This window comes from Artibeus jamaicensis, unplaced genomic scaffold, assembly GCF_021234435.1.
Source record: "Artibeus jamaicensis isolate MK-2021 breed Jamaican fruit bat unplaced genomic scaffold, CSHL_Jam_final scaffold_916, whole genome shotgun sequence".
Classification (NCBI taxonomy): Eukaryota; Metazoa; Chordata; class Mammalia; order Chiroptera; family Phyllostomidae; genus Artibeus; species Artibeus jamaicensis.
This window is the reverse complement of record NW_026522059.1, coordinates 4,835,611-4,975,914: the sequence shown is the minus strand read 5'-3', so window position 1 is coordinate 4,975,914 and position 140,304 is coordinate 4,835,611. Positions and strand designations below refer to the sequence as shown.

The 140,304-nt window shown below is 55.9% G+C and overlaps 1 protein-coding gene and 1 long non-coding RNA gene across 8 annotated transcripts; one reads left to right on the top strand and one right to left on the bottom strand.

The window, feature by feature from the left end:
- Positions 1–27,489: 27,489 nt before the first annotated feature.
- Positions 27,490–90,679, bottom strand: ST3GAL1 (ST3 beta-galactoside alpha-2,3-sialyltransferase 1). Of its 6 annotated transcripts, XM_053661240.1 has the most exons (9): positions 90,415–90,679; positions 74,215–74,368; positions 53,736–53,788; positions 37,943–38,822; positions 36,829–37,025; positions 35,890–36,069; positions 34,560–34,605; positions 33,105–33,224; positions 27,490–31,921 (listed from the first exon to the last, which is right to left on the bottom strand). In XM_053661240.1, the coding sequence occupies exons 4-9, from the start codon at positions 38,252–38,254 to the stop codon at positions 31,748–31,750; spliced, it is 1,029 nt and encodes a 342-aa protein (XP_053517215.1). In that variant the 5' UTR covers positions 38,255–38,822; positions 53,736–53,788; positions 74,215–74,368; positions 90,415–90,679; the 3' UTR covers positions 27,490–31,747. The 6 variants fall into 6 exon arrangements, with proteins under 6 accessions (XP_053517215.1, XP_037022568.2, XP_037022569.2 ...); XM_037166673.2 differs by lacking the exon at positions 53,736–53,788; XM_037166674.2 differs by lacking the exons at positions 53,736–53,788; positions 90,415–90,679 and adding an exon at positions 89,463–89,758.
- Positions 90,680–90,792: 113 nt separating this feature from the next.
- On the top strand, positions 90,793–93,635 carry LOC119064794 (uncharacterized). Of its 2 annotated transcripts, none has more exons than XR_008390828.1 (3): positions 90,793–91,150; positions 91,310–91,442; positions 92,371–93,635. It is a non-coding gene; the product is annotated as an uncharacterized LOC119064794 (long non-coding RNA). The 2 variants fall into 2 exon arrangements; XR_005085473.2 differs by lacking the exon at positions 90,793–91,150 and adding an exon at positions 91,158–91,215 and having other exon boundaries at positions 92,371–93,620.
- The last annotated feature ends 46,669 nt before the right edge of the window (positions 93,636–140,304 follow it).

Below are 140,304 nucleotides of genomic sequence, written 5' to 3'. Positions count from 1 at the left end.
TCTGAGCCTAAGTTTGCACCACGAGCCCCATCAGGAGGCGAAGGTTGGATCCTGGCACCAGTCACTGGGCTCAAACAAGCTGTTTTCCAGTTCACCATTGGCTCATTGGAATTCCACCTGGTGCATCCCGCTGCAGGGCGGAGGGGGGAGTCGCAATGGGTCTTGGGACGCTGTGAGGGGCAGCGGAGTGGTCAGCGAAGCAGCCACCTTTTCCGGAAGTGGCAGTTGCCTGGAGTAAACGGGTGTGGAAGGACCCCCAGCTTGTCTGAGTGGCTTGGTAAGTAACTGACAGCTGTCTGTGTTTATCGAGTCCGTATTGTTGGCACGTTTCCAAGCCCCTTTCCTGAAGCAGTTCACAGATGAGCTAATCGCTATTACTAGTTTCACTTCTAGCTGTGGCACAGAGAGGCCAGAGAGATCATGTGCTGAAGGTCACACAGCAGGTAGGTGGTACAGCCGGGGTTTGAACTTGGGGCTTTTAGGTTTCGGAGTATTTTAGAGTAAGGTGTTCCTATCCTGCCACTGCTGAGCCAGCCTCCAGTCAAGGCTAAGGGCATAGTCTTGGGTGGTACTAATAGGAGAATGTTTCTGTTCATTATTGTTTCCTTTCTGATTATCACAGTGACTCTGCATTGGCCCAGGGAGGAGTAAGATACCCTCTGCCACCCTGGGAGGACTTGCAATGGTCCACAGGGGCAGGGAAAGTGGGGCCACAGCTCCACTCTCCATTTCTCAGCCACTGAAACGCAGCCAGGGGAGTGCAGCCCTTGGCCGAGGTCCCTCAGCTGCGGCGGAGTTCCGCCTCAGGTCGGGCTGACCCCTTTCCACGCCCTGAGTGAGGACAGAGACACCCGAGCCGGGCCAGCACCCTGCGGCCCCGGGCGGCAGGAAGCTCTCCCCGCCCCCTGGGCTTCCCGAGACAGCACTAGCGCCTCGAAAATGGGTGTAAGGACCGGCCAGAACCCGCTACGGGGAAGATGGCCCACTGAAGAAGGTTCACATTTCTCCGAGGAATGCCTGCCTTTCAGGCATGAAACTGGATCTTGGTAAGACAGGGAGACCGAGAACAAAGCTCTGAGTTGGCAGAGAACAGAGGAAGGCAATATCCTCTCCTTGGGTTTGCTCCCCTCCTGTCTAGAGTTGAAAGTGCTTCAAGGAAAACACCCACAGCTCTCATGCTTCCCCACAGAGCGGGCAACTGACAGCAGCTTGGCTGGAACGCTGTTGTCCCACAGGGTGCCTCCCCCGGGCCTCGCTCATCAATTCCTGTCGATGGAGCCCCGAAGATCCGAGGGGAGCCGGTGTTTATTCGGGGCTCGTCCTCCTCACTCTTATGAAATTAGACCTTAGTTAAGAAATGGGGGTGGGGTGGGAAGAAGAAAATGTGTTCTTTATTTTTTGCCTCCTTGTCTTTGTCTGAATGTTGGCATGAAAACTAACAAGAGGGAAAAAAAGAAAAGATTCAGGTTGCCGGGAAATGAATACATGCCAGAGGGAAAAACAGCGTGCGCCCCATTGGGTAATGTCCATCAGAGAGGAAGAAGTTAGCACAAAACCGGTATCTGCCCCCTGTCGGATCCCAATAATCTGGCCAAGGAATCCAGCCCCTTTCAAGATTAGGATGCTAGAATTGTCCAGGAGTTAGTTTCTGTGTGTGTATGTGTGTGTATTTCCACCATCCTGAAAATGGTCTCAGAGACTGCAGCATAGAATTTATAATCACACACACCGGGATCCCGGCCCGGGCTCTGACCCTCGGTGACAAGGACACTGTTGCACATTTTGTCCCTCCTCTGTCTCTCGGACTCCTCCTCTGGTGAAGGGGAAGGGATGGTCGTGTTCCCTGTGGGGTGATCGTGAGGGTGAAGTGAGGTAACACATGAAACGCCCGGCTGGCCCACGATATGTGCTCAGAAAAGGGAGCTCCTTTCTTCTATTGTCAACACCTTTCCCAGCTGGGTTTTTCAAAGGGTCAGCGATGTGTTCCTATTGTAGTTAGCCAGGTGCTGTGACAAACAGTTACTCCTGCGGCAGGGATGCCCCGTGGCCACCCAGTATCCACTCTCCATTTCCTCCTTAGTGACACGGCCCTTTATTATTGGGGCTGCCCAATAGATTAAAATATAATGTGATGGGATATAATACAATATGATTATTGTAGCCAGCTTTTAAAAAAACCAACATCTCCCAGCCCCCTTTGCAATTAAGTGTGGTTGGCGGGACTTCTCGTATAGCTCCCCAAAGCAGGCGTGCACAGCTCTCTCCACGTCCCTGCCTGGACACAACTGCTAGAACCCCAGCTGCCGTCTTTGACCTCAGGTGACCTTGAGGCTCGAGGCCGTTAGTCAAGGATGGTGAAGCAGAAAAGGAGACAGAGCCAGCTGATGACTCCGGAGCCTCCTTAGTGCCGGGCCTTTAGTGAGAGGCAACAAAATCCCCTGTTTACCTGAGCCGCTGCTTTTCTGAGTTTTCCATTATGTAGACCTGACTCTAAGGATCGCTGATAACCTCTCCATCTGTTCTACTCCCACTTCTTGCTGTGCTTGGTACTCACAGTCGCATCTTTCTACCTATCTCTTTACACTCGTAGCAAAGGTAGATTTACGTGGGCATGTGTACAAAGTGGTGGTGTGCGTATGTCACGCTTCGTGATTGCTTAAAAACATATCTAGATCGAATTTTCCCGTACACAGATCTCTAACCTAATCTTTTTAATATTAAGCTATCAAGCTGTAGTAAGGTTATGTCATAACTTATTTAACAGTCTTGCCATACTGAGGTTTCTAGACACCGTTTTCCAACTTAGATCAACCTTGCTTCAATGGACATCTGATGCAAGACCTTGTATCACCGCGGGTCAGTTTTTTGTGAAGACAGCCAGCGTGGGGTGGCTGGTCCCAGTCCTTCTGAAGCCTCTCCACACCCCTTCCTTTCATAGATGAGGCCAGAGAGGGCCTGAAAAGTGATGCGCCAGAGGTAACAGAGACAGACAACGGGAGCAACGCCTCAGAAACATCACAGTCGCCATCCGAGGCCCGCTCTCCTCTTTATCCAGGGCTGGGAGGCAGTGCTGACTCGTTGAAAGAACACTCACATCATCCGTACGGAACGAGTGCCCCACCAGGCTCTGCTGGACTACATCTCTTGTCGGGGAGGCCCCTGCCTTTCCTGTCATCTTTGGAGAGTTTTGAAAGTTCTTTCTGACATCGTGTTCTCAAAGCTTCTACTAGCTGGTCTCTGTTCTGACTCCCGGGGTCCTGGGGACCTGGTCTGCTTCCTCAAAAGACAGGTAGGATTCACCAAGGTGGGCGCAAGAAAGGAATTCAAAGTTACCTACTTGGGGCTCTCGACACTCAGATACTTCTCATGTGCAGAGAATATGCTATTGGCCCGGCAGCGAGCGCGGTTCCCAGGATACAAGGAGGAACAGACATGGTCCCTGCCGCAGAGATGGTCCCTGTCCAGGGTTGGGGGCATCTCACTGCAGTGTGTGGCTCACCCTCTGACAAAGGCAGCTTTGGAGCCACATGCAGATGCACGGCGATGGGGCCACAGCAGCAGAGTTGGGGATGTTTGGAGTTGGGAGAGAACAGCACAGGGCTGGGGTTGAGGATTCGTTTGGGAGAAGTAACTGGCCAAGTAAGGGAGCAGCCTGCCCTCCACCAAGAGAAGAAATCCATTTCTCTGTAAATGTTGATTTGTTTTTCCTGGAAAGGTTTCTTATTTTCCAGGAGTCACATTCCTACGAGAGATCCCCCCGACACAAACACATACACACAGACACGCACACACACTATTTAGAAAAACAGGCCGGAGGAACAATCTGTAGAAGCCTTTCCCCTCCCGACATTCCAGGGAAGGCGGCGTGCCTCAGTCACCACCAAAAAGATGACAGCAAGTGATTATCACTCATAAAATATTGGGCAATTCAGTGGGAAAATAAAAGTTAAAAGTAATTGTTTTAATCTGTAGAAATCAAAGTTTGGATGACGAAAGAGGCAGGCTGCCCTTCAGAGGAGGGAGAACATGGGGTCGGAACCCAGCGGGCCTGCTGTTGTTACCAGTCTGTCACTCCTGCCTGGGGACTGGCCACATCCCTTCCCGTTCCATTTCCTTGTGGTAGAAAAAGAAGAGAATGGAGCCTACATAAAAGAAGTCGGTGAAAAAGTGGTTAAAATAAAATCCACAAACGAATCTCGGTAAAGTGTTTGGACCCTGGGGGGTGGGTCAGGGCCCTCAGACTTGCCTCTGGTTGCACGATCACTTGGCAGGGCATGGTAGGTACCCGAGCACGCCCCCCTGTTCTTATGGGGGTGCCGAGGCTGTGCATTAACCTCTAGAAGAAAAGATGCGAAGAGGGTGGATCAGAAAAAGCCCAGGGCCACACACACAGCCCCAGGTGACATGTCTCCTTTGAGCCTTTAAGTCCAAGGGAGAATCAATGGTCCATGAAGTTACCGAGTCCATGGGATTGGGCCACGGGTTCTGTTCTCTTCCCCGACACCGGGCTGACAGTCCTGGCTCTAAGCCAAGAGGTGATGGGAAAAATGCAACTGATGAGGGGGAAGGGGCTGGGAACAGAGGCCCTGCCCGCCCCGAGCTGCAGGCGAGATGCAGAGCCAAGCTGGCAGGTCACGTCACGGCCAAGAAGCCGGACAACAGCATCCCTGAAACCTCCCTCCGGAAGGAGCCTCCTGCACTTTCCTGACCTTCGGGCGGGAGTGCTGGACGCCTCCTCCTGGCCTGCCCTGCAGGTGCCGCTAAAAACCCACGAGGTCCAGAAGGGCTCCTTGCATGTGGCCTCCCCACCAAACTGCCCACGGGACCACCCTGCCCCGTGTTCTTTCCTGCGGCCAGCCAAAATTGGTCCTCTTCTCCCTCCCCTGGCTGTATGGCTGGCCTGGCTCCTCCCGCTGCTACCCCTTCCTCTGAAAGTTCCTTCTGATGGCAGCTTGGACCCCCCCCCCACCCACTCCCTACTCCAAAGCCTCTGCGTTCTCAGGTCTCCAGTCTCTGTAAAGACCAGGCCAACCGGAGGCAGAAAGGGGTTCTAAGTTTACCTCCCAAATCCCAGGCTGCCCTGCACCCGGACTCAAACCACCCTGAACTCTCTACCATGTCATGTGCACCAGCTTGGACCTGGTCTCCACCCACCCCTCCCCCATTCCCCCCCTCCAGCTCCCGGCTCTGCCCAGTCCACCAGGATGGGCCCACCCACCCCCAGGAGCCTCCAAAGTCACCTTCCCTTCTCAGGTCTTCTGTCACTCTCTGGACCTCTCCAGTTATCGCCACTTTCCTGCTAGAGGGCAATTCGCAGACGCACCATTTGCTCTTCACTTGAGTGTAGGTCAAGGACTGTTTTATCTCATTACAGAACAGAGTGGGTATTGGGGCCGATACTCAAAATATTCAGCCCTCTACTGTAGTGCCCTGACCAAAGAGAAGGTCTGGCTGTCGAATTTACCATCTTCCCTGGCATAGTAGGCACATCATAAGTCCGTCATAAATATTAAGAAATATTTTATACAATTGAAATAAATTCCCAATTTTGCCCGGGGTCTTCTTACACTTACTCATATTTTGGTCTACTTTGTTTCCCCTTCCAGCAAGTTCTCTTCAGCCCCCTGACCTCCACGAAAAGCAGATTTTCCAAGCATGGTTCCTTTGCTTGTTCATGAAATATCTGTGGGCACGACGGTGTCGTGGCGCCCTGCTAGACAGCAGGGACTCCCAAGGGAACCCAAACCTGACGTCTCCACTTTCAAGGAATGTGGGTTCAGGCCTCAAAGAAGAGCGGCAAGATAAGAAAAGTAGTCACAAAATTCACAGTGACCAGGAGGACAAACGGGTGCTGAGGGGGAGCCTGGGGCAGAGGGGCAGAAGGACGCGGGGGTATGAGATGACATTGCTGCTGAAATGGAAAGCACACGGCTTGTCCCTGGGCAGTGAGGACAGGCGGCACTCCAGGCAGAGGGGAGACATACGGGAAGGTCTTCCGGTGGAAAAGGGCAGATCTAAGTGGAGTGGGTAAGGGAGGGCCTGTCGGCGGGGGGGGGGGGGCGGCTACACAGCGATGGGATGAAACGTCATGTGGGCAGGGAGGCGCAGTCCCCAGGTGCCCCAGAGCATTGCTGGCCTGGGAAGACCCTGGGTGACAGAGGGTGTCTGGGAAGCCACTGGAAGCCAAGCTGTCTCGAAATGGTTTTGAATAAGCCTGTGCCACCAGATGTACAACCTTCCTCGTTCCTTGGTTTCCACTGAAGCAACAGATGACCATCTTTTCTCCTGACCTGGGTCTGGACCTCATGGAGAAGCTGCCCCAGGCCCTTGAAAACCTACTCAGGAATCCCAAGGAGGCCACAGGGACTGGAGGGCCCCCTGATACAGGGACCCCAGCCCCCGAGGCTCCCCCGGCTCAGGGTGCAGCAGCCCTGGGCTTGGGATCACAGGTGTGACTGATCGCCCAGTCCCTCCTCTTTCTCTGCATAGGGAGGGGAGCCCAGTGCCTTTCATCCTGGAGACCTGCCTCTCGGGCTGCAGTGCCGGTCTGGGCTCTCCCGGAACTGAGTTTGGGATCTGAGCTGGGCCGGCCTGGGGCTCCTCTGTGCAGAGCCCGTCTCCAGGTCGCCCCTGCATCTCCTCCCAGGCTCTCTGGGTGTCAGCTCTTTGGTGGGTGACTGCCCCTCGGGCCCACAGTGGGTTCTTTTCCCTCCAGACGGCGCAGGGTTTCGCACGAGCAGGGATGAGAGGAGACACATGGATGACCTACGGCCCCCCAGGAACTGTGATCTTGCACATTTATCTCATTGAAATGTAAAGGTCTAATGAGCCCCAACTGTCAGAAGGGAAAACAGACTAAGGGAGAGCCAGGTGTGCAGGGCATGCACGGACCCCAGGCCTGGCCCCGCCCAGGACTTCCCTGTGTTGCCTGAGCAGTCACTTTACCCGCTCGGTTTGCATTTCTGGGGATCAGCAGTTCAGTGTGTCGCGTGTGTTGAGCACCAGCGGTGCCCCGGGCCCTGTTCCTGGCCGTCAGCACTCAGTGATGGCTGTGGCCTGGTCACGGCCGCGACAGAGAGGCCAAAGAGAAAATGGATCGGCCCAGCCTGGTGCCCAGCCTTGCCATGTGACATGGCGGCTGTGGGATTGAGCAAGTAAACGAGCCTTCTCCTTTCCTCAGTTTCATGGTCACAGCTGGGGCAGCAACTGTACCTACTTCCCCTCTTTATTTTTTAAGATTTTATTTATTTATTTTTAGAAAGAGGGGAAGGGAGGGAAAAAGAAAGGGAGAGAAACATTGATGATGTGTGAGAGATACATCAGTTGCCTCTCGCACACCCCCCAACTGGGGAACCAACCCACAACCCAGGCATGTGCCCTGACTGGGAAACGAACCAGCGACCCTTTGGTTCATAGGCCTATGCTCAGTCCACTGAGCCACACCAGCCAGGGCCACTTCCCTTCTTTTTTAAGGCCTTATGGGGACTAGCTGAGATAATCAACAGGTAACTCCCCAGGGTCTCTGCCTTAGAGGTCAGAGAGTGAACCTAAACTTCCACCTTCATCTGGCAGTACAAGGCATCCCCCACTGCTCAAGAGAGTGACGTCAAGGAAAAAAAGCAGGAGGTATAAATAAGGCCCAGAGTCTCCATAACGTACTACAAAAATGTGTAGGTTTCAACTGACAATCACATCACACCAAGAACCAGGCAATTCTTACAGAGATTGAGAATAGATCACCAGTAGGTGCCACTACCAGGGTGATGGAGGTGTTAGCCTTATTTGGCAAAGGTTCTGGATCAGCGACCACAAAACTGCTTCAGTGAGTAATTATAAACATGCTTGAAAAAATGATAATAAAAAGAAAGCCTCTTCAAAGAAACAGAGTATCAGCAAAGAAACAGAAGACAGAAGAACACAGCAGAACTTGAGAACTGAAAAATACCATAGTGAAATGAAAAGCCCAGCGGACGGGCTCAGCAGCAGAATTAAGGTGTAACCCTAAGTTCGGAAGGAGCCTTCACCTTCTGCAATGCACCAAGGGCTCCTGCCAACCCTGGGGTCTAGGGTGGCCGCCTCTGCACCCCAAGGGCTCTGTGGAGGGGTGTGCTTACGTGTTGGTGGGGTTTGGTTTGGGATGTGAGCCCCTGACAGGTAGATGAAGCCCTCAGGAAATTGGCGTCTCCCCCTGGCTTGAGTAGTCCCAAACCCAAGGGCAGCATGAACCCAGCTCCATGGGCCAGAACCATGGTTTCCAATCCCATCAGGCTGGCCCAGGACGCCACTGGGAAGCCACCAGATCTTGTCCTCCCTGCATTTCAGTGGCCTGTCTTCTGGGACACCCTGCAGGGAACAAGCTGGGCGGGGTTCGGGGGACACGGAAGAACATTAAAATGGGCCCCTTGATTTTCATCCAGGAAAACCGAGTCACAAAAGGGAAAAGACTTAGCCAAGAACCACTCAATGAGTGATGGAGTCAGAGCAAAACCTCGACCTTCCAGTAAAATCTTCTCTCTACCCACTGGTGGGGGTCTCGACATTTCCAATCAGGACTCCCAGTTCTGGAAGCCCAGCCTGGACTTGGTAGATAAGGCACAGCAGGGAGAAAAGCTGCTTTGCTTCTCTTCGCTCATTCCACAAATATTTACTGAGCTCCATAACAAACCACTCCGCATTTGGTGGCTGCAAACAGTCAGCATTTTTATTGCTGCTCACAGGCAGATGGGCAGTGGTAACCCTCTGGTCAGGCTGTGGCTGCTCCCGGCTGGGCTTTCTGGTAGACCGGCTGCAGACTGGCCAGCCGGTGAAAAGGGGCCTCACTCATCTATCTGGCAGTTGGCTTGCCATGGGCTCCGTGCTCCCAGTGAGTAGTCCTGTACCTCGCACCCTCCTGTAGGCTGCCCCGGGCTCGCTGCATGGGCCTGCTGTGAAATATTTTGCTTCTGTTTCCTTCTGGGTTTTCTGAGCTGTGGGAGCTGTTCTGCTTGATGAAAGGAAGTGAATTATGTCACTTCTGGATGAAACTTGAAATTCCAGTGTGATTCTCCACATTCCGCTGTAGAAAGCTAAAGGTCAAGACAGGGCCTTTACTTGGGACCCTGAGTCCGTGAGGGATTTAATGGTGCAGCCCCAGCCCCCAGTCCCAGTCCCCCACAGTGTCCACATAGCATGAGTGGGAGGGAAACCTTCACAGCTTTGAGTCACTGAGGTCTGGAGACCTTTGTCCCTGCAGCATAACCCATTTTATCCTGGCTGACCCTCGCCTTGGCTACGTACCAGAAACTAGCCCCTGCCTGTAAACTGGTTAACAAGGAACACATACTCCTTAGCCTTGGTGAGCGTGCAGTCTTGGGCGAGCAAAATGCAACACACAGGTGCACAAACCAACAAATGCACACACATTGTCATGCCATCGTCCCGTGTGCTGGGAAGGGGAAGTGAGTGCAGGGCCGAGGACGGAGTGAGTAACGGGGGCGGGAAACCGACTTGGACAATGTGGTTAAAGAAAAGTGTCTCTGGAAAGGAAACGTTGAAGTCCAGGCTTGGGGTGAGGGAGAGCCTGGGGGGCGGCAACTCAGCATGTGAGCGGGCCGGGAAGAAAAGGCCTGAGCTACTCAGAGGCAGCGAAGGGGGCCAGGAAGTGGGTGAGGATGAGAATGACCCATAGGGCCTCAGTGCTGGTGGGGAGGGGTTGGGGTTTTATCTGGGTGCCTGGGAGGGCCCCCCAGCCCTGCTGCATCTGGGGAGATGGGACTGAGCCATTTGGAAGCTGGGAGTGGGGAGCCTGGTTTTGAGCCCTGGTAGTGAGGGCGTATGTTCTGGAATCCCTGAGCTCAGCCCAGCCTGGGCGGAAGGGAAATGTCACTTCCCATGAAGTATTTTTAACACGACACAGCGAACAGTCCTCTCTTCCTGTCCAGCTGAGGCTCTGGGCCAGGTTGGGGCCAGGTTGGGCCAGAGACTGGGCTGGGGTGTGTCGCAGCCAGGGTGCACACAGGTGCTCCCGTCGTGCCTGCCCGGCTGCTGGGCAGGCCAGGCCAGAACTCTGGGGGCCACAGTGGTGTCCTCCCCGTGGGGCCGTGAGGGAGGCAGTGGGTGCCCACAGAGACAGGCCAGAGAGACTCGGGGCCCACAAGTGGGCTGCGGAGATGGAGTGTCCCCTCACCCACTGCAGGCTGTGCTTCTGCCCCGTGACAGCTGCCGATCTGAGCCAGTGCCGGGCCCTGGGGTTCAGGAGAGCGCTCAGTCCACTGGGCAGTGGGGGGGCAGGGCCTGCAGGAAGTCCAGAAGGACAGCAGTTGGGCTCTTCTCAGTTCCACACACTGATGCCTCACACCCCACACAGATGTCACACACCTCGCGCACACGAACACACAGACCCTACTCACACATCGCACACAAGCACAGGTGCACTCACACCACGCACACTCCCTTCCTCTTTGACCTCAGGGCCAGAGCTGGGGAGGGGACTCGCCAGGGGTCTGCAGGGAGGGGTGGGAGTTTTCTGACATTTGGTTTCTTTTATCACCCTAGGTATTTGAGAGTTTGTTTTCAAATGCTTTGCTCTGATAAGAGGCCTGCATTTGTTTCCTGTGTCTGTGAAACAGATCACCGCAAACCCCGGGGGCTTAAAGCAACAGCACAGACCTGGCACAGCTCTGGGGCCGGAAGTGAACTCCAGGTGTGAGCGGGGTGGCTCCCTCTAGAGGTGGGGGGGGGAGATGGGACTCAGCCCAGCTCCTGGTGGCTGCCCCAACGCTGCCGTCCCTGGGGGGGGCACGCCCATCGCTCCAGCCTCTGCGTCCTTCTTTCTGGGCTCTCCTCCATGCCTCTGGTCCCCCCTCCTTCTCTCACAAACACAGCTGACCTTGGACCTGAGGTTCTGCCTAACCCAGCATGATCTCATCGAGAGAGCCCTCATCACACCTGCAAAGAACTTTCCCAAACCCAGTAGCACTTCACAGGTCTCTGGCGGTTATATATTTTGGGCTGGGGGACATCACTCAACCCCCTGCAGGGTCACTGAGCTTCTCCAGACTCCCGAAGGGCGTCTCCCCTGTGACTTTGGCTCTGCTCCCTGCTCTGCCCACCCTCCCTCTGATATGGGGACGATGGTGGCTCTTTCTCAGGGCCCTGGGAGACCCAAGCAGAAGAGGCGTTGGCCCTTGGTGGACTGAGTGGGGTCACGGAGTCCTCTTTGGCCTCCTCCCCTTGGTGATGGGGGTCTTCCCACTTAAGAATGGAGGGGTCCTAGCCGCAGCAGCCCCAATCTCCCCGGGGACAGGTGAGGAAGCCAAGGATGGCAAGCGATGAGCCCCGTCACACACAGGGAGTCACTGACCCAGCGGGGAGCCCGAGTCTTTTGTCACCTGGGAGAGGCCCAGGGTGAGAAACCGGAGGAGGTCAGGGTGGCCCAGGCCATGTGGATGCTGAGTGAGGCCAACAGGCAGGCGGGGGAAGGGTCCCTGCCGGACGCACGACTGTGCCTGTCGGGAGGTGTTGGGGGGGGAGTGGTCAAAGGCGGCCCTGCTCCAGGATCTGAGGCTGCCTTCCCCGTGACCTGTCCTGAGAGGGGGAGCCCTGCCCGCCTTCCTGGGTCAGAGCCTGCTTTTGAGAGAGGCGCCCTACCACAGCCGCATCCCGGGGTCCTTGGGCAGATGCGCCGGCTGGGCCTCTCTGTGTGTGTTCGGAGCAACACGGCCTGGCTGGGCAGGCTCCTGCTCCATTCACAAGCTGCGACCGCCTGGCCCCTGGGGCTGAGGGCTCTGTGCAAGCGGTTCCCGGTCGGAACTCCAGGCCCCACCGGCCACAGGAGAGAAGGGCGACTCCCATTAGCCTCCGGAGAGCGGGACTTGGCTCAAGACCCCTGACTCCAAGGCTACTTCACTTTTAAGTAGCTTTCAGAGGATGGTCACAGGGGCCCTGTGACCTGGCAAAACCCACTTGTATCCTGGCACCAGCTCTTCCTGCTGTGCAGCCTGAGGCAGGCAGCTTAACCTCTCTCTGCTCTGTGCCTGCCGCCTGCCCGGCTCGGGAATGCCCAGGAGTGAGGTCTGTCCTGCCCCCCGTGAGCGCTGGTACCTCCCTGCACTCTGACCTCCCTTCGCCGTGGGACAAACAGGAACTGAGCCGGCTGGAAGGGCTGTTTAAAGAACTTTCCGGCCAAGAGGGTGTGTCTGCACATTTTGGTTCTCTGCCCCCAGGGCTCTGGGAAAAGTTCCAGGCCTGAGAAAGTGTATCGGATTCCTTTCTTCACCCACCCAGCCTTGGATTTCATGGAAAACAAAACAGAGAAGAGAAAAACAAAGCAGCCTAACACTCGATTTGGTCAGTTACTGGGTGGGTTTTAAAGCCCTTTAAAGCCAGGCTTCTGCACTTGACCACCTTAAACGGGTGCCCTTGGGCAAGGCATTTCCACCTCTCCGTGCCTCAGTTTCCTCTCTTCCTGCCGTTAAAATGGTGGCGTGTTCTAGGACGAGCCGGCAGTCCCGTCCAGTCCCGGGCGTGGCGTCCACGGTGGCAGCGTGACCTAGATGGCAGACGCGGTGTGGCGTGGCACAGGACAGCCGTTCTTCACACTCAGCCACTCTGGGCCTCCTTGCAACAGCCCTTGACCCTTGTTCTATTCCTTCGGTAACCCAGAAATTTCTCTTCCTTCTCTCTGCGATCGCCCTGCTACCTCCTTGCTGGTGGTTTTGGACAGAATGATGCTTTGGGCGTTGGCTTTTCCCCCTGAACTCGGAGGCACCTGGTGACCTCCGTCCACCTGGGCAGGCTCCGAGTTGATGTTCAGACAGTGACCGTGCCTTCCTTGCTGTGTTGTCTCTTCTTCTCCGGCTTGAATGTAGCAAACGTGTGTTTGGCTGCCCGGCCTCCGTGTCCCATTGAGTCTGATGAGGGCCTGTGAGTTTCGGTTAAAGTCTTACTCATCTTCACTGTGGGGCCACAGCAAGGTGGGTCGCACTGTCCTGGCTGAGCTGTGGGCTTGTGGCCAAAGCCAGGCCCACGGACTGCCTCTCTCGACCGTGGTCTCCAGCAGAGGGGCCCAAGACAGAAAACAGTTGGAGACCACGTGTTCTGAGAATTGGCCTAGCGGCCAGCCAAATACAGCCCCTCACCCAAAGATGTCCACATCCCTAGTCCTGGGAGCCATGAATATGTCATTCGACAGAAGGGACTTTGTAGACGTGGCTCGGTGAAGGACCTTGTAATAACCCCAAGGGCCCTCAGAGAGGGAGGTGGGAGGGCCAGAGTCAGAAAGAGAAGGAGACGCTAAGACCACGGGAGTGGGGGTGCAGGGGACAGGAAGGTGATGTGTGATGGGCCCACCAGCCGGGGAGTGTGGGCGGCCCCCAGACACTGGAAAAGGCAAAAGTCGGATTCTCCCCTGAAGGCCAGAAGCAACAGGGCACAGCTGATGCGACCGTCACAGACCCCCGGCCCGTGGAGCCTGCTGCTGATAGCCCGCTTCCTGAGTCACTCGTGGGCTGTTACAGTGGCCACAGGAAAGTAATGTGACAGCTGAGACCCCGGGGCTTCAGTTTCTGCCCCTCCGGCCTTCTCTTCGGCTCCGAGGACTCCTGATGGCCGCCCCGCCCTCGTTGCCACCAGGGGCCTGGCTCTCCCGGGCTCGTCCTCAGTGTGTTCTCTGCCTGTGGCCTGACCACTCCACCGGGGATGCTCTCTGGCTGCTCCTTTCCCACTGCGATTGGCAGTTCTGACTCATAACGGCAGATAAACTGTGCAGAGGGTGGTTTGTTTGGACTTGTCGCCAGTCCTCAAAGGAAGAATATTGTGTTCAGGGCGCGCGAGCCGCCTTTTGGAGAAACGTTCAAGGAGGACCCAAGAGAACCATGACCGGGTGACTCGGGTGTCCCTGCAGCCTGAGAGGGTGGCTCCCACTGGAAGACTTCTGGTAGCTGGCGTGTCCCAGGGGCCACCTCGATGGCAGTTTGGGGGCTTGAGGAGAGCAAAGCAGACCACTCCCTCTAACTCGACCGCGTTACTGCTCCGGTTTCCATGAAGGTATTCCCGGTGCTAAGGGGCAGAGCCTCTCAGAGCCCCTAGGAGCTTGTCTAACTCCGTGTCTCTCTCACTGGTCTGCCAGCCCCCAGCTCAGGGCAGACTGAACTTCCTCTACGGTCCCCAGACCCTGGCACAAGGCACAGACCAGGCACAAGGTGGGTTCCCTGGCTTCCTCTCCTGAACTAGACCATGGCAGTCCTCCACATCGACAGCACTTCGCTTTCACCAAAAACTATCAGGGGCTCCAAAGGAAAGAACACTCACTGCGTCTGGGTTCAAGTTCCTGTGCTCCCCGTGTTTTGACCTTGGGGAAGCCACTCCCACTTTGACTTGTCCCCCACTGTGGAGTGGGAGTGGTGACGCCTTCATGGGGAGGTCATTTCTGTCCTCTCCAGGGCCAGCTCTCTGTGGAAGGACCTCTCAGTATCCACTCTGCCCTCGGCACCCAACACGGCCCCTGGCCCAGCTGAGTCAGTCATGAGTGTGCGCTGCTTGAACGAGGGAGGACTCTCTAGACATCACGCTCCCTCTCTTTTCCCACCACCACCTCCATTTCTCACCTGCACCCAGTGTCCCCTCCCTGCTGAGGCAGGAGTGACCTATCTGAAGGTCGACACTGGGCACTGACATCCTGTCCCCCCTCACCCCCACCCCAGTGTGTGCCCTTGACCGCTCCCTGCTGACCTCAACCTAAAGGCCCAGTCCTCCAGCTCTGGCCCACACTCACCCTCCGTGGGCCCCTCGGCACCTCTTGCTCCTGCCACCTGGAGCGCCTTCAGCTCCCCACGCACCTCGGGATGTTCAGGCGCCTGTGCCTTTCCTCCCTGCTTCCTTCGACGGCACGCCGGACCCACGCTGGTGGTGGACGGCGGTGGGCGAGCTCTGACGGGCCGTGAGTCCGGTCCTCCCACCTCCCAGCGGCGTCCCTTGGGCACAGGACTTAACCTCCCTGGGCCTCCGTCCGAACAGCAGGCCTCCTTCCGAAACACCTGGAATGATTTGATACCGTTTTGCAGGCAAAGCTTAGCACTGTGTCTTTAAGACTGGAGAGCCATTAGCTGAGTATTTTAGTGTCGATTGTGAGGGAGAATCTAGAACGATCCCAGTTCTTTCCCAATCTAGACCCCGGAGGCAGGGACCTCTCTTTCCTCCCCCCCTTCGCTTTTGATCTTCTCTTTCTCCGCTTGCCCGGGGGCAGCCGAAGCTCGGCCTCGCTGGGAGCCACGTGAGCCGAGAGGCAGGTCCGGGAGGCAGGCAGGACTCACCCCCGCCTCTGCCCCCCCATCCTGCCTCCCTGCTGAGAAGGGGGCACGTTAGAGTGCCAAGTCGGCCTCGGGCACTGGCCAGGTGAGCTGTGGCTTTTCCCAGAAGACTTCAGGCTGTGCCAACCCTCCTGGAATCTGCACCGCCCCTGTGCCAGCAGAAGAGCTGGCTCTGCTTCTGTAACAGCCTCCATGACGGCAGGCAGCACCAGGCCGAGAGCGGCCGTGGGCCCGAGGATAGGGAAGGCCACCAGGGGCAGGGCCTCTGCAGGGTCAGCGCTGGAGGGCTGCCCCTGGGCTCCCGCCCTCACAGAGCAGGGCAGGGGGAAAGGTGGCTGGTGCTGCCTGACTCAGGCCGCCAAGAAGCACAGGTCAGTTATGTCGGGTCTGTGAAGGTGAAATGCAAACACACGTCGCTCCGGAAAGTCCTGGAACCCATTTTTAGGAATGTTAGCCTCATGCATGGCTTCGAACCCTCTTCCCTCCTGACCCATGGACCCCGCTTCCAGGGACCCCGATCAAAAGGGAAAATAGGAACAGAACAGACACCTGGACAAGGGTTCGTGTAGAAAAAGTCACCAGCCTAGTGACCTTTGTAAGAATAAAAACCATAAATGCCCAAAGTTGGCAATCGGTGAAATAAAATAAATTTTGGTAACTCCGTATGACAGCATGCTAAGCAGACTATGAAACAACAATTTTTATAGGACGCCACCAATATGTGAAATTGTTCTGATAAAAGATTTGGTAAAAATAACAAAATAGCAAAATATGAATGTACGCGAACTGTGATTTTGTAGGCATACACACAGACACACCTGTTTTTAAAAAATACACCAGGATGACAAACACGTGGCTGGGTTGCTCTGTGGTTGGGTTGTAGTTTTTATTTTCTTTCTTATAATTATCTGTGTTTTCCAAGATAACATCATACTGACTACATGTCACTTTCAAAGCAGAATAAACATAGGCTACTTGTCGACCCCGCCCCAGAGACACAAGGCCTCATTCGCTCACACCACCTGCCAGGAGCCTGCTCCGGGGCAGAACCAATGGCGTGGGGATTCAGGCAGCTGACCCAGGCCTGGTGGCAGCGCCTTCATCGAACTCTCAGCTCGATGGAGGAGCCGGCAGCTGGCCGGGTGTCACAGAAGCTTCATGAACCACCTTTTCTACAAACACCGACGGTCTCTCTGCCGCTCCGCCAACAGCTGCACACACCGAAGCCATCAGCCCCGAGGCGCGTCAGCTGACCGCACCTGAAATCAGCTTTAAACACGCCTGGCTGGGAAGGACGCCAGGTCCCTCAGGTGGACGTGGACGTTTATATCTTTGGAAACAAAACTGATCAACAACAGGCAAGAGCGTTTTCTGCCTCCGATTCTCAGGGGCCTGGTCCTGACTTTCAGAAACGCAGATCTGGTCTCACGAACCCCTGCTCGCCTCACCGGGCCCCTCCCCTCCTCTTCCCTGCAGCAGAGAGACCCCAGGGAGCTGGGGCCGAATTCCAGCTTCACCCCAACAAGCTCTCTGACCTTGAGCAAAGGACAAGGCTCTGGTAGCTCAGTTTCCTCAACTGAACAATGGGCCTGGTGGGTGCCTCTTTTGAGGGGGTAGATCTGTGTGCTCATCGGTTTGAGTAAGTGCTTGCCCAGTTGTCGTCGTGGGTGGCCCGGACACAGAGGGGAGGATGGGGTGTTGGTGATTCACACTCTGCTCCTGGAGAAATAAGCCCTGGCCCGTGGCCTCTGCTGATTTCTGTGGTATAAATACTCCCACCACCATCGCTTTCAAGCGACCAATCACTGACCTGGACAGCAAGACTCCTGAGTATTTAGGATGTGGTTCCAGCATCTAACAATCTGCCCGCCATTCGTCCCAAGAGACCAGACTGCGTCCTTGTTTTCACGGGCTCACGGCTTAATGAGAGGAAAGAGCTATGAAAACTTTTGCTTGACATGTTCTCCTCAGTCCTGACAGATAGGAGGGACCTGATAATATACGTCGAGTGAATAAATAATTGCCTTTAATAAAAAACAAAATGATGAAAAACTGAGCTCAGTGCTGAGCTGGAGAGTGATGGGGAATACCTCCCCTGACAGGTGGCCTCTCTGAGCAACAGGTGTTCGAGAACGAGACACGACAATGTATTTAAAGGCTGCCTCGCGATGTCCACGCTATGGAAATCCCTTTCCTCATATTTGTAGGGATCCCTTTGTTCTTCGAGGACAGATCTCCCGAATCCCCCAGCTCCAACGCTGTGGCACTTCCCGTCTCAGCATCCTTCGACTCCCGCTCTCCGCCACTGCCCTCCGTGGAGCACCGCACGCCGGCCGTGCTGCCCCCGCTTCCCAGAGGGGCCCGGGTCTTGCTCCGAGGCCTCTGCACACCCCCACCTGTGCTCTGGAATGGCCTGGCTATGGGTGCCCAGCGTAGAACGCTGGGTCTTCTTGCCATCGGGCCCTGGAGCCTGGGGACGTGGGGAGGGAACCCGAAAGGTTAGCACTGGCTCCTGTGAGGTGGAGGATCTGTTCTGGACACAGACACGGTGTCCATGGTTACGAAGATCTGTGTGGATTCCTGGCTGTCACCTTGGGCAAGTCCCCCCTGGGGCCTCAGTTTCTTAAACTATAGAAGTAGGTGTATCCTTTGCAGAGGCTCTGAGAGGCTGGGTGGCCCACACTGGGGTAAGAACTGGGTGCTGGACTGAAGACCGGGCCCCCCCATCAGGGCCCAGCCCCCAGCCTCACAGGAGGCCACAAGTTCTCAACAACGTAGGATTTGCCCCCTGCCCAACGTCCCCGGGGAGGTCAGCTGTGCTTATCAAAGGCAGGTGTGGAGTCCTCAGGCCCTGGTTACTCATTACACTTTATTAAACGCTGATATCCCAAACCCTGGTAAGTAGGCCAAGGGGGTGCTAAGTCACTGAAAGGCTGAGCCAGACAAACAAGAGCCTACTGATTAACTGGCCCTGTTCTGCAGGCCTGCCAGCTGCCCGGCAGCCTTGGGGAGGCCAACACAACCACCTCAGCCAAGGGGACTAAGGGTCAAAGGCCAGGCTTGTTTTCTGGCCCAGCTGTCAGGGATTTTGAACGCTGGCGGTGGAAAGGGCCCTTGACTTTGGCACCAACTCCTGGAGCCTCCAAAAAGCTCCACAGTGGGTATTTTTTCGGGGAAGGCCCCCCCCCCCTTGAGTCCTATTGAAGCTCACTCAGTGGGGGAAAGGTGCCCCTCCAGCCCGCCCCCACCCGGCATTCGGGGGGCTTGCTGCTTCCTCTTACCCTGGACCCAGGGCCTCGGCTGCCACCTCTACTCCGGCCCTCAAGCTGGCTCGAAGTCAGGGACACGGTCAACATCCTCTGACATCGCCAAGACGAGCCCACACATCTTCTTGGCCTCAAAGCTTTCATGAATCATGTTTGTGGAGAAACAGGAAAGGGGAGGAAAGGACCAGCAAGAGAAGCAGCTAACAGCTAAAAAGAAGTTCTGGAACCTTCCACGTCCCCACAGCACTCTTGGGGGATGTTCTATGAGTTCCCTGTGGCTGCAGGGGGCAAACGGCAGGCTGTCAACAGCGTGGCTTTGGTGTCTGATGGTTCTGGGGGGAGGAGAGGCCAGAAGCCCAAAATGGGTCTCCCGGGGTTGCCGTCAACGGTGCGAGCAGGCCTTGGTTCCTTTTGGAGGTGCTGGGGAGACTCTGTTTCCTCGCTTTTTCTAGGCTCTAGAGCAGCTGCTGTTCCCAGGCACAAGGCAGCGCAACGCCTGTCCTCACGCCTGGTCACGAGGGTCCCGTGACTGCATGGGGCCCAACCCGGTACCGCAGCGAGGCCTTCCCACCCCCAAACCCTTGATTACACAGCTGCCACCTCCCCCTTGCCACGCAAGGCACTTGGTTCAGGATGGGGACATCATTGGAGAGGGGTCGTTATTCCGGGGGCACCGCGGGTGTGAGGTTTCCTCAGACCCCCATCCACTGGCATTCGGAGTTTTCCTCCCTGTGACACACACACACACACACACACACACACACACACACACACACACACCAGCCCGAGGCCTTTGTGCGGCCCTGGAGACCCTTGACCAAAGTCTGGGGCAGGCACAGAAGGACACTCATGCTGCAGCGATGTGTGCAACTTCCAAGTGAAGTGAGCCACCTGTTTTTACACACGCAGAGCCACCCTCTCTGCCTGGGCATTTCTCACTGCCACTTGCCTCCATGGAGTACCCGGATTTCTTTTCTTTTTCTTCTCCATCCTTCTCTCTCTCTCCTCTCTCGGGGTCTGGGGTAGGGAGTGGGGCAGACTGTGCTTTTTTCCAGAGATGGTTGGAAACACATCCCCCATGGCAAGTTCTCCTCCCACGTGATTACGCCACCCTCTGGTCAAGAGGGGGTGCTGCTCTCCCCCCCCCCCATGCTGGCAGGCCTGAGACTCCTCCCAAATGCACGTGGAGGAAGTAACAGGTACCAGATTTCTGAGCCTGAGTCATAAAAAGCAACGTGGCTTCTGCTTCCTGTGCTGGGGCGCTTGCTTTTGGAAATCTGAGCTGACGTGTAGGAACTGCAGCTCCCCTGAGACCTCCATACTGTGGGGAAGCGCAGACCCGTGGAGAGGCCATGCAGATGCTCTGGCCGACAGCCTGCACCCCCCGAACCTCGGCTAAGGCGTCATCAGCCGCCAGACTAGTGAATGCAGATGCCTTTATGATGCCAGCCCCTGCATTGACATGTTGACAAATGTTGACAAAAGTCATTCTGCTGAGGCTGAGGCCGGGGCCTCCTGGGGCCCACATAAGATGCCCTGCCGTGTTCTGTCCCAATTCCCCACCCGTGCGAGTCGTGAGCATAATAAACCTGTGGCTTCATGGCACAGCGTTTGGGGATGCTTTGCTATGCAGTGATAGAGCGAGTGGAGCCCCCCTTCCCTGCTCTCTCAGGGGCAGAAAAGACTCCCCTCACTCTCTGAAGCCGGGCAGGCTGGCCAGCTCTTTTGTCGTCCTGGTCTCTGCCCTCGGGACCTCCAATTTCACCCCACGTGGTTGGTTAAGGTATTTTCCTGAACAAGACTTCTCTCTGAGGGGGGTTTCGATGCCAGCAATTAAGATAGCAAACTGTTTTATCTCTGCCAAGTTTCTGAGAGCTTGGCATGCACAGATGGTCAGTCAATGTGAGCGCTGAATTCCACCTTTCTTCTTGGAACTTCTGAGGCTCCGGGAGCTGAATAGAAGGCAGGGGCGCAGGAGTAACTCTAGGATTCCAGAAATATGCTGCCGGCTCGAGGTGGACCCAGCAGTGCATCAGGCAGGACCCAGAGACAAAAGGTCCCCAGCAGGAAGTTCAACAGAGGACATTTAATACAGAGAATTCGTACAATTGTGTCCGAAGGGTCAAGAAGCCTTACACGCAGGGTTGCCAGCTAAAACACAGGACAGCTAGTGAGGTTTGCACTTTGGATAAACAACAAATTTTTTTCCATGTGTGTGTACCGTGCAATATTTGGGAAAACTTACATTGAAAAACTGATTTGAGCCCTGGCTGGTATGGCTCGGTTGGTTGGAGCATAGTCCCAGACACTGAGAGGCCATGGGTTCAATCCCAGTCAGGGCAGCGGTGACTTCCCAGGGGGTCCGGCAAGCTGCTCTTGTCCCAGGCTGGACGGCTGGTACAAAAGCACAGAAGGAGTCAATGGGCAACTGGCCACAGCCAGGGCACAGCAGAGCTGGAGGTGGGGGGCAGGGGCTGGAAGTTGGGGGTGGGGTGGGTGCTGGGACTTGGTTTTTCATGGGGTGGGAGCCCTGGGAAGAATCTGAGGCATCTGCTGAAGCTCTGCTCCCTCTAACCCTCTGGCTTTCAGCCTGTGTGTGCCGGGGGTGTGTGTGTGTGGGGGGGGGGGGGGGACAGGCTGCCCCTGCCTGCCCGACAATGACCCGGAGGGGTGGGTACTGTGAATTTTCCACCTTTACTCGGAAAGTTCAGCTGGTAAAAGCAAGCACATTTATGTCACCGGAAGTCTGATTTCCAGGACCTGCCACGCAATCGCAGCTCTATTTCTGGAACAATTCTGTGGGCTCTGACTTCTTTAGAAAATTCAAGAGACACCCCTGCCAGCCAGCGGGTAGAGGGCGGGTTCAGCTCCTCACTCTCATTGTTCCTGGTCTTGATCCTCCCCCTTCCCTTGCTCTCTTTCCCTCCCTTCTGTCCAGAAGGGCTGGCGGCCAGGAGGGATGTGGAACCAGAGCCCCCTTGTCCAGGTTCCGGGAAGCATCCCCACCTGCAGGACTCAGCACTCAGCCTACAGGGGCCTGTTGCCTCCCTCCCCGGCCACAGGCCCAGCGAGGGAAGGAGTCAGGTCTGCTCTTCCTCCTGCTCCAAACTCACCGTGGGGCTCTGACCGAGTCCTTTACTGACTCAGCCCAAGTTTCCACACCCCCCACCCACATTCGGCCCACCTCCTGGGGCTCATTTCTTCAGATGAGAATATGTGTGAGAAACACGTTTTATTTATTACTACTTTAGAGTTATTTATTGTAAAACTTTTTCAAATTCAGGTAAAATCCACTAACATACAACTCACCATTTTCAGGTGTCCAAGTCAGTGTCACCTAGTGCTTTCACGAGGCCGGACAACTGCCACCAACCCCAGGTCCAAAACACGGGCAGCACCCCAGGATGCAACCCCGCACCTGTTACTTCCCACACCCCTCCCAGACACCCCCAGTGCTGGACCACCCCTCTGCTTTCTGCCCATATGGATTCACCAATTACGGATGGCTTACATACACAGAATTGTACAGTTGGGATCCTCCGGGTCCGGCTCCATTCACTGGGCAGGAAGTTCGTCCACCCACCTTGCAGTGTGCACCGGTCCTTCGTTCCTTTTGATGGCAGACTAATATTCCACTGTATGGACGCATCACCACCTGTCTGTTCTTCTGCTGCTAGACACTCGGGTTGTTCCTGCCCTTGGCTGTCGTGAGCAGTGCTGCAATGAGCATGCGTGACTCTGAGCCCCTGTCCCCAATGATTCAGGCAGGCGTGGAGGGGCAGACTTGCTGAGACAGATGGCGGTCCTCCGTAGCCTTGGGTGGAACCTCCAACCTGCTGTCCCCCGAGGCCACACTACACAGTTCTCCCTCCCCACCAGCCCTGACAAGGGCGCCTGTGGCCAGCCGCATCCTCGCTGGCCTCCATTTCCATCTTTCTGACTGCAGCTTCCTCCAGGGGACAACATGCAAACTCACCGCAGCTCCGCGGGCCTCTCCCTGGTGACCAGTGCTGTTGGGCGGGTGTCCGTGTGCGTGTTGTCCGTGTGTCTGTCTTCTTTGGGGAAATAGCTATTCAGACCCTTTGCCCGTTTTTAAATTGGGCTGTTCGCCTTTTTGCTCAGGTGGAACAGGTCTCTATGTATTCTGGAAACCAGACTCTCATCAGGGACGTGATTTTGAAACATTTGTCCTATTCCATTTTTTAAAAGGATTTTTAATACCAATTATAGATATTTTAATGTTATATATTAGTAGCTTTAGCATTGCCTCACCTTACTCTTTCTTTCTTTTTCTTTCTTCCTTCCTTCCTTCCTTCCTTCCTTCCTTCCTTCCTTCCTTCCTTCCTTCCTTTCTTTCTTTCTTTCTTTTTCTTTCTTCCTTCCTTTCCTTCTCTCTCCCCTTCCTTCCTTCCCTCCTTCCTTCTCTCCTTCCTTTCTATCTCTTTCTTTCCCTCCCACCCCCCTGGGCTTGTCTATTTAACTGTGAGGTTTGCCCAGACAAAGCCTGGCAGCCCTGCCCTCCTGCCCGGCCCGAGGAGGCGGCTCTGCTCTCTGACGCCAGGCCCGGGGCACAGTGGGTGCTGGCTGAGGCATGTGGTCTCCTGGAGAGAGGTTCTCACTGCTGTGAAAATGGTGATTAGGAAACAACCTTTTGATGTGGAAAACACTGGTTACAAAATAGCCAACCAATAAAACGTCAAAACAGGTGTCCCTGTATGACAGCATCTCTTGAAACACGCCTGTGTAGACAAGGAAGGAAATGGAGGGCGCCTCCCGGGTTCTTTTCTTCCTCCCTCCTGCCTCCCCTTTCCCCTGCCCCTCATTTCTCACGGGCTCCCCCCCTCTCATCACAGGGAAAGGGAAGTGACCTTCTATTTCAGTAAGAGAATCCAGCCCTAACTTCTAGAACATTCTGACCCCTTCGGGGTCCCTGGGACAGCAGAGCAGACCTGAGGGGCCCCTTGCCCTGAGAGAGCCCCTGCTCGCCCTGGAGCCCTGCTTTCCCACTGGGAATCCATCCCAGTGTCCAATTCAGGTCCTCACATGTGCGTTACACGCCCAGGCAGGGCTCTCTGCTCGCTTCCAGGGGCCTGAGTGGTCCCAGTCACAGTGGACCCACAGCTCACCCCTCCCTGAACCATGATGCAGTAGACTGTCCAGAGAGCTGAGAGTGCTGGGCCTAGGCCCTGCATCCTGGTGGCCCTGATGTCGCCAACCTGCCAGCTGCTCTGTCTCAGGCTGGAGACCCTATCCCAGTGCTCCCGTGCACAGAGTGGGGAGGAGAGGCTCCAGAAGCCAGCACGTGGGAACAGCAGCTGGAACAGGCTCGGCTGGATTCATGGGCCGGAACCACCCCCTTCCCAAGGCATCTTCCAGAGTACTTACTCCCTAGCATGTCCCTAAAACAGTCCTCTGGACTCTGTTCGGCAGTCCCCAGGACAGAGCTCACTCCCCCAGGCTGTCCTGGGAGGGTGTATGCTGGGGGGACAGGCCTGCACAGAGGGGACAGGTGGCAGGGATAGCGACAACCCCCTGTCCACACGCCAGCCCTTCAGGTAGTAGCAAACACCCACGGGTGGGAGGTAGACCAGTCTCCATTCCAGCACACTCTGCCCCTGGGCCCTCCCTAAGGTCTGCCCTGGTCGGCCCACAGCTCACTGGTCTGTGAACCCCAGCGCTCTGCCCAGGCACCCTCTGAACTGACCCTAGGCCAGGGCCAGGGGCCTCCCGCCTGCCAGCCCCGAGCCAGGGTCTGGGTCTGTGGGATCAGGAGAAGACTTTGGGAGAGATGGTCAGTGCCCTTGACTCTCCCAGTGCCCAGCACCCCTTGTAGGTTTGTTCCGACCACGTGGGCCACTGTGGCCACGAGAGTGGACAGGATGTGGGGTGACTCCAAGTGGAGTCAGAACTGGCCAGCCGTCCCCACCCCACTTCCCCTTGCATGGTGACCTTGAAGCCCACGTGTTCAAGTTGAAGTTGGCCTTCTTGTGAGATGAAAGGAGCCAGGAAGTCCGAGTCACCCACGGAGGGACCATGTCAGAGACCCCACAAGACTCTGACGCAGCAGGAAATAAACCTGTGCCGCCCATTCTGAGTCACGAGATGGGGGGCTCCTGTTACCAAGGCACTAGCCCGTCTCGTCTGGTGGGTGGGACCAGGTCCGGTCTTCCATCCCCCTGAGCCCTGTGAAGTGTGCGGCCACGGACGAATCGCTTCCAGTGCCTGCGTCTGAGCCCCTCCTGGAGGAAGGACGTGGTCTCATCCTCCCGGCTGCTGCCAGACGTGAGAAAATGCATGATAATGCCAGGCACAGACAGGACTCAGGAAAGGGTGCCTGCCTGGTCATTTCCAATATACCCATCTTACAGACTAAGAAACCAAGGCTCCAAGGGGTCAGGTTTTCCCTTGAGGTTACAAAGTAAGTGAGTCACGGAGTAGGGGTGGGAGTAAGAAATCCAAGGTCTGGGGGTCCGGCCCAGCCCCAGGCCAGCAGTGCTGGGTGACAGAGCCTTCCAGCTGGTCCACTTGCCTGGGGTTCTGACCTTTTCCCACTTGGTTGGGACTTTCCTCTTGACCCAGTTTTCTTGGCCCAGTGGCAGTTTTCTTGGCCTTCATCTCCTTATCCGGAGGGCATTGGATTTGATAATACCTAATGCCAAGCCTTTGTAAGTTCTGACCTTATACACGGGCCTGTGTGTTTGCTCTGGTGGCTCGTGCCCAACCAAACCCTGAGTGGAAAGAAATCCACTGGCTGACTGTGGGTCCATTGCGCCCTCTGGTGGCCATCACCAGTAGGCAGCCTGGTCTGCACTCTTGGCCAAGGTCAGAAGGAACATTTCGGCTGCTCCAGGCATTCCCAGGGACGGGCCGGCTCTAAGGCGAGGAGACAGCCTGTGGGGTCTCCTCTCCAAAGTGCTTGGCCTTGGAGCAAAGCTGAGAACCCAGCGTTCACTGCTCCGGAGGGGAGCGGAGGCTTATCATCCTTACCCAGTGCTCCAAACTCAGCACCTTGCTTGTTAAGTCCTGGCTACACCTTCTCCCTGGCAGTTGTTTCGCCTCCTGGAGGCTGTTCCTTCGTCCTGCAGCAGGAATCGTGCCTCTTGCCAGAACTGTTGCAGGAATGAGTGAGATTAACGGAGGCAAAGTGCTTAGTTCAAACTGATGGTGTACAAAAGGGAGCCATGGTTGTCAATGGTCATCTACAATTTGTTCCTGGTGGCGCCACCGGTTGCCTGCCCCTCAACTAGTCTGTAACCCTCTGGTGGCAGAGACATTGGCTTACCCATCTCCATACCCTCACCTCCCAGTGGCTCTCCATACGTATAGGTCCAAGAAAATGAATGGACACATAAAATAGGTTAGTTTCCCCACAGTCCCAGGAGGCAGACGCACCAGGAATCATCACTCCCACCTTCCAGAGAAGATCCGGATTTGGGCGTGTGACTCCTGGGACCTGTGGGCGCCCCGATCCAGCTGAGCCCTCTCCTTGGAGAACAGGGAACTTAGAAAGGGCAGGAATCCTGCAGCAGTCTGCAAATCTGTAACAATGATACCTCCCCATTTCGGACAAAGTTTTGGGAAAGCCAGTCCAGCTGCTGTAAAGCACGGGGGAAGTGGGAGAAGGAGTTCTCAGAATGTGTGGGGGCCGCAGAAAGCTGAACCTGGACATCTGTGGATCTGAAGGTGCCTCAGGGCATTCACCCTCGGTGGCCAAAGTTACGCCTGAGCACTCCTGCCAGAAGGCTCCAGAATGGAGGCCCAGAGCTGACTGATAGCAATCGAGACCCTTTGCTTAAGGTCTTCTGTGTGCTGGGACCTGTGCCAGGTGTGTGATGTCCCAGGAGGCCCTGGGTCTGCAAAGAGACAGGGTCCCTGCCCTGACTCCTGAGATGGACTTGGAACAGATTCCGGTTCAGCTCCCGGCCGCGATGTCGGGGTGAGTGCCGTGGCTCTGTGGACACCCACTGATGTTTCCAGACTCCCCCCCGCCCCTAATTCTTCTTGGTTGGGTCTGCCAACCAAGGAAAGTACTGTAACAGTACTAGCCTAAGTACTATATAACAGTAGTTAGCCTTTTCCCACCAAGGGTACCCAGCACCTCGCTGCCTACTTTTCTTCCTGGCAGACTTTGTATATTGAATGTGTTTACGACCAGCTTGTGCCCTTACCTGGTGACTTTAGTGTCCTTGTGCAGCTCACATGCAGGACCTGCTCTCCTGGCCCCCCAGGGCGTCTGCTCCCTCCCTCCACCTGCTCTCCGTCACCTGGAACGACTCCATCTTGAAGGCCACTTGTTCGGACACCTGTGCCCACAGCCTCCCAGCTCTCACAGCGGCTGCTGTAAGTGTCCCCTGCCCCAACGCCTGCAGGACTCCAGTCCCCTGCTCTGAGACGTGCCTCCTCCACCAGCTCCCGCCTGCCTCTCCTCCTTCCCCAGCAGCTTCTGTCACCTCATGTCCCCCCACTGCAGCTGGTCCCATTCTATGCTCTTCATCTCCTGCCTCCTGCTTCTTCCTCCTCCCAGACCTCCTGTGTGGCGGCTGAACGAGGCCGCCTGGCTCCACAGCGGAGCGCCCTCTAAGTTCACCAACTCCCCTAGCTAACCCCTCCCCTAGCCAGGCCCTCCACAGAGCAGCTGGCATGAATCGGCCCCGAAAGATGAGTTTCTTCTTGACCTCACCCCACCTCGGACAGCTGCCGCTGTGGCTCCCACTTCACAGAGCAGACAGCTGAGGCTTGCTGGCGCCCTGCAGTCACGCAGCAGGGAGAGGTACAGGTCTCCTCCGGGCACTTAATAGGGGTGGACGCTAACCCAGGAAGCCCAGGAGGTGAAGCCTCCTGTCCTCTCTGTACTGAAATCTCTCCTGAGTGGAAACCCGTGAGGGGCAGCTTGAGGGCTCGGCCGTCCTAGAAAAATGACACAAACACCCAAACCATAAAATAGCTCTTGTTTTTTAATTCACTTTGATTCAGATCATTGGAAATGAGTTCAACAATAAATAAAACACAGCAGAGGCCGAGGATGGCGACTCTCGCTAACCTCACTCGAAACGCATCCAGATTAACGCCCGGCTGCCAAACACGAGGGTGAGGCCGGGGGGTGGGGGTGGGGAACATCATCGAGGACCAACAACCAAGCAAACAAGATTGCCAAAAAGAAAAAGTGCTCGGGAGACTTTGGCTTTGACGTGAATTCCGTGACACGCTAACGAGGTCGGGCACCGGCTCATCCTGCGGGGCGGGGGCTCCCAACACGGGCGGGGGTTCAAGCTGGCATCTGGCTCAGGGCCTGGGCCATGGGCCACCGATGGCAGATCCGTACTGTAGCCAAACCCAGATACCACGAGTCCCCAGGGACATCAGGAGGGAGGCCACCGGAGGAAGCAGGGTGCTCTTTGCCAAGAAAGAAAGTGCTAATGCCTGCTGCAGGCAAGATGCGCTCTGCCCGTCGTTGCTGTTCCTCCTAAGCCCCCTTCTTTTCCTCGCACAGAGGTGTCTCAAAGCACCCCCGGGTCGGGAGCTGGTGTCCAGGACAAATGAGCGGAGGAGAGCTGACTCGACCTCCCCACTGGCCAGCCCAGGCACCAGGGGAGGGTGACCAGCTAGCTGGTGGCCTGTGGCCCAGTGGCTGAAACCCAGATGTCCGAGGGAGAGGACAGTGCTGAGTCTGGATGGCACATGGCCAGCGTCCAGCCACCTTACGCTAGACAGCGGCCACTCGGGCCTTGCGGTTCCCAGACAAGCGAGCAAGGGACCGTGCGTGGCAGGTGAGGCAGGTACGGCTCGGAGAGGTGAGGTGACTCTTTCCTGAGTTTCATTTTTTTTTCATTTTCTCTGGGGTCAGGCTGCCTTGGAGAGGGCAGGCAAACAGCAGTTCCAATATTTGTAACTGACTGCACCTTTGACCCAGAGGCCCAGTCAGTACACGTCGGCCGCAGCAGAGACCACGACGCACCGCCCGCTCCACCACGTCTGGCTTGCCTATCGCATCTTTCAGCTGGTTTCTCCCGAGACGCCGGGCCCAGGTAGCTTACTGGGCAACACCTGAGGGTTTCCACCTGCTCCGCCCCAGGTCACTCTGGGAGCCAGAGGCTACGGACCTGCCTCCTTTCTCTCTCAACAGGTGGGTGAGGGCGGGGCATCCTGGGGGAGGAGCGTACAGGTGTCTCCCGCTCCTGGCCCTCTGGGGAAGGGGCAGAGGCGGGGAGTGGGGTTGAAGGCTGGGATGCTGCTGGGCTCTCTCTCCCTCATCGGCCCCTGCCTGTACGGCTGCAGACTCGGGCATCTCTGCACCCTGGCTGGGCCCTCAGCGGGTCTCCAAGGAGCTCTCTGCCTGCAGGGTGGATGACGGAGGAGCCCTAGGCCCCAGGCACCCAACCATGAGGAGGGTGGGGAGGTCGGGGAGGGTGGAGAGGTGGTGGACCTGCCAGAGTCTCCCTGAGTGGCTGCGACTTGTACTGTTGCCCACAGTGCCATCGAATGTCTTACAAGAAACACTCGGGTCCAACCCTCAGCTGGTCTTACCAGCCATATGGGTCCTGTTGCTTTGAGACAATTGATGCATTTACTTGTAATCCCAGCCACAATGTACTTACTTTGTTTTGTCAGTCCCCTTTGCTGAGTAAGACACAAGGAGGTGTCATGGCTGGGGCTACGGAGCACACAGCTGTCCCCTCCCTGGGGGGATGGCGTTGAGGCAGGAAGTACAGCTTGCTGGAGCCCCCATGACAGCCTGAGGCGGCAGCCGGTGGCCAGAGGCTGAACAGCAGCCAGCAGCCTGCCCCCAGGGACAGCGCCTCAAGATATGGGAGGAGCCCCCCTGGGGAAGCCCACCCCTGGAGGTTTTAAAGGTGAAGTCTGTCGCACCATTTTTGCACAAAATGTTTGAGTTGTGCTGTCAGTCACAATCAGCTCACTTCTGCAAGTCATGTCCCTCCCTGGGCACTGCTGTTCTCATCTGTGAAATGGGGGAGCCAGATTCCAAGGGCTGGAAGAAAGCCCACAGCTTGAGCAGCCCGGTGGGAAGGAGGGAGACAGGACAGGGAGCAGGCAGCAGACCGGAGCAGCGTGCAGCCTGGCTGGGGACATGTCCTCCCCAGCCTTTGGGGGCCTGCTCTGGCTGCAAAGCCCAAAGAAGCAGGCTCCTGGTCCTGACCGTGACATGCTGAACAGACTCGGCTTGCGGGAGAAGGGGAGTGGGGTTCAGGAGCCAGTCACACTGCTCCCTGTCCCACTGTCCCAGTGACCATCTTCCCTAAGGTCTGTCCCTGGGATGAATCGGCCAGCCACCTGCCGCTCACTGAGTCCCTCACGTCTCACGTCAGGTTCCGCCTTGAGCGTGCCCTGTGGTGGCCTGTCCTCACAGCAACCTACGAGCCTTTATCAGTCAAGAGTATGGAGTTTTGGAGGATTTTACAGCTGGGACAGTTTTTTTTGTTGTTGTTCGTTTGTTTTTAAAAAACACCTTCTGGATTCTGAATCTTTAAGAATCTAATAAAAGCTATAAAACCTTTCCCTAGGAAAATGCTCACATGTACAGACTCAGAAAAAAATGTGGCATGCCATTTCTGGGGACTTTCTTGAATTGTCTGACACCAGCTGTGTCCCCCTGAGTTCCCACAGTTCCTCTCTCCCCATTTGCAGAAGGAGAAACTGAGGCCAGGAGAGCAGGGCTGGCCAGGGCGCTGCAGGGGGCAGAGGAGGCAGGCCCTTTGGCTCCGAGACCGGCTCCCTTCACAGGCCACTAGGAAGGGCCCTGTCACACCTCCTCAGAGTAGCGGCGGCCTTTTAGGAAATGCTCTCAACAGGGAAAATGGCTTTTCTGATGAATGTCAGTCACTGGGGCCAACCTTCGCTTCCCCCACGTGCCTAGGACTCCACTTCTCACCGGTCCCAGGGGTCCTGAGTGTCCGGCCTGAGGCTGGACCCACGATCCCAGGGAGAAACGAGAAGGCGGAGCAGGGAGGGAAGGAGGCACAGGGCTTTCCACAAGCCCACCAACCTGCCCCAGGAGTTACCCATCCTCGGCACCCCCAGCCCCCGAGTCAGGATTCCAACGGAGCACACGGCTCCCCACTCCCCAGCTGCTGCGTAGAGCAGGAGAAAGCTTCATCAAAACCCCAGGACCAGCAACAGAGCCGGAAAGTGCACGTGATGTCAGCTGAATACAACAACAAAAAAATCAATAAATAATCAGGAAGGTTGACGAGGAAGAAAGAGAGAATGAGGTACGACTCTCCCTGCTCCGACAGGCGCGTTCCTAGGGGACCCCACCCTGGGGCACCATGCAGCGGGCCAGCAGGGACCGGGCCCAGAACATGGGCCCTCGGGGGAAACGCAGGTGGGGAAGACCCTCTCTGTGGGCTTCGGAGGTGACGGCACCACGTCCAGCAGTCTGTGGAAAAAGGAGTGATGTTCCACGGTTTCTGAGCTTTGGGCCGATTCGGGGGCTGCCTTAGGAAATGAGAAGACGTCCCCAGCTAAGAGCAACGGGGGTGGTTGCCCGGGGTCCCCTTTCCGGAGTTGGGGTGCTTGCCTCACTTCAGCCAGCGCATGCACTTCTCCCCAAATACAAAGGCACATGGAAGTAGCCAGATCTGCTCTCAGCCATAACTTTAACGACAGATTGATTACCCGAGAGAACATCGGCTTGGCAAGGAGACGGCTGCTGGAGTCGGAAACAGCTCGCCAAGGATGCAGACCTCCAGGGCGAGCACACAGGGCTGTCACGCCAAGTGAGAGAGAGGCCAGGCGTCGTGCCGGTAAGGTGTCATCTTGCCCCCGGTGGTGACATGGCCCATGCAGCCCTGTGCTGAGGCCGTCCTCACTCAGAAACATACCAGCAAGAACCGGAGTCTGGAACTCAGCCCAGGACCCCTGGGCCGAGGAAGGTCTCTGCCCATCTTTCCTGGGGAACGGTCCTTCCTTTTAAAACACAGGCGTCTTCAGAAGATGGAATCTCCCATCTTCCGAAGCAGCGAGGGGTCTCCTCTCCCGGGGCCGGCTCTGAGACATGCTCTGCAGCCCCGGTGGTGCTCGGTGACCCTACTGCACAGGTGCTGTCAGATGCTGGGGTGCAGGAGGCTGCGAGGGGTACGTGGGCTGGAACCCCTGAGGCTGGAACAGCTCCTGCCGGAAGCTGGGGCTGGCGTGAGAGGCGAGCTCTGGTGCACCCATCTGTACCCCTTCAAGGCATCATCTCCCCTTGAAGATCCGGATTTTGTCAATGGACGCCAAGGTGGCCGTCACAACGGACTCAAAGTCTCCATCGTGCACCCCAGTCTTGCGGAAAGCCCCCGCCGACGGGTTGTTCTCCCAGTAGTGGTGCCAGTTGCCTTTGCTGTCTGCCCCGAAGCCATACAAGTCCACCTGTGGGGGGGTGGGGGCGGCAAAAGGTGAGGACCAGACAGTGAGGCAACAGGTAGAGCCTCTAAGAAAGGAAGCCTGCAGACCTTCCCGAATCTGCACACATCGTCCCCGAGGGCCACAGAAACCCTTCTCTAGGTTCCTAACACTCCCTGTGGTTCGGTGCCACCAAAGCGAGTTAGGTAGGTAAAATCAAGGTCAAGGTCAGAAAGTGCCCGCTGAGCAGCCCCTGAGGGACGGGGCTCTGGTGGCATGGGACAGGGAGCAGGTGACATTGGGGTTGGGTCATGGAGAGTGTGTTGCAGAGGTCGGGGAGGGAAATGGGGAGGGTCTCCCAGGGAGAAGAGCGCTTTCTGAGCAGCAGCGTGGGTGACAGATTTGAAGGGTGGGGACAGGCGGGGAGGGCAGGGGATGACTCTGTCGAAAGGGTAGCTTTTTTGGTCAGTGCCAGAGTGGACATGAGCCTGCCCCAGAGCGGGAGGGGAGAGATGGGAGTGGCATTTCTGAGGCAGAGCCCCGTGGGTCTGTGACCAGCTGGCTGGAGGCGGGTGGGGGATGAGGGAGATACGGCTTTCAGGAGGGACACCCAGGTTGCTGGTTCAAGAGCCGAGGATGGTGACAGACAAGTGAGGCAGGGACAGTGGGCGTGCCTGGCCACCCCTTGACCCCCTCCCTGGGATTTCCGGCCAGAGCCAGGCAGGCTGGGGTGGGGACAGGCTATAAGTGACAGGAAGGGACATCTCAGTGTCCTGCCTGAACCCAGGAGCAGGGAGAAAGTGGGGGCTACTGTGTCCCCCTCCTGCCCCTCTGCCCAGGGTGGCAACCCAGCTCTGCCTGGTGGATGCTGAGGCAAGCACAGTCTGGAACACACTCTTCCCAAGACCTCTGGCTGTCAGTCCTGGGGGACAGCAGAACCCCTGGGTGCCTGGTTCCCACTCTCAGAAGTTCTGGTGAAAGTGGGCTTGGTACGCCCCAGGTACTGGGGTTCAGCTCTGAGGTCAGAGGAGCAGACTGCTGAGGGCGTTCTCCATAAAGCACCCACCGAGAGGCACTGGCAGGCCCCCTGGGGCCTGGGGTCAGGGCCAAGGGCAGCCTGACCACAGATGCTCTCACCGCCTCCCTTGGGAACACGCCTCAGAAGCCCTGGCCCCGGCGAGAGCAGCGGGCCCAGGGGAGGCTGACGCACCTCATCACAGATGTGCAGGGAGAAGATGACGGACAGGATGCCGGTGGACGGGTACCGCCCGTGGCCCTGCAGCCAGCTGTCGAAGACGTACTTGATGAAGGCCGGGTGGTATATCAGGATCTGTGGGCGGGGAGCACACGGCCTTAGAGAGACGGCTCGGGAAGGCACCGCCGCCTACAGGTGGGACACACTCTTGTAGCTGGGGGGGGGGACCTACATGTGACAGGAACTACTGCCCCAGTGCTCGTGGGGTTTGCATTCTAGTGGGAAGACAGAGAAGATGGTAGAGAGGAACTGTGGGATGGGGGGAGGAATAAAGCGGAGACAGGTGATAAAGCCCTGGCGGGGAGGAGGCTTGACCAGCCGGTGACGTCTCACGACAATTCAATGAGGACAGAGACTGAGTGAGACAGTGGGGCCGCAGGAGGAGAGTCCAGGGAACAACAGGAGGGAGGGAGGGACAAGGACACACCTGCCACGCTGCAGAAAAACTCACGCACTGAGCGACCCGGGCTACCTGGCCTGGGCCTGAATGAACTCTGGTCCCTAAAATGACCCTACATGCGAGCTTCCCCTCTTCTCCTGTTACCGAGGGGGACACCGAGGGGGACACCGAGGGGGACACTGAGGCTCAAGAGGCTTTGTAAGGAGCTCAATGCCACACAGCCAGTGGCGGCTGAGCAGGCGGTGTCCTGGCACCAGGTGTGGCCTTGGCCCCTCCACCCACGGCGACCTTGAGGACAGCGAGGGGACTTGTTGGGCAGCAGAGGGCAACACATACAGGAGGCCTCGTGGAGCCCGGGGAGGCCCGGAGCAGGCATGGTGCTCCAGCCCGGTGACCTCTCAGCCTGGCCTCTCTGGGGCCCCTGCCACCCCCCCGTGCCCCACAGATCCCCATGTGGCTTCTTCGCCACAGCACGGCAGCCCCACACGACAGGCACGTGCGGGAGGCCAGGAGGGCTGAGGCTCCAGGTCACCACAGCCCAGCAGAGGCTGCCTGGCCTCCCTGACCCCGACCGCCCCCCCCCAGATAAGAGCGAGTGGGCAAAGGACCAGTGCGGTGGCCGCTTCCCTGCCTTCGGCCCTCTGCCCAGCCTTGGCCAACCCCACCCCAGGAGAAGATGGGGACACAGGCACGGTCTGCAGACACAGGGAAGGCCTGGCTTTGAGACGCTCACACCGTAGAGCGGTGGTTCTCAAACTGCAGCCTCCTTGGAACCCCCGGAGGCCTTCCACAAACTCAGAGGAGCCCTGGGGATCGGCCTTGGGGACAGTCTCCCTGGTGATGCTGCCGGCCCTGGTGCCCCCACTTGGAGAAGCTTTCCCAGCGAGTCTCCCCAGCAGGGACCGCCACCAGCCGTGCCCAGGGGCTCTGGCAGCCAGATGCTGGCGGGGACGTGGAGGAGGGGATGGTGCTGTCTCTCCCACCGTGGGCTGAGCCCCAGCCCCACTCACCTGATCCTTCTTCACTTTGATCTTCGCAGGGACCGGCACGTAGGTGCTGCGGGAGGAGAGAACAGACCATCAATGTGGGGAGCAGGCCAGGCCGCTGCGGGCAGCTCTGGGGGCAGCCAGAGAGGGAGGCGGGGCCAGGCCGAGGGGGCCCTCTGATTCTCCCCAACAGTACCTCCCTGCCACAGCCCTGCAGTGGCCCGTGACAGACACCAGAGGGCGATCTTGGCTCATCTGAGGACCTTCTGCTGTTTTCTGTGCCTCCTCCCAGAAAGGGTAAAAAGGGGCACTTGCTCCAAGCCCCCCTGGCAGCCTGAAGGAGCACGTGGAGGCCAGAGCACCTACCGCCCTGTTGGGGGGGCTGGCTGATGAGGCCTACGCCACCTCCCTCTCACATGCAAAGGCCTGGTGCCTCCAAGGCGAAGGCCGCCTGCTGCACTCTAGATCTAACTCAGGTGCAACGTAGGCTCCGAGCCCCTGGGACCAGGGGGAAGGATAAGGCCCTGCCCCAGGCCACCAGGCTTCTCCCCTGTCAGAACCCTTCTCCTGAAGGCACAGCCCCCTCCCATGTCCTGCACCGCAGTCTTCACTGGGCCTCACACCAGGAGGCTCCGGCCACCTGGATACTGAAGCCACGCTGCCCAGGCACGGTACAGCCTTAGGGAGCGGACCAGGCGGGGGCTGGGCTGCACAGTCTGGCCCTGGGCGCCAGGCCCAGCCACGCCTCAGGGTCCTCCCTGGCAGAGGGAGGTAGGGTAACGACTACTGGGGCCATTTATTTGGCCAGACAGCAGGCAGCCCACACCCGGTGCCGAGTGGATGCCCGGGGGGTGTGAGCTCCCCAGTCTCAAGGCAGCACAGGATGGGTGACTCACGCCAGCACCAACCCGCTCAGCACCCCATCTCCCCACCTGCTCCCCACCCCATCCAGGGCCACTTTCAGTTCGAGAAGCAGGTAGCACTGTGGAGATAGGGGGCAGAAGTGAGGTGGGCTGAGCCCCTTCCAGCAGGCCCTTCCCCAGGAGTGGCCAGGGTTCCTGGGAAGCACACTCTGCTGGCCCACTTGTGGGTCAGGAGGAGGGAAAAGGCCGAACCCCAGGGAGTGTTAGGGAGGTGAGGGAGCAGGGAGCGTGGCGGGTCGGAGGTGGTTTGCGGGGCTGGTGCCTCCCAGGAGGAAGCGTGTAGAGAGGCATTCTGGGGACAGAAGCAGCGTGAGCCAGGCTGTGTGTGGGGCAGGGAGCAGCGTGGTGGGGGGGGGCACCCACATGGTGAGGAGGGTCAGTGAGGGGCCAGGCAACGGACCCCCCCATCCAGACAGCCCGAGGGAGCTTACTGGGAGATGGTGCCCGTGGTGGTGGCGCTGACCACCCACTCCAGGTCGAGGATCTTGAAGGGGACCAGGACCATGCTGACGTTCTCGGCCAGCTCCCTGAAGCTCTCGGGGTACATGAGGTGGTGGGTGGTCTTGCTCCCCACATCAACCTCAAACCCCACAGTGGGGGCCTTGTTCATCCTGGGAGGAGAAGGGAGAGAAGACACATGTCGATCACATGGTCACAGACCCCAGGGGCCAGCTGTGACTTCAGGCCAGCGCCCTCCTTCCACCAGTTTCCTCATCTGTCCAATAGAGACAGTTACCACACGGCTCAAAAAATCTGTTGGTTTTTTTTTCTCTTTTACGATCTCAAGTGAGCTTAACTGTCACTACCACTGACGACCTACTAAGTGCAAGCACTGCAGTGGCCAAGCAACACACCTCGTTAAACTGTAGGACGCCGTGCCCAGCAAGGACTTCACTGTCAAGGAGACCTGAGCACACAGAGTCTGTCCTAGGACACAGAGCTAAAAAATGGCAGCCTCGGACTCCAGACTGTCCGACCCTGAACCTGACTCCGTCCCCCTCGCCGTGGACGGCCCTATTGACCTCCAGGTGTACATTGAGGCTCTGAGAACAGCAATTACAAGAAACCCAGAGGAGATGGGGGGCTCCTTCCTGGAATATCTATTCTACTTGGTGGCAGGAAAATGCATTTTACACTAAAAGCGTATAGTTACAGTACGGCCTAGATTGCAAAATGGGGAAAATTGTAAAGATCAAACGAGAATCTTCAAGTCAATCTTGCTGTCTGGCCAGAACTCTTGTGGCCAAGCTCCCGGCCCACTGGTCCCCTCTGCCTCCAGAGAGGCCCCGTGAGTCCGTCCCCGCCTTGTTGTGCCCGCATCACAGGGCACAGAGGCCCATCGGGGCCCGGGCGAGGGGCCAGGCACTCACCTCAGCACGAAGTCGTGGCTGTCTATCTGGGACCCGTACTTGGACCCCCGCAGGTTGCCCGAGTTGCCCACGACGGCGCAGCGCCGGCAACCCTGCGACTTCTTCTCCAGCAGCGGGTCCACGTTCCCTGGCACCACTCGGAAAAGCATCTTGATGGTGTCATTCAAGTCGCTGGGCCGCTTCTCCCGCTGGAGCCTCTGTGGGCAGGGGACCGAAGGGGACAGGTCAGCCCGGCTGTGCTGCCCCTGGCGGGGGGAGGGGAGGGCAGGTGGGGGCTCCACCCCATGTCCAGTGACAGATGAGTAGATCGAACAATGCGTAGTGTACATGCGGTGGAATTATCATTCCGTCCTAAGAAAGGAAGGAAATTCTGACGCAAGCTACAGCCCGAGTGGACTTTGGAGATGTGCTTAGTGCAGTGAGCCAGACACACAAGGAGGGAGAGTGTGACTCCACTCACATGAGGTTCCTAGAGTCAAGTTCATAGACAGAAAGTGGAATGGTGATGCCAGGGGCTCGGGGGAGGGAGTTAGGGGCAGGACCATGGGTGATGATGCCGGTCTAGACAGTGCTGCTGCTCCTGTGACCCTGTGAATGTCCTTAGGGCCACTGACATGCACACCTACAAATGGTTACAGTGATAAATACTAAAAGCAAAGCGATAACCCAGGATTAAACACGTGCTTCTGATAAGACCTCCTGGGGCAGCTCCAAGCTCCTGAGTGGGTGACCTCCCAGGGTCGCCCCACTGTGCAGGTCCTGACTCAGGTAGGCTGGGCTGGACCCCACATTCTGCCCGTCCAACAGGCTCCCAGGCCGTGGGGCTGCCGCTGCTGGTGTGGGACCACACTCCGAAAATCCCCGGGACAGTGGCCCCAGTGGAGGTCCCCACCAGGAAGGGCCCCTGTGCACCCCAACACTGCGAAGTGCTCAGGCCAGAGTGTCCTCGCAGCGCCTTCTGCTCTGGCTTACACATAGTAGGTCCTCAGCAAGTGGTTTTTAAATGAACATACGAGTGAAGGAATGACCAATGTGATTCTTGCAAAGAGCCCAGCAGGGCCCCAGGTGTGTGCCCAGGCGCCGGGGCCCCCCCCCCCCCCACCCCCACTCTCACCAGCCACCAGCTGTAGGTGTTGTCCTCCAAGAGCGCATTCTGTGCCGTCAGCAGCGGCTGCACGGACCAGTTGAAGCGCTCGTCGAACCAGGGCGAGACCCCGCGCTGGCTGAGGCAGCGGGCGCAGGTGCAGGGCCTGTGGGAGTAGGTCATCAGCTTCTTGAAGTTCTCCGAGAGTTCGATGACGATCTGCTTGGGGAACCAGCTGGTGGTCACCATGATGTGGGAGTAATTCAGGAGGAAGGAGGTGAGGAAGATGAAGAGGACAAGGAGGGTGAGGACTTTGAGGGTCCTTCTCCTCATGGTCGCCATGTCTGCCGTCCTGAGGAGGACTCCCAGGGGTGGGTGGGAGGAAGCCGTGCCTGGCTGAGGAGGAACCTGGAGGAAGAAGCCCAGAGGTGGGGGCTCGGTCCCAAGGCCAGGCAGGGACTCCCGGGGGGACCTCGAGCCCTGCTATGGCCGACTTCCCTTCGTCTTGCTGACGGACCCCCAAAGGCCACGTGGACCATTCAGGGTGGGATGACTCTTCTCGCACAAAATTTGTCTCTTCCAGAAATAAAGCAGGCTGGTCCGTCAGCAAACCTCAGGCCACCGGTACTGTCTCCTGATGAAACGTTCATCAGACTTAATACCAGTGATCTCCTTTTCTGTCCAAAGGGGTTGAGGGGTAATTAATCTTGGTGAAGGTGTCGGGTCCCTCAGGGGCGAGGACCTGGAAGGAAGGTTCTCAGTGCAGGACAGAAGGAAGCTGTCTTTGTCACTGTCCCCTGGGAAGGATGGTGTACGAAGATCCCTATTTAGAGCTGGCCGACCATGCTGTCACCAGAGCGGTGGTGATCAGGCAGTGGGCTTGACAAAGGCACGGAGGGTCGTCTGTCATCTGCACAGAGAAGGAGGAAGAAAACAGGATGAACTTCTATTATTGTGTTAAAAAAAAAAAAAAAAAAACAGTCTCTGTCCCCACCTCCTCCAGGATGAATTCTATCACCTGCTGCTTGGTCGTCAAGCCAATGTGGCAGGAGACTATGAATGATTTTTTTACCCGCTGAGCCTTGGTCTGTGCACATAATATGATGAGACATCAAGGCCTATTCTGCCAGGCTGGTGAGGGACACAGGGCGTCCCACCCATTTTTCCTAGAACAGTTAAGCATTCGACCCAATTTCGGGAACTGAGTCAATGATGCAGTTGCAGCGACTGTTGAGGACACGCCCCCCCACCCCCTTCACCCCATTTAGATCCCAACGCCGACAACGTAAAAGGGGGCTCGTCCCGGCTTCCGCACACCCTGGCATTCAGGTTCCACCACTTATCCTCAGTCCCACAGAGTGGACTTTAGATGGCCCAAGTTCAAGTTCAAATTCTGGTTTGTCGACCTTCCTGGCTCTCAGTTTCCTTTCCGTAAAATGGGGTAATGCTGCATCCACTTACAGAATGAATGGTTAGGAAGATAAGATAAAATGATAGCTGCTGAGCTTCTGGTGTCTGTCAGGCAATTGTTCAACCTTTATTTTCCTTTTTCAACAAATGAGTGTTCTTGGATGACCCACTAGAAGCCAGACATGATGGCATATTCTTCGCGCAAATCTGTTTACTCAGATGATCCTCAAAGTCTACTGCCAGCTGAGAAATAGGGGTTTCCCATGTTGTCGGGGGAAGGAAGAGCAGGTCTGAATCCAGACCCACAATCCTCTGACTCCGTGAACCTGGAGGGGCCAGGGCACCGGGCACAGGGACGGGGGTTCTACACCGAAGGTGGCCTTCTGTCTGGTAACCGGTCTCCAGAGGACAGAGTTGGAGGGACATAAAGAAGGGGGAGTACTCGTAATCAAAGGAAGCAACCATAGGTCCCCCGACTTACTGATGTTGTCCAGGTTCTGCAGAGAAAGCTGTGGTCACACCTTTGCCCTTGACCATGAATGAATCTTTCTGGTCTTTGCTTGGACTGTGCCCCCATCTCTACTTGTCTGAACAAGTCTCCCCCATCCTCAACCTGCAGATCATCAAATAAGCAGGGTACATTTTCTTCCAGGACAGTGACATTTGAAGAGCGATTACCTTTGGGTAGACAGAGGCTGCTCGGAAATGGTTACACACCCACAACGGCCCCTTCCAGCTTCCTCAGCACCTCAGCTCAGTCGGCAGGGTCACTCTGATTTGCCTACTGCTCCATTGTCCACTTTCCTGACAATCTGGCTTGTATTTGGAACCTAATGGTGACCATGGTCCTCCCTTTCCAGCCACCCCCCAGCCCCTCCATTGAGGAGCAGCTCTGGAGCCAGATTAACCTTCCAAGGCCGGCTCCTTCTGCTTTAACCGGCCGGCAGAGGGTTCCCACCCCTCTTACCCTGAAGGTCCGTCCTAATGAGAACGTGCCCTAATTCTATCCAATCACAGTAAAACCCCTGACTTTTGTCCAAAGGGCAGAATCTTTCTTTTGCTCTGGTCTGTCTGATGTTTGGATGTGGAAGTCAGGGTCATGCCGGTCATTCTGCCTGCTCATGGAAGAGGGGGTTGCTGGACGGGACCAGAGAAGTGCTGTTGAGTCCCTGATGTAGCTGCTCCTGCAGCCTGCCCTACACTTTGACCTCTCAGGGACGTGAGATAATAAATCCCCTTTATTGTGTAAAGCAGACTGTTTACAACCTCAAGCAACACAACTGACTCACAGGTCACACTCCCTGTTGCCTCTGGACTCCTGCCCAAACTGACCCCGCTGTGCAGAAAAGCCGTCCCACCCTGCTGGGTGCTTACTCATCCTTCAGGGCTGAGCTGGCACTGACGCCTTGAGAAAGGCCTGCCCACCCCTGGCGCGAGGAAGGGCCTCCCCGGGTGTCCACAGCGTCCTGGCTCCCTTCTGCCTGCCCTGTTTACTTATCTGTCTCCTTCCTCCCTGGTCTGGGAGCTCCAAGAGGATAGATGCTCAGTCTCACTCACTATGTCCCCGCCACCTGGCACACACATGGCATCGGGGATGCAGAAGTGAGTGGGGGGGAGGCAAGGGCTGATGCTGTGGACGCCCAAGCAAGAGCACAGAGTCAGAGGACGCCGCATCCCCCATTTGCTGTGTGACTGTGAACAAGATACCTAATCTCTCTGAACCATTCCTTGAACTGCAAAATGGGGCTGATAATAGAGATTTGGCTCACATCTCGGCGCTGTCAATCAAGCAAGATCTGCCCACCCATCCAGTTCACTCACTGTGTGTTTTTGCTGGGCCCTGGGCTGGGCTGGCACTGAGTTAGGTGGTTGAGATGCATGACACGTGATTCTAAGGTGGCAGAAAGGAACCTGGTATGCCTGATCAGCGTGGAGGAGAGAAGCGGGCATGTGTGGGGAGGGGTGGTGGGTGAGAGCGTGTGGCAGCTGTCCCCAAGACTAGGTTTTCTCTGAGTGACACAGAGCCCACTGGAGGGTCTGAGCTGAGGGGTGACAGGGTCTCACTGCATTTGTCATTGGGATGGGGGGGGTGTCTGTGATGCTCTTCCTGACTTTGCATCCCAATGCCAAGCAAGGGCAGAGTAAAGTTCACGTCAATAAATGACATTGATCAAATAAGATTCTGGATGAGAGGCTAGGTTCCCCAGCGCGTCCTAGCTCCGTGTGAGACACGAATGCGCTCAGCTCATGCCAGGGGTGGAATGAGAGCAAGGGCGAGGCTGAGCTCAGAATCAGGGCAGGGGGCGGCAACACCCTCCTCCCCCCACATCTGGCCCAGCCTGGTAGCCACATTTCCTGGGCCGCGGCACTCACTGGGCTCCCACTTACCAGCAGAGGCTCCTGGGCTGGTAACAATTAGTGCTTTTGAAAACACTGGGGGAAAAAAAACAGCAGAAAAGCAAGAAGGCCCCCCCCACCCCTCCCCTCCCCAGGCCCTGGGGAAGAAAGGAGGTGTGTGTGACCTCCCTGTCCTCTGCTCAGGGAGGCAGCCCGCAACACAGGCGCAACCCCAGCCCTGGCTCCCGGAGATGGAACCTGGGCCAAGACGCCGCGGGCCAAGGATCCGGGCCTGCCAAGTGGGCCACACCTTCCCGAAACAAAGAGCCAGAGGAGAGGGAGGGGGAGCCCTGGCTCCTTGTCCTTTCTGCAGGAGGGATGCAGAGAACACAGAACAGTCTAACGGGGTCACCAGCAACACCCAAGCCAGGGCCCGGAAGGTACGGACCTCCCTAAGGAGGAGCACTAAGGAAGGTACGCTTCCTGTCAGCAGAGGGATGGCGGCGAGGACTGGCCGCTGTAGCTCTAAATCCCTGGGACGCTTCCATCCCACCGAGACCTGCTCTCTTTATTACTTGCTTCCTCAACATTTCTTCGGGTTTGAACGCTGCTGTCTTTTCAACTTCCTAAGGTGGACACCGCCTGGTTCACCCTCTTGTCTGCTGTGCCTCCTGCGTCTGAATCGTGCCCCAAGCCGATTTTACTTCTCGTACTTTTCAGGGCCGGCATTTCCATCCGCCCAATCCCTGTGCAAGCTGCAGGTTTCTCGCGGAGTCCTCCCTCTTGTCATCCACCTCCCTGCAGTCAATTATCACAGTAAATTGAACTGCTCCATCTCGGCCTGTGACATTTGGATAACATTTGGGTCTGATTCACGTGGGTCTATTTCTATCGCCTATTTCCTCTCTTTGGTCATCTGGGTGGCCCGTCCTTGGCCCAGAGAACTGCGCATACTGTGTACGGCAAAAACGCAGAGGCGCCGGTTGGAGAGAAGGTTGTTTCCTCCTCAAGGGCAGGCAGAGCAGGGGCCCATTACCCTGTTCCACATGGGGACTGGGACGGTGGGGGCCGCCCCTCAGTCCCCCGTGATGGTGGGCGTCTCTGGTGCGCCCTCACTGAGAGGGCACAGCCCTTCTCCAAGGAGAGCTGGGACGTCTACGGAGGTGTGTCCTCCTTGCAGGTGTCACCTCTGATTCCTGTGTCCCTGCAGGGGGAGGTGGCCGAAGCTCAGTCTAGCGAAGGAGCCTTGCGGCCACTGTTTTCAACTTGCTTTCTCCAGCTCTGGATCCAAACACCTTCAGTCCCAGCAAAAGCTTTTGCAGGAAAGGGCGGTGCAGAATAATGGCCGTCTTCTCTGCGCCTCCTTCGGTCCAGGTCCCTGGTTCCTCGGTTTTGGCTGACTCAGTAGCCCTGGACTCGACCCGATTTGATTTGCTTTTCCACACCACCTCCCACCCCGCCCCAGCCTTGTGAGATGGCCTGAGGCTTTGCCTCAGTTTCTTCATCTGCAGGCACAGTATTCACAGCCCACGGGGCTCTGCCAAGAAGGACACGAGTCGGGGCAGGTGAAGCCTCTGGGCACCTGGCACGTCGTTGCAAGTGCTCTTGAAAGTTAGGTCTCGTTACTGAATTCCCTTCCAGTGGTTCCTCTCTTCTTGCAGGAGGTGCAACTAATACCCCTTCTGCATTCTTCCCGCCCCACTTTGACAGAGGTGGGGGCTGAGCTCAGAGAGGGGAAGAGACTTTTCCAGTCCCACACAGCAAAAGGGCGTCTGAACAGAGAGGAGAACCGTGCCCCAAACGCCAAGACCAATCCAGCTCCCCTACTGTGGTACCTCCCGGGAGAGGGGACCAGAAAGGCACCAGGGACTGAGACCCAACCGAGGAACAGCACTCAGAGGCACGGGTGCAGAGGGCTGGGAGCGGGCCCATCTGCACAGCCGGGGAGGGGCCCTGCACGGGAAAATCTGCAAGGCACGGAGCCCTCCCTGGCTGGCCCCGGGGACACAACATGGCCTGAGTTCCAAGTCCCTCACTGCACAATGGAGGTGAAAAGCCACCCCTGCCTCTCAGGTGGTCACACACAGCACCGACTCGTCTATTAATCTAGAGGGACGGACACCCTGGGGGAAGGGCTTTCTCTTCACCGCCCCCTGCTGCAAGCACCACCATGGGTCACACTGCCTGAGCCCGTGACAGCTGCAGCTCTGGCGCTGGGTTGGAGCTTCGCCTTCCAGAGGTGGCAGCAGAGGCCCAGGGCAGGCCAGCGACCTGCCAGGGAGCTGGCCTCCAGCCCAGGCAGAGCCCCTCGAGTGAGGTCCGGGCGGGGCTTGTCCCGAGTTCACGTCTGAGCTGTCGGAGCAGGACGGGGACCATCCGTCTGCAGCGACGTGGTGTGAGCCCTGCACAGGTTTGCAGGGGCCCAGCTCAGGGCCACGCTGGGTGGGAGCCCCCTTTCCTCCTTCTGTCTGAGCCCCACCCACTGAGTCACCCCGAAGCTGGCCCAGACCTGGACCGCCTGGGCCAGACCCAGATCCTCTGGAAAACATTGCCCAAGATAAACCCAGCCTCGGTGAGGGGGACGGACAGGTGAACACGGCCGTTCATATAGGTGACTCGGCTCACCAGGAGCCGGCACCTCCAAAGAAACGCCATGGGCCCTGGAGAGGCCACAGTGGCCAACCGATGGCAACTGAAGAGACAGAGAAGCTCTGTGGGGGTGGCCATGGAGAGGAGCCTCGAAGACGGGGGGCTTTGACAAGGAGGGAGGGGAGCAGAGAGAATGGGGTAACCGGGCAGCTCCCCAAAGCACACGGTGGTGGTGGCGGTGGTGATGGGAGCACCCAACACAGTGAAGAAGAGCTGGGTGCCCCTCCAAGTAGTCACGGTGGGTGGGCCCAGGTCATGGACGTCTTCAGGAATGTGGATTTGGGATAAAGGCAATGGGGAGACACTGATGATCTGTGAGCAGCAATTAGTGTGTGCAGTCGGGGCAGGAGGGGCGCCCACGACAATGCCTGAGCGTGGAGAGCAGCCCCACCTGCCTCTCTTGGTGCCCAGGGAAGCCCGTCTCCCTTGGGGCCTCAGTTCCCCGCTCCTTCCTGCACTGTCCTGACCATTTGCCCACGTCCCCACACCCACTGGCAGGCTGGGAGAGACCTTCCTGGGCTTGCAAACCCTTCTCTCCTTGCACCTCTCATGCCCCTTGGTGGAAGCTGGAGGAGAAAATAAAGGTTTCCTCTAGCACGAATCCAGGCTCAGATCGGGTGGTTTGGAGGGGCGGCCCCCAGAAAAAACGAACCAGGGCCCGGGTCATAGGACACGGGACTGGATATGTTTTCACGCTGTGAGCTGCACAAAAGGAACTTAAATCCGCAAATCTTCTCATGTGTGTGGACTGAGGGGCGCTGAATTCGGAGGCTGAAGACACCCACAGGACATTCGAGGCGTGAAATGCGGTTAGGAATTTAGGGACTGTCACAGGCGGCAGGCAAGCCCAGGCCAACAGCTGCTCCCCAAGGAAAAGAGGGATTTCCCCAATTTGGGGGTGTGGAAGTCACGGCAAAAAAAAATAAGCTATTCAGAACTGTGAGCCCCACTGCACCCCGCCTCGGGGCCTGTCCCTGGTTCCAACAGCTCCAGCCTGAGTGACAGGCTGGGGGCCTGGCCGGTCTGGAGTGGAGGTTCACCGTCAGTGTGGCCTTAAAGGAGAACTCCCTCCCCAGCCCCTGGTTCCGCAGGGAGGTTTTTAACTCTGAGGATTGACAGGGGCATCTGGAAGGCTCCCAAAGACTTGTAGCTGTGGACGTAGCTCTGGTGATGCCCAAAGCAGGGGTTCAGGTTGCAGGATAAACCTGGAGGCAAATGGCAAGCGGCCCAGCACCCACCCACGTGTTCTGAGATGCGCCGCAGCCCCAGACAACAAGCACGCGCCTGGCACGAACCTTCTCCGGCACCCTGGGGATGGTGGGGTGTCAGGGTGTCTAGTGGGGTCCCTGGGATAAAACGGCCCTGGACCAGCCCCCCCAGAGCCGCCCTCAGAGGGGAGGAAGGACAGCTCAGCAGAAGAGCTGCCCACCCAGCTCCGCACACTCTGGCCCTGCCCCATCCTGAGCCCCACGCTTGGGGAAGGAGGGAAACCCTGTCTTGCTGACAAGGGGTTGCAGGGCGGGCTGGTGGCAGGCCTGGGAACATCGTGTCTGCAGCAGAGGGGCCGCGGTCATTCCCCAGGGTCCAGGGAGCCTCCAGAAGAGCTGAGACCAGCCAGTTCTGGAGAGGCTCTGGCAGGAAATAGCAGAGAGCACAGGGCAGCCTGGGACAGCAGACCCCGGGAAGCAGAAAAGAACGCAGAGGCCAGCAGCAATGATGAGGCACACGGTGGGAGAGTGTGGCAGGTGTCCCCAGAGTCTGGAGGAGCAGGGGTCCCCGGAGCCATGCAGAGTGAGAGACTGGTGCTGGTATCTCCCTGTGTGCAGGCACAGCTGGCGAGTCCCGACAAAACCCAGGCAAACACGCGTTGGGGAAGGAGGCTGGGGGACCTGTCCCTCATGGCTGCAGCTGTGTGCTGGGCACCGACCGAGCTGGGCACTTCCCCAGGGGGCTCACAGCACCACCACAACAGCTCTGTGAGGTGGTGCCCCTCTTTCACAGCGAGGGCCGAGGGCATTTGTTCAGTGGCCGCTGTTGAGGTGGCTGACCAAGATCCAACCACGTTCAAGGCTGCGCTGGCCTGGCTGAGCCTGCAGTGGCGGCCAGCCCTGCGGTGTTTGTTTCAACCACGTAGGGGGTGAGGGGGACTGGGGAACTCCCAGAAGGGCTCTGTCTCCCCTCCACTGGAGCTTGGCAGCCCCCCGGCCCCGCCTCCAACCTTCTATCATCGGTTAGAAGGCGGTTCCTCATCCAGCACTTACTGGATGGAGGGGCTCAGACAGGTCCGAGGACCTGCTCAGGGTCACTTCTCAGGCCAGCAGGGCATAGAGGTGGACGGCACAGGTCCAGGTGGAAAGGGGGACGTTGATGGGGGTTGCGGTTCCAAACCCTGATTGGCTGTGTGACCTCGGACAAGCCACTTGACCACAGCACACCACATCTGGGCCCTGGTGTCCAAAATAGAAATGTAGTAACCCATGCCGAGGAGTGCTGAGCAATCACAAGGTCGCGGCGAAGCGCTCTGGCCCTGGTGAGGGCTGCTAGCCCATCTGCTCACTCTCCGTGTTAACCCCACCAAGAGGGGCTGCTCCTGGCACTGACTGCTGAGAACAGCTCTCGGAGCAGCTCTCAGAGCTTTCGTCCTGTGACCTCGAAGAATCGACTAATGTGCCCGTTTTGCAGATGAGAAAATAGAGGCCTGGGGTCGTACATTTTGTGAAGAGTGAAGCTTAAAGGGGACCCAAGCAGTCCAGCCGCAGAGCCGCAGCTCCTCAGCCCAAGGTCTGCCTCGGAGTCTCGGCCTGAGCTGGTCTCACAGCAGGAGCCCTGGCTGGCACCTGTCACTGCCCACGCCAGCACAGGGACGGTACCCCACTCGGCCTACCCCTACCTCCCCCCTCCCCGAAAGGTGCACACAACTGCTACTCACCCTCTACCCAATGGAGGAGGCAAGTCGGGCAGGACAGAGTGAGCAGTGCTGACCCCCAGGACAGGGGCTGCCTTTGTGGACAGGGGGACCCCAGGGAGGGGCCGTTCTGTCGCCGCTCCGGAGGGCTGGGGGCGGGAGGCTGCACGGCGTGTCCCCTGCCGCCCATCAAAGAAAGGGCCTCCCACTCAGGGAACACAGCACCCTCAGAACCTCTCGTTCTGCCCATGTCGCTTCCTTTCATCTCCCCCTAAAATGCAGTGGTGAGAGGCGGGCTTTGAACAGGCCGTCACCCTGGGGTCTGGGAGAGACGGAGGCTGGACGGGGTGCCAAGTCCCGGCGTGTTTCTGGTGGTGGTGGGCCACACACGGCCCCCAAAGGGCTCTCCCCTGAGGGTCCCAGAGCTTAGGGTTCGCCAGCAGGGTGACCTCCTGAAACCTCCCTCCTCTATACATGGGCCAACGCAGATCTCACCAGGGAGCGAGCGCCCTGGGCTGCCGCAGGGCCCATGTGTGCGAGGGGCACCAGACCCGAAGAGGGGCCTCCCGGCCGTCCTGACTGGGGTCCTGGGCTGCCTCTGGGGTCCCACCCCTTCCGGCTCCCAGTGAATGACCAACACCTGTGTCAGGTAGACACAGGCAGGTGCAGGCAGGCGTCTGTGTGTGTTGTGGACTCAGAGCTGCCCATCGGACACTTTCATTCTCAGCCACGAAGGCGAATAATCAAAAACCCAGGGGCTGAAGAGTTAGGGTGAGCTGGCTTCCTCTCACTAACGCAGACCGACCACGGCCTTCAGATCCCACTTACCTTTGCCAGGCCACCCGCCACCCCCCAGTTGTCCCCCTGGTTTGCAGGTGGACAGGCGGGCTTGGGGAACCACGGCCTCCTGATGCACCCGGACCTGGACTCCACCCCAACAACCTTCACTCCCTCTGTGTCCTGAGCTCAGCCTCTGGAAGTATGGACTGAGTCACCTCTTCCCTAAAATGTAAAGAGTTCACTCGGAGCTCAGGCTGCGGGCGAAAGGATCCTTCCAGCCGCCCCTCACCTCTGGCCCAGGATCCACAAAGCACTGACAGTCTGGGTTCTTGGTAGTAGCAGGACAAAATCACTTCCTAGACCTCATGCTTTTCCATGTCCTCTCCACACTGTCCTCTGCCCATGCTTCTCACCCGCTCAAGTCTCCAGTGGGTTCTCTCCATACCTAGAATGAAATCCAAGGTCTTGACCACAGTCTGCAAGGGCCTGCAAGAGCTGGGCCTTGCCTGCTGTCTGACTCCATTTTCTATGTTTTTCTCTGCTCAAGGCACACTGGCCTCACGCACAATGACCACAAGACCTTTGCACAGGCTATAAGCTTTTCCCAGAATGATCTGCCCACAGATATTAAGACATTCTCTACTTAACTCAGGATGCTGGGTCAAATGTCCACGCCTTGGAGAGACTGTCCCTGAACTGTTTATATTACTGATTCATGATGGGGACCCCCCTCCCCGCCTTTCCCGTCTTTGTTTTCCAACATGATATATTTACATGTAGCAGAAAGGAATCTCCCTGCAACTCAGCTCCCTGACCTCAGAGACTATCTCTTGTTCCCCATGGAGTTCCTAGAAGAGTGATCTTACATATTCTTTAATCATCAACCGAAAGGTAGGTATCATCCCCATTTTACAGATGAGAAAACCAAGGCTAAAAGAAGCCCAGATATTGCAATCCACCAACCTCACAGGTAGCGGGTGCCAGACCTAGGATTCAAGTCCAGACTTCTTCAGTGCCAACTTAGTGTCAGAAGCCGCCCCTCCATGGGTCTCGTGTGCATCCGTGTTTTCAGGATGAGCTAAGAATGAAATGCCCTGCAGGCTCTTTGTCTGGATCATTTTTTAGGGTTGTGTTTGCAACCATGAATCATGAAACACGAAGGAATGGCTTGCTTTCTCTTTGATACACGCAGTGGATTCCCCAAGCTCCGTGTTCCTAGTCTATCCAGAAACCCATCACAGGTGCCAACATCGGCCCAGGCCCTGCAGCCAGCCCCTGAGGACTTAGGGGTGAAGCGGGAGCTGACGCCAGCCCACCACTCATGCTGCTGGCTGTGCCGTGAGTACCAAAGTCACTGATCTCTGACCCAGGAGTCTCATGTCTTCCGCCAACATCCATGAAACGCCGATAGGCTGACTAGCTCGTAAAGGAAATCAAATCCAATCCCAGACTTAACAGCAATGCTGTTCTATTTTCCACCTATTAGAGTACTTTATTATCTATGATATGTCCTCGTTGATGGAGTGACTTTCTGTCTCATGCCTCCTCCCAGAGTGTGAGTGTCACGTCTCCAGTGCCACCTGCCGAGGAGACCCCTGACCCCCTCCCCACCACCCCAGGGAGAATCCTGTGAGACTCAGATGTGTCCGGTGAAATGACAAGAAGAAAATGGGATTTGGTTTTCGGAGAGACGTTAGCCTTCGTTCGCAAACACAGAGCACATTAAACCAATGAATTTGGGGGCGGACGTTGGGGAACCAGAGCACAGAGCTGGGGCAGTTTCTTAATGTTTGCATTTTCATGACTCGAGAGGGAGCTCAGCGAGGACTCGCTGGAATTCAACCGACTGTACCACGTGGCCAGGTTGAGCCTGACGGTTGAGGGCACAGACTGTGTGTCCTTTAGTTCTGTATCACTGGGACTGTACTCTTGGCCGTGGCCCACCGTGTGGGGCCATTTACCGAGCAAATGGACAGATGGGTAACCCAGTGACACTGACTGACAATGGGCTTGCTGGTCAACCTCCAGGCCCCTGCCCACTCTTTGGGGAGGAGGCAGGCAGAGCCGGGCTCCGAGTGTCACGGTGCAGAAGCTTTCTGATCATCCCTCACGGGAAACTTTGAAGGAGCTCACAGGCCAGTAACCAGGCAGAACTGCTTTCTGATTATTATTTTTCCAGCTGAATGAAATTCAGTTAATGGAAGATTTAATAACTCCTTCTGGGCCCTGAGGAAAGACACACACTCCTCTGCTCATGGATGCGTTTCTGGCTTGGCAGCCGCAGGCCCCAGATCAGGGAGAAGTGAGAACTGCTCCAAACTTTTATCTGAATGCCTGCGGCGGGACCACCTCAGAGCCAGGCCTCAGGGCGTTTCAGGATCAGAGAAACTGAGGCAGGGCCCCACTTTTCTGCTTCCTTGGCCGTTTACGAGGCCCAAGGCTCAGGCAGGAGATGGGACTTGCCCGAGGTGGCAAATGATTCTTCGGTGGCACCAAGACTAGAACCTGGAGACCCTAGCTCTCCGAGCATGTCCCTTCCAGCACGCCCAGCCCGGGGACCGGACGGGCCTCCATACCAGCACAGATGGTGGGCAGAACTGACCGCCCCCAGATGGGACGGGCCTGCCCAGGACCACAGCCTGCTCCTGGCCATGGTCGGACTGAGGTCTGCCCCTGCCCCTGCCCGCACCCCGGGCTCTGCTCACTGCAGCCTCTTCTCCTGAGGTCAGCTCAAGGTCGGCAGTGAGCTCCGACACAATTTCTCGCTCTATTTCTATGGTTTTGGAGTCCAGGTCCCTGCACTATTTGGAAAGAAGGGTCTGAAACAGTGGGTTACAGTGTTTGAACGCACAGCCCTGGGTCGAACACGTGCTTCCACCAAAAACACACAGGGACCGTTTCAAACGCCACCCGAGTGGACTGGGCTGAGAGGCCAAAGGAAGGAGACAGGACATTTCCTGTGGGAGAGGCACCTCCCTTCTGCCCCATTCTTTTAGATTTCTCTTGCTACATGACTGCTGCCCCCACCAGACCCTTACACACACTTAGAGGGGACAGATGGAGGGGACAGCACAGAGTAGTAGCTGTCGGTGGGAGAGTGGGGAGGCAAACACAGAGAGAATCAGAATCAAAGAGTGTGACCGTACAACGAGCATATTCCCTGCCCCGGGGCCTTTGCACACGCTATCCTGCCGCCTAGGATGTTCTTACTCTAGAATCCACACGGCTGCTTGCTCCCTGCTGCGCTCCTGCGTCTGCCCAGATGTCCTTCTCCGAGGGGCCTTCCCTGATCACTCTGAAACATTACCACCATCATCATCATCACCTTGCCGGGCTGCATTTTCCTTCACAGCCTTAAGCACAAAATGACACTCTGCTGTGTCTGGAATTCCTTGTTTGTTACTCCCCCACCAGGAAGCAGGGACTTTCTCTGTGCCCCCCCGCGCCCCCCAGCTGATAACATTGGTAGACCCTCAGCCAGTACAGGCACGGGCAAACGCAGGCTTACAGTTGTGAGAACGCGAAAGAGCGTTTATTCTTGTACTATTATTATTTATTATTACATTATTTTCCCCACACACAACTGGAAACCTGCTTTTGCCCACCTGGTACCTGTGCTCCGAGGGCAGAGTGAAAAGCGCTCCAAGCCCAGGGAGCAGAGGTTCATTCTGGTTTGTGCGTCGTCAAACGTGAGGCGTCCTGGTCGTGCCTGGGCCTCAGGGTCCCCTTTGTGCAAAATTGGGATGGTCACAACAGCAATCTCAAATCGGCCCCGCCCAGGACATTGTCCAGCTCAGTGCAGGTCGCCTCTGACCTTGGGACCTCGTGTCCCGAAGTTTCCTCTCCCAGCTGAGCTCTGCTTGTGCCCCGCTGAGCAGATCAGCTGTCCATCTGTAGGGCGGGGAGCGTGGGGCTCCGCGTGCAGACTTCCTCTGGCCTTTGCAAAAACAACACACCAGAAATACTGCAGACCACACTGTGCATCTGTGCAGCTGCCCTGAACCGCAGCAGGAAAGTGCGAGTCCCATGTGGCAGGCTCCTCTGTGCCTGGGCAGGATGTCGGGTGCACAGCACCTGATGGGGCACCCAGCCCCACTGCAGGGCCCACGGGTCTGGCTCCCAGACAGCCTGCAGCCATGGCGAGGCCTCCTGGAAGGCTGGAGTGACCTCTGTCGGCCACCGTGGCTCATCCTTGAACCCGGGCGTGCAGGAGGCTCTGGGTTTGTCCTGACCGAGACACCCGTGGAGGGTGGGAGTGCTTGTGTCCAATGTCACACACTCCCCCCCCTTCTCTGTTTCAACAGCTCTGCCTTGTCAACTAGACAACCTGCACGAGGCCCTGGCCAGCGAGCTCAGTGGGTCGGAGCATCGCCCCCACATGCCAAGGTTATGGGTTTGATTTCCAGTCGGGGCACACACAAGAACACACAAGAAACAACCAAATGCACGGAGCAGTGCAACAACAAATCGATGTTTCTCTCGCTCCCTCTCTCTCTAATAAAAAAACCTGCATGCACATCATCAGAGATGGCTCCTTGCTGCCGCAGCTGGTCAGGGGCTATGGAGCCGCAAACAGGCAACCTGAGGCCCGGTGAAGGGAAGGGGCGGGCACTGTCTGCAGGGTGCGAGCTGGCAGAGCCAGGCCTGGAACCTGCTTTCCGGATCTCTGGGCGACAACACTGTCGTTAGGTGGCGGTTTTCAAATGTCCTTGAAACTGGACCTGCACTGAGGTGGAAAGCGGAGGCTGACACGGAGCTCTCCCGGCTGCAGCGGGGCTGGGGGCCCAAGCCCGGCTGGGGGGCCTTCTCACCACCCCTGAGCTGGTCTGAAAACCAAAGCCCTTAACAGACCACACCCCCTGTCCGTGCCGGTGGCCCCAGAAGGATGCCGAGCCCTCTTCCTGCCCCGGTCCCCCAGGGTGTCTCTGGAGACCTCAGGGGCCCAGTCGGGCAGCTCATCTGGAGCCATGTCACTGAAGCGGGGCTGGCTCATTCTCAGAAACAGCTTCTAAGAAACCTTCCGAAAAGAAGAGTGGGTTTCGAAGATCGGGAGCAGCAGTAGGGCACCCCTGGTGGCAGGAGAGGGGGAGGGACACAAGAGGCGGGAGGACCCAAATACCGTCAGAGGCACGTGGCGGGGTGCAGAAGGGAGGCTGAGGGGGGGGGGAGTCAGCCCCTGGCGGGCGCCTAACCAATGAGGGGTGGGGGCCGCACGCTGGACCCCACCGCACCGCTTCCCTGCCCGCATTCCTACCACGAAGTCAAGGGCCCGACTTTCCGAATCACCGAGAGTCGCGCATCCTCTGAACTGCCTGTGGAGACATCCCTAGAGTACGTCCTCTGTACAATCGGGGCGGAACGCAGCTCTCCTGTTGGCACTCGAGTCAGTGACTTGATGCGTTTGAATACGGTAAAACCTCCGTTACGGGGCGGGGGGGGCCCTCCGTAAACCAGAATTTGCCAATGATTGGATGAACCGCCCTGCCCCGAGCACTGCCCGACCACGTGGGGTTACACTGGGTTTCCTGCTAAACCTCCTACAAGTATGGGCTGCCACCGTGACCTGGGTGCCCTCGGAGGCACAGGGAGACACACAGTAGTCACCAAGTCACAGGCCCCCACATCGGAGTGGAAGGGGGACAATCCTGTCAACACAGTTTAAGGCAGACAAAGCAAGGCAGTTAAGAGCGCTGGTTCCGGAGCCAAAGAGAACTCGATTCGAATCCCAGCTCTGCCACTCACCCGCTGTGTGACCTGGGGTGTGCCTTAACCTCTCTGAGCCTCCGTTTCTTCATCTGAAAAACAGGGCGGGGGGGATGCTCGTTCTTACCGCAGGGAGAGGGCGTGAAGGTCTAACCACGGCGCGCCTGCAGTGTGCTCAGCTCCGGCACACAGAGCAAATATTAAGGGCTCGTGTGGAGTGACAGCCGTGAGCCCCTGGGTGAGGAGAGAACAGCGGCCCCTGCAGGGCGCTGGGTATGACTTAGGAGACCTGAACGTCAGGCTCTGAGCTGCCAACTGTTCAGGAAAGCCCTGCCCTGCGTGACCTCTCTGACCACTTCCTGCTGGAGACAAAAGATCAGAGGTCAGAACAGTGCACTCTAATTCTGAGATCTTTCCTGCACCGGGTTAAGCCGTTAAACCTCATGGTAGGCCCCCAGGTTGCTCTGGCTTCCTGTGGGGCGGAGGAAGAAACCGAGGTTCAGATGATCGGGAGCCTGGCCAGGTCCCAGGGGTGGTGAGCGCCAGGGGGCAACTGGAAGCCTGCCCGTCAAAGGCCTTCTGCAGCCCTGACAGAGGCCTCCACAGGGGGCTGGTGGCAAGTCCAGAACCACAGGGGGTGGGGGGCTGGGTCTGACTCTGGAATATTCTAATTGGCAGGAAGCAGCAGCTGGGAATTAGGGAGGTGATGTCCCTGGTTTAGCTTTTTTCTTGAATGCTGAGAGGGGGCCCACCGTAAACAACAATGGCGGAAGCTAATAATACCCTTGGTATTCACGGTACCCTGTGGCGCACAGCAGCTTCGGCCACTCACTGTCTCAGTCTCTCTACCTGGGAGGTGTGCAAAATGCCTTCCCCCCGGGGGTGGGGCTGAAGAGAACTTTCTAAATGCTCCAGACACCTGGGCTTCCCCCTCCCGCTCACCCGCGCACACTGCCCTCTGCGCGTCAATAATGGATGATGACCCGAGGCCCGAGGACGCTAATATTACACAGGGCCCGTCCGGGCAGCCGGAGGGAGCCAGTGTCCAGGACCAAGCCCGCCCTGCCTCTGACTCTCTCTCAGAAATGACATGTCAGGAGAGTTTTAAAAATCATAATACGATTTAGTTAAAAGTAAAGCCTTTTCCCCAACAAGCAGCTTGTGCCATTTGCTTTCTTCCGCCACCAACATCCAGCACACATCCAGCAGGTGAGCCTCGGGGCCGTGTACACAGTGGCTAGGGGACGGCCAGCCTGTCACTCACGGCTAAGCATCCCTCAGTGACTCACCCGCTGCAGCACGGAGGGGCAGGGCTTGGTAACCAAGAGGTGCTGGGCGTGCCTTAGGTGGCAGGTTACCCCGGGAGTCACCTCACCTGCAAAGGCAGGGTTCAGGTGTTCTTGTCCTCAGCCAGGTGGGGGGAGGGGGGCATAGTGAGGTCAGGCTACCTGGAAGGTGCCAGTCCCTGTGGAGGGGACGCTGTGGGATGGCCTTTTCTGGGCTAGGACACCAATCCTCAGCTGCTCTGGCTGTTTGCTGCTAGCAGCTCCTAGCTGCCCCTTGCTGCCAGGGTTGCCCCCCCACCACACAGGAGATACCTTGCCTGGGAGGTGCTCCCCTCCTGCAACCATGCCCCCACCCTGGGCGGCCCCCAGACAGTGACTGAGAGACCTGGGGCTGCAGGAAGGACCCTTTCCCTCAATGTGGAACCAGCCTTGTGGCAGATGTTCCAGGGATCCCGTGGTCCGGCTGGGGGCACGTCCTTGCTCCACGCCTGCCCCGCCCCTGCCCTCCCCAGTCCCTTCCTCTGAGAGTCTCCCCGGAGCTCCACACCCCCGGATCCCAGCCTCCGGCTCTGCTGGGAGGAACGGAGAGCCCTGTGGGAGGCCAGCCGGAGCCGAGGCTCTTCTCGAGAGCAGAGAGGCTCCTCAACCGCCTGGCCCAGGCTCTCGGCTTTAGAATGAACAACCAGAAGAACAACCATTGGTCATCTCACAAAGGCTCGCTGGGGCCCAGAACGTGCCAGGCCCTGATAGGGATGCTGGTGGCACACCGTGACCACATCACACAGAGCAGTAAACAACCTGCAGGACAGGGGGTGACAGCGAAGACAGCACGAGGGAGCGTCCGAGTGACGGCCATGCCCAGCCAGGGCTGAGGGACCAAGTTCAGGCAGAGGGGCGAGTCAGTGTCACATGGCCAGGCAGCCCCGAGCTCGGACTCAGCCTGAAGGCCCATGTGGGGGGAGCCTGCTGAGCCAACAGGACACTTTTACCGGATGAGGTCAGAGAGGAAAGCGGGGCCTCATCATGTCACCCCAGGAGGACAGTGGCTTGTCACCCAGCAAATTAGCAAGGGTGACAGACCCCTCACGATGTCCCTTTCTAGTTACTTCCTCTAGGTCTGTCCCTTGGGAACCTGCATCATGACTGTGCCCACTGGAGCTCCCAGGCCCAGACCCCCTTTCCCATTGGCTATTGCAGTGTCAGAGATTAAGCCAATCAGTGGCCTGAACACCAGCCCACTTCCCAGTGTGTTTCTCTGCACTCCCACGTGAAGGCTCCCCTATCAGGCGTGAGCCAGTGAAGACCCCACGGGCCCCCGTTGTTATCACACATGGAATGGCACGCAGGCTGCAGGAGGCGTGGGGAGCACCTGCCGGACATAACGACAGGTGAGTGGACGTAACAACCACTCTCTGGTTCTTTCTTCCCAAGTTCTCACACTGTGGGATTCATGCGAATAACCGGCGACCTTTTTCAAAGTGATGAGCAGAAGAGGCTGTGGCCACAGCAGATCGAGGGCGAAGAAAGGAAAACTTTAAAGCTCCGGCATCATCATCCAGCATCGGGATTCAGTCCCTTTGATATACCCGCACATTTTGGCAGTAACATTCATCTCGGGGGTTTTACAAGCTCAACATTTGGAAAATTCTCAGCATTTGACTCGGGGCAAAAACGAGAGGTTCTCTGGGTTTGGGGCTCTCCTTACAGGTGCATGGGGAGGCAGACATGCATGTAGTGTGTGGTCCTTGTGAAAGTAGCAAAGTATGACTCACGCAGAAGGGTGACTGTCCTCGCTGAACACCTACTACGTGCCTGGCCGTTACAAACAAAAGCTAACATTTATGAAGTACTTATGGAGGCCCTGTTTCAAACGCTGCATGGGGATTGAGCCAGTTGATTCTCCAAACAACCTTGTATTAGATGCCCTTAGGGCCGGCCCCTGTGCAGGTGAGCCCAGAGAGGGGAAGTCACTTGTCCAAGTTACACCGCAGGCAGAAGGCAGGGTCAGCACCTAAATCCAGGTTGCCAAGCAACCTTCGGGGCTGAAAGTCTTAGCTCAGCAAACACACGGAGGAATCTCCCTGGGCAGCCGGCGCTTCCTGCCCACGGGTATGCGAGCCGTTTTCTGCAGATGGGCAGTGAGTCAGAATGCGGCCGCGCCAAGCTCCCAGTCAGGCTCTCGGTGGAGCCATTCCAGGGTCCTTTCTGGCAGCACAGTGGCTGGAGCGCCCCACAGTGGAGGGCCCAGAAGCTGCAGCCTGACTGGACTTGGCCATTACAAGCCGTGTGACTCTGAGCAAGCCTCTTTCCTCCTCCGGGCTTCAGTTCTTCCTTGGGAAAAGGTGGTGGTGAGGAGCCCTTCAGGGCGGTGGGCAATATGCCCAGACTAAGCCACAAAGGACCATGCTTCACATCCCCTGGGGTCACTACATCTCTGGCAATTTTTGGCAAGTCCTCAAATCCTGAGCCTCAGTTTTCCCAGTCTGTCCAATGTTGCACTAGATTGGAGGATATGGACACTGTTGTCTCAGGAAACTATTGCCTCATGGGATGTTTTGTCTCTGGCGTACTGCAATTGACAAAACTTTAAATCAGCTATAACTTTTAAATATCAGAAAACTTCACTGAAAATCTGGACTCTAGCTTCCCTTCATAAAGGAAGAAATGGTCCAGGGACCTTAGGCTCACATTCTCCGGGGACTTAGCAGCAGTCATCTCCTCTTGTCAGAACCTAGTGAGATTTCCAGTTTGCCACAGGCCCCACTATTCTCTATCGCCTTACCCAGACCTCTTTATCCATTGATATTCCTCATGCAGCCCCTGCGGGCATAGAAAACTGTGACTCCTGGATTGAAAGTTCTAAAGATCTTCTCTGCTCCTGTTCCCCATGACTCGCCAGATGTTACTCACATGCCATTTGATGCTGGCCTGCCACCCCCCAGGATAGATAGTAAAGGGCCACCAGCTTGAGGCTGGGTCCCCTGGAGCTGCTTCCCACTGCCCAGCTGAAGGGAGAGGCCCTGCCTCCACCAGGGCTCCGACCGCCCGGACAGTGGAAAGATGATAGCCCCCAAAATGCACCCAGCAGCCATCAGGCCATGCAGCGCTCTTGGCCACCGAAGCCTTCTATAATTACCTGCAGTGTGTAATCAAGTCCCACTGAGAAACCTTAGAAAGGACCCAGCAAGGGGAACTTTTTCCTGGGTAATTTCCTGATCATAGAATTTCAGGGTTGGAAGGCATCTAGGCCAACCCATCATTTGACACTTAACTCTCCTCCGGCGAGGCTAACACGGTGCGTTCAAGGTCTGTTTGCCCAGCACTGCCGGGAGCTGAAAATAGAAGGAAGTGCGGCAGGCAGCCCCACCCTGGGGTCCTCCCACACTGTGGAGGCCGGCCAGGCAAGCAGACAGACAATGACCAGGCAGGACTGCAAGGGCCCTAACTCCCGACGGCCACCACTGCTCAGCCTTACGAAGTACCAACACTGCATAAATGACCTCACCTAATTCTCAAGTTCCCTCCCTGATTGGCAGGTGAGACTCTGAGGCCCAGAGGGGTGATGGCCCCCAGTAGAAGTGGCTCTGCCTACAGGTACTGGAGCAGGCTGGATCCCAGCGAGATGAGATTTCACAGCAATTGCGACCTTGGCCTGCTGTTCTAGATGGGCGGCCAGGGGAGCAGAGAAGGGCAAGCAAAAGAGAGTGAACCGGGAGGCGGAGGCGGGGCCCGACCGAGGGGGACACAGAAGACTGGGGCATTATCGGCCATTGGGGAAATGCAAACAGAAACAGGACGAGACATCGCTTGACACCCACCAGCCTGGCAGAAACGCACAGGCCCGGGGGTGCCAGGCCGGGTGTCTCCACAGACGCGGAAGCTCACGCCCTGTTAACAGGACAGGGGACTAGTCAGTGGCTCTTGGGAACCACCTGGCAGGATTGGGACGAGTCGCACAGAGGCACACTCCATGCCTGTAGAGGGCAGGACCAATAAAATGGCACTGGTCCAGTCAAGACAGCTAACATAACGCGTATAAAAAAAAGTGGAATCACTCATGTCAACTAAGATGGCTGCCAAGCAGCCATGACACTTTGGCTCAAGAGGGAAACTACCTAGGTCAGAGCAGACACCTCTGGCAAGGAGACATGCCTGTGATACCTGCACATGTGATCAGAACAGCCAGGCCTGCAGAGCGGGACCACCACAGATAGGCTCCAGGGGAGATTCCCCACCTGGCATCAGGGGGCCACGACACTGGCCCAGAAGAGGGCCAGAAGGGTATCAAGAGACCCAGAAGGGTGGAGTGCAGCACTCTCACGGGTTTAACTGAGGCAGCTCCAGACCACGGCTGAGACAGCTGAGCCCCACACCCCAGAGTGCTGCTCCACGCCACGCTGGTCTCCCTTGGCACCGGCTGCCGGAGGCTCTGCCCTGCTGGACTGAGGACTTCGCCCACCCTGCTGCCCACCTGGCTTCGGAGATCCTTCCTTGCAAGATACTGATGGCTCCCTTGCTCACCTCGCTGTCTTCCAGACCCACAGAGACTCTGGGACTCGGGTTCGATACCCGCCATTGATTGCTGTGTGCGTATGCTATATTCATCCAAGACTGTCAGAGTGTGAGTAGGGTACTAATGTGTGTCGATGGTCTCCTCTGAGTGAACTTGTGTTCAACGAAAGCTGAGTACACAGCACAGTTACTGTGTGTGACACTGGTCTCTTCCTTGGTGCCGGGCTGCTCAGCGGGCAGTTCACCGAGCAGTTGCCCGGCTGACTTACCGGAAAAACTGCATCATGAATAGACGCCCGTAACAATGCCCCAGCAATTCCTCTCTCAGGCGATCACTGCAGCCCTCCAAAGGGCCCAGGAGAGTGTCCGACACACTCCAGGATGCTCTCGTATATGTTAAAGATAGAAATATTCTGGCTCACAGAGAGCTTTTTAAACAACACATGCGGAAACATTCCTGTTACAGTGACAGGTGGTGGGGGTCAGGAAACATGTGGGGCCTGAGGACAGCCCCCTGTCCATAGGGTAGCCTGGGAGGTGGCCGGGATTACATGCCAGGCACACACCAAGAACCGAGCCAGTCAGTGTGGTCCGGTGCTGGAATGTCTAACAGTCACACCTTGGGACCTCTGAGTGGGTCTTTACGTGCCGCCCACTCTCCAGTCACTCGCTCAGCGTGTATTTGGTGGACACCCACTATGGGCAGGGTCCTGCCCAGGCGACAGGGCTACAGCTGGGAGCGAAGTGGGGAAGGCGGCTTAACCCCCAGGCTGCCCAGAGGACGAACGCAGAAGTTCACGCACAACAGGCGGGACGTCCACAGACAAAGCGCAGGGACAGTGGAAGAAGGCAGCACGTGGCCGTGCCTTCTGCACGAGGAACCGCCAGAGGCGGCCGCCCGGGCCAGCATCTCGACGCCCCCGCACCTGGTCACGTCCGTCCTGCCTGCCCCACTAGCCGGGCCGGCTTCGAGTGAGCCCCCCGCTAGATCGTTGGGACTCTTCCAGCTCCTTCAAAGGCACCAAGAAAAGATGTTGAGAACAAAAGACAAACAGACTCCTAGACACTGAGGACAGACTGACAGCTGTCAGAGGAGAGGGGGACTGTGGGGCTGGGTGAAAAAGGGAAAGGATTAAGCAAAAACCAAAACCAAATAAAACACCTCAAAGACACAAAGTGTGATGATTACCAGAGGGACAGGCAGCAAAGGGGGATTAAACGGTGACGGGGGAGGCTTGACGTGGGGTGATGAACGCACTACGTGATATACAGATGATGTGTTTAAAGCAAGGGACACATGAAAGCTGTGTAATTGTTTTCCCCAATGTCACCCCAATAAATTCAATACAAATGTTTAAGAAAAAGAAAAGATGTTGAGTCTTAGCCACCTGGTCCCCTTCTTCTGAGTCGGATCCCCTTTGGGCAGAAACAGGAGCCTGTTGTAAAGGAGGCTCTGTTCCGGCCAGGCCCGCCCCACCCCCCGGCCCGCCACCCCTCCCGAGCTATCACAAAAGGCCAGTCCTGCACCCAAAGGCCCCAGAAGGGCTCTGCCTCACCCTATCGCCCCCCTTCCAGGACTCCCTCCCAGAGCGGCTCAGCACACAGACACGCAGACAGTGAGCCGTCCAAGGAGGTTTATCATGGTTTATAGCAAAACGCCAGAGGGCTCCCGCCCGCCCCACCGTAAGAACATCATTAAACGCATTGTCGTGCGTTCAAATACCAGTTATGTGTCAGAAAAGTCTGCGTAGTTAGTAACGCCCGTGAAGAACAACACAGGAAGACGCCTGCTGTTCTGCTGAATCGGACAAAACAAGGGCGATAATGCCACATCAGAAGCACAGTTCTAGCAAAATAGGAACTGAAGCACAGAGGCAGGAAATACCCTAAAACACTAAGATAAGTACTTCCTGGGAGGGATGTTTATGTGGGACTCCACCCTCCCACCCCCCAAGCCCCCACCCCACCCTGGCTCTTCACATGTTTCTTTTCAGTGGTCATGGCTACTTTTCTGATAAGAAAATAAAACTACCACTCAAAAAAAATTAAAAAAAAAAGAGAAAATGGCGGCGTCTCCAAAACCTGGTCTGGCCTTCTCCCAAGGGCTGTTTAATAAGACAGCCTCTCGGGACTTGGGCTTCCAGTTCCAGAGGCTTCGGCCCGGGGCAGAGAAGGAGCAGTGGGAAGCAACCCGGGACGCCAGCGAGGGAGCCAAGGAGGAGGATGCGTGAGGATGCAGACCCAGCGAGTTTTAAAAACTTCAAAACAGAAAAACGGCTTCCCAGGGACAAGGGCTTAAGAACACAGTCCCCAGATGCAGGGGCTCCCTGGGGCCCCACCCAGCCTTGCGTTTCCCTCTCTGGCCCCCCAGCTGAAAAGCCGACAGGGCAATGGTGCTCTCGGCCAGGAGCCCAGCTAGGCCCTTGCTTGACTTCCAAAGCACTGTCACCGGTGTGTCGTGGCTGGAGCTCCTTGCACTGTCCCTGCGGGGACAGGCCAGTGTCATATGCATTGTATGTCACAGCTGAGAGAGGTTAACCAACTCGTGTGAGGGTCAGGGCAGGAAATGGGACTCGGGCCTTCTCATCTGCACCACCCCCCACCCGGGAGGAGTTCACCCCAACCACAGCTGGGCAAGGAGCCCAGCGCCGGCATGCAGGGAGCCTGGGTTCAAATCCCAGCAGGGGCACTCGGTGACTGTGGGGTCTTGGCAGTTAACCCCAGCAGCCCAGGTTTCATCAGGAAACTGGACACAAACCTAACACTGACCTGAGGGGGAACACAGGGAGCTCTGGCACCTAACAAATATGGTTACTGTTGGTGGTGGTCCCCTCTGTCCTCCTGATGTGACCCCAAGGCACTGTCTCCCTCCTCCCATCCTCACAGGGCAAGGACAGGGTCTCCTTGTGTCTGTCCCCAGCCTGGCAGCATGGAGAAGGTGCTGGGAGGAGAGTCGGAGGGAAGAGACCAGATGGAATCTCGAGAGGACAGTTGACTGCGCGTAGACGTTTGGTGGCGTGTTTCCAAACTCTGCTTTCTGGCTTAACGGAGCTGCTTTCTGGCCAGCAGTGCTCGGTCAGGTCTAATTCCAAACAGATGGGTCTGTGCCCTGCCCCCACCTGGCTCCCTGCTCCCCGCCTGCTTCAGGGGCCCCAGAAAGCAGCAGGGGCCTCCCGGGTACGGGGAGGGTGGGGGACGGACCAAGCTGGAGGGAGGCCGAGAGGCCTCCTGGGGGAGGGTGGGGCTCTGCGCTTCCTGGTGCAGGGCGGCTGGGTCCTCCCCACCCCACAGAGCCCAGACTGTGAGGTCTATTTGGTGTCCTCTGAGAAAAACAGGCAGATGCAGCCCCGCCCCGGTGCACGCCTCTGTCACAGCCTGTGGTCACATGGGAACAACCACACAGACGCCGCTGCTCCTGCCAATGACAGACAGTAAGCCCAGTGGTTAAGGATGGGGACTCAAAGCCAAGCTGCCCAAGTCTGAATCCAGCTCTGCCTAATCTTTGCTGGGCGCCCCTGGGCAAGTCTCTTAACCTCTCTGTGCCCTTCCCCCTCCTCTGTAAAGTGAGGATGGGGACAGGGACGGGACAGCGGTGCTAAAACCAGCACCGCCCTCAAAGGGGCACTTGAGGTTGATGTGAAGCATCGGTCAGAAGTTGATGTAAAGCATCGGAAGAGCCCTGTCGCGGGTGGAGATCAGCGTGGCCGGCCACCTGCCCTGGCCTGGGCCACCTCTCACCGACTCCCAGGACCTCCTCACAGGCCTGCCACAGGGTCGGCCTTCTCCCCAGGCAGGAGGAGGTCATGAGCACTCAGAATATGTCTGTGTAATGAGGACTGAGTGAGTCAGTATCTTCCCAATTTGACAGATGGAAATCTGAAACACAGAGAGGTCAGCTCGTCCAAAGCCGCCCAGCCTGGCAGTGGCTGAGCCACCGACCCCAGCTGACCCGAGTTGGGAGGCCGGCCTGGGCTCCCTGCAGCCTGCATCTCGGCGAACGCCAGAGCCTAGGACCCGGTCGATGCCCCACTTTGCAGACATGAAGACTCTCCCGGCCCTGGAGTCTGCTGGACACTATAACCTGCACCCCTCCTTTGTTAGCTCGTTCCACAGCTCACTCCCCAGCCAGCACCCAAGATCTGGGCTCCTGCAGATGGTTCTAGATCAAGGGGCAGGAAGATGAAAAGAGCCAATGAAGACTTAAAGCTCTCCAACCACCCAGAGCCACCAAATCCAAGTGGAGGCCTCATTAAAGGGTTTGACTAATTGTACAGTTTGTTTCAACCAGCTAATATCTTCCTTTCCATCCAGGCATCTGTCTCCATACAAAACACACCCACGAAGGGGCCAGGGGCTAATTGCTGTGGGCTCCTAAGATACAATAGCATATCAGAGAGAAACAGAGAGAGTGCTGAGACTTTCAGGCAGCAGAGAAACCGCTGGCTAACCCTGCAATTACAGGGCAAGAAGAAGAAAGCGAGTTGCCCCGGCGCCCGGGGTGGAAACAGCCTGGCCTGTCTTCCTGGACTCCCGCTGCCGCACAAGATGAGGTCAGAGTGTCCTCTCACGAGAGGGATGGCTGGACGGAGTTCGCTGCAGACAGAGTGGGTGGGGCCCACTCAGGCTCCTGGAGCAGAGTGGGGAGGGGCCCAGGGGGTAGGTTGGGGGGAGTGCCTGAGGAAGCGGGGACCAGAAGCCAGTTTGCAGACGGCCACGGGCATGGGCCCACGGGTTCATCACTGGGCAGAATCCTCACAACGAACCAGGCAAAGCCATTCAGTTGAGTCAGGCCTTGCAGCCCAGCTGCCAGAGGAGAAACCAGAGGGTCAGGAGGTGGGACTCGCCCAAGCCCACCTGAGATCTGGCCCTTGCACACGGATCTGGCCGACTGCAGGACCCGGTCAATCCCCCGCATGTTGTCACCTTGGGCAGGCTCCAAGCCCAAGGAGGGGTGTGGGCTTGTGGGCGAAGCGCTGGGTGAGGAACAGAACCAGCTGGCTTCAAATCTTGCCTCTAGTCCGAATGCTGCGTGATCTTGGGCAAGTTACTGCCCTTCTCTGTGCAACACCCTCAGCTGGAGGAAGGGGCGGGGTGGGTGAGCTTGATCCACCCTGGTCCCCTCCAGCTTTGAGTCCTGTCTGTTGCATGAACGGCACTGGTGTCAAACTGTTGGCTGCACATCCCGAATGCCCGGAACAACAGCCTGGAGGAGGAGACTGGGTTTTACCACCCAGAGACCCCAGAGAGCCCACCCAGCCCGCCCCCAGCACTGGGTGCTTGGAGGGAAAGGGAAGGGTCTTGCCCAGATCACTGGCTCAGAGGCTAATTCACCCCGTGTCCTGGTGGCCTCCCTGGCGGCGTCAGGTGCGGTGCTAGTCACTGAGTTTTATTGCCATGTGATCACACCCTTTCATTGAGAAATTTATGGCCAGCGGCTGCGTTTGTGCACAACGGCAGGACTGAGCAGTCACCCCAGAGAGAGACGACCTGGCCCACAGACTGGGGAAGTGGACAGGGTGGCCTTCACAGTAACAGCCAGCCGCCCTGCTCTAGGCTGCGAGGGCCCTGCGGGCAGGGCCACATGAAGCCCTCTGGTGTATCAGACCTTCTGGGACCACTGTGGTGAGATGGGAACATGCCACCGAGAAAGGCGCCAGTGCTGAAGGACACAGGGCCCAGGGACAGTCTCCCCAGGAGGTGGCCCTGGAGTTGAGTTTGTAAGGGCCAGCAGATGACTTGCTGGATAAAGAAACAGGGGAAGGGCACTGTTGACCTAGGGACAGCCTATGCACAGACACATGGCCCCTGCAAGTTCTGTGCGGGTGGCACAGGGCAGGTAGAGGGCACGTGTGCGTGCCACGAAGCTTCGAGGGGGCGCTGCGCAGTCCAGGCAGCAAAGGCTTCTGGGGCAAACTTCATGGGGGCGGGGCTCCTCGCCCTGACCCGACCCAGCAGCCAGGGCACCATGGCTGCGGTGGAGAAAGTAACACATGTGGGATCCCGGCTGCCGTGGCCCAGGGGACCCTGCCCTTGCCCTTGCCCTTGCCCTTGCCCTTGCCCTTGCCCTTGCCCTTGCCCTGTGGGATTTAGCATGTACCTCGGGAATCTGGCAGGTGAATGCCAGGCGATGTGCTGAATGCTAGGGAGGGGCAGCCAGCACAGAGCGGTCCGATGCAGGAGAAAGGTCAGTCCCCAAGGAGACAGGACAAAAAGTGTCCTGCAGAAGAGCCCGCATGGTGTCCTGCAAAGGGGAGGCCGCAGGCTCAGAACCAGCCAGAGGCACCACTGGACAGACGGGGGGAATGGGAGACCCAGACAGGTCTCAGCCTGGCAGGTGAGCTAAGTTCCCCCTGGAGTTGGGAATGTGAGGCCAGAGGTCACTGGGGGACACCAGGGGCTCCCAGAGGAGAAGGTCCAGGCCCAGGGACGGGAGCAAGGGTGCTTGCGCTGAGGGGCGAGGCTGAGGAATAGGAAGAACTCAGGGAGGCAGCCACAGGGGTCCTGGAAGCTACAGTGTCTCCCAGGTGCCCAGAAGACCCTGCCAGAGGCCCCGCCCTCCCCACCCACCGGCCTGCCAGCCCCTCTCTGTGCAGGGCCTCTGAACAGGGTGGTCTGTGCAGGGTGGTCTGCTGCTCCGACCCACCAGGTTTGCTGCTCCCACGGGAGGGCTTGGCCATGGCTGTCCCCACAGGCACCCAGGAGGGTCATGCCCTCAAGTCCTCCAGGCCTCTGCACACCTGTCTGCTCAGAGTGGCTGGCCCCAGTCACCCTCGTGGCACTCACAAACCCTGCCCCGCCTCCCCGGCCCCATCTCTCAGCGCTTCTCCCTTTCCTATGCACAAGTCCGTGGATCTGCCCTTTAGCTCTGAAGCTTATCAGAAGCCTACCCAACACCACTGTAGGGTTCACAAGGGGCTGCCCTTTGTTAGTTATGGAAGCTCCCCAGATCTCTGAACCCGCCTGGCACTGGGAGGCACCCCAATCTACATTCGAATCAATGAATAAGCCAAGTGGGAAGTGGCGCAGTGAATGGGGACCTTCTGTCTTCCAGGCGACTGTGTCCAGTGGAGGACCTGCTGCGCACGAAGCAGGTGACAGAGAAGCCAGCCCTTTCGAGAGAGAGTTCCCTGCATTCCAGGCACCTGACACCTCTAGTGCCTTGGTGAGATAGTCCAAGCCAACTGCAATCTTTTGTTTTTGAACCTACGTGTATTTCCATAGGCTAAGGGAAAGCAAAGCCTTCCTGCGGCTCCACTGAGAGCTTCCTGACAAAAAGCGTTTCAGGAAACACCACCGCAGCGTGAGGTGGGCTCTTCTCGGTGCACAGGCCTGCCTTCCGGAGCAGCCTGGGGTGGCGGCACCTCTGCCGCCCGCACCCTGGGCTCCTTCTTTGATTTCCACCCGGAGGCCAGATGTTCTGAGTCCGGGGAGTTAAAAGAGAGCAGTTGCCTCAGCAGCAGACAAAGAGAAAATGAGGTTCGCAGTCAGGAGTTGGCACCAGGCCCTTGATGGGGCTCCAGGGAAGCAGGAAGGGGCACAGAGGGTAGCAAGCCCCCCAGGCCTCCACAGCTCTCTCCTCTGGGCGCAGGTGTTTAATGGGGGCATGACCCACGAGGCAATCGGCCAGCCCCACCCGCTGCCTGAAGAGGGGGGACTCCTGGAATCTCAAGGTCCTCGTTTGTGCTAGAGGAGTAGATGTTCCCCCAGAGAATCAGTTCTTACAGTGTCACGAGGAAAAGAATTTCCAGAGACTCGCACAGGAGGTTGGGAGGTGGTAACCTTAGCTGACGATGTGAAACTAAGGGGGGTCCCCCCTGCCTCTCCCATGTACCATCTCCAGCCACCCTGTCGTGGAAAAAGTCCATGCTCCTGACCGACACCAGGGCCCCTGCCCAGAGCGTCGGCTCCCTGGTGCAGTGCAGCCAGGCCAGCATGCAGCGAGCCAGGTGTGTTTCCCGCTGCAGCCCACGGCCGAGCTGCGGTATTCGGGCTCTCTCCTGGAGCCTGCATGGGGGGTCCCCACAGCTGTGGGCCACGTGGCTGCTAGGGTCACAGGGCCATGGAGAGGGGACGCAGATGAGAGAGAGAGAGAAGGAAGAGCGAGAGCACTTGTTTCCTTCAGATTATATTAGCTGGGAAAAGACCAGAAGCTTTTTCAAAATGACCAGTCAGCTTTCCCAGTTTTCGTGGGCTATGGATGGGTTCACACCCCCTGGTTAGAATGACAGCCCTCCGTGGTCCAGCCCCTCCTCCCATGTCCCCACCAATCTGGTACCGGGGAGGAAAGGGCTGAGTGTTCATCCCCCCGGCTAAGCGATGCTATGCTGTGGTCCCCAGCAGGCGGTGTGAAGCCACAGCTCCCTGGCTAGGCAAGCAGGCTTATGCCCCCCAGTTTATTAGCTCGATGTCGAATTCCCTTTGCTCCTCATTCTGTTGTGACCAATTAGCTAAATGCTAACAGGAACAGACTTGAGGGGAGCCTCCAGCTCTGGTCCCTCCTAGACACGGCTGCTAGAGGCCCTTCCTGCACCTGGAGACAAGCGACCCCCAAATCCACCCCTCCTGCCCCCAATGCCTGCCCTCTTCCTCTTTTGCTGAGGGCCGATTCCCCAGCCCAGAGAGAATTTTTACTGCCTGTGAGCAAGCGTTTGTATGCAGAACATTGAGCAACACGGTGACGTGCGTCCTCCCTGCACAGCCCCTGGACAGTGTACACAGGACCTTGTCTGCCAAATGGACGTCCGATAAGATGGCTTTGGTTCTCCCGTGTTCCTCCTCCTCCTCCCCACGGTCCAGACCAGAAAGGGCAGTTGGCTGTTCGGCAGGGCCTGCTCACGTAGCTTAGCCTGAGGCATGCAGACCTATAAACAGCAGGTGCCCCGGCAGCTCCCGGGCTGAGCTGTGAGCCATGCCAAGGTGGCTCAGACAGGGAAACCCCCCATTTTCGGTTCCCCAAAAGCTGGAGACAGCTCACAGGAAGCATGGAAGCCTGAGTGACGCCTGCGGGGGCTGGAAAAGGGAGAAATGCTCCCCAAGGGGCCCAGGCCCGTGTCCACCCGGCAGAGTGGTCAGCTAGCTGCCCGACATGTTTATCAACCCAGCCACCGGGGTTGGCTCAGTGTGGCCCAGACGAGCAGACAAACAGTGTCCACCTTCTTACACCTGCCCTCGGTCCTGGAGGTGCACAGGTGCACCTGGCACAGGTGGGTTTTCACTAAGCCCATGAAGAACGAATGCATCACATGCCCTGGCTGATGTAGCTCAGTGGACCGAGCGCGGGCCTGTGAAGCAAAGGATCTCAGTTCGATTCCCAGTCAGGGCACATGCCTAGGTTGCAGACCAGTTCCCAGTGGAGGACACATGAGAGGCAAACACACATTGATGTTTCTCTCCCTCTCTTTCTCCTCCCCTTCCCCTCTCTCTGAGAATAAATAAATAAAATAGTTTTTAAAAAAAGAATGCATCACACGCTCCTGTTCACCAAGGGGCTCCCAGTCTGACAGGGGACACAGACCTCACTCAGGCCTCCCAGGGCAAGCGGTGTGGCCAAGACACATGCCGGGTGTGTGGGGGAGGCAGCCGAGGGCGGGGTGCAATGTGGGCAAGGAATTCCCGGGAGAGGTGACCCTCGAGTGCAGTTCTGAAGGATCGTTCAAGCCGGAAGGCAAGGAGGAGGTGCGACTTCACTGAAAGGGCATGTTTGTGTTCACGGGGAACACGGGAGAGAGCTGCACCGCAGTCACGGCCGCTCCTCTATGTCTGTGTATCTGCAGCGTGAGTCCCTGACAGTGAGCTCTTTGGGTTATGATGGAAGGGCCTGGGTTAGGCTTTTGATTGCCGAGGCGCCCACTGCAAAGACTCCCATCTGGAGTAAACACAGCTACGCAGGGGGACGGACGGGCAGCCGGGCCAACCCACCCAGGACGTCCCCTGCAGAAAGCCTCGGTTTGGTGACCGTGAGAATGACGCCGCTCCTCCCCTCCCATGCCCTCCTTCCCCCTCTTCTGCTTTACTTTCACCAAAAGCGAAACCGTAGGGACACCACTTTCCCTCTCTCTCTCTATTTGTGACCTCACTTGGGTAATAAATCTCAGGGGGCCTTTTCTTCCAAAAAGTCCCTGATGGTTATTTCTGAGGTTCAGCTTACGATCATACTAAGAGCCACAGGGGCCGGACCAGGCACAGCACCGACTCTGGCCGCAGAACGTCTGTGGGGTCACTCAGGGTCCCGGCCCAGCGCAGGGCCCGGCAGCACTAGCCATCGGGGACTAAGCATCTCTACGTCTAGGAACGGACTGAACCCTCACAACAGCCCCTGCGGTTGGCGCATTGCCATCTCTTGTGTCCGCCTGGCAGGGGAAGAGGGCTGAAGCGGCTTGTCCGGGACGGCACAGAGCGTGACTTGAACTCAGATCGACTGTCTTCAGAGCCCGTGCCCTTAACTTTACTCGAAGAAGGGCCCTGGGGATTTGCAGAAGGCGGGCTGGGGCCGGGAGAGTGGCAGGGAGGCCCTGGTCACGGTGAGCCTTGCCCGTCTGGCTGTGGAATTTGGACTTTGTCCCAGAGCCATGAGTGACATGACCCTGGGAGGTGGACAGACGCAACTGGGCAAGTCACAAATAGAGGTGGGGGGAGAAGTGGGGTCCCTACGCAACAAAGGTTATTGGTAAAAGCCCACATGTTTATCAGCCAGGTGTGAGCAAAAATTAGTGTTTTGAGGCTGACTCAATCTGCGGGTTTGGCTTCTAGAAGCACCTGGGGCGCCCCGTATCTGTGACACTGGTCCCGTCAAGGCCCCTTGGCCCAGCCACTGCCGGTGCCCGGAGTGTCCATCCTTCGTGGAATCAATGTCTCTGCTGCAGGCAGACCTGCTCGCTGACCTAGCGGCAGCGGGGGGAGGGGGGGCCCTGCTGCTGTCCTTGCCCATGTCCCGCCCATGTCCCACCATAGAACAGCTCGGCCACAAATGACACTCCTGGTGCCACGCCTTCGATTTCGTCAGGATTCACTGGGAACCTGGCACAGTGCCCCAATCTTTGAGTAGTTGTGTCATTCAATCCGGATGAGCTCCGCAGGTGGCCACGAGGACTGTCTCCTTTCTTATAGATGGGGAACCACCTGCCTCGGCCCCGAGAGCTGGAGAGAGGCAGCTGGGGGTGCGTGCCGGCCTGGTTACGCCAGGGCCCATCCTCTCGAACCCCCTACAGCTGTGGGTCCATCTCCCCTGGCAGGTGGGACAGGCCCCACTGTACCAATGGGGTGAAGGACACACCACAAGCAAGCAGAGAGCCACCTGGGAGCCTGTTCTGAAGAATCCGGGGCCCTGGCTTCTTCCCCCACAGCCAAGCTGTAAAGCAGGGATGGGTGCCAGGGCATCCCAGAGGGCTGAGCCTTCAGGTGCCGGACCCTTGCAGAAGGTGGCAATGACGCAGGTGCACCTGCAAAGCCTACTGCTGACAGCTACGAAGACCTGCACCCAAGGCCTGTGGGGCCCCTTGTCCGCTTTGCAAATGAAGCCACAGGTACAGGGAGGGCCAGGGACTGAGGGTGCTGGGACCACGCAGGGCTGCCCGAGGGCATGTCGGAGTGATGCGGAGGGAGGGGGCTAGACTGTAAGCTGCAGGTCATGGACCGCGTGCTGTTTGCGGCCGTCGCCCCGGGATCAGGCATGTAACCAGCACTCAGTGAAAACCTGACATACGGATGCAGGCACCGACGAGGCGCCGACGAGCGCCTGTAACTTTCCGGAAGAGGGCACAGAGGTGAGAGGGAGTTCAAGTGCTGTGGACACACTGGGACAGTTAACACTTGGTCTTATTTTCCATCGATTCCACCTTCGCCCCTAATAACCAAAGCATTTCAAAGTGCTGGTAAAAACTCTTGGTTACCCAAGGTGTTCCCAATATGTTGCTATTTAAAAAAAAAAAAAGGCAGACAACACGCCATGTTCTGCTTCTCCACTTACTATTATTAGCTGTGCATTGCCAGTAAGTTACTGAACCACTCTGTGCTTCAGCACCATCATCACCAGTGAAACAGGGAGAGTGACAGCACAGTGTGCCCCGAGGGGGGCTGCAGGGGTTAAACCTGCCCACATTTGGGGGCCATCAGTGTCCGACGCAGAGTCGGCCCTCACAAGTGCTGGCAGGCACGTCACCGGCACCTACCCTCCTGCCATTCAGGAGCATGTCTGTCCAAAGCAGCCCCAGAAGTGGGCATGTAAGGTCAGCCACCCCTCCTATTGGATTAGAGCTATGCTAATTAATAAACAAACAAACAAATGCTAAGAAGAAAAAGGTCTTTAGTCCTAATTCATCAGCCCAAGAACAAGGGCTCAGAGGGCGCAGAGGGTAAATCCCCTCACTGAGGACTTACGAGAAGTCCCAATGCCAGGCTTTCTGCCACAGGCCTGTCCAATAAGGAAGCCCTCGTGCCCGCCAGCCCCCAGGGCTCCGGGTGCCTGGAGAGAGAAGGCCTTCCCACCCACCCCACGGCACGCAAACCCGGAGGCGGTCAGGCCCACGGCGCGGAGGCTTCAGCTCCAGGGCTCCTCAGTGGCACCCCACTTATCTAGTGTATCTCACTTTAAATTCGTAAATTTAATTATTTTTCTTAAAGAGAACTCCCATTGTATCAGCTGCAGGCCTCAGCAAACCCAGAAGCGCCTCTGTGTGTACCACGGACTTGTTCATTTGTCTGTGTCCGCCATTAAATTTTTAACACCTCAAGGACATGACATAGCTCTTGTCTTACCCTGTTTTATCTCTAGGGCGTGGCCTGGTGTCAGGAACTTACGAGTGTTTGTGGGAGGGGGAGGAAGGAAGGCAGGCCAGCCTGAAATGAAGGGTGAATTTCACTCATTCTGCATGGATCTCACCCTTCAAATCCTGCAGCATGAGTTAACCCTCTTCCCCCTGACGGCCCTCCTGATATTTGGCTCTCCCCTTCCAGCAACCGGAGCTCTTTCTCAAAGGCTCTCAGCGGCGGAAATTCCAGCAGCTCTCTCTGTGGCCAGTTTTCACTCCAAAGTGCCAGGAAGTCCTCTTATCTCATCGGAATGCCTGGGCCCCCCGGCTGCTCCTGGGTCAGCTGATAGTGTGTATTTGGGGGAGGAAATGCCTGAGTTTTAAGGGAAAGGTCGGTGCCTGTGACTCTCCCAGACCCAGAGGAGGCACAGGGACAAAACCAGCCTGGCCCCCCTGCCTGTCCTTTGCGCGGCAAACCCCACTCCCTGCCCTGTTCCCCTTCACCCCTCACTGGTCCTCTCTTCTCAGCACGGTGACTGGGCTCCACGAACATGCCCTGGGCCACCGCGCCTAAACCGCGTCCCCCCAGCCCCTGCCTGGCCCTGCCCCTGATGCCCATACACGTCTGTTTTTCAGCTTCCCCTCAGTCTGTTCCCCTCCCTGACTCCTTGCTAGGGTGGGAACTCCAGGGGTCTTTGTCGGCCTGGAACACAGCTGGGCGCTGAGAAAGAGCTCAGAAGTATGAGCTGGTGCGTGAAAGAAACCAGCAGTCATCAGCACACACTCTGTGTCTGTCCCGCTGGGGACAGGGGGCGCAGGGGTGTTCCAGGGGAGGCCTGTGCTGTGTGGGGCCTTCTGAGAGGGGACAAGGCCGGATCCTCGAGGCTTTGTTCCAGGGGTTCTTTGAAAGGAAGTGAACCCTGCCCATCTCTACCGCCTCGGTTCCCCATTCCACCTCCTCCCAAGAACATTATCGGAGCTCATTTTCTTATCTCCCCAGTCATATGCCTCTGGCTGCCTGTGACTAGGCAGGGCTTAAGCTCGTATCTACCCACTTTTGTACATAAAACTAGAAATCCCAAGGCCCAAGGGCTTTCGTTTCCACATGGACTCAGATATAGAGACCACAGGTCAGCTGCCCAAAGACATTTTAAAAGTAATTGCATTTTTATAGGGAGGGAGGTAGGCAACCCCCCCCCCCCCCGCAACCCTCCTCCTCCCACAGTGGAGGCCGTTACGCCCAAGCCGAGTCAGGCATCCCAGCGTCTCCGCTGGCCCTGCCGTGGTCACCACGGGCCACCTGTGGCTACTCCCACTTGAAAACTGGGAAGTGCGACTGAGAACTCAGTTTTTAATTTTATCCCACTTTCACGAATCAAAATAGAAACAGCCACACATGAGTGGCTGCCACAGGTGGGCTGCTCGGCTCCGGGCCGAGGGCTGGCCCACATCTCTGTCGGGAACAGACGGTGAATATTTCAGGCCCTGCGTGCACACGGTCTCTGTCACAACCGCCGCAGTGTGCCACGGTGCCGCAGGCAGGCCCGAACGGCGAGCTTGGCTGGGCGCTCCGAGAACTCTATTGACAAAAAATGTCCAGGCCACATTTGTCCTGTGGGCCACAGCTGTTGGCTGACTCTCACTCCAGGACACCCCAGGCCCCCCGGGGAGGCCTGGCAGGCACTTGTCAGAGAAGGGTGCCCCCTTGCAGGATTTTACTGATCAGTTTGCATGAGTCCCAGTTTCCTTTTCGGAAAAAGAGAGAGAGGCGGCCTGACCCTCGGGGAGGCCTGCGCTCTGCCCGGAGGGAGAACGCGTTCCCTCTTCGCAGACTCTCCGGGGAGAACAGGCCACGTTACGGAGAGACTGAGAGGGAGGGGTACACGACCCCATTCCCAACCAGCACGATCCAAGGAAGGAACCAGAAAAGATAACACCTGTCACTCATGCAGGGAGGGTTAGCGCCTCATTTACCTCAGTGGGTTGGGGGACGGTCCATCTCTGGTCCCCAGGTGGAGCTGTCCCGGCCACAAAGCTCAGAGCCACTGCCCACCACAGGCCCTGGCGACACGCATGACGCCCGTTGGCAGCTCCAGGTCAGAAAGGCCGAGGCGGAGGACGGTGCCAGCTGAAAGGAGACAGGAGGGAAGTGTCGTGAGCGTGGACATGAACTTGCTCCCCTGCCTTCTGAAAACGGCTCAGGATCGTCAGCCAGGCGTTCAACCCTTTCTCCACTTATGCAACAGGTTCACGGCAAATATTTTTTCAGTAAATACCTACTTTGTCCCGCGCACAGAGCCAGTGCCAGAGTCAGAAAGGTGAGTAAATCATAATCCCTGCCCTCAAGGAGCCCAGCCCGCTGAAGGAAACAGACCAGTAGCCGCATCCGTGGGTGCACGTGGGCCACGGGCCTGGGAGTGACATTTAGGAGAACCGAGGAAAAAATGACCCACTTGGTAAAAGAAGAACTTGAAAAGGAGTGGATGTTTTTAGCTGCTTCTCCGTGGAAGTACCAGGGAGATGCTGTTTTGCAAAAACAAAAAAACCCCACAAAAACAAAAACAAAAAACCCTTGAGAAAGTGTCTCCAGGAACAAGGGCGAAGGTGTGAAAGTTAAAGTGCAGGACAGTTGCTGGACCGACGGTCCCGGGCCCAGTGGGACTCGGCCTCGGGACACCTCACCTGGGAATACAAACAGACTCCCAGCCGAGCTCCTACCGGGGCCCGAACACAGAGAAGTGTGCAGGCCACACATTTTCTCATGTGACCCTCTCACAAAAGCCCCAAGGGGCCAAGCTGACTGTCCCCACATTACGAATGGGCAGCTGAGGCTTGGACGATGAGTCAACTTGCCCAGGGTGCCAACGGCAGTGAGTGGTAGCAAACAGACCAAAAGAGGACATCCCCGTTCTGTTCGGTTCCAAGTCTTCCTCTTAGCCACCGGGACAGAAGATGGCAGCAAGGCCCCCCAGTTTGCCCACTCCACCTTCTATGCACACCCCTTTGCAGTGGAGTTGACTTCTCCACCCCTTGACTCTGAACTTGGTCATGTCACTTGCTGTGGCCAAGGGGCCAATATTGCAGGACAGAATAAAGTGCTTATGCTCCGAACTTCCTCTATCTTGCTGCTGGGAATGAATTATGCTGCTGCCACATGAACACGCCTGAGCCAGCCCCTCCCCACACGGGATGAGACATTCCAAGGAGGGAAGCCCCAGGCTCAGCCCCCAAGCTGCTCTGGGAAAAGCCCCTGCCAAGCTGCCCAGACTCAAAAAAATGCCCAGTCAACCCCCGAACTCAGGACAAATAACAAATGTTTGTTGTTTGAGGCCCTGAGGTTTGGGGCTCTTTGTTACCTAGAGGAAGCTAACTGATACAACCCCCAAGTTATCTTTACAGCACTGACAATATCACACCATGAACACGCACGTTAGAAAGGAAGGGTGGTCCACGCAGGGGGCAGGCAAGAGTGAGTGAGGACCAGGCAGGGCTGTGGGCCAACGGGGAGGGAGAGATCCAAAACCATTTCCGAAGTAAAATAGCAGGCGTCAGCCACAGACCGACCCCAGATCCGCCTGAAGACTCTGGTGTTGACTATAAACAGATTCTATTTGGGGCTCGCTGGCGGGGGCCGGGTGTTTGCACAGAAGACACACACTGGGCCGGGGGAGGGTAGTTGGGGCTGAGTGTCCAGGGAAGGAGGCTGTGGGAATGGAACTTCCTTTCGGCTGCTGTCGTCTGAGAGAAGAATGAAGGCAGGTGCGCCCTGTCCCAGCCTCCTGACCTGGCCGGCGGTGCTGCCTCCTCAGTGCCAGCCCCTGCTCTTGGCAGGGGCCCAAGGAGTCCTTGTAAACGGTCACCCAGACCCCCCATCCCCAACTCACATCATCCCCTTCCCCCTGTACCTTCAACTCGGCCTTTGGTTTCAGTGTCAGTGGCCCTTCCCAGGGACAGCTTTGCTCACCACCTAGACAAGGCTAGATACGACCCCTGCACACTCCGGAAAGTTCTCTGTCCCCACAAAGCGTCTGTCACCAGCCTGACAGCTCCGTGAGGGCAAGCGTGTTTCTGTCCTACTCACCACTCCCCCATGGCCACCCAGCACTCGGCTGGCCGTGAGGGAGAGAGCCAATCACCATTTCTCAGGAGAGAATGAACCCAAGAATCCCTGTGTCCAGCTCCAAGCTGCTCTCTCTGAGAGCCTTCTTTTAGGGGCCTCACCAGCCTGGGCACAGGCAGCTTCCTTCATTCACCTGCTTGTCTTCATTCCTTTGCCTATTCCTTCATGCTTGCATTCACCAAAAAACTCAGCAGGTGCCAGAGAGCACCTCAGTCGTGCGGCTTGTTACTCTGAGTAGACTGAGTGCCTCAGGGGTGGAGGGACAGGGCAGTATTCTCCTTACCTCCAGATTCCCCACCCCAACCCGCAATGCACAGCCTATGGGTATAGGAAACACTCGGTAATGACCAATGAATGAATGAATGAATGAATAATGAAGGAAGGAAAGAAGCAGATGAACCTCTGAGCACCATTAGGAAGTGCCTGATTTACCACCAGCAGGAACCTCTAGCTGAGTGTTATGTACGCTACATCTTACTAAATAATTGATACTCACCATAACACGGAAGCCTGCAGGCACATCCACGCATATAAGGAGCTCTATGATCATTGGTCGGTGCCATCAGATGTAAGGGGAAAGTCTGCCGATGAAATGACACGCGGAGCCCTGCTCCCACCTGAGCCCCGGTGTGTGGCCAGGTGCCTGTGACCTTCAGCTAGAGCCTAAGACTCCCCTTGAAGCAGGACATCCACCAGAGGCAATTCTGTCATTTGTCTTCTTGGCCTTTATAAATATATCTGGCGATTTGCGTTACCCCAACTGGTGAGCTTGTAACCACGGGGCTTTTAAAGACTAGACTGTACCCAGGAGCAGGGCCTGGGCTCCAAACATGCACAGAAGGTCTCTATCCCACTGCCTTACCTGCCGGACCCAGGAGCACGTCATCAGCTACCTAGACTCTCCTTGCCCTTTGCTTTGTGACTTGAGCCCTGAAAATTTTTTGAAAACCTATGTGTCGGCTCTGCTTGCCACACTCTGCCCTCCTCGTTTTCCTCTATTCCTCCCATTTCCCCAGCCCTCCCACAATTACTTCCTACTCAGAACGACAACTCAACTGTTAAAAACAGATGCAGGGCGTTTTTACACACCGGCCATCCAAGGAAGACCAGTCAGACATAATCCCCAGGTTCAGGGAGACCCAGAAAGGGTCCTGTGACTCGCCCAAGGTCACAGAGGACACAGAGACCCAGAGAGGTGGGCTCGCAGGTCACAGGGCTGGAGAGCAGGGCTCAGGTCCCCACTGGGCGCTCACTACCATGCTCCCTGCCCCTCGTCCAGCCCCTCCAGCCTCTCATAAGCACCCACCAAACTGGCCACCACCAGGCAGCGACCCAGACCCTCCCCAGCGAGTTGGGCTCAAACCGGGTGACTCAGAGGCCAAGAGAATGTCTGGTGACTCTTGCTGGTGCACAGAAGATGCAAAATCCCAGGAAAAGCCACAGTTCCATTTCCCTTCTGCTCTTCTGGGTTTATAATTAGCCCCCTCCCCCCATCAGTGCCTCCACCGCTCACAGCCCACTTACGCACCCTGATGTCCATCTCTCCTGTACAACGTAACACAGTAAGTCACACGAGAGATGCTGTTCCCAACTTTGTTTCTTCCCGGTGCAGAGCAGAGGACTGGAAATAAAACTCTGGTGCAGTCCTGGATGGGAGCAGCCAGTTTGCTCAATAAATCATCGCTTCCCCCTCCAAGCGCAGGGATCCCCCTCCAAGTCACATGTATCTTTGTTCAGAGCCCGTGGTCAGGCCGTGTTCCGAAGAGCGCGGCCTGCGGCTCGGTGTGCTGAGCCGGGAGGCTGGTCAGGTCCAGCTGCCTGACTGTAAACAAACGGCCTTTTGCTGAGTGTGAGTTTGCTCCCCGGGAAATGGACACTCTAGCAGCTTCAATACTTTCAGGGAGGTTCTCAACACAAAGTGACTAGAAAAACTTTAATAAAATAATAATCAGGGGGAAGTAGTGGCGATCAGCAGTAGCAGATACCATCTCTAAGTGCTTACATGAGCTCTGCCAAACCAAGCTGTTTGTGCTCACAACCCCAGTCCATCCTCACAATGGTCTGTGATGTGTGTGCTATTATTTGCATCCTTTTGCAGATGTGTAAATGGAGGCTTGAAGAGATTGACTTGCTCAAGGTCACGGTAAAGAGTGGAGCCTGAACGATAAACTGATTCCTCGCTGGGCTCTATAGTCAGGCCAGGACTAACCGATTCCCACCAGCATTTACTGAGCCTTTCCCAGGCTGGGATGGTGCTCTGCCCTGGTGGGGACAGCAGTACACTCCTGGGCTTGCCTGAGAGGAACCCACTGCATGGGGAGGGCACATGGGCACATGGGCGAGGAACAAGGCCTCTCTGTGCCCAGTAGGAGGTGGTGAGTGAACAAGTGGGTGGTCTCGAGTCTGCATTCCTGTCTAGAACACAGTGACCGCGGAGAATGAGATCAAGACAGACACTGTCTAGCCAGACCAGGCTGCAAAGGGGACAGGTGACCCAGAATGGGAAGGTGCGAGGGCAGATCAGAAGCTGATGGAAAAATCTCGCGTGTGCTGGGACGCCAGGCGTGTGATGAGAGCGGGGCACAGGGGCAGAGACGCCGGGTGCAAGAATCAGGACAACAGGGCTGCTGCTGAGGGCGGCGGAAAGCAAAGCAGGGGTGGCTGGGTGGTCCCTGCAGCCGGGGGTGGGGGGAGACCGTGTGGCCCGGTGCTGAGGAAGCTAGATTGGCGCGTCTGAAAATGAACCAGAACAGAAGTGCATGCTTGTTGGGCTGCAAAAGCCGTTCTCTGGCCTGTGCCGTCCCTCCCTGAAAAGGGTGAGCACGCTGGAGCACCGTGGGTCTCCGAGTTCGGAGGCTAAGCGCTTCGCCAGGGGAGACGTGATTATTAATAATAGATACCATGGAATAAATACAGGCAATAAGGCCAGCACTGTGCTAAGCATTTCCGGTGCCCGATTCATCTCATCTTCACGGCAGTCCTCAGAGGGGAGCAGTCCTCCCCCCATTTCACAGATGTGGAGACTGAGGCTTGAAAGAGTAATGGCATCTGCCCAAGGCCACGCAGTCGAAACTGTGAAAGCCAGGGCCGTCCCGCACGCCAGGTTTCCCTTCACCACCCAGACCAGCTGGGCTCGAGGAGGTGGTCTTCTCCCCCTCGAGTCCCAAAGGTTCGTGATGGGAGGGACAGCATGCGCCTCCGAGACTGGGCTGCCTGTGGTCACCAACGGCTCCCCAGTTCCCTCAGTGACCAGGATGGACATCTCCACCTGGTTTTCTGTTTCAAGGTCCTCAGCCCCCAAATATACAATCTGTTCCACAACCCCAGAGAGACAGTCACCAGTTTCTCACATTGGAGCAAACACAACTCCCAGTAACACCCACGCAGACTACCTACCGAATGTCAGCTGGTCGGTTTTCCTAAAATGTGGGTCTCACTCAATCCCTTCCCACTTGCAGGAAAACACCCCAGGCCCCGCCTGATTACTGAAAGAACTCGGGTCATGTATGACCCACGGTTACTCTGGTCACAAGACTGGGCCTGCAGGTTCCTCTCTGGGGTCCATCCCTGGGCACCGGCTCTCCCCACCCTCAGCTGCTGCCAGTGGGGAGACCGGCTGTGCCCTGGGGGGTCCTCCACCCTCTCCCGTGTCGTTATTTATCCCCACTCCTGCCTGGTAAGCTGGGCAGGGGAAGGCCCAGAATTTGCAAGGCATTCGCCCCAGACCCCACAGCTAATCAATGGTGGGCTCCTGCTCTCACCCAGGCCCTCCCTGTCCCGGTGGCCCCCAAGCACCCCCACCCAGAATAGGAGGTGCCCCCGAGGCCGGCTGTCCTGTTGGGTAAACTGGGCTTGCTCCAGAGGAGGGACGTGGGGGCTGGCTGGGCAGTCCCCTCTGCCTGACGAGCCCTCGCGGTGTCTGCCGGAACGGGGCTCCTTTCCCGGACCTGGGAGGAAGGGGGACAGGGGTCTGTTTTCCAGGCAACCACAGCCTCACTCGGAGGCCTAGCTGTGTGCTTCTGAGCAAGAGTTTGTGGATCGGAGGAAAGAAAAAAGGAAGAAAGAAGGGAGCGAGGAAGGAAGGGAAGAAAGAAGGAAACTCCTACTTTTCCCACATGGAAACCCTGGACCAAAGGCCATGGCTGGTGCCACACAAGTCTGTCTGTCCGTGGTGCACATGACCACCGTTAACCGTCCTATTTATAACCCTTTGAACTACGGTTCAGTGAAGAGGAGACTTTGTTCTCTCGGCCTCTTGTCTGGCTCTGGGAACAAAGTGAAGGGGGTGTGGGGGATGTGGGTGCAGTCGGGTGAACGCAGGGGGCTCGGAGCTCACTCAGCCACTCCCCACTGGGGCCCTGACATCAGGTGGCCAACTTCAATGAGCCTCAATAATCTCACTGCCAAAATCCCTGGGACAATAACGGCCCATCAGGCCTCTTTAGAAGGTTAAATGAGCCCAGAATGACCACTACACGGTGTTTCCTGGGCAGAGACTCAAGAAAGGTAAAAGGACAGACCGATGCCAGAATTTGCGAAAACCAACAGACTGGCTCTGAGGAAATGGAGGCACAGAGAGGTTAAGCCACTCATTCAAGGTTGCACAGCAAGGAAGCAGCCGAGCCAGCGCTGTCACTGAGTGACTCCGGAGACGAACAACTGAAGTCTTGGAGCAGGCGAAGGCTGAACAAGGGCAGGGCTCAGCCTCCTTGTGAACGCACCTCCCTCCTGCCCCCTCCGGGGATGTCACGGCTTGTGACCACGTGCCTCACGTTCGGAAAAAGAGAGAAGACCTCCTTTACTCCAACCCCAGGGGCAGGTTTCCGACCATGCAGGTGTATTCTGATAGTCAAAGCTGTCCCCAGGGCCAGGCCACCTTGTCTCCTTGTCAGGAAGCTTGTCAGGAAGCTGCGTTTCCTGACACAGGCGCGAGTTTAAGGGACACAGCTCTGTAGCGCACAGACCCTTCTGCCTTAGCCCAGCTCGGTCCCCGCCAGAGGCCAAGACAGAAAAGAGCTGCCTTTATGTTGGAGCCCGTGCCTCAAACCTGTATAAAAGGCGCGGTTTCCATTTGAAATTTCTGTTAGGTGGTAGCGGACTTTCTCGCTGTCTTCTAATCCGCTCCTTTTGTTTTGGTTTTGGTTTTTGCCCAAAGACTGAAGTTTAATATTAAGATTATGCATTAGACACAACCAGGAATACTCCCCACAAAGATCTTCTTGTTTGTGGTGGCTCACGTGGTTCCTAAGCAATGCTCTTTACTCATTAAACTCTCCACCAGGTGGTAGGATTAACAGCATTTGCAAGAAACAAGAACAAATCTTTCTCTCCATTGTGAAGATGTTGGTTATTAAATGGGAATTTCCCAATGTTGCAACAGCAACTTACTTGTCATTTTCCTGGGTGTAGGTGCCCAAGGGGCACCTGTTTAAAGAGCTGGGTGCATTTTCACGTCTGATGACAGCCTTTGTGCTCAGGGTCCTGTCTCCGACCCCCTGGCAAACTCACAGTCCTTCTGACTCCCCGGGCACCATGTGACTGTCCCAATTCCATCTGTGGCCAAGAGCCAAGGGTGTGTGTTTGCTGTTAGCCGTGCAAGGCACGAGTTGGGGATCTAAAAATCCAGCCAGATCACCAAGGGCTACAGAAACCCGTCCAGCTCACCCAGAATGGCAAACCAGGGGAAAGGCTCAGATCCCCAGCCTTTGGGAGGATGAGGCTGCTGGAACAGCACTGGGGGAACAGCACATGCAGAGGACTCAGGGCCTCCTTCCAAAAAGGCCTTCACAGAACTTGGGCCCACTTGCTACGCACATAGGGTGGGATAGCGCATATCCCGAGCTGGGTTGGGGGCAACCAGTGTGACTGACGTGTTTCGCCAGCCCCTAGGGGGGCTGCCCTCCCCCCACCAGCTCTTCTAGGCTCCCTAGGTCGGGAGACACAGGATGATACGGGACCTGCACAGTGCGGGGCCTGAGAGCTTCAGCTTTGGGCAGAAAAGGGGAAGTTATGAACTGTGGCTCTGCCACTTTTCAGCTTGTGTGACCTTGGGCAAGTGGCTTAACCTCTCTGAGCCTGATGTAGACACGGGTTTGGCCAAGTCTGCTCTGGTTGTTTTCTATACCAATTTGTGTTTGCTCGTTTCCACGTCAGTAAAATGGGTTTAAAAAAGAAAGTACAGGTCCTTTACAGGGCTGTTACAAAGACGAGGGATTTGAGATTAAGGCCATGGGCAACTCTGAGGAAGAAAGCAGGCGTCCTGGCCGCCTGGCCATGTTGGCGGCACTGACAGCACATGGGGAACCGGAGGCAGCCCGTCATGCAGGCTCCACAGGTCAGCTCTTGTGGTTTTCTAGAAAATTCATCAACTAAAATTATTTTCCTTGAAACCCCATTCAAGGAAAAAACACACACAGCAACCTCTCTGCTGGCTGACAGTTCATCCGTTCACCCTCCCAAAAACGTGGACGCCAGGTTCCCGGTGCCCAGGCCGCCTGCAGGTCCCATCTCCCCTCTGTCTTAGGAAAATCCTGCCCGTGCCTGGGCTCCTTGCCTATATTCCCTGTAGCCACTGACTCCCTCCGCTATGGGAAAAAAACTGTTTACATGCAAAACAATGACTGAGCAGGAAACCACCTCACTAAATGTCTGAGTTATTCCTGGAAGCTCCTTTCTGGCGGGGCCACTGGCGTCTGCCCACCTGGGTCTCCGCAGCAGAACCTGGGGGCCTGATGTAGATGCAGGTTTGGCCAAGTCTGCTCTGGTTCCGTTTTACCTATCAGTAGCTATTTGACAGAAGCCGTACAAGGTAGCCGTGGTTGTTATCTCCTATTACGTGATGATCTTGCCTTGTGTTCTCTGATGCTGCCTCGTGTTGTTATGTGGTGTCGTGGTGTGTTATGTCCCCTTGTTATGACGATAAAGTTTCGGCTCCTTGGTTGACTCTAGGATCTAATCAGGATGGTGAGAGGTGGACGTGAGTCTCTTTGTCACTGTTTCAGACTCGGCCAAGTAGATGGAGGGACCGGGGTGCGGTAGAGACAGGGAGAGCCAGGTGAAGGGGGCAGCTCCCCGGGTCGGAGGCCTGAATCTGCCCTTTCCTCCCCTCACACAGCTCCAGCTCCCTCCCCTGCACCCTTCAAGGTGGGCGGCGTGGGTGAAGGGGTTTGAGAGGCGAGCCGAGGGAGACCTGTGAGGGGCGGCCAGACTGGTGACCACGTGGGCTCATGCCTGCCCTGGGGTGACCTTCACCAGAAGGCTATTTCTATGCGGAAGAGCTGGGTGGAAAGAGAGGTGGTGTGACCTTGGGGAAGTCACTTCACACGCACCACGAGCAGGGCCCTCACCCCTGAGGGCCAAGAAGGTTCGGGGCTGCAAATGCCAATGGCTGCAAAGGCAGAGGTCGGGGTTCGGGGGGTGCCCTAGCTCCCAGACCCCTGGGGGCGCTGCAGTCTTTGGCAACAGTCCTTGAAAACAGAGGAGAAAGAAGGCAGGTATCTGCAGGCTGCAGGGGTTTATTCTGGGCTCCGGTCAAGTCTTCCAAGAAAAGAGGTTATTTCGTGTGTGTGTTTTTGCCACAGAACCTTTCATTTCCAAAAAGGTAAATGCCCAATTAGATGGATTTTTCGTCTTTCATGTGGAGTTGTTTTAGGCTTTCTGAGCATGAAACAATTTTGGAGTTGTCCCACCCTCTCTCAGTTGGAGAAGTAGCCAGGTCTGCTCTGGTTGGGTTTTTTCTGGTTGGGTTTTTCTCCAGAGCCCTCCACTAAGTAAATATGCATGAGGGGAATTTTTAGCCTGTTCCGGCTGTTAGTTCAATGTGAATTCAAATGTTTTTTTTTTTTTAATGTAGCAAAATCTATTACAATGATATCTACTTGGGTTTGATTTTCTTAAATGTATCTGGTGAAATGCAGAATGAGTATTTTCTTGGACACCCAAAAAGTGAGCCTTTCAAAAGTCCTCCTTGCATTCTGCCAGACAACCTGGAGCTCACAGCCTTCTCCCCCCACCTCTGAATTACTGCAAGTCATCTTCGACTTGTATGTGATATTCCCTTCAGGGCTCCAGAATCAGATATTTTTGGAAGGAAAAAACTTTTCATGTAAAAATATGTCTCACACATTTGAATAGTGAACAGGCCCCACGGACAACCTGTCCATGAGCCGTCTCAGGAATAAGAGCTGAGATTTGCAGGGTGACTCTGGTTTATTTTCACATCACATCCTCTCCACGGCCAATGAGGAGATGGAAATACAGAAAAGGTAAATAATTTGATCACAGGGTTGTAAGTGATAACTCTTGGGCTGAAACCGTAATACTGAGGCTGTTCTGCTTTTCATTAAGACGCTATTGAAAAAAACCTAAAGGTTGGATGATAATATCATGGGCTGACCAGGGGCGACGGACGGAGCGCACTGGGGGGAAACTCGAGCCTTCTCCGCTGTGTGGCCTTGGGCGAGTTCCTCTCCTGCCTCTGGTTTCTCCTCTGTCCTTTGGGGTCCCCACTGCTACCCACCTCCCAGAGTGGGCCCACATCTCGGGGGCACAGCGGCTGCGGAGGGCAAGCAGGTCAGAGCAAGGTGGCAGAGTTTGGCCCCCTGCTCCTCCCTGCTGGGTTGAGGAGGGAGGCTGTGATTCTCTTCCAGTGGCTTCTATCAGCTCCTCCAGACGGGCCCTTCCTCCGCTGGTGACCCTCGCCTCGCCCTCTCTTCACCTCTTTTGGGGAGACGTAAGGGGCCCCAGTGCTGCCACACCCCTTGTTGAATTGGGGGTGCGTGTTCCAACTGGAACCCAGGAGGATCTAATGTTTAAGATTCTTGCCACCCTCCTGGGCGCATACGAACGCTCAATAAAAAGTAGAGAAGCATATTATCTCTAGGGCAAGAACCTGTGGGCTCCTCCCAATTCTCTGGGGATCAACCCAGAGTGGGAACTCATACTGCTACCTCCTAGTTAGGAAATGGAGATTCAAGAAGTTTCAGTGACACGTCCTAGGTCCCCAGATAGAAGTAAGTAGAAAGGGACCAAGACATAGGGGTTCTGAGTCCCAGGCCAGTGGGTCTCCTGCCTGGGTCCCCCAACTCTGTAGGAAATACCCCTTGTCTCGCCTTCGTCCCAAAGTTAACCACAACAGACCGAGTCCCCTGCAGGTGCCTTCACCTCTGGCATATGTCACACCTGTTGCTGAGTGGCCAGGCAGCAGGATGGGCTCAGGGTCCATCTCCCCAGTGCACTCCATGTCTCCTGCCCCACCACCCAGGTGTAAATGTCTGTGTCCCCAGGGAAAGAAACGTACAAGGTGTCTACAACCCCGGGGATGGGGATGAGAAAAGCATGCTGGTACCACAGCCCGGTCAGCTGGCCTTGCTCCATATGGGATGGGTGGTATTAAGAAACCAGTAAGCTGAAAACCAGCCTGCACTTCAGGTGTTCTTCCAGGAGCTCTCCAGAACTTTCCGCCTTTAGTCAATTCTTGCACAGAGACTATTCGCTGGGATATCAGAAGGCTCTGGGAGCTGGGCCTCGAGTGTGATGTTCTCCCGCGCCTGATCTTGTTTAATGCTCACAGTACCCCGAATCCCAGGGGACAACTGCCCACATGCACCTCAACTCCGGCCTGCAGAGGTGCAGGGCTTGCCCAGCTCACACAGTGGGGCATGGGGGCGTGCTCTCGAAACCTGGCTGCCCTCCCCCCACGCTTCCTGCCATCCCCTTTAACCCACTCTCCCAAGTCAGCTGTTTAAATCTGAGCTCAAAGATAAGGACTAGGTTTTTTCAGCAAAGCAGCCACTCTCGCTCACACACACTGCACTCTGAAGCCATCAGAGAGGCACGTGGTTCAGGGACCTGCGCTCTGGCTGAGCAGCAAGGATGGATCCCACGGAAGCAAAAATCTGAGATCAGCACGTACTTCAGGAGACGGGCCAAAGCACCAAACCCCGAAACCCCGGTCCCTCCCCTCCGCAGAACCATGTGGAACACACCCACAGCCAAACTACTATTTTACCTTATTTTTCTTGCGCAAGCAGGGGGACCAGCACTGTGACCTCAGGGTCAAGGGACAAGGGCCGACCGACCGTGCGCTCTTCCATCTGTCTGTCTCCAGCACCTGTGTGGTGCCTGGAACATGAGTCCCTAGGAAACGCTGGCTCAGCGGAAATCAAAACAACGTAACCGGCAACGAACCCGAAGAAACAACAACACTGCAGGCCCCCCCACGGACCCGCCGGTTTCCGACAAGGAGAGAGTGTGGCTTCGGGGATGGGGACGCGGCGAGGGCCTTGGAGCCGTGAGGCGGGCCAGCGTTCCCGGTGAGTTCCGTGACGTCCCCTCCAGGCCTCAGCACGTTGACATGACCACGAAGGAGTTGAACAAAGTGATTTGGAAGGACATTTCCAACTCTTAGAGTGGGGACGAGACAGGCCCTGGTGAAGTCACCGTGGTTCCTCTTGCCACAGGTGTCATTTGGGAGTCCCCAAAAATGTCAGCTCAGCTGTCAGGCTGGGAACTGCCAGAGACTGACTTAGAATGCATGGTGAGTCTGAGGTGCCGGGGCCCAGGGAGGCCCAGGGCTGCCTCTGATGCCCACAATGCCTGCAGGGTTCTGGGGATGAGCTGCAGGCAAAGGCAAATGAGGCGGGGGCTGTCTGCACAAAGAAAGGCTTTCATGCCCCCCCAGTGACTGGAGCAGAACTCCAAGCCTCTCATTTTGCAGAGAACGAAACTGAGACCTAGAGCTTGGAAAAGTTTGGCTGCCAAGTTTCGAATAACTGGCCCTGGGAATAGAACCGAGGCGCTTGCTGGGTTCTCGTGCTCCAATCAGAGCAGGAGAGTCTCAGACCCTCAGATGTGGGGGGTGCTGAAGGTCCCACGTGGATTCGGCAACTGAACAAAGTGTACATAAGTCTTATTCCAGGATTCTGTGCCCAGGCCAGCTCCTGTGCACACACGCACACACAGCTCACTGGGAAGCCGTGTAAGGCTGAGATGACTGTGGATTTCATTTTCCAATCTCTTGGTTGCTTTTTATAGTGTGGGAGGGGCCTGGGGAGAGGGTTAAGGTTTTGATCTCATAAGGCAAAGTCCTGTCCAAATATAACTCCTTTGAGTCAGCATCTGCTACCCAGCAAAGGACTCAAGCAAGGTTAACTGACCAGGAGACTCAGAGAGGCCCCTTCCAGGGGAGCTGCCAACAGCTTGCCTCCAAGCCATGCCCTGGTCTGCGGGGTGGGGGGTGCACTGCTTGGTGGAGGGGAGAGGCAGAGACCTACCTGGCACAAAGTCCCACACAAACACGAGGCTCAGGGAGTCCTTATTGCCACCCCCATTCCTAGAGAACCAAAGGTTTCCACCAGCCAACTCCGTGAAGCTCCCCGACTTCAGGAGGGGTGCTCAGCAGCCTAGCCAGAGGAATGCCTGGCCGGTGTCTCCCAGAGAAAACACAGCCCTGAGGGCAGCAAGGAGGCGGCTAGAAGTTAGCTCTCACCTGCTGGTGCAGAGCTTCTCAAAGCAGAACCCACACCACTAAAGAAACCCTCTGCCATCACCGGGAGCCCATCCTGTTTTCCTCTCAGCCCCATGCTGGTGGCGGGTGCGGAGGCCTCCCAGTCAGTGATCTCAGGGAAAGGCGCTGCTCTACCCAGGCCCTGGCCTTGCCCCGGGGGAAAAACCTGGACAGCAAAGGCAGGTCTGGAAAAATGCAAGCACAGCTGTTTCCAGGCTTGTGAGACCGTTCCCAGGCCCAGGAAGAAGACCCCTATGCCTTCCGCTACTCAACCAAAAGCCCTATGCTAGCCTTCCTTCCCCCCTCACATGTATTTACACACACAGTCACAGTTACAGGCAACGTTCATTCCACACAACCTATTTGCAAGGTAGTGGTGACGATCCCGCTGTACAGATATCGAAACTGAGAACCTGAGACCCTGAGACATTAAGTCTCATGCCCAAAGTCAGGGAGGGAGATGGGAGAGGGAGAGAGGGGGAGACTAGATGAGCCCCACCCCCCTCACTTTGCTCCCAGACCTGGCCAGAGGCAGGGGACACGCAATGGTCAACTCAGGTCCCTGTTTTCAGCCAACCACGGATTTCAAAAACAGCCACTGTGCCCTGGTGTTTGGGGGGCAGGAAGAGAAGTGAAAGGAGGCACCACGAATGGGATGACCCCAGGCATCCTGCCGAAGGCGCCCCTTCCCCACCGCGGAGTCAAGCGCCAGTTTCCCCAGCAACCGGCAGGGGGCAGTGCACCTTGTCTTTTCCTAACCTCCCGGGTGCTCTCCCGCAGCTCCCAGAAAAGAAAACCAGGATGCTCTGCCAGCAGCTTCTAGGAATGGACCGGCTTTGAGCCCAGCGTGTAGTAGGTGCTCAAGGCACCTCCAGAAGCTCAGTGCTTGACTAGGTAGATTAATGTCTAGTCAACAGCTGAACTGGGGCAGGGAAGGAGAGGAGGGGATGTACAGGCCCCTGTCGGAGCCTTCCATCTTGGAGGCTTTGCGAACAGCATTTGCACCTACTACGTGTCAGGCGCAGTAGTGATGACTGGACAACCAGGATCCCTGCTTATCTCGTTTTCCCCTCTAGACAGAACCCGCCTCCCCACCCCGCGCACAAACGCACACAGCCGCAATGCAAGGGTAGGCGCTCCTTGTCTCCCTGGGGAAACCGTCTCGATCCGTTGGGCGTGGGGACCCACAAGGAGGATGAGCCAGAAGAGGCAAGGGGTCCCCAGAGGTGGCCACGTGAAAGCCAGGAGGATGCCTGATAGGGGCGACCCGGTGAGGAGGTCACTGCCCTCAAGGCCAAGGCAGTCTCTCTCTGGGGCACAAGGAAAGCCCTGGAGACGCATTGACTCGCCCAGCCCCCATCCTCTCTCACACTTCTGGGCGAGCAAATGTGCACTCGCGGTGCGCCCCCACCAAGCCTGGCCCGTGGTAGGCGCTAGCAGAGACCCTCGGGTAGGAGGGAGAAGAGACTCCGGGTTCCAGACTAAAAAAGAGTCGGAAGGATCCTCACTCTCTTCCGGGAGACCAGGCCACGGGTGCTGGAAGAAGGAGCGCTCGGGCATATCTTTGTCAAGCCGGGGCGCAGCCTCTACACCCACCTCAAGTTCAGCGGCGCTTTCTCCCTCAAGGTCATGCTCAAACACACTCGCGCTTAGTTAAAAAGAGCTGGAAGTTGCGCCGCCGTCCCAGTTCGGAATGTAGCTCTATCCCCTTCCGGGGGCGCTCTGTCCCGGGGTCATGGTTTCCCGCCCCCTTGCGTTCTGCGAAGGAGCGGTCCCTGCCCCGAGCAGGTCACACGTCAGGGAGATGCAAACAAGTTGTTAACTTTTGTCAAATGATTTCGCTGCAGCTGCGGCGCCTAATGGGGTTAGGGAGGACTCAGAGTTTCGAGTTGCCACCAGCGCCACCCCCGCCACTGGCTTCACTTCGCCCACCCCAGCCCCTCACTGCCTAGCACGCCACGTCCAGCTGTTTCTTCCCCGGAGCCAACTTCTCCACGGTATCCAGTGAAACGTGGGCCGCTGGAGTCCCCAGGAAACAACGGCCACCTCCCTAATCTGCGCCTGCTCCCAGCAGATTTGGAGGCTGGATCCGGATACTGTCCCGCGAACGCTGTACCGGATCACCCCCGAGCTCCGCTGCTGGTGGGGTGTCCTCCCACCCCCGGTCCCGATCCGGGATATTCCAGCCCGGCTCCGAGTGTGCAGTGTCACTAGGAGCACCCCAGAAACCGCTGCCCAGGATCTGGCGCTGAGCTTCCCAGCATCTCTCGCAGTAAAAACTGAAGCCTCCTGAGCCCCAGCCTTCTCCCAGAGATCCCGGTGATGCCGGGCGAGGGCAGGGTCACCCTACGTGTGTCTCTCTCCCGGCGCCTGGGGTCTTCGTTCTCACTTCCACTGTCACACCCTCCTAGGCCCCTCCCCACCACTCTGTTCCCGGGTCCGAGCTATCACCCTTCCACTCGAACACACGCGAAACTGCCCGAGCCCCAACTCCACGGACGCAGTCCCTGCGCACCCCGGCAGCGGCCGGCTCCGCGCGCTCACTCACCGCGGCGGGGGACACGCTGGAATTTCCGGGGCTTTGGGGAAGAGGGGCTTCGGAGAGTGTCCCAAACACTCACCCCCTTCCCAGCTTACATCTCCCCTTCCTTCTCTCTCTCCTCCTCTTCCTCCTCTTCCTCCTCCCTCTGGTCTTTGTCTTTGCAAAGTGTCGAAACTGTCTGGCATAGTGGAGCTCCGCCGGCGGGGGCTGGAGCCGAGGAGGCGGAGAGAGGCTGGGAGCGGTCTCGGGAACACCTTCCCCCGGGTGTAACGGGCGGGGCAGGCCGGGTGGCCCGGACCCGGAGTCGGGGCGCCAGAGCAGGGCGGGCGCCTGGGCCGCTCGGCCCTCCCCTTCCTCCGCCCAGCGCCCGCCCCTCGGCCCCGCGCTGCCCCTCCCCCGCAGCCGTCTCCCACCAGCGCTCTGCTAGGTTTTCCCCTGGCTCGGGGCTCCCCCCCTAGCCGAATATAGAGCTCCAGAGCCACGTGGACCCAAGCGGGCTCGGCCGAGGCCCGGCCGGGGAAACGCCGGAGGCTGCACGGACCGAGTCGCCTCCCCAAGAGGGGCGCTGCGGGGACAGCTCCGCTCCACCTTGCTCTGCGGCCTCCGCCCGCAAACCGGCAAGGCTAGGGAAGGGCGTCCAGTTTGCGCAGGGCCTCGTGGGGTCAGCCCTAGGGAGGAGGCGGAGGGCGCCCACCACCAAGAGGACGCGGCGGTGCCCTGAGGAGCCCCAGTCGGGTGCAAGGTAGCTAGATCCCCCTACTGGCGACTGTGCAGAGGCACCGCTTGCTCCAGGACGCGGGATCCGAGGTGGGATTTAAGGAGGGGAGGGTCGCGGCGGAGCTGGGCCAACGGGGCCCAGTTCAGAGCCACTGAGTGGCCACCGCGGCCTGTCCCCGCCCAGCTCGACTGCCTGCCTTCTTTACTTCCTCCCGGATTCCGAAGCCTCAACGTGGTGTAGAGAAAGGGGACCCCAGGTAGGGGCTGGCCCCGAGGTGGCCTGGGGCTGGGGCTTCCAGAACCAGGCCCTCTTAGGGGTAAGTTTGAGGATTTGTTTTTGTTTTTGTTTTTTGCCCTCCGTCCTTTCCAGGGAAGTGGGGAAATGGGAGACATCTTGCCAGATGGCAGAGTGCCAGGCTAAGAGGCTAAATGCTGGACACCAGGGTTAACAAGCACTAAAAAAATCTGGTTGCACAGGTCTAGTCCTCTTTACTGGACTTCACATCTTTCGCAACTTTTCTGACGAATGCTGAGGAAAGAGGCGAAGCTTGGCCTGAGGGTCCTTTAATGCTTCCAGCTTTGCCGGCCCAGGGGAGAGTCAGTCTTTCCCAGTGGACACAGAGAGAGGTCTCTAGGCCCTCGTTCAACCCAGAGGCTGTAGCCCCAGGCTTCCGGCCAGGGCAGCCTGATCCACGCCTGGGTTCATGCTGTGCTGCTGTTCACCTCCCCAGTGTGAGCCCTGAGGCTAGTTACCGAATCCCTACGCTTACTCAGCTCTGTGCTTGAGTTTCCACGGGTGTGAAAATGTCCATTCCATGGGGCTGTTGTGGTAGTTAAGGGAATTCATACATATCAGACCCTTAAAACTGTACCTCGGATATAGTAGGCACTCAATAAAAGTGAGCTGTGTTCATAATGGGCTTCTCCGTGCCAGGTCCCTGCCCTCAGTGTATAAACGGCGCCCTGGAGATGGGGTGGGGGCATTGGGGAGCACCTAGGGCCTTTGGGGGAGAAAAGGAGAGATACTGAGAGAGGGGGAAGGGAGATGGATTTTAGAGGGGCGGGGAGGACAAAAGTGGGCGAGGAGACAAAACAATTAAAAAGCATGTGAATCTAAAAATTCCTCAAGGACTGCTGCCAAGCGCTGAGGGGGCTTGGAAGCTCACCAGGTCTGCTGCCCTCCGTGAGTTTGAGAGAAAAGTTTGGCGTGTTTCCTGAGCCCGTTGGTTTTTATTTCAATTCTAGATGAGAGAGGGTGCCCTTTGGCCTCCCTAGAAGCACCTCCTGGACTTTGCTCTCACCGAGATGTGCGGCAGGTATTCAACGCTCTCTCGGTATTTCTCCGAAATGCTTTCGCGTCGGGGAGGAGGGAAGCCGGAGTGTCCCTAGGAGCATCAACTACTGTTCTCTCCCAGGCTGCCTCTTCCCACCTCTTCTAACAGGGAGTCCCAGGCTCCGCACCTGAACGTGTGGCTCCGGGCATCTTCCAGCTCCCGAAATACAAGAGTGATCTTCCTGCTGCCCTCAGGGACAAGGGCCTGCAGCGCCCCGTGGCTTTGCATGATGAGATAACCAGTGCTTTCGCCTTCTGATTTGACTCAGCGTGCTGCAGAGACCAGGTCAAGTCTCTCTCCCCACTGATGGCAGCACCCATCACACGCCTGTCACATGGTCCATGCTCAGTAAAGGGCTCCTGGATGAATTAATAAGGCAGTGTTGTTTATTGCAAGATCAAATTATATAATGTGCAGGAAAGCATTTTGAAAAGTACTGTAGGAAATGCTGTAGTAGTCCAGTACTGTACTCCTATCCTGGTAGCATCTGGAGAGGACCTGACCGGGCAAGTCAGTGGCCCCAGGTCATCCAGCTGGTCTGCCTTTTGGCCAAGGACCAGTCAGCCTCTTGCTTCAGCCTGTGGGTCTTGGCAGTTCCCCTCAGTGACTCCGCAGCAAGAGGGAAACCTAACTGAGTGACTCCGTGGTGAGACACGCATAAATCATCACCATGTCTATATAAAGATACGCACATCAGACACATCTTTTCCCAGATGGCTGACGGGCTTTTTCCTACCCTCTTCCTTCCCATTGCAGTGCGTGTCTCGGGAGGTAGGAGAGAGGGCCTGTCCCCTTCTCCTTTTTTTTTTTTTCTTTAGCGTTGTGACATTCCAGGAAAGCAGTACTTCTTCTGCCTCCCCTGGACCGTTTTCAGGAGCCCAGATCTGGGGGCTAAGTGTCAGGAATGTGTGCACACGAGAGTGTCCCTCCTCGTCCCCTTGAGTACGTCCCCACACACGCCCAGCCGGAGGACAACTGGTATTAGTCATTACTGGGGGTGTCTGCACACTGAGTTCCCTTGGGGAGCCCCGACTTTGACGTAATGTGCACCATCCCCCCATGCTTTTGGAGCAACAGCAGAGCTCTCAGGAACAATGGTTAAGGAAATTGATCTCATCCCGCCCCACCCCCGCCCCTGGCACATCCCAGTGGAAAGGTCCGAGTGGGTTCTGGTGCCATCTGGGTGATTGTGCAGAAAAGCGAAGGGCTGCTTTGTTTGTCAAAGGTGAGTTCCAAGCTGCTGGCATGGGGTGCTCTGTGTTTTGGACAGTGTGTTACTTAGGGATCTCAGGGCTGCGAGGAACTGGCCCAGCTTCCCTTATATAAAAAGAGGTACTGTGGGAATGTGCAGACTCAAGCTGGAAGCAGAGAGACAGCCTGGTTCTCTGGCTCCCTGTCCCCCACCCCACCCTCTGCCCCCGCCAGCTCAGTTCGCTCCCAGCCCAGCAGCTTTCTCTGCTAAGTCCTGGGGTCAGCCCTAAAAGTTGCTGGCGTGTCTGTGGCCCCAGCCCCTCCGCACCTGGGCCATCCTTTCAGCTTCACTCACCACCGATCATCACCCACTGTGGGTTTTAGTTTTTCTGGAAGAGGAACCCCACTGGCAGACCTCCCCAGCCATGGACCAGCAAGCCCAGTGAACAGGTGGAGGAGAGTGTGCAGGAGATTTGGCCTTACAGAGAACAGAGGGCCTAACCCGAAGCCCCCTTCCAACCCGGAGAATCTTGGGGGTGCTGGAGTTGGCAGAACCGCACAGGCTGCACTACTCACATACATTAGACCCCCCCGGCCTGGCCCACCAGCTGATCAGCAACTGGTCAGTCCCGACCACCTCGCTCTCTTTGCCAGAATTTGGCTCAGGAATGAGTGGACGTCATCTCCCTTGGGACTGACAAGAGAGAGAGAGAAACATACTTGGGTTTTCTAGGAAAGGACTTCTTAAGAGTAAGCCTCACTGAGGAACTGCTTCTTTCCAGCTGCACGTGAAGCAGAAGGTTCGTTTCTTGTGCCTCCTCACCCTCCGGCTCCTTGTTCTGTCTGTGGGTCTGCTTCCGTTTCGTCTTGTTGATTCATGTGTGGGTTTTTTCTAAGATTGCAGGTACGAGTGAGACCATACGGTATTTTTCTTTCTCTGACTTACCTCCCTGAGCACAGTACCCTCTGGGTCCATCTCTGTTGTTGCAAGTGGCAAGATTTCATTCTGTTTTATGGCCTCGTAATATTCCACTGTGTATAGGCACCACGTCTGCTTTGTCCACTCACCTATCGATGGACACCAAAGTCACTTTCATGTCTTAGCTGTTGTAATTAATGCTGCAGTGAGCATAGGGGGACCTCCGTCCTTTTGAACTAGCATTTTTGTTATCTTCAGGCAAATTCACAGAAGTGGAGTTCACTCAGCCCAGACGCTCTGGTTAAATTACACGTTGTTTGTCTTTGAAATCAACATGCAGAGCTTGCCACAGCTGGAGGTGGCCAGACCCCTGGGGACCACAGCTTCCCAACATCCCTGTCACAGGGTCCACCTTCCCAGAGGTGCCAGCTTACTAGGGCTGCGGTAGCAAATCACCACAAAGCGGTGGCCAGAAACAGCGAATGTGAGGAACCTGGGAACTTACAGGGGCCAAAACCACAAACTCACGTGTAGGTAGAGTGTCCTGCCTCGCCTGTCATACCTGTGTTCCGCACACGGCTCAGGTCCTTCTGGAAAGCACACACACCCAGGCACACATGAGAGGCAGCAGCCATCTCTGATGGCGGGAGCAGGCTGGGTGTGATGGGGTTGAAAGATACAAATCTTTGATTCTTGAAGCCAGTCCTGAGACATGGGGTCAATGCCAACAGCGTCTTACCTGGATCCCTTGTTGTGTGAGGGAAAATGTGCGGCAACGCTCAACCCTGTTCCTTACGGTCAACCCAGCCCAGTCCCAACCAGCACGGAGCGGAGGGCGCCGCCCAGGAAGGAAAAGGAGATGAGGGCCATGTTCCCTTGTCACATACCAGGGTTTTGTGGGGCTTTCCATTGCAGCTGGTCCTGGTTACCAATCCTGCCTACTACACCACGCCCCAAAATTAGTGGCAGAAAACGGCAGATACGGCCTTGTGGCCCTGGGTTCTGCGGGCCAGGAATGTGGACGGAAGCCCTCAGGGAGGGCTTGTCTCTGCCTCGCCACGTCGAGCAGGACCTGAAGCTGAGGGTAACTTGAGTGGCTGAGAACTGGGGGTGTATGAGGCCTCCTCACTCCTGTGTCTGGGATCGGCGAGGGGTTGGCTTATAGGCTGGACTCAGCGAGTTCTGTCCTCCAAAGCTCAGCCCAGGAGAACCAGATGGGAGTACTTGCCTTTGAGGACCAGGCTTCCAAAATTCACTGCGCTCTATTCTAGCAGTCTCGAAGCCTGTCCAAATACTTAGAGAAGGGATATAGGTCACCCCTCTTGAAGGGAGGAGTGACAAAGAGTTTGTAACCCCACTTGCAAAGCCACACAGCTACGGGTAGTTGCATTTTCCAGGACAGGTAGACTCCGGAGATCCACAGGCAGCAGGTGGTGGTGGGGACCAGGTATGCATGAGATGGCCTGGGGATGCTATAGAAAACAAAGGAGGGATAAGGATGGAGCCCTGGGGACAGAGTGACTGTCGGTAGTAAATGCTTATGGAGTCAATAATTCATGCAAGAACATGACTCTCCGTAGATAAAGTCTCAGGTCAGCAATTCTTGAACCGGGCCCCAAACAGAAGAATGATCACCCTTGATGGAGCCTCAGGTTACTCCTGGAGCCAGATAAGGGAGCATCGGAGTCCAAGCTCAAGGTCAGTGAGCACCAGGATGACGGCAGGAGACGTAAGCTCAACAGGACTCCTGCATGCCACTCCCAGAGACCGGGATTCAGGGGACCTGCAGCAGGGCCCAGGAATCTGCCTTTTATGACAACTTCCTTCAGTACCATAGCTGCCGGTGTTGAGGGGACAGCCCAGCCCTCTGCCGCTCAGCCATAGATCCCCGTGGAGCCATGGACAGCCTTGTCGATTGGATGTCCTGGCTCTGTGACTGTAGCCACCTGACCTCTGACAGTTTTCTCAGTCTGACATCCATTTTCTTGTCTGGACAACGAGGGGGTTGACTTAGAGCGGTGTGTTCAAAGTGTACGGGAGGGCACCTGGGGGACATCCCCATTGGGGGCCTGTGTTAGTCCACTCAGCAGACGGTCACTGGCTGTGTGCTCCGCACGGGGCCTGGCCCAGACACTGAAGACATTACAAAGGCGATGACTAATCATCATTAGGAAAAGTAGTTCAAGAGGGAAACACAGGAAGGGACAAGAGGGGGAGTCCGCAGAGGTGGCTTGAGTGGTTGTGTGGGGTCTCCACTGGGGCCCACTGTTCCGGGGTTGACACCACTGCCTTGGGTGGTCCCTAAGGGTCCTTACAACTGGACACCTTCTGTTCTGCGATGTTTGTCCACTCCTCCTGAGTAAGTCAAACAAGCAGAAGACAACTGTTGGATTCGACATCTGCCCAAAGCTCCCAGGTCCACGACTTCATTCTCGAAAAGGCATTGCTCTTCAGGGATAGGAAAGGTTCTGCGTTGAGGCTTCATGATATTTAAAAACCAGCACCTCATCCTGGGAAACGGAGGAAACAAATGGAAGAGGCTGAACCGCGGTCCTGCTCCTCATCCAACCAGACAGTCGGGCGCAGGACCGCAGGGTGGGGCCTTGGACACGCCCATGTGGGTGTGGCCGCGGCTGTCAGGCCAGATAATGAACACCTTCGGATTCTTCACTTTGTTATCTGCAGAATGCACAGGTGGGACCTGCCTCAGGGGCTCATTTTAAGAAGAAAGATTATATATTAAAAAAGCCACTTATGTGGTAAATTTTTTACTATCGTCAGGTACGTAGTAAGCATTCAATAAATGATGGCCATTATTAATTTAAGGATCTTTCTTACACGCATTATACTTATCAACATTCCTGCAAATGTTTTATAAATGAGAATGGAAAGTTACGCGGTTTGGGAGTTGCCAAATCTCAAGAGTCTGTGAAGCCAGCAACATCTCTCTGGGGAAGAGAGCCTCGGAATTTTCTTTTTAAAAAAAATGACCAGCCCACAGTGGTGGCCTTAAAATTTTGAATTTGCCTTTTTTTTTTTTTTTTACCCTAAGCAGGAGCAGGTGATTTTTTTCAACCAGCTGAAACCAAGCCTAAATCTCTAACTTCAGGGTACATGTTCCAGCTTTTCAGAGAATGAAGATGACATCCATCTATGTTGTTGAGGAACAAAAAAAGCCCTGCATTGTTCAGTTTAATTTCTCTGTGTTCTCGTCTTTTACTAGGTTACCTTTCCTTGAGGCTAAACCTGCAAACATCTTTTTCCCCCTCTTTAGGTAATTGAAACAACAAAGGGAAGCCGTGGGTGAGGGAGGGCCTCTGTGGTTCCGTGTTTTGTGAAGCTGCAGATATGAACTTGGGCCAAAACAATTAGCTTCAGCGCATTTATGTCTACAAAGGGGACGATGATAGTATCAGCCCTCCATGACAACTGGGAGAGTTAAACGATGATTAAATAGAGCATGCCCATAGAAAGTGTGCAGTAAGTCAGCGCTTGCTGTTTTTACGTGTGCTCATTTACTCAATATTTTGGTGTTGACATCTATTTTGAACTGCAAACTCATAAAATATAAATTAATGTTGGCTCCTTGCATTGAACAGTCTGCACTTCATCGTTCTGGAGGCAGCCAAATCCACCTTGAGGTCGCGCTGGAAGCTGGGGCCTCAGTTTTAAAAGATGTGAGATCTACTACTAATTCGGAGTGTCGATTTGGTAAAATCACTGAAGTCATCTGGATGCCCGAGGCCTGTGGTCCAGACACGGGAGAAGGCAGAGTTTCACAGGCAAAATGAGAGCTGACTCGGAAGGGTTCAGAAGTTCCTCTCTGCAAATCAGGTCACAACATCTGTCGCCCTGAGGATTAGAGTCGGCTGCTGAAAACAGCAGTGATCAGGTAGAAGTTAATTTCTCCCTTGTATGAGTCCTAGGCTGGTGTGGCAGCCCTACGGCGTCGGGGACCCAGGCTGTCCACAGCCGTGCACGCCACCCATTCCTAAGTTTACTTCCTTGTCTAACTTGGCTGCTCCTGCTCCGGCCATCGGATCTTTATTCCAGGCATTCAGAAGGAGGTGGAGCACGCCTGCGACCTTTAAGAACTTGTCCTACAGATGGCCCACGGCACTCCTGCTTCCCTGTCATTCCCCAGGCCACTCACAGCTACTCCAAAGGAAGGGACCCTGGTCAATGTCCTGGGCACACGTGCTGAGGGAAAGGGGCATTTGAGGACAATTAGCACTCTTTGCAGCAGAGTTAAAAGGGGTTAGGTCACTCAACTTAGATCAGGGCGAGAGTGCAGAAACTAATCCCATGTGCAGAAAAAGTGTAGACTTAGAGATGCTTGTTGCCATAGTAACTAGGGAAAAAAGGCAGAACATGCCAACTGTCACAAAGGAAAGAAAATTGCCCTTGCACCTCAGACCCTGTGTTCTGGCCAAAAACCCCTCGTCGACAAGCTCAGACGTTGAGGATGATGCTGGCTTGGGATGGGAAGGAAAACTTGTTCATTTCCCTAGCTCTGGACCTTGTTCCACGCAGGGGAGGCAGTGATGGGAAAGTCACTTGTGGGGGGACTCGGCACGTGTGCGGCATTTGACGTATGCAGTATAACAATAGAAAGGAAGTTTTGACGGATGGGAGACATTAGCGTGAAAACACCGATTTAACAATGTGACTGAGCAGTAGTTTCACTTAGGCTTGTAAGTTTCCACTGAGAAGCTTAAACAAGGTACTGGGAAGTGTATCAGATATGATTGTTCAGAGGACTCTGAGGGTCTCCGAACCTGGTTACAAGTTTAAGTACTGCTTCACGGTGTGTCTGCAACACTGAGGAAGGCATTTGCCTGTCCTGTCGGTGGGGGGGGGGGGGGGCTTGAATAAATTCCTATCTGGGCCCGTTGTTTCGGGCTTCTGGTGTGGTGTTGCACATTGAAGAAGAGACTCCTTGGACGTAATTGTTAAAATATAGTCTGTGTTTAAAGACATCTGGAAGTTCACTTCAAAGACCTAAAGAAGAATGGATTTTAAATGATTTTTATATGAATACATTAAACAAAAACACCTTAACTCATTTTCTATATGTAAAAGCTGCCTAATAATAATAAAAACTCACACTGACAACGACCACTTTTTCTCTTTTTATTTATCGATATTAAAATAAGGGGGCACTGGGGATAATTCCTTTTTGCCTTCAGTCGTGGAACTCTTTGTTCTGTTTGGTTTGGTGTGGTTTGTTTGTTGTTCCAAGTTAAATCTCAGAGGGAACCCAATGTCGGCCTTTGTTTGGAGAAACGACTCTCCCTCATTTTAAATAGTCGGGGGAGGGGGAGCCCGTTAGTCAAGCAACCCTCCTCTTCCTTGATCACAAAGCGGCAGGTCACACACCCCACACCGTCACACCGTCACACACCCCAATTCCCTGAAAAGTGGGGGCTTCATTTCCTTGTACCTGGAGCACAGGATTGGACACTCCTGCTTCTTGTGTCTTAGCATCATGGTAGAAGGAGCTGATTCAGAGACTGGGTTTTGCATTCAGATCACAGTCCGCACACTGCCCTGCTGTGTGACCCTGGGGTCCTTACTTAACCTCTCTGAGCCTCCACTTCCCAATCCATAAAATCAGCCTCATTGTCCTCCTTCGTATTGCTGTAAACATTAGGTAAATGTTTAAAACATTAAACATTTAAAGCATTAGGTATTGGGAACAAAAAAGGAGCCACCTTCTAAATCTGACCAGCTCAGGGGAGGCCAGCCTGACGGCCTTACAAACTCAGAGACAGAAAGTACCCACAGAGGGTGGTCTGAAATTAAAACTTTCTGACTAAAAGCGGGTCACGGGGCAGGGCAGGTGCATCCGAGGTGCCTGTCTTTCCTTACAAGGCCAATCTATTGTCTTTCTACATCAAGATAACCTCCCTCCGGGATAATTTCCTTCTTTTCCCAGACCCCCCTCAGGGCACACCCACCACAAATCCCCTCCTTGTCCATTGTTCCCCTGTAAAGTGTTGCCTGTTAACTGTCCTGTGCCCACCAACGTCTAAGAAGTGGTATCTATTTCTTTTACTTTGTATCCACTCCCAGAGACTCCCCGCGTCCTGTGCTTTCTCCCAGCGTCTTACTCTGTCGCCGATGAACTCCCTGTAACCCCTCACGTCCCGCCCCTTGACTCTGGAGTGTAAAGTAAGTGGTGAAACAGCCGTTTTCTGGAGCATTTTCCCATCTGTTGAGATCTTGCTTCCTGGCAATTTGTCACCAGTTTGGCTCAAACAAACTCATCCCCATTCTCTACAGGTTTGAATGTTTCTTATGGTGACGATACAAACCTCTTACATAGAGACCAACACATCGTAAGTAGGTGCTCGCTGTGTGATAATGATTGTTATTACCTAGCTGATGAGTCTTCCTTCCAATTATGTGAATGAACCTATGTTTTCCCATTAATTCCTTTCATCCTCCTTACTTTCTAAGTATGGACTAATTTGGCTCTGTTTCCTGGCCGAAGCAATCCGGAATTTAAATTTAAAAAGAGATATCCTCGGTGCAGGGAGAAAGGGTCCCTTGGACCCCCTTCACCTGTCATCTGTGGCAGCTTTAGATGACCTCTGGGGGTCAGGGGCCACCACCAGGTGCAGGGGTGTTCCCGGCTTTTCCTGGTGTGCGCTCTGAGTTCCTTCTTCGGTGACAACCATGGTCCCAGTTGTGGGGTCATGGGCAAGGATCCAGGGAGGGTCCATGATATTCACGAGTCTCCTCTTGTTAAGACAGGGACATAAACTCATACGTTTATAATGTTTTTAGTAAGAGTTCATTTAAGGAGGAGAAGGGCAGGACGGGGGAGGAATCCCCATCATCGTCTCAGGGCCTGAGACAACGAACCCGTCAGCACCTCTGCTATGACGCCCTGTCCTCTACAGGATGACGGTGGCACCCCCCACCCCTGCCCTGGGTGAGGCCTGCCGGCCTTCCGAGACTGCCCTCGGCTGACTCTCCACCCGGATCCTGCTCCATCTTCTCTCCTCACTGTGCAGAGGTTCACGTTTCCCAGGCGCCAGCCTCTGCTCCACCCTGTTCATTCCCTGCTGTCCTCGTCTCTGTGTTTTGTGCATGCCCTCCCCTTCTCGCCACTTCGTCCCCACACTCACTGCCCACCTTCCAGCCTCAGCCCCCACCCTGCCCTCCCTGACACAGGCCCTGACTTCCCCACGCCTGCTGCCGCATGGCTTCCCCGACTGACCGCCGGCGACCCCGACCCATGGGCCCATTTCTGCCCTTAGCGGAAGTGACCTCCTCGTGGGCAAGGTGTGTGTCTGCGTGTCACCCGTGCCTGCTACCACCGGCCTGACCCAGAGCTGGCCCTGAGTGCCTTCCGAGCGCCGTCTTCCGCAGACCGAGCCCTCCTCTCTGCCCCGCTGCCCCTCCCTGCGCCCAGCTGTCAGCACACTGTCCCCACTGGAAACAGGTCGCTGGGGCAGCACCGGTCCAGTTGCTGCACCCCACCTTCCACAGGGTTCTGTGAGGACGGGGACTGGCTTCCTTATTCCCTGTGGGGTCTGCCGTGTGTAACACGAGAAGCTTAAGAAGGTAATCAAATAACTCTGCGTTAAATAGAACAATAAACGCCTCTACTTATCTGTCTGCATAGCCCTCTGAGTCCAAGCCCACCGTGCCTTAAATAAAGTGATCTCCCCAGACAGGTGGGCTGTCACACTCTGTTCGCCCAATACCAGGGGCCGTCTGAGCTTCCCCGAGAAGTGGAAGCACGGTACTTGGAATCTGTAGATGTCAGGGTTTGGTGTCAAGATGAAGTGATTGTGATACCCAGGAGTAATGAATCTGGCCCTGTGGTACCATAGGGAAAAGAAAGCCTGTCAGTACCACTCCCTGGGGACAGTGTGACAATGTCAAAATAAACACAGCAAATGTTGCTAACGTGGACTGCAGGGAAATGGCTGGGCTTCTGCAGACAGACGAGAGACCCAGGGTGGAGAGATGACATTTCGTGGGTGGACGGCTGTCTTTCTCCCTCCCCCGACTGCACCCCCCCCACGCTCCCTCAAGCTTGTCCCCTTCCAAACCTGCCAATGAAGCCAAAGGCTCTGAATTTCCCCCTTGCCCTTCTCTGATGAAAGTGAGAAAAGAAACCATATCTTGATGATTTTATGCAACAGCTTCCTTAATGAAATTGATGTGTTTTATGGTAACACACACAACTGCTTGCAAAAAAAAATTATTTAAACCCAGACCAAACATTTGTCTGTCAAAAACCATTGGGGAAGCTGAAGTAGCCGCATGGAGTCCTGAACTGGGGAGCTACCCTGTGCCAGACTGAACACAGGGAGTTCCAACCCAGCTGGCAATGGCCCTCCAAAGCAGGGCCCTCCTCCCTCACCCAGACCCTCCTATCACATTGCCTGGGAGGGGTGTGCACATTTCAATCCATCCCCCCTCACACTTACACCTGAGACCACTGGGCAGTTGCCACATTCTCTGTTATGACCCATCAAGCATGCAGGACATCCGTTCAATAATCTACAAGCTGTCAGGAGGGCGGCCAGCCTACTACCCACAACCCGAGCACCAAAGTTTAGGTCTCTCGGTCACACTCTGTCCACGGGTCCTGGAGAAGGCTGTGTGGCGAGGTGGGGCTTGCAAGTCAGCCAGTTCCACGCGGGCATCCTCCCCCACAGCTCGCTGTGCAACTATGCATGAATTCCTTACCCTCTCTGAGCCTTCTCTGTCTCCTTTTTAAATACAGGGGATTTGCCGCAACCTCAGAGAGCTCTTGGAAAGATTCATTATAGCATAATTTATATAAATCTTAACACCATTTTTATAGAACCTTAAGACCCCCCCATGACCCACAACAGCGCTGGATTCACAGGCAGGTCACTCCCTGGCAGAGGTCAGATTCCCCGAATCTCTTATTTGGCCCCTGGGGGTAAAGTGTGAACTTGACACTTTACTTCTGCAGGAAGTGCTACCCAGCTGAGCCCCCCAACCTACCCGCCCCTTCCCACCCCACCCCCCTTGCTGGTGCCAGGAAAATGGCACTTTAAACCATGACCTGCCACCTGCTGGTTCTATGACCTTAACTGAGCCAGCTTCACCTCTCGGAGACTCCGTGTCCTGACCTGCAAAAGGAGGGGGTCCTCTTCCTTTACAACGGTCTCGTGACGATCAGCTCTCGTATGGAAAACGCAGACTGTGGCAGAAGTAGGTCCACGGTGTCCACATGGAAAATACTATAATAATAAATAAGGACACAAGAATAAACTCTGTGTTTCTCATACTCACAGTGATAAGCCTACTCTTGCCCACCCTGTATACCAATGCTGTGAACGTAGAAAAACAGTCCACACCTGTTCTCCTCCCCTTCCTCTGAACTCGTGAACTTCAGTCAAGATTATTTTGCAACTAATCTGGACATCCCCCAAACACAGGCCAAAACGCCCCTCCCACACTTTGTACGGGCCTTGGGAGTGAGCACACTGCTGTGTCTATCACGACATCTGTCTGTCTGCTTCCTGAGTCATTGGAGCATGAGGATCTGGTTTGCCACTTTGTAGCTGCCCCAGAGCCTAGCGGGGTTTCTGGCAAACGGAGGGGTTCTAGATAAAAGCCCAGTGAGTAACAAGTGAACAGCTAACTGAACCGCAGTGTTTTCCGGTCTGTAATCGGAGCTCGGTAGTGGCTTGGTAACTTGGAGTTTGACTAGTTGAGCTCTGTGTATGCCTGGGTTGATCTCCAAGGGAGCTCAGTTGAGACGGATTATTTATATTTTAGCTTTTCCCTGCTCCGTTTAATTCAAGCAACATTTCACTAACATCCACAGTGAGCCTGGACCGGGGAAAGGCCAGGCCTGGTGCTCACAGAGAACTCACAGCCCTGCCCTCGCTTCTGGAAGCATCATGCCGGTTCTTCCAAACCCCTGCACAAATAAGCCACTCGAGAAGCATTGGTTTTAAAGATTTTATTTATTTATTTTTAGAGAGGGGAAGGGAGGGAGGGAGAGAAACATCGATGTGTGGTTGCTTCTCCCACACCCCCTACGGCGAGGCCTGGTCCGAAACCCAGGCATGTGCCCTGACTGGGAATCAAACAGGTGACCCTTTGGTTCACAGGCTGGTGCTCAATCCACTGGGTCAGAGTTTAAGAAGCATTTTTAATGAATACCTGTTAATTTGTGTCCTCTGCTCAGATGAACAACTTGGCAGGAAAAAGAAGCAAATGGGCTCCAAGAGAAAAGATATCTGGGGTGTTTGCCTTCCTGCGCACACGTATGTGCTATATTCTCCGGGTTTAAGAGGAAGCAACCTCACTTCAAGTAGCATGGAGATAAATCGCGGGTCTGCCCTTCCTTCCACTGGAGTTTTTAAACGTCGTTATGTCTGCCTAATCTAGGTTTACAGTGGGCCGTGCTCACAACCTGGAAGGGCGTGCCCTACACACCCTCCTATGAGGCCAAAGGTGGTCTAGACCAAGCCAACCCTCCCAATCCAACCGCCAGCCTGGTGTTCAGTTCGCCAGCAGTCAGTGGCCTCTGTCTCAATCAGTGATGCCCGGGCAGAGCAGGGCTGGGAGGCAGGCAGGACACTGATGTGCCCATCTCTGTGGTGACCCGCGGGGTCCAGACCATCCCATGCACTCAACTCTGACATGAACCGCCTTCGAGAGAAGAAGCGGTGTGTCCTGGGGACTGTCTGAGCTTATAGTGACAAGTGGCAGAAAGAAGCTGCCTCCTCTGCACACCCACGTGTCACTCCACGCTGAAGTACAGTGAGGGTGGTCAGACGAGCTGGATGAACAACCTAGGGCGGGAAGACCCGTGGAAGGGACGTCGGCTCCTGGCATGTGGCACCACTCAGACGGAGCGCTCAGATCCCCAGTGTGAGGCCCGGTGGATTTCTACGTGCCGACACATCCGTGCCCCAAGTGTCCCCTCCACCCGACCACATGACGTTCCCTCCTCCCCCCAGCATACTCCATTCCAGAGAGTCTCCCTGTAAATCTCTCTGTCTTCATTCCCCTCCACCCAACACACATTACCGCAGCTCCTGTCTACAGGAATCACAAAGGCCCGGGAGGGTGAGCACTGTATTGGAAATGAGAAGTTGACTGGAAAGTCACCCCAATTTACTGGCTATTGGCGCCCTCCTCTGCTCCTGGCTGGGCAAGTGTGGAACGTAGTCATCGGTAAGGTGGTGGCCATTTATGAAGACTCCCACCCCTCCCAAAGGCACAGGAAGGGAGCTGAGTTTCCAAGAAGTTGCAAGGACGTGGTACCACAATCCTGCAGCCTGGGACCCAGCTCCCTTGCCCTGACCCCTGCCCTTCGAAAGACACCCTTGGTGGCTGCAGGTGTCAGAGGGAAGAATGTGAAGGTCAGTCCTGTTCCGAACTGTGCCACTAACAAGTCACGTGGCCCCAGACACGTGGGTCCGCCTGCTGGAGCCCCAGCACCTGTGAAGCCTCAGGAGGGATATTGGCTTCGTCTTTCTCTGGGCTTTAAAGGTGAAAATGCGTCAGTCCCCAGGACTGCCGGACCTGGCTCCCTGCAATTCTTTCGGCAGAGCCGGGGCATTGCTAGCTTATCCAGAGTCTCTGCAATTTCAAAAAGTGGCACCTGCTGGGTGGGTGCACCCACAACTCGGGGAGTGGGTGGCCCTTTCACGAGAAGAAATGCCCCCCTTGCTTTGGAGAGGCGTAGTTCTGCACCAGAGCACACAGTTGGGCCGGAAGCTGGTGGGCTGGATTCCAGCTCTCACTCCCCTTCCCACCCTGCGCACCCAGAGAGCTGTCTGCAGAGGCCGGCACAGGGTCTGCGGCTTCCTTGCTCCCTTGTGTTTTTCAGCCCTTGCTCTGACTGTGTTATTATAAAATACAGACCAGGTGGAACCTTGCTGGTCACAACCTTTCCACTGTGCCTCACAAGCTCGGTTAGAGACCTCACCATGGCGGGCTCCTCCAGCCCGCCCAGTGCCAGCGTGCACCTCCACCACCCTGCTCTGGAGCCTGCTCCAGGCCTTCTTTCCAGAGAGGAAAGGAGGGAGGGAAGGAGTGAGGGAGGGAGGAAGGGCGGGCCAGCGAGCCAGTCTGTGGGTCTCTCTCCATCCGCTTAGCAGGGCCTCACCTCGCTCCCTCCAGTGTGCCCGATCTCACTGCGCACACCCTCATCTCTTCAGTCTCTTCTCCTCTGCTCAGGAGGGTGGCTTTCAGGGCCATCATTCTCCCCATTTTATACATGAGGCCAGGGTAGCTTGGAGTGGGTAAGTTACTCAGTGTCACCCAGCAAAAAAGAGGCAGAGCAGGCTCCGACCCCAGTTCTGTCTGACCCTAGAGCCCTGGGTTTTCAAAGCTGCTTTTCCCCCATCTCCACCTGCCCTGGCTGAGCCCTTGGGTCCCCTCCTGGACCCTGACCCCCGCCCCTCCCCATCATGGACAGCGGAGAAAGATTCTGCTTGGTATTATCCACACTATTCTGAGCCAAGGACCTCTTCTGTCCTGGCAGTCCCTGAGCCCAAGGAGCTGAGAAAGAAGACCTAACAAATGCAAGAGTCAGCCAGTGCTGGGGCCCCGTGTTGCGAGGAGACAGTCTCAGAGTGGGGACACCATTCTCTTATCTGTGGACGAGGGCAGCAGCCAAGGCCACCACAGGGCTACAGGGGACTTCGTAGGAAAAACCTTCAAGCTGTTGCGTGAGCTTCAGTGTGTTCTAGGGTCAAGGTAAGTCAGCAATGTAAATAAGTGACAGCAGAAAGAACAGTTTTGCTTTGTTGTAGGTTATAAATGATAACTGGGTAAATACACCACCACATATAATATCAATCTCATTAGGAAAGCAAAACATTTTATGTAGCCACAAGATTTTAGGTCAGCCGTTGGCTGGTGGGCAAAGCAGTTTATAGCTCTTTCATGGCCGGATATTTGGAAAAGTTTGCAGCACTCTGGTTAACGTTGTGCTTAGTAATGATGGCGATTTCTATTATAATTGTTGTTCCCAATGGTAAAACTTCTCCTGCTAAGTCTGAAATGACACCCGATTAGCAGATGTTTCCCACAGTGTTACCGGGGCACAGCTCCCCCAGCGGTTTTGTTAAATCACGGACGGTGAATCGGCAGGTCCAGGCGGAGGCCCGAGATCCTGTCCCGGGAACCAGCAGGCAGGGGATGCGCGCTGAGGACCACGCCGTGAGGGGCGGGGCTCTCGGCCCCACGTGCTACGGCCCTGCCTTGAAAGGACCTCCGGGGTTCACGCACCTTCACTTCGTGGTCATCTGTAGGTGCGTTACGGCAAGAAGTAGCCCGAGGTCAGGCATCGGGACCCAAGAGCCCGAACTGTGTGGCCTGTCCCTGGTTTGTCATGGGACCCCTGGTGACTTACTGTGGCTCTCGGTGGCTCGGTCTTCCCAGTGGCAGAGAAAACTACATGCTTGTTCCACCAAGGGCTCCGTGCATCATAGATGCACGCATGTCTGAGTCTGGATTATTCTCAGAGTGCAGTCCTCACCCTTAGTCCCCTCTGAAACCCGAGATGGCCCCGAGTTGCCTTGGTTCTTCCAGGGGAACTGTTGACTCAGTGCTTGAGAGTTTGGAAAAGTGGTCTCTTTTCCACAGTCTGTCTCATCCCTTCCTCCGCCGGGATTTTCCTGGCTCCTTCTTCCTCTCGTTGTGCCTTCCATTCTCTCCCGTGTGGTCACTGACTGCCCACATCCTGGCCCCCAGTTCCCTGTCCCCAAGGTTCCATTCAGAGGCTGGCAGCCCCAACAGCGCAGGGCCCTGCCACAGCCTCCTGCAGCCCCGCCCCTCCAGCTCCCGTTCTACTCCCCGTCTCATATGCAGTCACTTAATCCACCAGCCCTGACATTTGTCCTCGAAGTGGCCATCCCAGCTCTGTGTTAGCTCTTTATCAGAACCCACATGAAAGAGAGATCATATCCACATTCACCTGCTCCAAGCTTCTCAGAGGCTGGCCCTAAGACATCAACTGAGGCCCCTCCATCCCTCCGTTGTGGGCACTGACTCCCAGACCCTCCCGCATCGCAGCTCAGATATGATCCGCAGAAGACGTCTAGGGCCGGTGAGCTGGGTACGAGCTTATCCTGCTTCTGTTACGCCATAGCCATATTGTCTTTGGCAACACATTTGCCTCTTAGAGGCTCAGTTTCCTCATCTGTAAAGGTGGGGCGCGTGAGAAGAATCCATGAAACAATGTGTCGAGCTCAGAGGCCAGGGCCACCACAGAGTGGGGCTTTGATGAAATGCGTCAGGGGCTTTGATGGATGCTTGTTTCCTCCTTCCTCATTGTTGCAATTGTTTTATGAGAGGTATTTTCCGCCCGACCTTGTGGTTTCAGACTTGTCAAATAATAACTAGTCACAGGCACCTCTGTGGCCCCAGAGAGGCATTCTCCTTTCCCAAATCATCGACTTTTTAAAGAGAGTCACCCTTTAAATGGACCCGAATGGCCCTGTGGCTGCGGCCCTTCCCCCAGGCCTCTTGATTTTAGAAGGGGGTGTTAGCAGGTGCTCACCTGGTGTGGCCAGAATCTTGAAAAGCAGCTGCAGCAGCAAACGACAGAAAGTTGCACAACAACCCTCACTGCTCTGTAGCAGGGGCCTGGAAACAAACAGGGCCAGCAGGACAACGCCCAGGTTTTTGCCGTTGCGTTTTGACGGTGAAGAACTTGACACAGTAAGAGTGGATAGTTTTAGGGACTTGAGACTCTGAATGAACCATTCAGTTTTGTTATATTCATGAGCCATCCCTGAGAACCTCCTCTGAGCCAAACCCTGGTCTAAACTTGGGGAGTCGGTGCTAGATTCAAAGAATGTTTTCCAAAGAAATCAGGGATTACCTACTAAAAATGCAGATTCCGGGGCCTCATCTAGAGGCCTCTATGGCAAGGCCCGAGGACTTCTAGAAAAGCGGTGCAGAATATGAAGTCACCACTGGCGGGCGAGACAGGCCAGGGCAGAGATGTCACTATGGGGTAGGTGACCTGTCTGCAGCCATGATGGGTCCCTGCCAGTCCACAGGACAGGTGCCTCCCATCCGGGCTCCTGGGAGGCCCCTGGGGAAGCTAAGTCTTAATTAAAGGCCAGCCCGGAGCTGGCAGGTGATGACGTGTGAGCAGGAGACACGATGAGTGTGGACAGTGTTCTGGGAAGAGGAGGAAGAGAGATGGAGACAGACAGCCCTGAGGCCTGCAGAGACAGACGGACAGCTGAGCGTTGCCCTGTGTGGGGCTGGGTGGGGACCTGGAGCCGGATGTGGAGAGGGCGGCCAGAGAGCGGTGGGTGCTGGCAGCTCTGTGCGGGGCTGACCCTTTACTCTGCAGCATTTGGGAAGTGCTGGCAGGTGTTAGCAGGGGTGTGAGGGTACCCGACACGGGTTTGGAACCAACCCCGTGGGGACAGTGGAGACCTTGTCTACAGCGCAGACCAGGAGCGGGACAGTGGCAGAGGTTGGGGGGGAGCCTGTGAGGGTGCCGAGAGGGAGCCAGTCCTCCCAGGGCGTTGGGAACGGGCTGTGAGGCTGGGCAACAGCAGGGGGCTCCTTGGATTTGGGTGGCAGGAGGGACACGTGGGACAGACCCTCAGGTAGCTGGGGGAGCGTGGGGCCGTTCTCAGGGAGACAGGAGGAGGGAACAGGCTGCGTTCTGCCTGGTCTCCCGAGCCCCTCTGAACTGGGATACAAACACAGAAGTTAAATTCCCAGAAGTCTGGCTCGACACCTGCTGTCTTTGGGAGGCAAGATAAATTACATCTGATGTGGCAGAAACTGTGATTCAAACTTTGCTTGGACATCAGCTCTGAATGGGTCAAAGTTGACCTTCAAAACTGTCCTGGTGAAAGACCCAAGAAGAGGGCGTTCAGGGGGTAAGACCTTGGACCCTGTTGGACTGGGTGCAGGGCTGCCTCTGCCGCTTCATTCCCACGACGGGGGGGCTCGCTGTTTACTCCCCCCTCCTGTCTCATTCTCTGTGCCACGGAGGAGTCTCCCAGACGCCATCAGGGCCAGACACATTGGACCACGGTAATGAATGATTGTGGTGGATCAAATTTCGAACCCACCCTTCTGCCCTCTGCGGAAACCCAGTGGGAAAACAACGGCATCTCAGAGACCAGCAGCCACTTTGTGGAAGAGCAAGGTCTGAGTCTCAGGTGGCCCCGCCCCAGTCCTGGGCCCCTGCCACTTACCTCGGGGCAGCTGGTGGCCTCCGTCTCAGCCCTGGGTCTCTTCCTCCAGGTCTGGATGAGTCAAAGGGCTCCAAAGCCTTTCGCCGAGAAGTGGGACACTCCCAGGTGATTTCCAGGGTTTCTGCAATTGGGTTTCTTCGTGGGATCTCAGGGCAGTAGATACAAACCCACAACATACACACCTGGCTCAACTGAGAGGCTGATGGAGCCAGTGTGAGGTCTGGTTTGACAAGGCCCCTGGACAATCAGGGCCAGTTGAAAAGAGCGTGGCTGGGGACTCAGTGTTAGTCCATCATCCTGATATGCAGGGTTGCGGGTTTGATCTTTGGTCAGGGAACATACGAGGTCAACCAAGAAATACATAAATAAGTGCAACAACAAATTGATGTTTCTCTCTCTCGCTCTAAAATCAACACATAATTTTTTAAAATGTTTAACTGCTTGCCAGTACAGTGATAATAGCAACGTCACTACGCACTCCCTCGTTAGCTGCCAAACCTCAGTGCTTCGTCAGATTCAGCCAGTGAACTCCACTAGCGTTTCCTGAGCACCTGCTGTGGGCAGATGGCGCCCCAGCTACTTTCCCATAGTTGTCCTCGCCGAGGCCTCCCCACCTGCGGACAGGTGGGGTGATGGCCATTGCAGAGTGGAGGAAGCGGAGTTCCAGAGCCGAGCACACAGGTTGTGTGGCCAGGGGCTTTCGCTCTGCACCGGGTGTGTTTTCCGCCATGGTACTCTTCCCTGTCACCAGAACTGGTTGGTGTCCGAGCCGTGCTGATTTTCCTCCGACTCGGTGGGCCCTGAAGTCATTTTTTTTTATTGACACTCTACTCATTTAATTGAATGTGGTCACACTGGTCATTCCTGTGTGGACAGGCTGCTGCCGCATTTCCCCCAAGAACCTCCAGCTTCCAGAGCAGCGATTTGAACTGGGGGCTGAAACCCCCACCTACCACCTGAACTTTCAGGGCTCTCCTGGAGGGGAGAGAAGTCAAGATGAATCTGGAGATTTTATGATGAGATTTTAGCGGCTGCCATGTGCTGGGGAGGGGGCACAAGGGTTCGGCGCGTGCAGTGGGGCCGAGCTGGGTCAGGACCTGCTGAGGGAGTGACCTCTGATGTCCGCAGGGGTCTCGTGTCTCCAGGCTGACATTGCCACCGCCGAGAACAGGGCTGCTGGCCAGAGCTCTCAGGAGTCCCAGGGAGAGGATTAAGGGTGACGTCTCTACTGGAAGCTACATTCACACTCAGCTCTCCACCTCGGACTCCAGGCACAGAGCCCTGTGGTTAAAGACACGGCCTCCTGATCCAGGCCGCCTGGGGCCAAGTCCAGGTAGTGACCTTGAAGCACTTCAGGTTGTTTGTCTGGATGTCCTAATCTAAAGGGAGGAATTCTAACAGCACTTCATGGGCTATTCTGAGAATTAAATCTATTCAAAACGCTGCTTGTAGCTGGAGAGTGGAGGCCAAGAGAACTGGTGGAGAGAGGTGCGAGTATTGGGTGGTCTGGAATTTCAGGACAAGAACCAAGACCCATTCACCAAAACACCAGCGTGATACAGGTCTGGCTGGATTCCCTGGCACAGGGTTGCCGTGAGGGGGAGAAGGACTAGTGCAGGAGAAAGCCCTTCGACAAGCGAGTGCAAAAGGCTGTACAAAGATAAAGGTAAGGTCAGCACTCACAAGCGTTGCCATTGTCAGGGTCGTCCTATCCTGGAGGGCCAGGGCCAGGCTTCTAAGATGACCCTGGCACATTAGAGAAGCCAAGGTACCCCCAGAACTCGGCTCAGTATGTGACATGTTGATGGGTTCCCGCAGTGTTCGCTGAGTCACGTGTCTGCCAGGTAGGACTGAGACCCCCGGGACTCAGCCCCCACTCGCTCAACGTGGAGGGAGACTGGACAGCACAGGAGCTGCTGCTGTGGGTGCTGACGGCACACACTGTGGACGGTGCTCTGCCGACTTCCGTGCCTCGCCCCCAAGGGCCTCCTGAATGCCATCTGCCCTGATCTGCGAAGGAAAAGAAATGGTTCTCTCTTTGCAGTATTCTTCAGCTGGCATTTTTAATATGCAGCTTGCCGTGTTTGTCAAAGGAAATGGAAATGAATCATCCCCAGGAAATTTCCCCCCAGTCTCTCTCACTTCTTGCACTTGCGCGGTGTCCTTCAATTACACCTGAAATCAAATCCTGTTCCCCTTGAGTGGCCATTTTAGTATTAGCGAGTTTCCTGGGAAGGAAGATTAGAGGGGCAATTGCTTCTGGGAGACTCCTCCTGCCTCCACAGGGACGCCCTTAAACCGTGAGCGTCTGGTTACAGGCCTGGAGGACGGCGTGCGCGTGCCCCCTCGGTCCCTCTGCTGTCCCCTCCTCGTGGCAGCTCTGCCCCAGACACAGTTGTTTCTCTAAGTATTCTAGCCTGTGGGGCTGCTGCGTGCATCCAGGCTTGTCCCAGGCCCCACCCCCTGTGCGGGGGACAGTCCCGCCCACTCCCCCATTCACACTCCATCCTAGACTCTCAGACAGACGTCTCCCGTCTTCTGTCCCAGGACCCACCTGTGGTTCTCTGATCTGAGCATCTTGATTCTCCTCTGGGCCCCACCTGGCCCCGGAGCTCAGTCCCTGCAGCCCCGCCGCGGCCCTCGGCAGGAATGCTGCCCCCTCACTGCAGTTTCGCGGGTGTGCCTGCTCTGCTCCCCTCACCTCCTCTGATGCGCTCTCCTCCCAGTCCCTCAGTAGGGTCCCTCAGGGGATGTGTGCTGCCCCCAAAACTGTGGGGCCCTTTGCTGCCTCTGGGCCCCGGGGGGTGGCCCTTCCCCTGCTGCGGTCCCTCGTGGCCCAGAGACTCACTAGGCTCAGGCTGCTGCACTTTCAGCTTCTGCACAACGCTGTCTCCTTTTCCCGGGAAACTTGCCCAACAACTCGTTAGTGGGGCAACCACTGCCCCTTCTCTGCCTCCCCCCATTCCTCGGACCGCTTTGCCCCCTAGCATCTGCGCCTCCTGTATGCGCCCCACCATGTGACCCTCTGTCCTCTCTGCCTTGCTGCAGCATCCTCCCCCACAGCAGTGCCTGGCTCCCAAGGGTCCGGAGGGAGTGTTCGGGAGTGTTCTGGAGTGCCTGCCCTCCGGGAAGGGCTGATGTGTCCCTTTTCTCCCTGCTCTGACTGCAGGGATGGCCTCGCTTCCCGGGCCAGCCCAGGCAGCCACTTCCACCCCCCTGGGAGCAGGGGTCAGCCTAGGGAGGCCCAAGACCCAGGTCACACCAGCCACAGCCCAGGAGCCACTGCAAAAGAATCTGGTTCTTCTGTGGATTCATTGCCTGCCTGAGATGTGGGCTCCCAGCTGCACGAGGCCATTGTACCTTGATTTAGGGAAATGTGTTCCAGGGGAAACTTGAGAGAGGAAAGCAAAGCCCAGAGACACCGAGAAACCTGCTTTGGGGCCTTTAAACTGGCTTTTGTGTCACTAGCTCTCCCAGATCCGCCAGAGCCTGTGTCACTACCTCTGCGCTTACTTGGGCCCATGACACTGCTCTTGTGTTTAGGCCGAGGGGCTGGGATGGAGCTCCTTGTAACAGAAGGAGCCATCACTCGCTTCTGCTAGAATGCTGTCTCCCGAGGGGATCTCTCCTGCTCTTCCGGGAGGACCAGGCCCTTCTCCGCCCTCGACCTGCGTGTCACATATTTCTCTCCTTGATGGCCGCGGTGTGTCTGGGCATTCCCGGGGAGGTGGGGGGGCCTGGATCATGGACGAGTTATTTCTAGGCATTCCAAACTCAAGTCAGGTACCTAGATACACATTTGTCAAAGAAACAGCAGAGTGAGTGAAATCCGCTGGTTCCGTTCCCCTGCGTCTGTTCAGGTGGGTGTCCGTCTACTTCAGGCACACTTGAGCCGAGCCCCGTCCTTGGCAGACCTTCGGTGGAACTCTGACGACGTCTCCGGTACCGAGATCTGTCCAAGCGAGAGCGGCTTCTGAAGAGCAGACCTAGGGCAGCCTGAGAGGGACGCTTTATTCTCCACCAGACTCCAGCCCCTGTCATTCAGGGAAGTGGCATTTCAAACAGATTAAGTTCAGCACACTGAGTGAGCCCTGCAGTGAATTAGGAATTCCTTTTGATTTAAAAAAAAAATCCCTTTGGCAAAGGACTGGAAGGAGCTGGGGACGGTGAGCCAGGCTCCTTGGACTTCCTGACAAATATTTAGCAGGCAAGGAGGGGGGCGTGGAGGAAGGGTCAGGAGAGGTACGGGGTGGGGGTCAAGCTCATTCTCACCTTTCTTAAGGACACGTATTCCAGAAACCACTCATGCGCTTGGAGTCAAATCGTTCGTGTCCACGCACCCTGAATACGCTCATGGAAGTCGTGCATATGTGCGTGTTTCTGTATCATAGTTCTAACCATGGACATCGAGAGTACTTCCACCTACTGAAAATATATGAATTCCCTGTCTCCTCAAAGTAGAGATGGCGTGTTTATGACACGCACCTGTAAGTTGCGTGTCATGTTATAAGAGAGGGTCCTGTCCACTCAGGTTCGCCGGCTGTGTGCTGCCCGCCCAGCTCTGCCCTGGGCTCTTTACGTTCCTTGTTTCCCGGGGTTTCAGCGCTGCCCCGCGGGGCAAATACGCTGCAACGACTTCCAGCTTGGTCTTTTTAAAACAGAACCTTTCCTTTAAAAAGTTAAACATTCTGTGGGAACGCCAATGTCTCGAGCAAATCAAAGCCTGGCTCCGTGGCCGCAGCAGACCTGGCCACCTGCTCGGCCCCCCTGGCACCCTCCCACAGCAGCCCCTCCTCGTGGGAGGGGCGGACATGAGGATCCTGGACCTGTCATTTGCCAGATGTGTGACTTGGGGCATGTGGCTTATATCTCTTGGCCCCAGTTTTCTTACCTCTGACACCCCCCCAAAAAAAGTTCATTGTGAGAATTAAGTGAAATAATGTGCTTTTTTTTTTTTTTTTTTTTAAAGCCACCTAATTCAGTGCCTGGAACAGACTAAGAGCTAAATATTGTACTCAGGATCTGAATTTGATTCTGTGTTCGTCTGGGTTTGCCAGACCCTGGAATAATTCATGTGACAGTGTTGGCCTAATAGCCTTGGTGTGGGTGTGGAGAAGAGGGCCTGGGGCCCGGAGGAGGCCAGGCAAGGCTGTGACGCCAAGTGGGACCCCTCAGAGAGGGACTGCAGCTCGGCCCCACAGGGCAGCTCGTGGGTGGGGCTGGTCCGGCTTCAGAGCTGCCCCGCCCTCGGGCAGTGGGGCTGGAGTGTTGACCCTCCTGCTCTGTCGCTTGAGGCTGTTTCCAGGCTCTGCTGTCCCACCGAACAGCCAGTGGGCTCCTGCTGCCTCCCGGCAGGCCCTCCAAGGAGGGACGGGGCCAGAACTGTTGGGAGTGTGAGCACGCTGGGAGCCAGGTGCTTGAAATGGTGATGCTTCCCTGGGGCGGGGGCTGTGGCTGGAGCCTGACAGGGGCCACTATAGAATCCCAAGAGGTGACATCTGTGAAAGATCCTGGCGGACCGCAGAAGCAGGCTTTACTCGCCAGCTGTGCCCCTGCTGGATTAAATCAACGGGCAGGGGACCCATCAGTGCGGCATCCCTGGGTGTGTGGCCTTCCATTCCTGTGGGGGCTTGCCCGGCACTAAGGGGGGAGGCCTTGTTTTCCCAAAGCCTAGAACCCCAGCCCCAGGGCACTGGAGACACACAAACCTGTGCCTCTGGCTGTGGTTCCGGAGAGTGTGGGGTCGGGGGCGGGGGAACCTGTTTCCAAAGCAGGTGCGCCCAGGGGGCAGTGCGGGCACCGCACTGGAGAGCTCCGCACACGGAGACAAGCCTTTGGGGGCCCGGCACGCTGGGTCCTTAGCCGACACTCAGTCTGCTGACCCTCACGGGAAGTCTGCGGTGCACCTCGGTCGTCTCGTTCCCACTTCCACCCGGGAGCCCTGACGCTTGGACAGGTCGGATGACATCCCCGAGGTCTCAGAGCCAGACAAGGCCAGGGCAGAAACCCTTGGACTGAATTTTCAGAACTCACCTCACCACCTTGCCCTTCAAGAACTGGGAGCCTCGAGGGAGTTTCCAGCCTTCCGAATTGGAAAGAGGCGGTGGGCCATTTCCCAGTCTGGGGGTCTCCAGGTGCTGCCCCGGACCTTCCCCAGCTGCCCAGCCCTGGAAGCGAATGAGACTTCAAGGAGGCGCAGTCTCTTTCGCCCATGGAATCAACCTGTGCCAACTCATTTCCCATTCCACGCCAAGCTGAGATCTGGAAGCTCTAATTAACACTCATCAGCAAGGATGTGTCCAATGGGAATGTTCCAAGAACGTGTGCATATAACTTTGTCCTCCAAACCCACCGCTAATACTAATTAGCCCCAGAAGTTCTCCAAGGGGCTCGTCTGCCAGTTGAGAACTGGTGAGGAGCTCCGGCTGTCCCTGGCCTCAGAGATCAAGGGCAGGTGTCCACCCCATCATCTCCCTCATTAATGTCACAGCCAATGGCTCGAGGGGGGTGCAGAATCGTCCATGGCTCCCCATTGCCGGACTGATCCGCAACTCCGACAAGTTTACTCCATCCCCCACATCCAACTCTGACCTCATGGGGCTGGTGTTGGGGCCACAGAGACCCCACATGTAGATGACGCTGCCACCATCTGGGAAGACCCATGACCTCCTATGTCCTGACAGGGGGGTCCAACCTGCATCCCGGGGGCTGCATGCAGCCCGGAATGGCTATGAGTGCAGCCCAACACAAAATTGTACATGTACGTAAAACGTGATGAGATATTTTTGTGATTAGGAGTCGCCATGTATTTCCCGTGTGGACCAGGACAGCTAGCTCTTCTTCCGATGTGGCCCAGAGATGCCACAAAGGTTGGCCACCCCTGCGTAAGACATGAAAAAGAGTCTGGCATCTGATACGCATGAAGAGAAAAGCCCTGTTAGCCCCCAGCTGTATGATTCCTCTCCCTGACCCCCGCTGTGACTTCATCTCCCCCCCGAGCTTCCAGCATCCACACACCAGGGAACATCAGAAGGCAAAGCTCCCAGACAACGGTGGCCACCTTCTCAGTCCCCTCCCGTGTCATCCTTGCCTCTTCCAGGATCCATTCCCTGCAGCCACTTCCTTGTGTCTAAGAGACAAATCAAATGACGTTGCTTCCATTACTTGGAATCTCACCCCAGGGCCCTGTCTGTGGACGAGAGCTGCCTAGACTAACTGCCGCCCCCTCTCACCTCCTGACCACACTGCCCGTGTGCGTGTTCTGCAGGGACCTGTGGCTCCAGCTGGTCCTCGAGCACAGGAGGGCACTGCTGCCTCAGGGCCCCTGTGCCTGCCTCCCCCGCCTCCGGAAGCTTCTCTACTCGGTTCTTTCCACTGTCAGTTGAAAGCTTTCTTCACGAGAGAGGCCTGCTGAAGGGTTCAAAACAGGGGACAGTACCCAGAGATTTATAACCATGCTTGAAAATAACAGCTAAAGAACAGAGGTAGCTTAACCCAGGGGACAGGCGGCTGGGGAGGGGGAGGGAAGATTGTCCTTGGGATCCTGAAGCTTCGGGCTGTCATGTAGGCAAAGAGATTTGCTTTGTGAGGCCACCTGGGAAACCAGCATGAAGGCCTGGCCACCACAGGGAGACACGGCTTCCAGCCCTGCTTCGGGAAGAGCGGTCCCTGAGTTGGTTGGTCCCGTACACGGAGCACAAAGAGGGACAGAGATAAGGGGGGGGTGCAGTCTGGCTTGGCAGGTGTCAGTGAGGATAAGCAAGGGAGCCTTCTTACGAGCTTGACTTAGGTGCCTGCAAGATGGGTCCCTGACAGCCGACCAGCATCTGCAGTTTAGGCTTCCCTGGAATTCGGTCCTATACACTGTCCACATGGACTCAACAGCCCCTGACCTTCTCCAGACCATGTCCTTAGAACAGCTCCCTCTGCTGGACTGGGGGGGGGGGATAGGAGGCAGAGGGCACATTTCAAGGACAGGATACAGGGGAGGAGCCTTGGGTGGCCTGGGTCCAACTCACTGGTCAACGGGCAGTCACATCCTCTTGAGGACCTCCTCCAACCCCCCATCAGAACTGTCCAGAGCTGGTCCAGCAGCCTCGGGATTTTTGTAAGTAGGGGTTGAAAGAGCACGAAGCAAGTGAATTCAGCCATTTCACCTGGGAGGCGGTGGCGGTGGTGAATTTGAAAAACTTCCCAACCAGGGCTTCTGGGTTTCCTGCCTCTGCTCCTGGACCTTGTGTCTCTAGACGTCCCTGGTGACAATATAAACAGCCCTGGGAGGAGTGAGTTCACTGGCCCACAAACGGACATTTGCCTTTGAGGGCCACTGAGGCTTGAGGGGTGAGGGACACAGACTCCTTTGTTCTTGAAGACACACAGTATTCCCACACCCTGGAAGCCGAACGAGAAATATTGGGCTTCAGGATTTGGTTGGAACACTCGGTGAGACAGAATCCCAGCTGTGGGTCCAGAGGGCTCAGCCCCCTCTGCCACGGGCCCCCACAGCAGAGGGTCCATCCTGGCTGCTGGATTCCTCCAAAACGCCGAGCTGCTTGTGTGTCGAGCTCAGGTCTCGTTCACGTCCCCCACCCCTAGAGGAGCCCTCTGTGTGCGTGCCTGAGCATGTCTGCACTTCGATAAGTGACCCTTGCGAATGAAGAGCGAGCTGCGAAGTTCGGACGTCAGGAGCTGAGCGCACTCTCTCCCGACCCTGGGTGCAGACTCACTCTTCTGGGCTCCCCATTTTTCCACTCACAAAAAATAACAGACCCACATCACTTTAACTCTTGGTTTAAAATTCCCGTGTCCGTGTAATTATTAAAACTCTCAGCTACCGTGGGACTGAATCGTCTCCCTTCTCAGACCTCGGTGGGCTTCGGGAGGAAGCCCGCAGTGGCCAGTGGGAATGCGGGTGGCTTCTGTGCTGTCTGTCTGTCTGGCCTCTCTTCTGCCCTCTCTGTCCATGGCCAGGGGCCTCAGAGACGCCTGCCTCAGGAAGGAGAAGCCAGGATGCTGCCGTAGCCTCGTTTGGAGTAAGTACAGCACGCAAGAGGGCTTCGGGACGGGGTCTGTTGGCCAGATGCTCCGTGTCCCGTTGTGTCCGAAAGGCCCGGTGAGGAGGCGCGTGCCTGCCACGTGGGTTCTGTTCTTCCTCAACGACCAGCGGATCGCCCACTCTCACTTCTGAAGTCTAACACCCCTTTCGCCCTTCTCCTCTGCCCAAAATATCTTGGAGACCTGATGCCGCCCCGCAGTCTTCGGGGTTTTCATGCGCCCGTCAAGTCTGTGTGAATGCCCCATGCGCCTGCGGGTACTCAACTTTGATTTTCTCCTGTTCGTCTGTCTCTGGTGATTGGCCCAGCGAGGAGAACTTCAGAAGGTGGGAGGAAAATAATATATGTGATAAAAAAAATGTGATATTTTTTCAGCCCCCACAGTGCCAAAATTGACCTTGAAATCCCACTCTCTCTGGACTTGGAGGAGTCAATGTGCCATCTCGTTCAGGGAACAAGCCATTTTGCCCGAGCCCCGTGGCCTTTCCCAGACGATGGGAGACCTCCTGACTTCTGTCAGTCTCTGGGGAACGGAGGACAGTCCAGGGCACGATGACCAGTCCCTCCACCCGGGAGCCTCTGTCCGATCCCCCAGAGGGGCCTGAGGCTTGATTCCCATATTTAATAACACATTTCCCTCTCGTGAGTGAAGCTGGAAATAATGAGCTGTGGTTGTAGTCTATTGTTCTCAAGGTCTGAGGGCACCGTTTTTGAAAAGGGAAAAAATCGTATTCTTTCAACAAGGGGAGCGTGCAAAGCCGGTGATGGTTCTGTGAGATTTGCAGGGAAACTTTGGGCCAAGTCGCTGTTTCTGTGCCCTGGACAGGACACGGGAGCGGCCACATGCCCTGTCCCCACAGGACCAGGGCGGTGGCTACGGACTGGCTTCTCCAGGTCCACGTTCCAGAAGCCACTCGGACACAAACGCCCAGCTGTAGGCCAAACCTCCCTGGTCTTCCCTCCTCAGAACAGAGGCCCTTGTCGATGAATGGAAAGGACTGTCAAGTGGAGGACAGGAACCTGCGGGCCAACTGCCGAATGCTGTTTGGAGAATCAACGGCCACAGGACAGACTCCTGGGATGCCCAGAAGTTCTTCCTGCTCCACTTTTTTTTCACATTGGTAAAACATGTTAATTGTGTAAAATACACATAACATAAAGTTTCCCATATTAACCATTCTTCTGTGTGCAGCTCAGGGGCATTAGGTACATTCACCACCGTCCATTTCCAGAACTTTCTTCCCCTCCCCAAGCTGACACTCTATCCTCATTAAATGATGGCTCCCCACCCTCGCCTCCCTCTGGCCCCTGTCGACCACCATTCCCCTGCTGTCTCTACAAATTTAACTGCTTCACTGTGCCACAAGCAAGCGGAACCGAGGGACACATCTGCCCCTTGGTGCTTGGCCTCTGGCAGTGAACGCGATGTCCTCCAGGTGCCTCTGTGCTGTGACATGTGTCAGTCTCCTTCTTCCTGAGGACTAAACAACACCCCATTGTGTGTGGATCCCACACGTGGTCTGTCCAGCCATCAGTAGTGGGGACCTGGGCTGCCTCCCCGCTTAGGCCCTTGGGACTGAGGCTGCTGTTCACATAAGAGCCCTCCAATCTTTATCTAAAAAGAACGAGAGGTGGCCTTGCCCCTCATGGGAGACACTTCTGATGTGGGCATGTGTCTCAAAGGGACTCCTGAGAGGGACTCACTCCGCAGGGCCGGGCTGGTTCTGACTGGCACAGAGCTGGTCCCGGAGCCTTGCTGCCCTGGCCGGCCCTGTGTGTCAGAGGCGGGGCAGATCTGGGGCTCCGGACCCCCAGGGCTGTAACTGCTCCACGACGTTAGATGCCCGTGGCAGAGTGCAGCGTCCTGGAGCAGGGTCCTTGAGCAGCGTCCTGTGGTGGCCTGAGCGGGCTCCTGGTCGAAGACAGTGGGGGAGCCAGCCTGCCAGTCTGGAGGACAACTCACCTTTTGTCTGACCTTTGGTTTCATCTCCTGATGAACAGGGACTATTGTTCCAGTAGCCAGCCCCTCGGTAGTCATTAAGATATCATGTGGTGACGTATGTAACGTAATTACAACGTTTGGCCCAGAGTACCTTCTCAATAAAGTGTCACCGTTGTTATTGTCACCATTTCCGGCTTCTTTGAGACTAGAGAAGCCAAACTGGACCAAGCCCTTAGGAGGGGTTAATCCCTGTGGGTTGTCAGACACACTCCAGGAGGCGGAGAGTAGAAGGTTGTGTTTGTGGGTTTGCTTTTCATGAACAGCTTAGAATCACTGAAGGGCTAATAGAACCCGTTTTTCCCAAGTCTGTGTCTTCTCCAGGACAATGGCCCCTGAGAACAGGAACTGGACCTCCCTCGCCCTGCACCCTCCCTGAGAGCTGACCCCTGGCACAGGTGTCCACCCAACCGGTGCTGCGGGGCTCTGGGCCAGCGCCTGCTTTTTCCTGCGGGTCCTGCCCTCGCCTTGATCTTGGCCTCACTGGATGGACAGACAGGCCCCAGCAAAACTCAGCAGGGCTTGTCCCAGAGAGAAAATTCTCTCCTCCAGCTGCTTCTGTGCTGAGGGACTCTGACTTGATGGGGCCAGCCACTGGGGCCACAGCGATGATTTTGTGAAGATGATGAAGTTTCTTGGGGGTCGAGTCACCTGACAAACATCCTTGGTGACAGGAACACCTGGAGTGCAGCCCAGGTCCCCAACACACCGTCAGGGAAGAGCCCCTCGCCCACCTGCCCCGTCCCCAGCCCAGGGACCTAGTGTCTCCCAGTCCAGAAGCAGGGCCAGCCCGAGCTGCTCTCCTGTGAGGCCACTCCTGCATGACTGTGTTTCCAAGCAGTGGGGAATGATGGTTTTTATTCCTTGGAAGCTTCTCAGGCCGTCCTGAGCCCCAGCTGGCTTCCCAGGGCCCTTCCCACCCTTGCCCACCGTGGACGGCACACGCGCCTCGATGCCTGGCCAAACCTGGGTGCGACTCCCAGCTTTGTTATCATTACAAGTCAGTCAGTCTCTCTACATCTTACTCCTCATCATCAAAAAAAATAATGCTACTAAAGAAATCTGTTAATGCCCCGGCAGGGCTGCTGTGAGGGCAGGTGGGAGAAGGCGCTGGACGCACACGTTTCGGGGGCTCAGTGGAGCAAGTGCTCAGGCAATGGCTGTTCCCGCCTCTTTCTCGAGTCCCAAGGCTGAGAAATGGGCCCTGATTTCCCTCATGCTTCTCCTCCTACATGAGAGCTGCCAGCCCAGCTCCCCCCGGAGAAACCTTCCTGAGCCCCTCCCATCCCTGCGTGAGGCCGTCCCACCTGCCCAGCTCCGACAGAACCCCGGCTCCCTCTCTGTGGCCATCGGTCCATTTGTCCCTCCCGCAGGGAACATTTCCCTGGAATGCCCGGGACCTGGCATTTTGCGCGCTGCTGGGATTTCCCAAGCGTAGGTGTTTTTTAACTGCAACACAACCCGGTGGTACCAAAAGTTCCTTTAGCACGTTAAATAGATACTTGCACACCTGTATGTGTGCAAATGCCGTCAACATTTTTAGCCATTATTACCAGACAGACCTGACACATGGCGAGTCACCACTCTGCTGATGCCGGACCACTAGCAGCGTCGCTGATACGGAGCGTGCCTGTCCTTCTGTCTGTAGGAGTCACTGGGCCGCCGTGACATCACGGACCGTCCTGTAGCTCAGCCCAGCACACTGTCCTATGCCACTCCTCGAAGCAAATTTCCCATCTATCTCTTCCCTGATACCATGGAAATGCAATGGATAGCAACTGAAGAAGTTTTTCCTGGTGTTTCAGAATTTGGATGAGACCCAGAGTTGAAGACAAAGGATAATTGGGACCCTCACCTTTCAGAAGAGAAGTGTGAGCCCCAACCAGGGAGGTAGAAAGACCAGCCCTGTGACCCAGAGGTTCTAGGGGGAGAGCCAGTGGCCGGAGGGGCTTGGAGATGAAAGATGGATCTAGAGAGTGTCCATGGACAGAGGAGCTGTCCATGAACGGAGAAGGCAGAGCGTTGGAAGAGAGGCTGCTCACTGTCTCATTGGCTCCCAGAGCTGGAGCACCAGAGAACCTGACATAGGCCCTCGGCGTTGGGGTAAACTGAGGCAAGGCAGACTGTGTTTGCCTACACACTTCTCATGTGTAGGTGTGGAAGCCCGGAGAAGGAGGCTGCAGGGGACCGTCCAGGGCAAGAGCCTAAGGTAGGCCAGGTTGTGGTTGGACGTGGGGTGCTCAGGGGGGTCTGAGGAAGCTGAGTCCACTTTTGGAGGCCTGGGGAACTGAGACCCAGGCAGCACTGGCCAGACGTGGAGACAGGGCCGCTGGATCTGTCACCCCCCCTCCTGTCAGCTGCTGGCCCTGCAAGGGTCCAGCACAGCAAGAGAGTGGGAGGCAGCATGGCTTGGAGCGGGGGGCGATGGAGCTCACTAGCCCACGTTCTCACCACTGGTTCCCAAGTCAGAGGGTGGCCAGACAGACTGGGGCCAGATGGAAGTTTCGATACTATTCTGGGACTCCGGTCATTTCTGAACCGACCTGAGCTGTCATTCAGGAGTGAGTGAGAGAGGGAACAGATTGTGGCTGAGCCAGGCCATGTTGTAATTGGACCCCACCAAGTTTAGCCGCTCAATAAATAATTACCTCCCCCAAACTGAAGACTGTAAAAGCATCTGCCCAGAGGGATTCTACTGTTTGTCTGCCTCCATTTCCCGACTCCGGGATAGCCGAGCTCCTGGCGTGTGTCTGTCACGGTGTGCATCAGTTGGCTAAGTACAGATTTTTCACTCCTTGCTGAACCATGATTTTGGCTCTCACTGTTATCATTGGCCACATCAGGCACCGGGGAGGTGGAGATGAGAGGGACACGCCTGTCCCAGTGAGCTCGGCCAGTGTGGGAGACCACCCTACCGTGGCAGGGACACGGGACACCTGTCAGGGCACAGTGCATCAGAGTCACAGAAGACAAGTGCTGGATTGGACCTGGAGAGGGAGGGGAGGCACCTTGAGAGAGCAGATTTCTATGCTGCTTCTTCCTCCACTAGGAATTACGGAAGAGAGCAGAGCACATGGGTAGACCCAGAAGTTTGGGACAACTGTGCCATATGACTGGACAGGAAGTCTCAGGGAAAAGAAATAAGAAGATGCAGGAATGATGAGCAGTGTGTAGACACATGTCTTCACTGAGGTCTTGCTCAAGTTTCTATTCTCATGGAGGGTGGTTAGTCCCTTGTATTATAGACACAAATAGGAGGCACTTGGCGTGGTCAGATGGGCCACTGAAACGCCACTGTAGCAACAGCCTGGAGCATAGATGGTGTGGGCTGGAGGCGGGGTGGTGGGGAGGGTGGGCTCCAGCCTTGATGCTAAGTCCTGAGGCCGGCAAACAAGACCGGCTACAGCTGCCCTCATCTGGGAGGGAGAATGGGCCCGAGCCGAGGTGGTGATGATGGGCAGGAGACAGATGAGGTCCAGAAGCAGGCACGTCTTACCCCATTTGTCGAGGAGAAAGTGGTTTTCAGAGAACGTAGGAAACACACTTGTGGTCCCCAAATTAAATTAGGTTGTTTTAGTCTTGTTCCTGTAGTTTTGAGAAAGGTTCCTGAGGAGGTGGAGAAAAGGGATCCAAGAGGCACAAAAGAACAGAACTACAAGGAAAACTAAATACAATCTTATCAGCACGAGCCTGGGTTTGTGAGTAATAACAAATTGGGGGTGGTCCCAGGCCCCACACCCGGGCCGTCTCAGGCTATTCCACTCGGTGACTCAGCATTCTCAATTCTCCGAGTGACTGTTGGTTTTCTGTTACCGGCTTTCTATTTTAACAAGAGTGGCGACATAGCATGTGCAGCTTCATGTGAATGTCTTCTCCCGCCTACACAGACCCTCCTTCCCCCGATGGCCTTCAATCGGCCCTGCGAGGTAAGACCTTAATGAGAGTCCCTTGGCCCCAGAAATGAGGAGTTGTTTGTTTGGTAGGGTTGTTTTTTGGGGGTTTTTTTTGTAATGCTTTCTTCCCCTCTTGAGAGTTAGATATTTGGAAATAAGCTCCAGGAGCAGCAAACTGGGTGTCAAGAGGGGAACTTCGCCATTGGCTTTGCTGGTCACTCCTCTTTAATCCCAGTGTACTCGCACTTCTAACTGGCATTATGGGATGTCTCTAGAGACAGAGGGGCCCAGACACTAATGCTATACCAGTCTTGGATATAAATAATTCTTGAGTTTAAAAAGATTTTCCCTAAATGGTGAAATCTATTCGAAATACGTAAAGAAGAGCTCACATTTAATCCATACCTTTGATGGGCCAGACGCATTGCATCTATCACACTCAAAATAATTTCAAAACTGGAATCTAAGGCATATAATATTGCTCCCATTTTGAACGGGGAGAGGTTGAAACTCCAGATTTTTGGTGACGTGCCCAGGGTCACGCAGTTGTAAAGCAGGACTGTCTGACTCCATAGCAAATGCTCTTCCCATGACATTGAGCTTGTTCCAGACCAAGGCCATTGGCACATGTCTGGGTGTTAGTTTAGGGGTTTAGCTGCAGTGGAGAAACTTAGGCTGAACACGAGGAAGAACTTCCTGATCCTTACATGATTGAGTGGATGGACAAATTATAGATGGCTTTTACTTATTGTTTTGATTGTGCTGTTAGGGGTTTGCCCAAGCCTTGCCAAATGGTTTGCACCATCATGTTGTGGGGGCAGAATAGCTCTATCATTACAATAATTACTAATTATGTACTAGGCATTGTCATGTTATTTGCAAAAATGATTGTTTTCTATGCTCACAAACTCTATGGAGCAAATGCTCAAGTTTCTATTTACATAACATGGAGCCTAAATCTCGGAGACACCCCCAGACTTGCTGAGGGTCACACCCTGTGACAAGAACCCTGTTTGCCTTGAGAACTTGGGTCCCTTGCAACGTCAGGAAGGTCTGCTTGTGCACTTTCCTCCCTCAGGGACAGGAGGGTGGATGGAATGGCTCCTCTGTGTCCACCCCACGTTGGTTTTCTAAAAGCAAGATGGTGGCAATTCGTGGACAGTTTCCAAATAATAAAAGAATGTCTGAAGGTTGGGTGTTGACCCACTTGCCGGGCAGAACCTGGGTAAGGTTCCGGGGCTGTCAGGGAGGGTTCACAGAGGCAACTGCTTCGGACTTTCCCGCATCCAAGGGTGACACCTGCGGCCTTCACTAGGGGGCATCCTGTCCTTCTGCGGGGAGATGGGCCTCCATGTCCATCTGTGCTGGCCCAAAGGAGGCGATTGACGGGAGCCTTCCTCTCAACCCCTTATCGCCAGTCCTATCAAGGCCAAGTTCATGTGACAGCTCTTCTTGGCCCCTATGGCCTCACCCTCGTCCTTCCTGCCCCTCTACCTCCAGCATCTCTCCCCTGGAATCTATCTTCCACTTCACTGCCAGACATACCTTCTAATTTTTTAAAATATGTCTTTTTAGTTTCTTATTCAATAAATACTCATTCCAAAAAAAAGCTGAAAGATTACCAAAAAAATGATCACAGAGAAAGCCCATGTCAGATGCTGGATTATTTTCTTCCAGTTTTTCTGATGTGAACATCAGTACTGTAGGTGGAAATAAGTACAGTTGTTACGAGGGCGAGAGGCTCCCGGGAGCCCAGAGAGACGCCGCTGAAGAGGAAAGACCGCGTCGTCCTCCTGCCTCCCCCACCCAGAGGGAATCAGGCCTGCGAGTCCAGCCAGAGAGTCCCCGCAACCAGTGGGGAACCCTCCAGGGACAGACTAGTATTTGGCCCAAGTATTTTCTTGTACTCATCTATGCAAGAAAAGTGTATTTCCCATCAACATGAGGCTTGGCCATGCTGTTTGCTTTGGCCAATGAAATGGAAGAGGAAGTGGGATGCACCAACTCTGTGGGACGTTTTAACGTCTCCCTCTCCCTCCTCTCCCTCTGTTATGAGTATGTTTGTGCTGGACGGGGCTGCTCCTTAGGCCCAGAACGAAGGGTGTGGAGCAGGGATGCCCCCTGCTTGCAGCTCGAGATGACCACGATAGTGGGCAAGAAACAAACCTTAGTTGTAATCTGCTGAGATATTTTTTGGGGGAGAGGGCTGTGGACTCATGCAAGACAGGCACCTGTGCCCTGGGCAGACCTGACAGCTGAAGGTCAGGAGAATCCTAATGAAATGTTTGAATCATGCAGCTCAAGGACATGTGTTCAGAGATCTAAGAGCAGAAGATGCTAAGAGGGAGCATGATCTTCTTCAAGTGGTCGTTACTCGAACGGAGAAGTGGAGAAGGTGAGGTGAACATGTGAGCTGTTGTTTACCTAGAGCTTCTTGTGAGGTCATAGCAACACGTCCCCCGGTTCCCGCCCCCAATCCCCCGACCCCCAGGTTCCAGAAGGCAGATGTCCTCTATCAGCAGCATCTCAAAGGTCAGGACACCGAGGGTCGGGATGTTAGTGATTTACACGCTCACACAGCCTGCACACAGTAGAGGTGTATCTCAAACACAGCTCTGAGCTGGAAATCGCTTGCTCCAGCCTCTGCCCGCTCTAACTGCTAAGGGTGGGCTCCTGGCCAGGGTACCAGCAGGGCTGGCCCTCAGAAGAGATCTCCTGGCCCAGACGGCGTGGAGGGGCAGGTGACAGAGGCAAGATTTCACCAGAGCAAGTCACTCTTCTGGCAGACTCGGGAAGCACGGGCTTGCACTCAAAGAAACATCTGGTGGGATTGGCACAGTTGCGAGTGTCTAGATCTGAAATTAGAGGCTGCGGACGAGTGTACAGGAATGTAAAGTACATACACTGCTGTTCTCAAGATTTTCTTCTAACTGAGAAGTAAAGCAAACCCTGTTAACTATAGCGAGTTGGGGTAGTAATGGAAGGAATCCACTGGAACTAGCTGATGCCGGAAGGGGGACTACTGGGGAGAGATGGGGGTCCTTCCCAGAACCAGGAGGCAGGGATGTGCTGGGGCTTCAAGAGCGCTGGAGCCCGGAGCCTGAAATAGAGCAGGCCTCTCCCGCCGCTGCTGGCTCTGCACCTTGTTAGAGAACGCTGCTTTCTTCTCTCTCCCAGCCTTGTCCAGCTGCCATCCGCTCTCAAGCTCCCGCACCTCGTGCTCCAGCCACCTGGAGGGGGACAGCTGAGTTTCATTTCCGGGATCCTGGGGAAAGGCTTTGATTTGGGTGCCTCTTATTCAAATGTCCACATCCAAGCCACCAGCTGGAGCCCAGGGGTGCCGTCATGTGGCACACACCCAGCAGCGTCTCTTGTGACATTGGGTCGATGAGGATGAAGGTTCTAAGAGAAGGGTAGGGGGTGGGGCAACGACACGATCAAGGCAAACAGGGGTGTGCACTAGAGGACGTGTGGACAAAACACAAACCGATAAAAGCAAAACCGAAGAATACAAAGGACCCCGCCTCCCAGAGGCTACCCACTGGAAAACCCCAGTCAACCTTTATCACTTTTTCCGATGCATGGTGCGCTAGGAGGCTGAAACCATCTCGCATACGCTCAGTTCAAGCACAGTTCACCGAGACCAGTTCCAGGCCTTAGCTGGAAGACGGTATGAAGAGGGATTCACTGCCACACCCTGAGAACCAAACCTAAAGCACGACATGAACTTCAGGACATTGATGGTGACTTGAAAAATGGCAGCTCACATCCTGACCTGAGGGAATGTCTTTGTCACACCCGACTTAGTGTGGGACACCCCCGGTTAAGCCCAAACCCTCTGACTCATGAGTGTGGCCTCTGTCGACTGGCCCTTAACCTTCTGTCCTGCTTCCCACTGCAACGCTCCACAGATGCTCCCGGTGGAAGTTTGCTCAGTGATTCATTACTTACCGACTCCGCAGTGACACATTGACTGAGGTGGGCCCGGGAGACCCAGGCGGGAGTGGGAGTTTCTTTTCGCTCTGGGGGCTTCGCAGACAGTCAGGGCTGGGAACGAGTAGCCAGGAGATACCCATGGGGCGCTAGGTGTCACATCAGAGGCAAGGCTGCCGACGCACCAAACCGGGATGACCTGCTGGAGTGTGCACGGGGCGGAAGCGGGGAGGGCTTGTTGTCACTTGATTTGGTTCACAGAGTTCTAGTGCCTTCCAGGCTATTTTTGTCCCAACTTTCCCAGCATGACGCCCCACTTCCAACTTTGTGCCATCCCCCCGTGGCTCTCTCTTCCTCTACGCTGGCCCCTCTGTAGCTTCCTCCAGTCCCCGGGGGAGGAAATGTCATGGAAGGGGTTAGTGCCTCTGCCTCCTGGCCATCCCAGCCCCGCCGTCCTGACCCAGCCTTCTCTGGCTCATCCACCCCGTTTTCCCACCATCAGCGCTCAATTTAATGAGTGGGGCCTGCCTGCCACGCTCTGGGCCATTGTGGCGGCGTCAAAATTGACATTTCACTTTTCCCCTTGTTGACTTGTCTCCTGAGTGGGTAATTGCCAAAAGGATCTCTTTTCTTTTCAGTCTACTGCTCAACTGATAATGGAGTTGCAATAGCCAAATGTAAGATTAATTACAGGGAACACTTAATGCCTCTGCTGACAGGTCTGCCCCTGGTCGTTCTGGCTGCAGAGAGAAAAGAGGTTCCTCCTGCTCCTCGTTGTGGGGTGGGGGGAATGAGGCACTGGAGCTGGTGGCCAGCCTGGGGCCAGGCAGGCCCCTGGGTGCCCGAGTCCCCTGCGCATCCCCGTGGGTGTGTACGCGGCTATGTTTGCATCAGTGCTAGTGGGCCAAGGAGTGTCTGCAGCCTGAAGGTGGCCGCACATCACCCATGTTTTTCGAGAAGGCAAGAATTCATCCACACATGTGGTATTCACCAACAGCGAGGTACCCTGGAACTCTGTGCTGGGTTCTGAGCTGGGGCTGGGGATTTAAAAACAAGTGAGTTGCAATTCCCACCCTCAGGCAACACATGCACTTGGGAGCAGGGTTTCTCAGCCTTCCCAAGACTGAGGTCCGGGGCCAGGGAGGCCCTGGGGGTGGGGCAGGGCCATCCAGGACATGGGCAGACCTACAGCAGCATTCCCGGCCTCCACCCTCCAGACCAGCGATCTCCAACCCCTTTCACCTCCCGAAACACATAGACTAATTACTGAGATTCTGTAACACACCGAAAAATATACTTTTCGCCAATATGACAAAAGAAAATAGGTATAATTTTGATCCACTCGCACAGACTGGCTATTGTGTTGGCTGTTGTCATTTTCTTTTCACTTGACCCTCTAAGGGAAACGAGGTCAGTGTTGCTGCCCAGTCAGGCACTGCGTGTTTTAAACGTTCTCGGGGCACCCTGACCTTGCTGCTATAGATGGAAGTAGAAATGCCCACTCCAGTGATAATCAAAACTGTCCTCCAGAAAATGCCAACGGTCAAGAATGGGAGCAGAGAAGAGAGGGTAGGCGCTCTAACTGGTGAGGGGGGCCAGCAAGAGTGCAGGTTTGGCAGGAAAGGAGATATTCGATCAGGGGACCCTTTTAACCCACTGGCAAGCCAAGCTCAGAGGGCAGGCTCCTCGGAGAGTGTGAGAGAGTGCTGAGCTCCTGCAAGAGAGTGCTGGGCAGGTCAGTGCAGGGAGCCTGGGTACCGGAGCAGAGAGGGATTTGCCACCCCAGAGTATGCCTTACTGTTGGGATATCAATTATTTTAGGCTGGCTATTTTAAAGAGACAATGGACAGGAGTGAAGTTCCAAAAACTGAGTAGAAGGTACCCTTTGTAAGACAACATTTACAATTTGTAAAGGAACTCTCTCCAGGGAACTAAAGTCCTGCCACCCCCCAAACTGTGCCTTTTGGGATATTGATTATAAGCTGGTTATTAAGAAATGAAAGACTCAGAAAGAACCTCGCCCTTTCCTGCCTAAGAGGTGCAGCTGGAGAGGCCCGCCTGCAGGCGGGGAGTCTCAGCACCCCTTTGGTGTTGTGCGTCAGGTAGGCTGGCTGCAAGCCCCACTGCTTCCGGGTCGCCCGGCAGGAATGTGCCTGCCCCCTGAGCTCTGTTCTTCCTCAGCTTCCTGTGAATTGCCTATTTCCTTCAACATCTCAGGCTCCCGCTCCCTTTTAACTTTGTCAGTAATGGCGTGTGAACCTCAACTGCCTGATGTGTTTGGGCTGGTGAGAAGAAAAATAGATCTTTAGCCCCCATCCCCCCCCCCCCGTGGGGGTGCTTCCCTCACTGTACCCGGCCTCTGCATTTGCTATCCTTGCTTAGTTTGGATAGCAAGCAAAGCAATGGTCATTGCTTAGCTTGTCGTAGCAGCTCTAGGGAATCAAGGGCTGGGCCCGAGGCATCCCCTGAGGCCAGCAGGTACTGGGGGAGGGGGGCGTAGGGGATGAGGGGGGGTATGTTAGTTCCCAGTGGCTGCTGTAACAAAGTACCACAGACTCAGTGGCTTAAATGAACAAATTTATCCCCCTGTAATTCTGGAGGTAGAGATGCTTAAAATCGAGGTGTTGATGGGGCTGTGTCCTTCCTGGAGGCTCCAGGGGAGATTCTGCCTCCTTCCCCTTTCCAGCTCCTAAGGCTGCCTGCTTTCATTGGCTCAGGGCTGTGTCACTCAGGCTGTGATTTGTCTTGTCCAATCACCTTTGCTGACTCTGACCTTCCCTCCTCCCTCCTGTAAGGACGGTGTAACCACCTGGGACCCACCTGGCTAATCTAGGATAATCTCCCCATCTCCAGAGTCTTAATCCCTTTTATCATGTACAGTCACAGGGTCCGAGGGAACTGGCCTCGGCCTACCTGGGAGGTCCTTATCTGAAGCCGTGGGGTGTTCTCTCACTTTCAGAGCCCTTCCCCACGCCGGGCGGCAGCACAGCAACGTGCCCCCCATCTGCTGTCCGTCCCAGCCTCACGGCTCTGGGGCCAGGTCTCCTGAACCAGGCTTCCCTGACCCCACCCATTTGGGTGGGGGGTCATGCCCAGGCCATAAGATGAACCCTCTGAAAACTCTAATTTGGAGCCTTGAGATTGGCTGCTCTCCTTCTTGACCCCCACCTGGCCCCAGCAGTTCCCCAATTATTTGTTTATTCACATATTTATTCAACAATTATTTACTAGGTATGGCAGTGTTCTTGCGGCTGGGGACATGCCAGTGAGCAAACAGGTGAATAATAAACGTCTGTACTGTCTGTACTAGGAGTGCACACATGGGCAGCGGGCCACCATTGAAAAGTGCACACTTTATCGCTCATCTGCTCCACTCAGATGGGGCCACTGACCTTTCCCTGTGCAAACCCAGCTCGTGTGTCCATCTGCTTTCCACAGATCCAGCACAAGGCTCCGCCGTCCAGCCCACAAACCCAGCCCTGCCAGGCTCACTCCCCAGGTTGAAATGCCCCTGCGTGGAGGATGATATAGAGACTGCACACCTGGGCGTGCATTCAAGGTCAACCACAACTTGATCTCTGCCTCCCACTGGGCAGTCTCCAAAGTCCTGGCCCCTTCCTCTGTGTTCTGGGGCACCTCTTCTTTCCCTCCGTTACCAGGTCCCTCTTCCTGCAGAAGAAGATCCCCAACCACTGATCTATAAAGAGGACTCCGGCCCTGACACCAGCATTTTTGCTGAATTCTGGTGGTAACTTTCGACTGCTAAGCTGCTGGGCTGTGGGAGGTGGGCCTGGCCCAAGTATTGGGGTCCTGGTATAACATCATGGGCTTAAATATGCTGATGAGAAGTAACCAGTGGGGTTTGGAGGCAGCAAGATCCAATGTGTAGAACAGATGCAATCATTAGCTGACTCTGGTATGACCATAAACAAGCCACTTCAACGTCATCATGTGGGAAAGGGGCTAATGAGTCCTACCTGGAATGAACTTCCGGCATGCCGGGTCCAACGACCTTCCCAGCTGTTGGGAAAAGGGCTCAGTTTCTTCCTCTCTGCAATGGAGGCTGTGTCAGGGTCCCCGGGATGAACGGGGCTACAGTGTTCGTGCCACCGGCACACGGGGCGGGGAGGCGCTCTCTAGATAGAAACTATTCCCACTGCAGAACTGCGTGCATTCTGCCATCCCTCTGCAACCCCCGGGACCCTTTAAGCCAATCCTTCCCACCTCTGTAGGGGTCTCCCAAGGTTCCCTACAGCCCTGGCAAGAGCTACTCAGGTGGTGCCCGAGGCAGCAAGACCAGTCCGCCTGGGTCTGCGCTAGGGCCAGTCAGAGACATGTTTGAGTGCCTTCTGCAAACTCTGAGTGAAGGGGTGGATTCCTCTCCCTGGCTGCGGCTCAGCTGCCACTGGGTGCCCAGAATTTGACCCAGCGTGCTCATTAAGCGAACACGTGATTCTCAAGTCCTGTTTGGGTTTGAATGCCCATCATTGGCAGGCCCCTCCTGGGCTCAACTCTCTGGTGGACTTCATATGCCTCGTGGGTCTAGTGGTGAGAACCACCTTCAGGTCAGGTGTGGTGGGAGGAGGGGGCAGAGACCTGGAGAGACGCTCCTTCTCGCCCAGGCTGCGCTCTCCGGTGGGCAAGCACGCGCAGGGCGTGGGGGGAGCGCAGCCGGGAGGCAGCCCTGCCCCTGGCCCCCACCCACACCCAGAAGGCTGGACCAGGAGCCCACGGGCGTGCGTTCTCTGGGAGAGAAGCATTTGAGTCTCCTCCTTTCAGCAACTGAGAACAGATGCCCTTGTTTTCTCACCCGGGTGAACATGGTTTTCATTTCTTTGAAAATGCTTCTGGAGCAATAGCCATTTGAGGAGACTTATGGCTAAAATGAAAACTTCGGGAAGGTGAAATTGGAAAATGTCTACAGGGGAGGATATAGGTCTCTGCCGCGGGGCGGGCCTGCTGCTCCGGGATCGGGGGTTGAATGGGTGCAGATGGGGGCGGGGCAGGGGGAGACCCCCCTCCAGTCCCCACACTCCCCGGCAGGTCCTTCTCCCCTCTGGGCCTCTGACCACCTCCTCCCGCCCCCGGCACATACTCATGAAGAAGGTTCCACGACTTCCTACCCCCGTCCTCAGGCTCCCGTTCTGAGGATTAACACGAGACTACAGCTGTGTAAAGAGAGCAGCGGCCCTGACGAGGACACACTGGGTGATCCCGAGCAGAGAAATGGTGGTGGGCCTTCGGGAGGAAGGAAGAGGCATGGAGCTTCTGGAAGGTGGGTGGGCACTGGCCTTGCTGGGCCTCAGTCAACTCACCTGTAAAATGGGAAACTGAAAACAGCCCCAATTCACCAAGTTATTATGAGGGTGTTTGGAAGATGTGACCTGTTAGAACAACGCCTGGCATAGAGTGAGCGTTAGAAAACCGTTAGCTATTGTTACAAGTGAACTAAAATATGGGAGTAAGGTGGGCAAGAGTTAAGAACCCTTAAGCCCAGAATGGTTGGTCATTGGCATCCGGTCACAATCTATTTAAAGAATATCGACTACGTGTCTTAAATGCTGGGGGGAATCACAGGAGGATGTTCGAAATAAGAGATCCATTACATACCCTAGAAAGATATAGTGTTATATTTCTTTAAAGTACCCTGAACTGACATAAAATGCCAAATCATGGCATTTAGTAAAAGGATGTCATTTAAATAGAGCCAGGGAGAACTTTGCTAGCTTTTAACCCATCCTCTCCCTTATTTTCCATTTCACAGCTGAAGAAATAGCCTCAGAGATGCCAAGAGACCGTGCCACGCAAGGTGGGCAGACAGTCAAGGCCCTGGGCATCTTCCCTCTGGGAACACAGGCATTTGGAAAGGGGGTAACCATCTCCCCCCAATTACGAATATCAGGGAAATGGACATGTAGCACCAACTACGCCATCAATGAACCTGTTCTCCAGATGTCTCCTGCCCCTGGGTTTTTAGCAACCTGCAAAAGAAAGAGAGAGACAGGCACAAGCACCTTCTCCTCTTGGATGAAGGTCTTTTCTGCTCCAACCCTGAACGTGGTCCTGAATCACCAGCAGGCAGATTCTGAGAGTGGGCATTTAAGTGGTCAAGTTGGAGAAAGGACCAAGGGGGCGGGAGGATGATTCTGAGTGGCCCCAGCAAAGGGGCACATGTCTGGGGTGGATTTCAGGGAGGCACCCTGGGCCTGATCCCCTCCCCCGAGGCAGCACCCTCTTGCTTACCTGCCTAATGGAATTTATTCACTCGGTCGGATTCTGCCCCCACCCCTGCCCCCACAACCAGCACCATGGCCTTCGGGGCCCTGGCACCAGTGGGAGCAGAAGGCCACCCCCGTGAGCCTCAGTGCCATGTTCCTAGGTGACTGCTCGAAGAATTGGGGGCTTCCCAGGACAGCCCAGCGTCTCCCACAGGCTGCCTCGCTTTTCCATGTCCCCTGAGGCAGCGCCAGGCCCGTTGGAATCTCCAACTGCCCTGTTCCATCACCTGGTCCTGATGCTGACCTTCCTGGCTGTTTACCTTCTGAGTTTCCCTGTCCCTCCTGCAGTCTTCGTTCTGCCTTCGGGAAGTGATGCCCCACTATGAGGCCTCTGTTCCAGGCCCCAGAAGAGGAACACTGGGGAATAAATGAACGGCAAATGTAGAAATGATTTTTTTTTTTTACTATTTTCCGTGAAATCCAATTCCACAGTCCTGCCTGGGAAAGAGGAGGGTCTCGGCCTCCCCGACGCCTCCCTGCACCCACCCCAGACACTTGCCCCCCCAGAATTTCTGTGACGGAAGATACAGCGGTCTTTTCCAAACACCGGAAAATGGGTCATCAATTTACTCATGAGAGGCAAATGTGTGATTATAGAACAAAGGGCTTTATAGGGAAAAACCCATCATCTAAACTAAGGTGCCTGAAGTCTCGGAGTGAAGAGATGAATGCCTAATAGGGTGGGGAGAAAAAGCATGTTTCCTTCTGCCCCTCTGGTTTCCTGGCTGAGCTGTTCATCAAATTGACGAGAGACAGGTTAACAGGAGAGAATGATTACCTCGATTACATGTGTACCTGCGGGGATTCCGTAAGAATTTGGGGCTCGAGACGCTTGGGCAGCAGAGGCTTTCATGCTGTTCTGGACTAAGGAGGGGGAGGCAGGGGCCTGGCACTTGAACGTGAACGTGGGTAATTCGCAGGTAGATGAGACCGAGCGAACCTGTGGTAGATCCATGCTCGCCAGCCGCCCAGAAACAAGGGCACGCGGAGGAGAGTCCGACAGACTTGGCTCCGTTTCTCCTTGTCTGCCGCACTCAGTTCACACTCAGCTGAGAGGACAGCTCTCATGAAGTGAGTTTTTCTGTCTAAATTCCATTAGGTGGCCCTGACTGGTGTGACTCAGTGGGTTGAGTGTCGTCCCGCAAACCAAAAGGTCGCCAGTTCATATTCCTGGTCAGGGCAAGTGCCTGGGTTTCCGGCCACGTCCCCGCTTGGGGGCGTGCAACAAGCAGCCAATGAATATTTTCCCCACACACTGATGTTTCTCTCCCTTTCTGTCTCCCTCCCTTCCCGTCTCTCTGAAAATGACTAAATAAAATCTTAAAAATAAATGAATAAATTCCATTAGGCAGGGAAGTGGGAGGATCAAAAGTTCTCTCTTGGTCTTTTGCTTTTTAATAATAACCAGCTTCAAATAATCAATATCTCCAAAAGACATGTTTTGGTGTGGCAAAATTTGCTTTCCCTTAACATCTAAATTAAATCAATCAAATATTAAAAATAAATTTTAGATATTTATGTTCATGCATATCTATAACTAAAATAGTACTAAATATTTAACGAGCATATATCTATATTAAAATATTAACAAGATAATAAAGTCCAGACCACAAGTCACCAAAATATCAATAATACTTATTAAAACATGAAAATGGCAAAAAATGAACCATATAATTCTTGTTCATTTAGCACCCTGAGGAAAGAGTAGGGAATACATAAAATGGAGTCATTTTAAGCAAGCTGCTGGGATTATTAACATTGTGAAGGCTGAGGCGTGAGGAAAGAGTCTATTCTCATTCTGCTCTGCCTGGGAACTTGAACTTTGAACTTTCTGTCCACAACATTGCCTGGATACCCGTCAGACCCCAGATAACCGTCCGCTTCCCGGGAAAGGACCCCTGACCCAGATTGCCTAACCTCTGACACCACCTGACACCCATTACCTAGGACCCCGGCCAATCCCAGGGCTACGGATGCAGGGCTGCCGCTTCTCCAGAACGGACTCTCAACTCCACAAACTCTTTACCTTTTCTTTCTTCTTCAGAACACTTCTGAGTTTTCCCTGGCTGTGCTCCCGTGCAAAGTCAAAGATCCCTGAATAAATCCTTATCACTCACTTCTAGCAAGGCCCGGAGTGCAAACCCTCAAGTTCCCTCCTACTGCCAGTCCCGGGTCCTGAATCAGAACGAGGCAGTTCCACCCGCCTCCCCCAGAGCAGAGACGAGGTGAAGCAGAGTTCACGGCCAGCCCCCCCCCAGGGACACTTAGTAGAAGAGAGAAGCAAAGCTCAGTATGCTTTGCAACCCAGCGTGACTCCTCTGTTCTGACTGACACAACTCTGCTTGCACACAGACCAGGAGAGTGTCATTGCGGGAGCAGGGCACCTACAAAGTGCGAACACTGTGCTAGCCGGAAGCCAGATGCCCTGCCCCACCCCCACCTGAAATGGCCACCCCAGCGGCGGCTGGGACCTATGGCGAGGCTGAGAACGGAAGCAGAGCGACAGTCATTACAAAAAGACAGTTAGCTGTGCGCCCACTTGCAATAAAAATATATGCGCCCAGTATTTTTGTACAGCTGTCTTCCTGGAAAGGCTAGTTGATTGGCAGGCAGCCCTCTCTCTGATGTGGGCGCATGTGGGTGAGACGGGGGAGGGGCAGCACCACCTCGCACTGGCTTCCACTGGGAACTCATCAGATCCCGACTGCTTTTCACATCTGGGGAAACTGAGGCAACGCAGTTTTCAGGCACCGGTTTTCTGGCATTTTGCTAACCTTCATTCCAGCCCCATCGGGCCATTGCCCACTCCTGACGTCACCTGGGTTGGAACCCCCTTGCTCCTCGGGGGCTCCCACGACCCGAGTTCTCACTTGGCACCACCTGTATGTGCCACCCAGGGAGGAGGCGTGCCAGGCGGTGCTGGCGCTGCTTTGCCGCAGAAGCCATCTGGCCCTGAAACGTGCGTGTGCTCCAGCTGACGTGTCGCAGCGCACGGAAGCCAGCCGTCTGAATTGCCGCTGGCGGGGGGCCTGCTGTGTTCTTGTTTCTTTTGCTATATGCCATCTGCAGGACAGAAACTGATTTCTAAACAGGCTTTGTATGCGCGCTGCCACGATTAGGCTCTGCAAGTGCTTTTCCTCCGCCCCTAGTCGTCAGAGCCGGGGCCTCTGCTGCTGAGATGCAGGGGCCCATGACTGCGGGGCCTCCTGATGGATGGGGCAGAAGGCTGCTAAGCTGCTCTGGAACCTTCTCACTCCTCCGCCTCAGGGAGGGCGCGGCCCTGGGGGACCGACCGTCCTCTCCGAAGCATTAATGGGGCTTTCCAGGCCGGGGGAGAGCTGGGGACGGTGCTCTGCTCTTGGACCAAGACAGACATGAGACATACATATTGGAATGGGCACCTGTGGCTGGAACAGCACTGGGACCAGGCCCCTCGGGGGCTTGCTTGTGCACAGCCACGCACGGGGGGAGGGGGTCTTTGATACGCTGCAGCTGCTCACTGAGGTGAGGAACAGAATTCTAGGCTGGCCCCTGTGGATGAAAAGGGGCTCTGTAATGACTCTGACGTGTCCTGTGACCAAGAGTAACCTCACAGGGTGATCTGGTCAAAAATTCCTCACCAGGCAGGTCGCTGAGTCATCATGTCTCAGGCCTATGGCTCCCTCAGTGAAAGGTTCTTCTCTGTGTAGAAGTAAGCAAGTCCCGTCCATTGTCTGTGTATCTAGGTTAACACACCTTTGAAACTCCAGAGTAATCCTCTAGTTCAGACCCTTGGAGGTGTAACCACCCTCAAAGAATCACACACTGGAGTTAACTGCCCAGCAATGCCATAGAGGTGTCCCCGCCTTGCTTCCCCCCACCCTGGCATCTTCTTCCTTGTGCCCCTCCTTAATCCCAAAAGCCTCAAAGAAACTGCTGACCCTTCCTTCTCCAGCACATTAGCATCTTGCTTTCCAGCCACACCATCAGCTCAACTCAAATACACACTTGCAAACAGGATGTTTCTTACACCACCCCCTGCAATGTGGGGTTTAAGTCCACCTGGCTTAACCATTGGGCCCCGTTACCGAAGCGAGCCCAGTCTAGGTGACGCTGTCTGAGTCTTCTGTAGCTGTGGTGAGCATCTCCAGCCCGTGGACTTTAAGTCAAAGACGCGACTCAGGATAGCTTAGGTGGACCGCCAGCGATCACGCGGCTCTCTGGCCCTCACGGGGCCCTCCTCGAACAAACTGTCAGAGACTGGCAGTTTCTGTTCGGACAGCCTAAGCTCTGAGCTGGCTCCCTGAGGTTGCCTGCCCAGGCTCTTCCTGCCTCCTGCTCTCACTGCTCCTGCAGCCTGCGCCCCCTCCCCCTTCTCCTGTTTGTTTTGTTCTTAAGGACATTGTG

Coding starts and splice junctions, on each gene's coding strand:
- ST3GAL1 (XM_053661240.1), bottom strand. CDS start 38,254: ATGGCGACCATGAGGAGAAGGACCCTCAAAGTCCTCACCCTCCTTGTC. Junction 36,070..36,828: donor AGCCACGACTTCGTGCTGAG/GTGAGTGCCTGG, acceptor TTCTCCTCCCAG/GATGAACAAGGCCCCCACTG. Junction 34,606..35,889: donor ACCACGGGCACCATCTCCCA/GTAAGCTCCCTC, acceptor CTCCTCCCGCAG/CACCTACGTGCCGGTCCCTG.